Raw genomic sequence first — 105,540 nt, forward strand, 5'->3', positions numbered from 1 at the left:
GCTCCATGGGAACTTGCACAGGGAGGTGGGGGACTTACCTAAAACAGACCCACAGTTACACAAACAAGAGAAGCTGCACTTTGTGCTTACCCAAGACATACACAGATAAAGAGAGTTACACAGACAGTTTCATAGATAAGTGAAGTTACACAAACAGCTACAGAGATGAGGGGAGTTTCTCATAAAAGCTTTTGGATTCATCTGTGAAAACAGCAGCCCACTCGGGTCCCCTCTCCACTGTGGAGAACTTCCTTTCTTTTGCTTATGAAACTTTCGCTCCAACCTCACCCTTGTGTCCAGGCTCCTTAATTTTCTTGGTTGTGAGACAGTGAGCTCAGATAACACCTCAGACTACGAGACCATTGACCCTAGACAGTTTGATTAGTATTGAGGTGTAGTGATTTCAAGAAGGCCGTTCATTATCTTTATTCATATGATCATGCTATATAGAGTCTGATTGGTTTATTACATTTTCGTGACTTGTAAATGACAGTGTAATTTGTGAAGCTATCATCTTAGAATACCAGCTGTAGAATTATGTAAAGAAAATGCAGGCCGGGCGGGCGGTGGCTCATGCCTGTAATCCCAGCACTTTGGGAGGCCGAAGTGGGCGAATCACAAGGTCAGGAGATCGAGACCATCCTAGCTAACATGGTGAAACACCGTCTCTACTAAAAATACAAAAATACAACAATGAGCCAGGCGTGGTGGTGGGCGCCTGTAGTCCCAGCTACTCAGGAGGCTGAGGCAGGAGAATGGCGTGAATCCAGGAGGCAGAGCTTGCAGTGAGCCGAGATCGCGCCACTGCACTCCAACCTGGGTGACAGAGCGAGACTCTGTCTCAAAAGAGAAGAACAAAAGGAAAGAAAATGTACACTTTTTTGTAGTGCTTTGACCATTTGGATATATGTGGGCCCTGGCCCTGGCCCTTCTCCCATGACTCAAATTTCATAATACAAAATTTTAACACTACTTTTGGCATCAGCATTTGAGAATTATATTTTTTCCATATAACTTTTCCTTATTTATATTCATATCTGTGGTTAAGCTCTTCTGATCTTATAAATTACACAAAACAACAGAAAGACAAAAACCTTAAATGTTAATTATCTTTCCCTGAAACGCATTTCTCCTGAATACTTTATCATAGTTACATACCATTGATTGTTTCTTGTACAGAAACCAAGCCTGTCTAGATCTTAAATTAATGACTAAGAGGATTAAGTAAATTTGCACCAAGTTGTGTATGTTGGAATTTCTTGAAAGAGAGTATCCAGTATTTTTCTGATGTATTATGCATGTATAAATTAAATATTATAATGAAACACTTTTTTTGGTTTCCCAAAGTGATTGTATCTGTAGATGTATATAATAAAGCAAAATGTAGCCTATATCCTTGAAAAGTTGTCAGACACAATAAAATCACTGATAACATAAGCCTGCCAAGAATTAGAAGCATATGAAAAAATAAAATAAACAAAGTTGAACTATGTTAAGTTTATTGTCTTAATGGGAAGTGAAAAGCAATATGATCTTAGTTATTGCTCATGTAACCTTCTTTTAAAAATTGCTTTAAAGTAGCTGATGGATACTGCCTCTGAATATCCCTATAAAAAATGTTCTCTGGCTTGTGCCTGCAATCCCAGCACTTTGGGAGGCCGAGGTGGGTGGATCACAAGGTCAGGAGATCGAGACCATCCTGGCCAAGGTGAAAGCCCGTCTCTACTAAAAATACAAAAATTAGCTGGGTGTGGCGGCAAGTGCCTGTAATCCCAGCTACTTGGGAAACTGAGGCAGGAGACTCCCTTGAACCTGGGAGGCAGAGGTTGTAGTGAGCCGAGATTGCACCACTGAACTCCAGCCTGGAGACAGAGGGAGACTCTGTCTCAAAAACAGAAAAAAAAATGTTCTTCTCACTTTAGAACTCTTGATTATTTCTCCATTCTTTTGCAAGCATGTCTCCTCTGATGCTTTCAACTATTAAGCATAGTAATTTCCTATACTGTTTAATTTAGTGCATAGTTCATCTTAATTATTTCATCCTTTGTGACTAGATTATTTTTTTCTAGCTTTTGGTAGTGTTTTCTGTAATTAGGTAAGTTATGAGTCATTGGCCAAGTCTGCCAGTTAATTTCTGAATGTCTGTTTCTCTTTTATCCATGATGACATGAACCCCTAATGTATTTCCTTTCCTTTCCCTTCCTTCCTTCCTTCCTTCCTTCCTTCCTTCCTTCCTTCCTTCCTTCCTTCCTTCCTTCCCTCCTTCCTTCTCTCCTTTCTTCCTTCCTCTCTTTGTTTCTTTCTTTCTCTCTCTTTCTTTCTTTATTTCTCTCTCTCTCCCTCCCTCCCTCCCTTCCTTCCTTCCTCTCTTTTCTTTTCTTTTCTTTTCTTTCTTGTTTCCCCAGGCTGGAGTGCAGTGGTGCAATCACCTTGAACTCCTGGATTCAAGCAGTCCTCCCACCTCAGCCTCTCAAGTAGCAAGGACTATGGGCATATACCACTACACCTGGCTAATTTTTCATTTTTTTTTTTGTAGAGACAGGGTCTCACTATGTTGCCTAGGCTGGTCTCAAACTCCTGGGCTCAAGCGATCCTCCCGCCTCAGCCTCCTAAATTGCTGGGATTATGAGCATTAGCTACCACACCTGGCCCTAGAACCCCTAATTTCTATCTAAGCACATGCTACCAAGAATAAAGAATATATTCTCAATCTCACTTGAAATTAAGTATGGATATGTCACAGTGGTTTAGCCAATGGATATACAGCAGAAATGGCATCTGGGAACTTTTCTTAAAGGCATTGGCACATACTCTTTGTCTCCCTTTCCTTCCACTCCCACTCTTTCTGTGTTCTTTCAGCCTGTTACTTAGAGGATGTGATAGTTACCATTTCAGTCCATAAGAGCAAGAACCATACCCTAGGGTTGGCAAAGCAGTGGACTGAGAACAGCCTGAGATCCTGAGAACATTGTGGAGAAACCTGCCATCCCAGCCTTGGGCTACCTACCTCTATACTTATGTGACAGACAACACACTTCTGTTTTGTTTAAGTCACTGTATTTTTGTCTATTATTGCCAAACCAATTATAATTGAGTTTTAAGGGCAGGCTACTGACCTTGATCTATGGATAAGAATTGTATGGAAGATACCAGTTATTTACATCTGTAAAGTATTGACAGATATGTAACCTTAAAGTCAGGTAGGTGACTTTAGTGACATCACGTTTATTAGATTTATAGCAGCTTTCGTAAAAAGTTATTTGTAATGGAGTGCTTGGTTACACTATTATTTAGCAGAGTAAAAAATGGAAAATAACCTCAATGTTTAATAACGAATAGATAGAATGGCATCGTAAATCACATTGCTATTCCAATTTAATGGAATAGCCATTTTTCCTTTAACTGCTTTATTAAGATATAATTCACAGAGCTTACAATTCACTCACATAAAGTATACAATTCAGTGGATTTTAGAGCATTTACAGAGTTGTACAATCATCACCACAGTCTAATTTTAGAACATTCTCATCATTCCCAAAAGAACATTTTAGAACATTTTCATCATCCCCTTGCCCATTAGCAGTCACTCCTCATGTCCCCAACACACACCCCAGCCCTAGGCAACCATGAATCTACTTTCTATCTATATGTATATTTGCCTATTCTGGACATTTTGTATGAATGGAATCATACGATATATGCTGTTTTGTGACTAGCTTCTTTCACTTACCATAATGTATTCTAGATTCATTTATATTAAAGCATATATCAGTACTTGATTACTTTTTATTTCTAAGTATAATAATATTCCATTGTATAGATATACTACATTTTATTTATTCATCAACTGATGGGCATTTAGGTCTTTCTACTTTTTATCTACTATGAATAATGTTGCTACGAACATTTCATTTTTATGTGGATATATGTTTTTGTTTCTATTGCGTATATATCTAAGAGTGGCATTACAAGGTCATGTAATAGCTATGTTTAACATTTTGAGGAAGTGCCAACTGTTTTTCAAAGTAGCTACACCATTTTCATACCCACTAGCAATGAATAAGGGTTCTAATTTCTTCACATCCTTGACAACATTTATCTATCTTTTTAAATATAGCCATCCTAGTGGGTGTTAAGTGGTCTCTTGTGATTTGCATTTCTCTAATGGCTAATAATATTGAACATCTTTTCATGTGCTTATTGGTTATCTCTGTCTCTCTTTTTTTTTCTTTTCTTTTTTTTTTTGAGATTTGTTCTCACTCTATCACCCAGGCTGGAATGTAGTGATATGATCTTGGCTCATGGCAACCTCCATCTCCTGGGCTCAACCAATTCTCCTGGGTCAGCCTCCTGAGTAGCTGGGATTACAGGCATAGGCCACCATGATGGGCTAATTTTTTTTTTGTTGTTTTTTTTTGGAGAGACAGAGTTTTGCCATGTCACCCAGGCTGCTCTTGAACTCCTGGACTCAAATGATCCACCCACCTCAGCTGCCCAAAGTGCTGGGATTGCAGGCGTGAGCCACAGTGCTCAGCCTGGCTATTTTTTATATCTTCTTTGGAGATAAAAAAGGAGCCAATAAAAGAAGATATTGAATATATTTCAGTATCTTCTGAAGAATATTGAATAGAAAGAATAGAATATCTTTCTATTCACATCCTTTGCCATTTTTAATTTTTAATATAATGGGTTAATTGTCTTTTTGTTAATGAATTATAAGAGTTCTTTATATATTCTGGATACAAGTCCTTTATCATATATATGATTTGCAAATATTTTCTCTTATTCATGGATTGGTTTGTATTTTTTTTTCTTTTTTTTCTTTTTTTTTTTTTGCTTGCTTGATGACATTGTTTGCAACACACAGCTTTTAGTTTTGGTGAAGTCCAATTTATCTATACTTTCTTTTGTTGATTGTGCCTTTGGTTTGTACCTAAGAAACCATTGCCCAACCTAAGATCATGAAGATTTACTCCTACATTCTCTTCTAAGAGTTTTATAGTTTTAATTTTTATATTTAGATCTATGATTTGAGTTAGTATAGTTTGAGGTAGGAGTCCTGATTCATTCTTTGGCATGTGGATATTCACTTGTTCCAGCACCATTTGTTGAAGTGACTATTATTTCCTTCATTGAATTGTCTTAGCAGAAATAACCATCTTTAAGTTTATTTTTCTGACTATGTGTTGTGTATTCTTATAAAAAATTAAACATCATATAAATTTTTTTTTTTTTTTTTTTTTTTTTTTTTTGAGACGGAGTCTCGCTCTGTCGCCCAGGCTGGAGTGCAGTGGCCGGATCTCAGCTCACTGCAAGCTCCGCCTCCTGGGTTCACGCCATTCTCCTGCCTCAGCCTCCCGAGTAGCTGGGACCACAGGCGCCCGCCACCTCGCCCGGCTAATTTTTTGTATTTTTTAGTAGAGACGGGGTTTCACCGTGTTAGCCAGCATGGTCTCGATCTTCTGACCTCGTGATCCGCCCGTCTCGGCCTCCCAAAGTGCTGGGATTACAGGCTTGAGCCACCGCGCCCGGCCATAAATTTTTAAAAAAAGAAAAAGGCCCTTAAAATACCACCTCCAGGCCAGGTGTGGCGGCTCATCCCTGTAATCCTAGCACTTTGGGAAGCCGTGGCAGAATAGCTTGAATCCAGGAGTTTGAGACCAGCTTGGGCAACATGGCAAAACCTTGTCTCTACAAAAAATACAATTAGCTGAACATGCCTGTAGTCTCAGCTACCCAGGAGGCTGAAGTGGGGGATCACCTGAGCCCAGGAGGTCAAGGCTGCAGTGAGCTGTGATTGCACCACTGTACTCCTGGGTGGCAGAATAAGACACTGTCTCAACAAACAAACAGACAAAACCACCTCCAAAGATAATTGTTAATACTATAAATGAGTGGTCTGGAATAATTGATCTCTAAGGGATCTTCCAGGTCTGTGAGTCTATAAAATTTTACTAGGCACAAATAATTCCCAGAAATAACTATTTAGCAGAAAATTCTATTTGCATGAGTGATTCCCTGAAGTACTTAAATGAAAGGCCTAGTGGCCCAGCAATGCATCTATCATCCTGTTACTACGGGATAGGAGAACCCACCTAAAACTATTAATAATTGTATTAAAATTTATAGACCTTCCCTAGATTTTTTTTTCTGTTTACTTTGCGTTCTACATTATGCCACAGCAAACATACTCATAAATGATACTTGAACTCATACCCTTTGTATAGGAGAGGGCATTGCATCTCAGTAGCAGTATAAGGGAGTGGTTAAGAGCACATAGTCAGACTGTCTTGGTTTAAATTCCAACTATAACTCTTATCTAATTCGTGATCTTGGACCAGTTACTTAACCTGTCTGTGCCTCAGTTTCCTGGTAAATGGGGATCTTAATGCCAAAATTATAGGGAAATTGTGAGGATTAAGAGAGGTAATACATGTAAAGTGCCTAGGACCATACCTGGTATTTAGTAAGTGCTCAATAAAAAAGCTATACAGCTTCATTGTTATTAGCATATTCTGGTTCCTGTCACAAAGTAAGTGATAAATGATCATCAAATGGGTACTTTGAAAACCCAAACTGGGGCCAGGCATGGTGGTCTCAGCACTTTAGAGACCAAGGCAGGAGGATCTCTGGAGGCTAGGAGTTCAAGATCAGCCTAGGCAATATAGCAAGAACCCAGTCTTTACTTTAAAAAAATAAATTCAATAAAACACTCAAAGCTGGACACAGTGGCTTACACCTGTAATCTCAGCACTTTGGGAGGCCAAGGTGGGTGGATTACTTGAGGTCAGCAGTTTGAGAGCAGCCTGGCCAACATGGTGAAACCCCGTCTCTGCAAAAAATACAAAAATTAGCCAGGCATGGTGGCGCATGCCTGTAGTCCCAGCTATTCGGGAGGCTGAGGCAGGAGAATCACTTGAACCCAGGAGGCAGAGGTTGCAATGAGCTGAGATCACACCATTGCACTCCAGCCTGGGAGAGAGAGCAAGATTCTGTCTGAAAAAAAAAAAAAAAAACCACTCAACTTGGGGCTATTGAGTATGGGGAAACTAGATAGAGTTAGGGAGCTTTTTACCTCCTAAGACACTAAGAGTTCATGACAGCTGCATTTTTACCCTAACAGGTTGGAAAACATAGAAATCTATGAATAGCTGAAGGCAGATCCAATACAATAACATACTTGAAACCTTGCACAAAAGATTTTTTAAAGTTTGCTTAACGGAAACATTACTTGGGAGTGGTTTTTTAGTTTTTTCAGTAGATGGCATCAATATAATATCCCCCATCTCCTCCCAAGGAAATTTTTTTCTCTCTTTAGGGGAGATATATGGTAGAAATGTTTATTATTTACCCTAGTATATCAATAATTACCTTAAAGGTAAGTGGACTAAATGCTTCTGTTAAAACACCACAATTGGCAGCTAGAATTTTAAAATAATTATATGCTGTTTATAAAAGACATTTAAAATTTAAGGATGTTAAAATGTTGAAAGTAAAAGAATGGAAAATAGGGGCTGGAAGTGGTGGTTTTGGCATTTTGGGAAGCCGAGGCGGGAGTATTGCTTGAGCCCAGGAGTTCGAGACAGGCCTGGGCAACATAGGGAGACCCCCATTTCTACAAAATTTTTTAAAAAGTAGTTATGTGTGGTGGCGTGCACCTGTAGTCCCAGCTACCCAGGAAGTTGAAGTGGGAGGATTGCTTTGAGCTGGGATGTTGAGGCTGCAGGCAGCCATGTTTGTGCCACTGCACTCCAGCCTGGGCAACAAAGCGAGACCATCTGAAGAAAAAAAAAAAAAAAGAAAGAAAAAATTTTTAAAATTCACCAAAAAACCCCAAAGAAAATAGAAGGAAGGAAATAATACGGAATTATAGTAGAGAAGGAGAAATTAATAAAATAGGAAACAAACCTACAATAGAAATGATCAACAAATCACGAAGTTGAATTTTGAAGACTAAAATAAATTTATAAATTTCTGACAGGACTGACCAAGAAAAAGAAAGAAGCCACAGATAATATCAAAAATGAAAAGAGGAATACATCTCAGATTCTAGAGACATTTAAAAAATTAGAGGAAATTATGACCAAATTAATGTCAATAAATTTGAACATTTACATGAGCTATTTAAATTTCCAGGACATATATCTTATTAAAACTGCCACAAAAAAAGAGGAAATCTGAACAGTCCTATAACTGTGAAAAATCATGATTTTATAATATTAAAATCTTCCTACAACCCCACTAATTACTAGTTTTTGTCATCTTAGTGAGCTACGTAACCTGTTTCCACATCTGAGAAATGAAGATAGTAACATAATGCCATAGTAATATTGGAGGATTAAATGAGAAAATGCCTATAAAAGTGCATTGCACAGGGCCTAGCGTTTGCCACATGATCAATGCATGCTTGCCTTTTTTAGTTTCCTTTACAGCTATGGTGTATCACTGAGTGCAGAATGTGTGTGTCCTTCAGGCTGTCTCGTGTGCATGCTCTGAAAGGTAAAGGGGCCTACTCTTTGTTCTGAAGTAAAACTGTTCAGGGCATTAGGTGGATCTGAAATTTAAAAATAAAATTGAAAGTAAATCAATCTTTTCCTTAAATCAGATTGTCTCTGCTTTTGTTTTGCACACCTGCCTCACTATCAGTCTTGGAATTTTTTCCTGCTGTTGTGGGTGCAATTTCTGTGATATGTACAGAACCACCCTACTCCAGGCCTTGGATCCTGACCTTAGTGGCTTGGAAAAGGCTGTCACTTAGAATTTACACTCCAGTCCTCACTATCACTGTCTCCATTCTTCTTGCATCTCCCCACCCTGGGGCGATTTCCCAGCCTGCTATTCGATTTCCTGTTTGCGTGGTTCCCCTGATCTCCAGAGCATGTAGTACTCACTAGCCAGAATATTCCCCTTGTCTTCTGTGTTACATAAAGTTATTTCCAGCATATCTGATCTCTTCTCATCCTTTCTCTGTCACTTGGGGGCTTTGCTCAATCTGGTTGTGTCACAATCTTTACAAGATTCCCTCTTTCTTGATCAGAGAGCCCTTCATTCCTCCATTCCTTGCCTCTGCAACCATGAGGGTGTGACACAGATGAAGGTGTGACACAGATGAAGGTGTGACACAGATCTCATCTCTTCCTGGAATTCCCAGTCTCAAGAGCTTTTCTTCATGGTGTTGCTGACTTAAACGAGGGTGCCTGCCAACCGTGGGGCCCTCACCCCACTTAATGAGGTTTGTTTCCTTGTTACAGTGTTGTGATGTATTTCACGTTGCTCTTATCTTTAAAATCGGGTTCATTTCCTTGTCCTAGTTAGGCTCCTCACCATACCTACTCTGTATTGTGTTTCTTCCTCATTTGTCAGAATTTTTTTTTTTTTTTTTTTTTTTTTTTTTTTTTGAGATGGAGTCTTGCTCTGTCGCCAGGCTGGAGTGCAGTGGCACGATCTCGGCTCACTGCAACCTCCAACTCCTGGGGTTCAAGCGATTCTCCTGCCTCCGCCTCCTGAGTAGCTGGGACTACAGGCATGCGCCACCATGCCCGGATAATTTTTATATTTTTAGTAGAGGCGGGATTTCACCATGTTGGTCAGGATAGTCTTGGTCTCTTGACCTCACGCTCACCTCGGCCGCCCAAAGTGCTGGGATTACAGGCACAAGCCACCACACCCACCCCTTTTGTCAGATTTTTAAAACCTGTTTCTTTCCCTCTCTCCATTCCCACCTGTTCAAATCCTATCCTTCTTTCAGACATCATCTCAAAGGATATCTCTGAATGAAACTTCTTTGGCAACCCCCTCTTCTTGCCCCCTCTCCCCACAGGACTCTATTCCACGTAGAGCACTTAGGTTACTCAAACTCAAATTAAAATTATTTGTGTATACCTGCCAAAGGCCCTTACTACATTGTTGGGTACTTGAAGGCAAGGATTATTTCTTACTAATCTTTGCAGCTCCAACAGTACCAGCACAGTGCCTGGAATATGGGAGTGACTCAGGAACTATTTGACGAATTGAATTCACACGTGTAAGAATCCAGAAGATAAAGGAAAGTATTTCCTTCAGTTTCAGACTGGGACCCACCACTGCCCTGATGGGTTTCACTGCTTGTTAGGAAGCAGGTTGTACGGACCTGAAGGTGCCAGATAAAACAAAGGCTTCCATAACACACATTCATCAACCCTGTTAGGGTTGTCTCATTCATTTATGCATTCATTCAATAGACATTTGTTGATGACTGAGTGCTAAACTCACAGCTTTTTTTTCTTTTCCTATAAAGTGAGATAACGGAGTGGGACCCTTCCATTAAGGCGTTTATAATCTGGTTGGAGACTTGGAAATATAAACAACTGACTGTAAGGCAAAGTGAAGTCGGTGCTAGAATAACATACAGGCCAAATTCCCTGAGAGTGCTAGTCCTTGGTTTCTGCAGGGCAGAAAAGAGGGACATTAGAAAAAATCAGGATGGTTCAGAAGAACCATGTTTTGTTCTGGTGGACTCATAGCATCACCATGATGACAATAACAAGGTCCCCGAAAGGGTGAAATCCTGACATTTCCAGCAACAACATGGATGAATCTGGAGGTCTTTATGCTAAGTCAAATAAGCCAGGCACAGAAACATAAATACCACATGATCTCACTTATATGTGGACTCTAATAAAGTTGAACTCATGGAAGTAGAAAGTAGAACAATGGTTAACAGAGGCTTAGGGGAAGATGGGGAGGGAGAGAATGGGGAATTGTTGATTAAAGGGTACAAAATTTCAGATAGACAGGAGGAACGGGTTTTGAGATCCATTGCACGTGAGGGTGACTATAGTCAATGGTAATATATTATGTATTTCAAAATAGCTAAGAGTAAATTTCAAATGTCTCACTATAAAAATAATAGGTAAGTGAAGTGATGGATATGTTAATCAGCTTGATTTCATCATGCCACATTGGATACATATATCAAAACATCACATTGTACCCCATAAATATATGCAACAATGATTTGTTAAAAAAAAAAAGAAAGAAAGAAAGAAAAAAAAGAAAAGAAAAGAAAAGTGGCCAGGCATGGTGGCTCATACCTTTACAGGTTCCCAGCACTTTGGGTAGCCCGGGCAGGAGGATTGCTTGAGGCCAACCTGGGCAACATATTTTATTGCCTTATTAAAGATAAAAAAATTTTTTAAGTCCCCCTGAGCTTTTCTGGCCCACGTCTCATCAAATCCCTGGCACCGTCTCTGCATTTGATGAGAGTGTGAGGTAGAGTGGGTAGGAGCAGGCAAGTCAAGTTGCTGTAGACCTGTGCTGTCTCATATCGCAAGATGTAGCTAGCGGGCACTTGAAATGTGGCCAGTGTGAACTGAGATGTATTAAGTGTGAAACACACCATGGATTGTGAAGACTTAGCACAAAAACAGAATAATTTTTATTTTTATTTTTTGAGACAGCGTCTCACTCTGTCACCCAGGCTGGAGTGCAGTGGCATCATCTCTGCTCACTGCAACCTCGTGCCTCTCGGGTTCAAGTGATTCTTGTGCCTCAGCCTCCTGAGCAGCTGGGATTATAGGCGCCTACCACCATGCCCAACTAATTTTTGTATTGTATTTGTATTTATTTAATTTATTTTTGTTTTTTGTTTTAATTTTGTATTTTTAGTAGAGGTCGTGTTTCGCCATGTTGGCCAGGCTGGTCTCAAACTCCCGACCTCAAGTGATCTGCCCACCTCGGCCTCCCAAAGTTCTGGGATTACAGGCGTGAGCCACCGTGCCCAGCCAAAAACAGAATAATTTTCAGTTGATTACATGTTAAAATAATATTTAGGATATATTGGTTTAAATAAAATATATTGTTGAAATTAATTTCACTTGTTTCTTTTTTTTTTTTTTTTTTTAACTTTTTTAATGTGGCTACTTGACCATTTAAAAAGTTAGGTACACCCTAGGCAATGTAAGGTGTAGACCCTCATCTCTACAAAAAAAATAAATAAATAAATTAGTTGAGCATGGTGATGCATCCTTGTAGCCCCAGCTGCACGGGAGGCTGAGGGAAGAGGATCACTTGACCCCATGGGTTCAAAGTTGCATTGAGCTACGATTGTGCCACTGCATTCCAGCTTGGGTGACAGAGCGAGACTCTGTCTCTAAAAAAAATCAATAAATAAAACTGTACATGGCCCACATACAGTTGGCCCTTCATATCTCTGGGTTCTGCATCTGTGGATTCAACCAACTGTGGATCAAATATATCTGGGAAAAAATCATAATACAGCAATAAAAATAAAATTTAAAAATATAAGAAGGATTTACATAGCAATTACATTGTCTTAGGTATTATAAGTAATCTAGAGATGATTTAAAATATACAGTAGGATGTGCGTAGGTTATAAGCACATACTACACCATTTGATATAAGGGACTTGAGCAACGTGGATTTTGGTAGCTGTGTTGGAGGTGTCCTGAAACCAATCCTCTGCATATCCCAAGAGACCTCTGAACTTCCATTGGATAGTGAGACAGTGTTGTTCTAAAGTCTGTTCCCCAGGCTCAGGTACCCTAGGAAATTTGGAAAACCCTTGGGGAAAACAGATAGATCTTGATACTGAGCCGGGACCCAGTCCCACTGGTATTTACCAGTCCTGACCTGGATCCAAACTCCCAGGGACTTTGGGAGTGCTATAGGCATCACTTGGGTCTAGGCTATGGCGGAGTCAGGTCACAGATAGGAAACTTGATTCTCTCCATTCTGTGTTTCTCTGTGACTCAGGCCACAAGGACAAATGTGACAGGGTGTTGGTTTGTTTTCTGTGTTTCTTTCAAGCAGCTTCCTTGAAGACACAAATAGCTTCGGGATGGCAACGATAAGGAGCCGGTCTAGTAGCGTCTTCCATAATAGCAACTAAGCTTTTGATCATTAATCAGTTAGCACACTGCTTGCCTAGGTGACTTATTATATACAGAAAAAGGTGGCAAGGTGATGACTGAAACAAGATGCTACGCCCAAGAATGCAACTCTAGATGCTGGAAAAGGGAAATAAACAGATTCTCCTCTAGAGTCTCTGGAGGGAGCTCGGCTTTGCAGACACTTGGATTTTGGCTCAGTGACACTGATTTCAGACTTCTGACATCCAGAACTGTGAGAGAATGAATGTGTATTGTTTTTAGCCACCAAGTTTGTGGTAATTTATAACAGCAGCCATAGGAAATGAGTACAGCCAGGCACTATTCTAAAGAATTCCCTTGTATTGGTTCATCCAACTCTCACCTCTTCCCATCTTCTCATTGATGGTGGGGAGGTGTATCCAGGGATCATACTTACTAATCTGCCATCCTCACTAGGCTTCAGCACACACTGCACCCTGTACTCACATGTGCAGAACCTTCCTGACCCACTTCATTCTAGGCCAGGGAGAGGCCCGAAGAGCCTCAAGCCTCAGCTTTCTCCCAAACCCATAACCAATCCCATGACCCCGTAACCCAGGGTCCAGAGTGCAGGAAGTTGCAACAAGGAAAAAATAATTATCTTTTCACTGACTTGTTTTGTAAATCTGGATTTTTATATTAGGTTAAGATGAAGGTGGCACCTTCCTCCATCTCAAAGACCAGCAGCATAGCATCTGGTTTCCATCATCACATTGCTGCCCTCCTCAGTAAAACCCTTCCTAGATTTTACTCCATCTATCTCCCTCTTATAAGGACATTTGTGATTACATTTAGGGTCCACCCAGGTAATCCAGGATAATTTCCCCATCTCAAGATACTTAATAACATCTGCAAAGACCCCTTTTCCATATGAAGTAACACTCACAGATTCTAGGGATTAGCACCTAGATATCTTTGGAGGCCATTATTTAGCTGCCACACTGGTATAAAGTAAATGCTTAAGAAATTAGCTATTATTATCACTGTGCTAAGCACTTTTTAGGTGCTAATTAATCCTCACTACAACACTAGGAAGCAGAGACTGTGGGTATCCTATCTTACAGAGAAGAAAGAGGCTTAGAGAGCTTAAGCAGTTGCCTAAAATCAGAGGGCAAGTGGCAGAGCCCATGCTCTTCGCCTCCATACAGGCTGATTTGGGGAGCACACCTATGACTGCACTTGTGGTAAGGCTGACTCTCACCCTACTTTTCCATTTGAATCATTTGAGTTGTTGTATGTATTCTTGGAGTAGGGGTGGTCCTTCCCCATAGAGTGTCATCTCTTTCAGGACAAGGAGTCTGTCTGTCATGCACTTTCTCTTGTGGTTTGGTGCTCTGCACATACTGAAAACAAAATTAATGGTGTTGATTTAACTGCCAAAGCTGGAGCACATAAGCATCATTAAGTGCAAAGAATACTGATCAAACAGACCAACAAAGAATACTGACAAACAGAACAAGCTCTACCTCCTTACTTGCCAACCCCTAGAGGCTGACATGGTGAGAGGGGTGAGTTGAAAAGGAAGAAGTTTAGTTTTACCTTCTAAAGGTTAGCCTGTCTGTTGGTCTGGTAGAGGTGGAGATTACAACAACAACCCTTCAGGAAAACATTACATTTTATTCCATGAAAAATAAACAGCGTTTCGTTCACGCGGTACGTACTAGTTTTTCCGACATGATGGACTGTGGTTAAACTCAGCATATCCTGGGAATGGGTAGGAGATGGACATCATTCAGTAGGAGAAAGCGAAACTGGGAAATGAACTGTGGAGAAAGAGATCTCCACAGGATCAGTGACAAGTATTCTGAATGACCATGGGAAAAAGGGTAGTGTGGAGGAAAAGGAAGGCAGTGGAAGTGATTGAAGTTCAGACTGCACTCTGGGAAGTGAAAGAAGCAAAGAAGGGCGCAGCACTAAGGAAGGAGAAGAGAAGGAGTTTTAGTTATATAAGATTTTCTCTGAAAAATGAAAGATACCAGAAGTGGCCATATTAAAAACCATCTCCTAATGGACCTGCTTTACTTCGGGAGGGATAAGTGCTAGCATTTGCTAAGTCTGAGAAATCATCATCGCAGTCTTGTCGTTGATGAATCATGTAGTGGCCACCCCAGAAACCTGAATCACCAAAGCTTCCTTTCCTCACCTCATTGCCATATAAACTGACTAGACTGGGATGGGAGAAAAAGATGGAGGCTTACAAATATCCTCTCCAGCATCACCCAGGCACTAAGTGTGGTGAGGTGGCCAAGGTCCCAGTCCTAGGGCTTTTAGATTTCCACTGATACCGCTCTAGGGGATTTGATGGATGTGCTTGTTGGCTCATCATGTCATCCCCTTTCCATAGGCACATCTGTAAAAATGTCACCAGAAGGTGGCCCAGTGAGCATGAAACCTCAGGGGTGGGGTGGGGGGGAAGCTCCATGGTTCTAATGGCTGATGTGGCTGATGCCTCCATGTCTGTTGTTAGGGTGTCCCTACTGTGGGGACTGGCACATTGTTTTCTTCCTATGTTATTATGCAACTGATTTGGTTTAGACTTAACCTAATCCAGTGCAGTCCAGTTCCTATTTTCCAAAGAAGACAGTATACCCAGGCCATTTAAATTTGATCTGGGTGTTGCTGAGACGAGTACACACCCACAAATAATCCATCAATCTCTTTGGCTGTGTCATTTCTACTGGTGTCTAACCTCATCCTTTTTATTTGTGTCCCATTGATTTTATTTCAAGTTTTAGGGATACTTTGGGGTGTCATTCCAGCATATTGTCTGTATAAATACTGTCTCCTTAATTCCACAAATGAACATTACAGAGAGTTAGTGTTATTCTTACTTTACGTCTGAAAAATATTGACACTAATAGGTTTGGTAACTTGTCCAAAATCACAGTCTGAGTTTAAGGTTCATTCTTTTCCTACATAATGCTGAAGTGACTGGGAAAAGTCAAGCTTCTAACTTGATAATTCAATTGGGAATTTACTACTATGGTCTGTGATGATGACATCTTGTATCATGTACAACAGTGGTTCAAACCTGACTGCACATCAGATCATGTTGTTGAGCTTTTAAAAACTATACATGCTTGGCCTGGCGCGGTGGCTCACACCTGTAATCCCAGCACTTTGGGAGTCCAGGGCAGATTACCTGAGGTCGGGAGTTCGAGACCAGCCTGACCAACATGGAGAAACCCCGTCTCTACTAAAAAATACAAAAAATTAGCTGGGGGTGGTGGTACATGCCTGTAATCCCAGCTACTTGGGAGGCTGAGGTGGAGAATAGCTTGAACCTGCGAGGCAGAGGTTGCGGTGAGCCAAGATCGTGCCATTGCACTTCAGCCTGGGCAACAACAGCAAAACACTGTCTCAAACAAAACAAAACAAAACAAAAACCAAAAAACTGTGCATGCTTTGAATGTATTAATACAATTAGATTTGCTAATATTTTGTTCAGAATTTTTGCATCTATATTGATGAGAGAGATCAGCCTGTAATTTTCCTTTCTTGTAATGTCCTTTTCTGTTTTGGATATCAAGGTTATGCTAGCCTCATAAAACAAGTTATAAAGTGTTCTCGTCTCTTTTTTTTTTTTTTTTTTTTTTTTTTTGCTAGTGACAGGGTTTCACCTTGTTGCCCAGGATGGTCTCAAACTCCTGGGCTCAAGGGATCCACCAGCCTTGGCCTCCCAAAGTGCTGGGATTACAGGAATGAGCTACTGTACCTGGCTCTTCTCTTCTTTGTTAACGCCTTGTATTTAGACAATGTTATCTGTACTATTTCTATAGTTTATACCTCACAAATATTTTCTTTTGGCCTAATATATGATCAATTTTTGTGAATTATCCACAGATACTTTAAAAAAAAGTGTATTCTCTTTCTTGAGTACCAAGTTTTATCTGTGTTATTAATTATGCTATTTAGCCCTTCTCTGTCGTTTTGACTCCTACTACAGTGTTTCCATTTTTTCTTGTACATCCTGCGATTTTATGTTTTAATTAATATTCATGTTGGTGCTAAGTTATTTGGTGCTTAGGTATTCAAAACATTGTAACTGGTGAACTGCATTTTTTTTATCATGATAGATTATTTATTTGTACCCCTTAACATTTGTTTGTCCCGATGTTAGCCTTGCCTGATAGGGAGAAACCAGAACAGAAAAGTGGAAAATTCCAAAAACCAGAGTGCCTCTTCTCCTCCAAAGGATCGCAGCTCCTCGCCAGCAAGGGAACAAAACTGGACAGACAGTAAGTTTGACGAGTTCACAAAAGTAGGCTTCAGAAGGTTGATAATAACAAACTTCTCTGAGGTAAAGGAGGATGTTCGAAATCATCACAAGGAAGCTAAAAACCTTGAATAAACAGTGTAGAGAAGACCTTAAACGACCTGATGAAGCTGAAAACCATAGCACGAGAACTTCGTGATGCAAGCACAAGCTTCAATAGCCGATTCGATCAAGTGGAAGAAAAGGTATCAGTGACTGAAGATCAAATGAATGAAATATAGTGAGAAGACAAGATTAGAGAAAAAAGAGTGAAAAGAAACAAACAAAGGCTCCAAGAAATATGGGACTATGTGAAAAGGCCAAATCTACGTTTGATTGTTGTACCTAAAAGTGATATGGAAAATGGAAACACGCTGGAAAACACTCTTAAGGATATTATCCAGGAGAGCTTCCACAACCTAGCAAGGCAGGCCAACATTCAAATCCAGGAAATACAGAGAACACCACAACGATACTCCTTGAGGAAAGCAACCCCAAGACACATAATTGTCAGATTCACCAAGGTTGAAATGAGGGAAAAAATGTTAAGGGCAGCCAGAGAGAAAGCTCAGGTTACCCACAAAGGGAAGCCCATCAGACTAACACCAGATCTCTCAGCAGAAACTCTACAAGCCAGAAGAGAGTGGGGGCCAATATTCAACATTCTTTAAGAAAGGAATTTTCAACCCAGAATTTCATATCCAGCCAAACTAAGCTTCATAAGTGAAGGAGAAATAAAATCCTTTACAGACAAGCAAATGCTGAGAGATTTTGTCACCACCAGGCCTGCCTTACAAGAGCTCCTGAAGGAAACACTAAACATGGAAAGGAACAATTGGCACCAGCCACTGCAAAAACATACCAAATTTTAAAGACTATTGATGCTAGGGAGAAACTGCATCAATTAACAGGCAAAATAACCAGCTGACATCATAATGACAGGATCAAATTCACACGTAACAATATTAACCTTAAACGTAAATGGGCTAAATGTCCCAATTAAAAGACATAGACTGACAAATTGGATAAAGAGTCAAGACTCATTGGTGTGCTGTATTCAGGAGACCCATCTCATGTACAGAGATGCACAGTGGCTCAAAATAAAGGGATGGAGGAAGATCTACCAAGCAAATGGAAAGCAAAACAACAACAACAACAACAAAAAACCAGGGGTTGCAATCCTAGTCTCTGATAAAACAGACTTTAAACCAACAAAGATCAAAAGAGACAAAGAAGGCCATTACATAATGGTAAGGGAATCAATTCAACAAGAAGAGCTAACTATCCTAAATATATATGCACCCAATACAGGAGCACCCAGATTCATAAAGCAAGTCCTTAGAGACCTACAAGGAGACCTAGACTCCCACACAATAATGGGAGACACTAACATCCCACTGTCAATATTAGACAGATCAACGAGACAGAAGGTTAACAAGGATATCCAGGACTTGAACTCAGCTCTGCACTAAGTGGACCTAATAGACATCTACAGAACTCTCCACCCCAAATCAACAGAATATACATTCTTCTAAGCACCACATCACTCTTATTCCAAAATTGACCACATATTTGGAAGTAAAGCACTTCTCAGCAAATGTAAAACAACAGAAATCACAACAAACTGTCTCTCAGACCACAGTGCAAACAAATTAGAACTCAGGATTAAGAAACTCACTCAAAACTGCAAAACTACATGGAAGCTGAACAACCTGTTCCTGAATGACTACTGGGTAAATAACGAAATGAAGGCAGAAATAAAGATGTTCCTTGAAATCAATGAGAACAAAGACACAACGTGCCACAATCTCTGGGACACATTTAAAGCAGTGTGTAGAGGGAAATTTATAGCACTAAATGCCCACAAGAGAAAGTAGGAAAGATCTAAAATCAACACCGTATCGTCACAATGGAAAGAACTAGAGAAGCAAGAGCAAACACATTCAAAAGCTAGCAGAAGGCAAGAAATAACTAAGATCAGAGTAGAACTGAAGGAGACAGAGACACAAAAACCTTCAAAAAAATCAATGACTCCAGGAGCTGGTTTTTTGAAAAGACCAACAAAATAGGTAGACCACTAGCAAGACTAATAAAGAAGAAACAAGAATCAAATAGCCACAATAAAAAGTGATAAAGGGGATATCACCACTGATCCCACAGAAATACAAACTACCATCAGAGAATACTATAAACACCTCTATGCAAATAAACTAGAAAATCGAGAAGAAATGAATAAGTTCCTGGACACATACACCTTCCCAAGACTAAACCAGGAAGAAGTTGAATCTCTGAATGAACCAATAACCAGTTCTGAAATTGAGGCAATAATTAATAGCCTACCAACCAAAAAAAGTCCAGGACCAGACAGATTCACAGCCGAATTCTACCAGAGGTACAAAGAGGAGCTGGTACCATTCCTTCTGAAACTATTCCAAACAATAGAAAAAGAGAGAATCATCCCTAACTCATTTTATGAGGCCAGCATCATCCTGATACCAAAGCCTGGCAGAGACACAACAAAAAAAGAGAAATTTAGACCAATACCCCTGATGAACATCAATGTGAAAATTCTCAATAAAGTACTGGCAAACCAAATCCAGCAGTATATAAAAAAGCTTACCCACCATGATCAAGTCAGCTTTATCCCTGGGATGCAAGGCTGGTTCCACACATGCAAATCAATAAGCATAATCCATCACGTAAACAGAACCAATGATAAAAACCACAAGATTTTCTCAATAGATGCAGAAAAGGCTTTTGACAAAATTCAATAGCACTTCATGCTAAAAACTCTCAATAAACTGGGTATTGATGGAACATCTCAAAATAATATCTCAAAATAATAAGAGCTAGTTATGACAAATCCATAGCCAATATCATACTAAATGGGCAAAAACTGGAAGCATTCCCTTTGAAAACCAGCACAAGACTAGGATGCCCTCTTTCACCACTCCTATTCAGCATAGTGTTGGAAGTTCTGGCTAGGGCAATCAGGCAAGAGAAAGAAATAAAGGGTATTCAATTAGGAAAAGAGGAAGTCAAATTGTCCCTGTTTGCAGATGACATGATTGTATATTTAGAAAACCCCACTGTCTCAGCCCCAAATCTCCTTAAGCTGATAAGCAACTTCAGCAAAGTCTCAGGATACAAAATCAATGTGCAAAAATCACAAGCATTCCTATATGCCAATAACAGACAAACAGAGAGCCAAATTATGAGTGAACTCCCATTCACAATTGCTACAAAGAGAATAAAATACCTAGGAATTCAACTTACAAGAGATGTGAAGGACCTCTTCAAGGAGAACAAAAAAACACTGCTCAATGAAATAAAAGAGGACACAAACAAATAGAAGAACATTCCATGCTCATGCATAGGAATAATCAATATCATGAAAATGGCCATACTGCTCAAGGTAATTTATAGATTCAATGCCATCTCCATCAAGCTACCAATGACTTTCTTCACAGAATTGGAAAAAACTACTTTAAAGTTCACATGGAACCAAAAAGGAGCCCGCATAGCCAAGATAATCCTAAGCAAAAAGAACAAAGCACGAGGCATCATGCTCCCTGACTTCAAACTATACTACAAGGCTACAGTAACCAAAACAGCATGGTACTGGTACCAAAACAGATATATAGACCAATAGAACAGAAGAGAGGCCTCAGAAATAACACCACACATCTACAACCATCTGACCTTTGACCAACCTGACAAAAACAAGCAATGGAGAAAGGATTCCCTATTTAATAAATGGTGCTGGGAAAACTGGCTAGCAATATGTAGAAAGCTGAAACTGGATCCGTTCCATACACCACATACAAAAATTAACTCAAAGTGGATTAAATACTTAAATGTAAGACCTAAAACCATAAAAACTCTAGAAGAAAACCTAGGCAATACCAATACCATTCAGGACATAGATATGGGCAAGGACTTTATGACTAAAACACCAAAAGCAATGGCAACAAAAGCCAAAATAGACAAATGGGGTCTAATTAAACTAAAGAGCTTCTGCACAGCAAAAGAAACTGTCATCAGAGTGAACAGGCAACCTACAGAATGGGAGAAAAATTTTGCAATCTACCCAACTGACAAAGTGCTAATATCCAGAATCTACAGAGAACTTAAAGAAATGTACAAAAAAAAAAAAGAAAAAAAAGAAAAAAGAAAAAAAAAACAACCCCATCAAAAAGTGGGCAAAGATATGAACAGACACTTCTCAAAAGAAGACATTTATGCAGCCAACAAACACATGAAAAAATGCTCATCATCACTGGTCATCAGAGGAATGCAAATCAAAACCACAATGAGATATCATCTCACACCAGTTAGAATGGCAATCATTAAAAAGTCAGGAAACAACAGATGCTGAAGAGGATGTGGAGAAATAGGAATGCTTTTACACTGTTGGTGGGAGTGTAAATTAGTTCAACCATTGTGGAAGACAGTGTGGCGATTCCATGGAATACTATGCAACCATAAAAAAGGATGAGTTCATGTCCTTTGGAAGGACAGGGATGAAGCTAGAAACCATCATTCTCAGCAAACTGTCACAAGGACAGAAAACCAAACACCTCATGTTCTCACTCACAGGTGGAAGTTGAACAATGAGAACACATGGACACAGGGCAGGGAACATAACACACCTGGGCCTGTCAGTGGGTGGGAGGCTGGGGGAGGGATAGCATTAGGAGAAATACCTAATGTAAATGACAAGTTGATGTGTGCAGCAAACCAACATGGCACATATATACCTGTGTAACAAACCTGAGCATTGTGCACATGTATCCTAGAATTTAAAGTGTAATAGAAAATAAAAAAGAAGAAAGAGAAAACAAAACAAAACAAAACAAAATTATAACCGTTGCTTTCTTCTAATTTACATTTGTAAAGATTTCTGATTTATTTTGTTTTGGATCCCTTGTGTACAGCATAGAGTAGAATTTTGCCTTATGATTTAATCCAAATTTATTTTATTTTACTTTCAGTTTTTATTATTTTTTAAATAAAAAATAGAGATGAGGTCTCACTATGTTGCCCAGGCTCGTTATGAACTCCTGGGCCCAAATGATCCTCCTGCCTAAGCCTCCCAAAGTGCTAGGATTACAGGTGTGGGTCACCACGCCTCGCTGAACCTTCTCTTATTTTAATACATTAGTTTAGCACATTTATATTTATCAAATTGACATACTTGTTATTATCAATATAATATATATAACTTTATATGATGCCTTCTATTATTTCATAGATTCTTTAAAAACTCTGATGTTGTGGTATGTATTTGGTTTTATTTTTTCTGAAAATCTGGAAAGGTTATATTTTTATTTTAGTGGTTGTCTTCATAATTTATATACTTAATCTTCCTCTTTTAGGCATTATCTATCAATCCCCTAATATGAATAAATAATGAAATTAGAATATTTTCTCATATTCTCCCTATCCTGCTCTTGATGACTTCTCTTTTTGCCATAGTTTTCCCATTTATTTCTTGGTTGGTTTAAGTTCATCTTCTAGTAGTTTCTTCAAGGAAGGCTCATGGCAACAATATTTCTTGAGATCCTGCCATGATTGGAAATGTCTCACCGTGCCTTTTTATGTAAACAGACAGAGATAAACACAACAGAATATCTTGAGAATTGACTCAGAAGTATGCCATGTGATGCTACCTTGAAGTCAGAATAACCTGCATTATAGCTAAAACAAACTTTATATTACTATTCCTTTTTACCTTCCTCCCTTCTTCTCTCTCTCTCTCTCTCCACTCACTGCAGCCTCTGCCTCTGCTCTGCCTCCCGGGTTCAAGCGATTCTCCTGCCTCAGCCACCCAAGTAGCTGGGATTGCAGGCGTGTGCCACCACATCTGACTAATTTTTGTGTTTTTGTATTTATTTTTTATTTTTATTTTTTGTAGAGACAGGGTTTCACCATGTTACCCAGGCTGGTCTCGAACTCCTGAGCTCAAGTGATCTGCCTGCCTTGGCCTCCCAAAGTGCTGGGATTATAAGTGTGAGCCACCACACCCGGCCCCTTTTTTAGTTTCTTATCCAGCTGCTCCCATATCAGACCTCATCTTTTAAAATTTTATTTTTTGTTTGCCTCTCTCCATTCATTCACATGCTCATTTGAGAAGACTTAAGTTCTCCCAGCTTTGGACAATAACTGCTTTTAGAAACTGTAAGGTTTCAAGAGAACAGTTGTTTTAAAAATGGAGCATGTGTATTATGTGGCCAGTGTCTTCTCTCTAACTTGGTTATAAAACTAAAACCATTCTTCACTGCTCTAACATGCTGAATAAATCAACTGAGGGGCAGGGGGTGTTTATCACTGTTTATATACGTTATATGAGTTGTCATGAGGCTGTGTGACTTATCTAAGTGGAATATTGAATATCCATTGAAATGGATTTGTTAAGTCTTTTACATTATTAATGAGCATTTAAATGCAACAGGTATCATTTCAGGTGACTTAACATGAATGAATAAAAGTCAGAGCTATTCGATTATTTTTTGCTTGAAAAAAAAAAATAGACTTTGTACCTCAGAGTGAACTCCTCACCTTACAGAAGTATACTTTTCCAGCTTTTGCGTTAAGGTCTTCAGCCATAGGCCTCCTCACTACCTTTCTTCTTGCACCCTGGCATTTCCTACAATGTAAAACACTGGAGGATCTATGTGAACCCCTGGGTTGGGTCACTTGCCAGGCTCTAGTTGCCGTTGTTGTTTTTGTTGTTTTGTGCCACTCTCCCCTTGTTCACTGGGATTCTGCCACACTGCTGATTTTTCATGATGGTCTCTCCCTCTTGGACTCCACGTTTGTAGTTCCTCCCGCCTGGAACATACAATCTGCCTCCCTAGCCTCACTGCTGTCACAACTCAAATCTCTCAAGTACAGCTTTAGCTATCACTCCCTCAGGGCAAACTTCCCTTGCTTTCGAGCTAGACTAGATTCCTCTGTTACACACTTTCATGGTTTTCTTTTCTTTTCCTTCATAGCCCTTACCATAATTGTGTTTCAGTCATTACTTCTACGATTATCTGCTTAATGGCTTCTCCTCCCTTAAGTGGGGATTGTGTCTGTCTTATTCATTGCATCCCCAGCACCTTGTACCAGCATGTCATAGACACTTATTACATAGTTGCTGAATAACTGGATGAATGATTCCGTCCCAATATGGCTCCCACTCCCATCTTTCCACCAAAACTCCTTCTGCATGATTACCAATTACCTCCTTGTTGCTGAACCCACTAGATATTATTTGGTTTCCATCTTGAATTCTTACCAGTATTAAACACTTGACCACTTTTTTCTTTTTTTTTTGAGACGGAGTCTGCCTCTGTCGCCCAGGCTGGAGTGCAGTGGCCGGATCTCAGCTGACTGCAAGCTCCGCCTCCCGGGTTCATGCCATTCTCCTGCCTCAGCCTCCCGAGTAGCCGGGACTGTACAGGCGCCCGCCACCGCGCCCAGCTAGTTTTTTGTATTTTTTTTTAGTAGAGACGGGGTTTCACCGTGTTAGCCAGGATGGTCTCCATCTCCTGACCTCATGATCCGCCCGTCTCGGCCTCCCAAAGTGCTGGGATTACAGGCTTGAGCCACCGCGCCCGGCCACTTTTTTCTTAAAACACTGCTTTTTGTGCCTTCACTTTCTCTCAGGATCCTTTGCTGGTTCCTCTTCACTTTTCCTAGTTCCTTGATGTTGGATGCTTAGAGCTTGGACCTGAGCTATGTCCTTTTTTAAATTGTATGTTCAGTCCCTAGATTATCTTGTTCTCACTTACTGCTTTCAATGAAGTCTATATACCAATGACTTCCAAATTTAATCTAGACCTTCAAGTCTAGACTTTCCCAGTCTGCTATATAGCATGTGCCCTATATTGCTTGGTCACTTTACCTGGATGTCTGCTATAGGCATCTGCTATAGTTTAGACGTTTGTCCCTCAACAGCTCGGGAGGCTGAGGCAGGAGAATGGCGTAAACCCGGGAGGCGGAGCTTGCAGTGAGCTGAGATCCGGCCACTGCACTCCAGCCTGGGCGACAGAGCCAGACTCCATCTCAAAAAAAAAAAAAAAAGAAAAAGAAATTTGATCCCAATGTTGAAGGTACGGCCTAATGGGAGGTGTTTGGGCCATGGGCGTGGACAACAGATAAATAGATTAATGTCATCCCTCTGGGGTTGGGGAAGTGAGAGTGAGCGAGTGAATCGTTGCTCTGTTAGTTCCCACCAAAGCTGTTTGTTAAAAAGAGCCTGGCACCCCCCTACTCTCTCTTGCTTCCTTTCTCGCCATGTGCTCTCTGCACACCTTGGCTCCTCTTTACCTTCACCATGAGTGGAAGCAGCCTGAAGCCCTCACCAGAAGCAGATGCTGATGCCATGCTTATCATACAGCCTGCAGAACTGTGAGCCACATAAACCTCTTCTTTACAAATTACTCAGCCTCAGGTATTCCTTTATAGCAACACAAAATAGACGAAGACAGAAAATTAATACTGAGGAGTAGGGTGTTGCTATAAAGATACTTGAAAATGTGGAAATGGCTTTGGACTAGTTAATGGGCAGAGGTTGGAAGAGTTTGGAGGGCTCAGAAGAAGATAAAAAGACTAGGAAAAGTTAGAAACTTCTTACATATTGGTTAAATGGTTGTGACCAAAATGTTTATAGACATATAGACAGTGAAGGTCATGCTGACAAAGTCTCAGATGGAAATGAAGAACTTATTGGGAACTGGAGCAAATGTCACCCATATTACGCCTTAGCAAAGAACTTGGCTGCATTGTGTTCATGGCCTAGGGCTTTGTGGAAGGCCAAATGTAAGAGTGATGACCTAGGGTATCTGGTGGAAGAAATTTCTAAACAGCAACGCATTCAATTAGTGGCATGCCTACTTTTAACAGCTTATGATCAGATACAGCAGCAAAAGAATGAGCTAAAGGTGGAATTTCTAATTAAAAGAGAAACAGAGCAAAACAATTTGGAACATTTATAACTTGGTCATGTGGTAGAGAAGGAAAGAATGTTTTCAGGTGAGGAATCCGAGGGTGATGTGGAGCAACCACTTGCTAGAGAGATAACCATGGATAAAAGGGAAGCAGGTGCTAATAGAACAATGGGGAAAAGGCCTCAAAGACATTTCCAAAATCTTTGAGGTCGTCCCTCCCATCACAGGCTCAGAGGCCTATGAGGACAGAACAGTTTCAGGGGACAGGCCTGGGGTGCTTTTGCCCTGTGCCACCACAGGATGGGAGGGGCATCCCAATTGCTCTAGCTCTAGCCTGAGCCCAAACAGCCCCGGGTACCACTCAGGCTGCTGTTCCAAAGAGTGTAAGCCTTAAGTTCTGGCAGCTTCCTCATGGTGTTGTCTGCAGGCTCCCAGAATGCAAGAGTGGTAGAGGCTTGGCAGCCTCCACCTAGATTTCAGAGGATGTATTGGAAAACCTGAGTGCCCAGGCAGAAGCCTGCCACAAGGTCAAGCCACTGCAGAGAAACTGTACTAGGGCAGTGCCTAGTAGCTGAGGAAGCAGGGCTGCTGCCCTCCACCCTAGCATTATGGAGTCACCAGCAGCATGCACCTCAGTCTGTGAAAGCCTCAGGCACTCCACTCCAACCCATAAGAGCAGCCATGTAAGCAGCGCTCAGCAAAGCCATAGGGGTAGGGCTGTCTGAGGCACTGGGAGTTAAACCAGTGTGCCCAGAACGCGGGACATGGAGTCAAAGTGTATTTTGGAGCTTTAAGATTTAATGTCTGCCTGTCTGCCCTACTGGGTTTTAGACTTGCATGGGCCTGTGACCTTTCTTTGGCCAATTTCTCCTTTGGGGAATGAAAATGTTTACCTAATGCCTGTACAATCATCGCACCTGGGAATTAAATAACTTGTTTTTGATTTTACAGGCTCATAGCTGAAAGGAATTTGCGCTGAGTCTCAGATGAGACTTTGGACTTCAGACTTTTAAGCTGATGTTGGAACAAGTTAATGCTTTTGGGACTATTGGGGTAGAATGCATTTTGCATGTGAGAAGGACATGAGTTTGGGGGGAAAGGGGCAGAATGTGATAGTTTGGATGTTTGTCTCCCCAAGCCTCATGTTGGAATTTGATCCCAATGTTGGAAGTGGGGCCTAATGGGAAATATTTGGATCAGGGAGGGTGACCTCTCATGAATGGATTAATGCCCTCCTGGGTGGCTTGGTGGGGCAGGTAAAGGGACGGAGTTCTCACTCTATTATGCTGGTTGTTAGTTTCCAGGAAAGCTGGTTGGTAAAAAGAGCCTAGCACCTTCCTGCTCTCTCTTGCTTCCTCTCTCACCACATGATCTCGGCACATGCTCACTCTCCTTCCCCCTTCCCTTCTGCCAGTAGTGGAGGCAACCTGCAGCCCCTCGGCAGAAGCTGAGCAGATGCTGGCACCATGCTTATTGTATAGCCTGCACAATCATGAGCCATATAAACCTCTTTCCTCTATAAATTACCTAGCCTCAGATATTCCTTTACAGCAACATAAAATAGACAAAGACACCATCTCAAACTTGGCCTACCCAAAATTACACTTTTGATATTTTCCCCAAATGTGCTCCTCAACAAATCTCAGCTGAGAGTATCTTCATCCATCCAGTTAGTCATGCCAGAAATCTGGGAGTCAGCCTTTCTGCTATCTTCTCCTCAACTCCCATAAGCTAACCCTTTACCAAGTTCCATGGATCCTACCTCCAAAATAAATCTTGAATCTGTCTATTTCACTCTACCTTCACTTCCACCATTTATCCAAGTCCAAATCACTATTCTCAGCTGGCATATAGCAGAAACTTCAACCGGTCTACTTGCTTCCATTCTTCCTGTGCTACCAGCACTGCCACCACTACCAAAGAGCCTCTCTCCTTGGATAGTTCTAGACTAAAATTCCTGCTCTCTAACTCTCTTTTCCTAACTCTTCTTAGTGCTTTCTTCAGGTTTGTTAATGGAAAGTATGTTAATGTTTCCTCAGGGTGGCCTCTATTAATCTCTTTTATTGAATGTGGATTTTACTAGTTTAACTTTCATTGTCCACCTTATTTCCAAGTTCTTCAAGAAATTTTACGGTTTTTGGTTTTTCGTTGCTTCTTTCATTTGTTGTGAATAGCTAGGGGTGAGTAACTGAACAGCTGATGAAGCAATGGAGAAAGCCATAGTCAGGATTTTATAACTGTTCTGACCTTTGGGACACCAAGGACGTATGGCACACTGATTTTTCTTGTTAATACACTATGTAATCCAGACCTGCAATAACCCAGTATCTGTGATAAGGGGAGACTAACCCATCACAGACACTGGGCTATTGCAGGTTATCCAGACCCAGTAACTGTGATGCGTTAAAGTCTCCCCTAGATATATGACTCCACAGGATTAATTTTTAATTAATTATATTTTAAACTCCAAATAAGTTTTTTTCTTTTTCTTTTTTTTCCCAGGGGAAAGCAGGAATGCACTTCCTCACTACCACAAATTATGCAGTCGAGTTTCCCGCATTTGGGGAAATCACAGGGGTAAGCACACCTACGGAGTGCAACGGATGAGCCTCGCCCTGGGAAAACCACATTACTGATCATGGCATCTCCCCTGCCAGGTAAGAATCCAAATAGGTTTTTACAATAGAGATTTATCAACAACTTATTAGTTGTATTCAGTGTTGAGAGTGTTTCAAAGTGCTGTGCTGTCTGAGAAAGTTAAGCAGAGACCCAGAGAAGCTGTGCCAAGCAGGCCACCAGCAAAGGCAAAGGCAGCATTTTACAGCTTATTCAGTAAAATGCCTGGAAAAGTCTGTTCCTCAGCACTATGAATGCTGGTCTTTGTTAGGAAATTATGCAGAAGTGTCACAATACTATAATAACAACTTGATTTTTTTGTTTTTAAAATGTCAGTTTCTTAAGACTCCTTATCAAGTTCTTCTGCTCTGAAAAAACAGAATCCTTATCAATTCATCCTTTTACCTTCTCTATAAAGAGCCCTAGTCATAGAATATATTTCTAAATTTGCCTTCCCCTCCTCCAAATCTCTGCTACCAGGCAACAACCTTCAAGACAACTTTAAAGTGTTACTGTTCAGGAGAAAACAAATACAACTCCAGTGTGGCCATTACGTCATTATTCCAGTGGCTTTTCTTTGGTTCTGTTTTCATAATTTGAAGTCCAAGAAGTATCTACTTAAAGTGGCCCTCAGCTCTTAAGCTATTCCTGGGGTCTTCTCCTTCAGCTTCACCCGTTGGAAGGACATGCTTAGAAGACAGTGAGGAAACCCCACAAAGCAAAGAGGGTTAAACTGGGTTTTAAATTCAGTGGGTAAGTGAAGGCAAGTACCTCATCTCTCCAAGCAAGACCTTCTTAGCTGCTAAGTGCAGGAGCTCCTGGAGGAACCAGTCATGCACAGCTAAGAGCTATGGGAAGTATCTAAAAGCAAAGGACCTGACTGATTCTATAAGCAATCCCTGCAAAAATCCATTCCACTGCCTTGTACATCTTGTAATGCTCTCCCACCCTGCACCTACACGTGCATGCGTGCGCGCGCGCGCGCGCACACACACACACACACACACACTTCCCTTTTTGTCATTAGTGGGGCTCCAGAACTTGATCTGTCTTCATCATCAAATTTTTGGGGGGCTTCTATGCTGTATAGAACACTTTACCACATCCTGGTGAAGAAATGAGGCCTTGTCATCAGTGGGATTCCAGTGCATTTGGGGAAGGGGTGATTACTGGTGAAAGTACAGGCTGTGCCCTATCTGTTGGGCAGGTCAGGCGGAGACAACTTCAAGGACTGGGGCAAAGTCTACTGGATTAGGTAAGAGGATTAGCAGTGTGTCTGTGAAACCACCATTGCAAAATCATAACTGAGACAGTGAGAGACCTAACCTAAAATCTTGCTTCTAACCTCCAAGCTGTCCTTGTTCATTCCTGGGCATGGTCTGAACTAACTTCGGGGGGATCTTAGATTTTAATTTATAGTTTAAAACAAAGATAGCAGTCCTTCTCCAAAACAAACCTCCTTCTTGCCTGGGGACTAGACTGCCTTTGTAGGACTAATGAATTAGCCACAAGAGTAGAAATTATGGTTTAGGAGTCACGCAGCTGGAGACTATAGGATTCTGACCCTCCCCAAATTGCTCCTGGGGATAACATCACTATTGTAAAATGAAATGTTAGTGCTTTAGATATTTTGCAGGCCCCGCACTTGATGGATCAGCTGGCACCACCCAGATGCATAAACTGGCTCATCTGATTTTGGGGCCCCTCCCCAGGAACTGACTCAGCCCAAGAAGACAGCTTTGACCCCTTATGATTTCACCTCCGACCCAACCAATCAGCACTCCTGACTCCCATGGTGGGGTGCCTGTCTCCAGCTCCACCACTGGGTGTCTGGGACTGTAGCCCTATCACTGGGTGTCTGTCTGTAGCCTCGTCACGGAGTGTCTGTAGCTATAGCCCCATTATGGGCTGTCTGATTTGGTGAATATTCTAGGTGCTGCCAACAGCCCCTTCCTTCTCCTATTTGTCAACCTCTCTGGAGGTGCTGCTATCTCTTGGTTGCCTTGCAGAGTGTCTGTCTGTAGCCCCATCATAGGGTGTCTGTCTTTAGCCCCATCACGAGATGTCTACTGGTGGGGTGTCCAATTGGATGGAGAATAGGGGACTTGTTTGGAGGAATGCTCTTGGTTTGTGACTGGGTCTGGAATCTGTGTCTCAAAGGCCTTCTGTCTTGTCTTTGTTGTATATGTGTTTGTATATGTTGAGGGGATCTCTGAGGGAATTGCTGATGGAAGTCCAGCAGGCCTAACTCGGGGAACCCTCCATAAGTCAGGTTACATCTGGTGAGCCCTGAAGAAAGCTCAACAGGACTGACATGGGGCGATCATCCACTCTTCATCTTGCCCAGAGACCACCTATTTAATTACCAGTTGGAGGACGTCCCTCTCCACTTGGAGTGGATCAAAGACTATAGGGACCATGAGAAAGTTTGATCCTTGCCAGATCAATATTGGGTGCTGAACGAGGTGAACAGTGTCTGTTTCGTTATGTGTATTTTGCTTCAGCTGGGATGGAAAATATTAATCCATTTCCCCATGCACCCTGTCAGGCAGCATCTTGCAAAAGTGAGAAGCTTTTGCCTATGATTCCATAAAACAGAAATGGATTATTTTCTTTGGTAACAAGGCCTGGTCCCCACAGCTGTGGCACAGTAAGCAGGGTCATCAAAAGTTGCTCCATTTTTCTGGAAGCTTCAGAGGAAGGGGACACAGAAATCTGGTATGCTGGTAAAAAGGGTAAGAATTTCTTACCAGTCAAGTTTCTGGTCTCTCTCTCTCTCTGTGTGTGTGTGTGTTTGTATAAATGATAAACATCACTGTCTCCTCTGCAAGAGTTTGATTGATAGAAGAAAGGATTTCTGAGATTGGTCTTAGGTTGTAGCAAATCTGGTGTACTTCATGATAAGAATTTGTCTTTCTGTGTTGTCCTGTAATAGAGAGAAGGGTATCACAGAATACAATGTGGATTTAGGACTCCTGTAAGCCCACTTTTCAATCCAGCCTGGCAGGCTGCTCAGTTATAAACTTTGCTGTGTGTCCCTGAAACCAATACCAGATGGAATTTATCTGTCTGGTTTTGTGTCCTTAAGAGCCCAAACTTGTGACCATGTGGGGATACTTTCTACTGGTCTCTGCCATCCAAAGGACAGGAATTTGGGGGTTCATATCATAGTTAACCCTAAAAGTTATCTTGAGCAGTTAAAAGCCTTTGCAAGCTCAGAATTGGCTGCTCTAGGCTTCTTCTAGGAAGAGCAATAGAAACTGCTCAATGTTGTAACTCAGTAGCTAAGGCCGTCTTTTTTGACAATGTCAACCCAGGCTCAATTCTTGGCTTAGGGAATTAGTCTTTTCTGGTTTATTTGTGTAACTTTTTACCACTTATTGATTCTTTTTCCCCCATGTACCACTTTTGATTTCTTGTCTTGAGTTTCCCTTTGAACTAACTACCTTGGAAAGATTCTAGATCTTGTTTAAAAAAAAAGAAAGAAAGAAAGAAAGAAACTGCTTACTATCTCTTTGAAACACTTTATGCATCCATTGTAACCTTATTTAAAACATTAATTTTACATGGGAAGTTACCTGTGGTAAAGTTCAAAAGCAAGGAATATTGACTATTGGTCCTGGCTAGAGTCTAGTAATTAGATATTTTAAAAATAATTTTTTAAAGAGTTGCATGGATAAAATCAGCTGCATTAAGAGCAGATATCCAAACTGTACATATATTTAAAATACCTTTACATTGTTTTTTTTTTTCTCTTCTTGGATCTTATTTTTCTAAAGAAAAAAAAGGTTTTTTTTCTTCTCAGTCAACTGAATTGTTTTTCTCCACTTTTGTCTTCTTAACACTCTTGATGCCCACATGAGAGAACCTAAGATAAATTCTAACACCTGGAACAATTAGGGAAAAACAGAGGAGGTGCCACAGACCCCATTCTGAGAAAAACCTCTGTTTCTCTCATGGGACCCTAGGAATTGAAAAAGAATAGATCCCTCTCAAAATCTAAGGCTGTATTCTGCTTTACATTATATCACCTGACATTTTTTACTTTGGCAGGTACCAAAAATTACTTTGCATTATTGGAGAGCTTTTAGTCTTGGTGTGTAATAACCAAGTAGGAAATACACTTTAAGGGATAGCTAATGGCAGTTAAGAGGGATGCTTGGCTCATGGATTTTTGGATTAGAGAAGCATGCTCCTGGCTGCCTGGAAGATATGGAAACATCCCCACCCGAAACTGAGAGGAGACTCCCATGGGGGATGGGCTGATTTCAAAATGGGCTGATTGGTTTTGGGTTGCTTTGCCATGACGTGCATGGTAGAAACATTGCACTGTCTTCTCCCATAGTATTTCCCTCTTTTGGGGAGATCCAGGATGCAGTATATAAATGGCACCCTTAATTTTGGGGATATGTTTTTGCCTTCCAGCCATGCCTTCTTATTAGGCCCTAGAAATGGCATGCTTTCCTGATGCTGTTCCTCCAAGGGTGCCACCTTGAAGCCAGTAATTCAATTAAGAAACTGGCAGATGAAAAATCTTACAACCACCATACCTTCTGTCTGTCTGTCTATGTATATGTGTTGTATGCATGATGTTTGTATAAAAGAGCTCTGACTAATTGGCTTAGAAAAATAAGCACTTAAATCAAGTATTTTTTCAGAAAAATAGAAACTTTTTAGTCCCTTTTTGTTCATGTGATTTCAGTGATCTTTTGGAACTAAAAACAGTTTTAAAGATTACAGGTAAAACAAAAAATGTCTTCACAATTTAGACTTTTGATCTAAATTAGGTCAGATGTTAGGTTTGCTAAATGCTTTAAGGTCATAAACTGTTTCTTTGACTTTGAAAATTGTTAGACTTACCTACTTTGGAGCCATTAGAAATTCTAGTTAAGTTCTGAGGACATGTGGAATTAGCCATGCCCCCTAGCTATGCTGGAGTCAGACCTTATCTGCACTTCTGTCTGATGTCCTAGGTTCCACACTTAGTATGTAATTAAAACCACTTACTTATCAGGTTTTTCACCAAAAACAAAGGTTGCTAAGAGTTAACATTGCAACATGCAATTGAGACTACTGGAGAAATAGTTTTACATGCAAGATGTGTAAGGAAAGTAGAATGTGCTTTAGCTAAAAGATTAAATAAGGCATGGGAATATGGTTTTTGTCAAAGGGAATGTAATTTTGTCTAGTTCAGAGGGCTTTAAAGATTGACTTAACCTAAAAGAGTAACAGGACAAAACTGAAGGTTAAAGCAAGTTGAAAAGTGTTTGTGAAGCATTGGTCTTGTACAGAAAGTTCTGTGAGTATGAGAAAGTTGGCTAAGATTTGAAGGGGATTATTTAATTTTTTTCTGTAGGTTGAACACAAAAGCACACTAAAGCAGGGCCAGAATCTGGGCCCATGTGTCTAAACAACAGGATTTTATTAGAAAATTAATCTGCTGTTTAATGGAAAATTGTAAAGGGTTCTAAAAAAAGTTTATAAAAACCTTACCTTATGGTCAAACTAATTAAAACTGGATAATTTATAACATTTTATTTAAAAACTAGCTTTAGCATTAAACAGGCATTAATGCAAACATGAAATTTGGTTTTCTCTTTTGAAAAAGATTTTTGTATTATTGATATATGTTCCAAAATTATGTGAAACTCCTATAATTCTGATATGACTTAGTATATGTTATCAGTAATAATTATAATTGTCATGTTAAATTATTGTGTGCCACAGAAGTAACAAATTTCCTTGTTAATTGTGTCTTTAACTGTGGGTGCCCTAAAACATTTTGTCCTCCACAGACATTTATTGTCTTTTGATCCTCTTTAAATGGTGGTTTTATAATCAGCTATAAAACTCCAACAGGTGCTCTTAAATGCAGGTTTCTGAAAACTTTGGAGATTGTGACGTTAGAATAGAGGAAAAACTTTCAGGACTCTCACTGAGAGCTGAAATGTTCATGAATATTAAGCAGAACAGAAGTTAATTGCATGGGCTGAACTAATAGAAGACTGAAGCAACCTTTTTTGACTTTTTGCTTAAAACATTGCTGATCCTTTTTTGTTTTTCAGAGCCAAGAAAACCTTTCTTTTGAGCTATTTACAGCTTTTAATATTGAGTAAAGTACACATCTGTAAACAAAATTTGGAGCATATGTGATTCTCTCTTCCCGGGTTTGCCAGGATTTGGTAACTATTTGTGAGTATTCTTAACTTATGGCAATATAGTTCTTTCCATAAGCACAATAAGAATGTTTTCCTTTGCAACAGAACACAATTGAAGAAACTGGTTATTTTACCAAGGCTTTGACTAGAATCATGTGCTTGCCTTTAAGGAATAAAAGCCTCTTGGGGCCAGGTGTGGTGGCTCATGCCTGCAATCCCAGCACTTTGGGAGACTGAGGCAGGCAGATAGCTTGAGCTCAGGAACTCAAGACCAACCTGGGCAACATGGTGAAACCCCATCTCTACTAAAAATACAAAAATTAGCTGGGTGTGGTGGCACATGCCTGTAGTTCCAGCTACTTGGGAGACTGAGGTGGGAGGATTGCTTGAGCTTGGGGAGGGAGGTTGCAGTGAGCAGAGATTGCATCACTGCACTCCAACCTGGGTGACAGAGCAAGATCCTGTCTCAAAAACAAAACAAAACAGAGAAAACAAAGCCCCTTGGGAAAACAGGCCTCATACCTTGTCTACACAGTTCCTGTACAGGGTTCCTGATCTGTGGTAAGTAAAGATTGTCTCTTTCTAACAGGCCCTGGAGCCCCAAGTTATCTTGGGACCTCAAGAGGAGAGGAATTTACCCAACTCATGGTTATTTGAGGGTACAAACGTGTGGCTGGGCTTGGCTTTTAAAAAGTCTTACGTGAGATTCTTTATGAAACAGAGTTCGATCAAAGCCATTTGAAAAAGCCTATGTGAAAAATAAGTATTCTTGCTGCACTTTATGCAAATAATCAGGCAGAGCATAATAAGACTAAAACTTATTTTGCAAGTAATGTTGATCTACTGGGCTTTATTTTTAATAAAAAATGGGGACTGGAGACAGAAAAGTTATGATCCAAAAATAAAAAACACTCATTGTTAGTTTTTCTTGAATTTTTTCTGCAGTTTGGACTAAATCCTAAATTATTTGTGGACTACAAGTCTCCAAATTAATGATTTCAAATCTTTACTTTTAAAGGTAGAAATTGAATTCCTTATGCTAGAATTCATTATTTACTTTGCAGTATGCTGTTCCCTTAAATGCAATACTAAAATTACAGATGACAATACTAACACATTTTTCAGCTGTCCTGCATGAGTATTCTCAGACAGTTGCAAAGTGGTTCCAGTCCTCTCAGCTGGGGTCAACATCTACCCCAACTATGCCCCTGGTCAGCAGGAAGAAGTTAGAGTGTTCTTTGCCCTTTTTTCGTCTTCATTAGCCAACACCTTAAGATTAAGGTGTTATAAAACCCAAAGGAAGGGATTGAAACTGCCATTGCAAAATTATAACTGAGACAGTAAAAGAGATCCAACCTAACCAACTCCATCTTGCTTCTAACCTCCAAGCTGTCCTTATTCATTCCTGGGCAAAGTCTGAACTAACTTTGGGGGGAACTTAGTTTTTGTTTTCTTTTTTGTTTTGTTTTTGTTTTTTCTGAGGCAGAGTCTCACTCTGTCACCCAGAGTGGAGTGCAGTGGCATGATCTCAGCTCACTGCAACCTCTGCCTCCTGGGTTCAAGTGACTGTCCTGCCTCAGCCTCCTGAGTAGCTGGGACTACAGGTGCCCGTCACCATGCCTGACTACTTTTTGTATTTTTAGTAGAGACAGGGTTTTGTCACATTGGCAAGGTTGGTCTCAAACTCATGATCTCAGGTGATATGCCTGCCTTGGCCTCCCAAAGTGCTGGCAAGAGGTGGAGCCAGCTGGACTTCCTGGGCTGAGTGGAGACTTGGAGAAATTTTCTGTCTTACAAAAAGATTGTAAAATGCACCAATTAGTGCTCTGTAAAAACACACCAATCAGTGCTCTGTAGCTAGCAAGGGGATTGTAAAATGCCCCAATCAGTGCTCTGTAAAATGCATAAATCAGCAGGATCCTGAAAGTAGCCAATTGCAGGGAGGATTGAAAAAAGGGCATTCTGATAGGATAGAAATGGAAACACGGAATGGGACAAATAAGGGAATAAAAGCTGGCCACCCCCAGCCAGCAGTGGCAAGCCGCGCGGATCCCTACCATGATGTGGAAGCTTTGTTCTTTCACTCTTCACAATAAACCTTGCTACCACTCACTCTTTGGGTCCGTGCCATCTTTAAGAGCTGTAATACTCACCACGAAGGTCTGCAGCTTCATTCTTGAGGTCAACGAGACCACAAACCCACCGCAAACCAACTCCATACACACCTTGGGGGCTCGTCTGGGATAGTGCCATGCAGTGAGTACCATCGGACCTCTTTCACTTGCTATTCTGTCCTATTTTTCCTTAGAATTCGGGGGCTAAACACCGGACACCTGTTGGCCATTAGAGGCAACTAGTGTGGCTGCCGGAATAAAGATACAGGTGTCAGGCTTTCTAGGAAAGGGCTCTCTAACAACCCCTGACTCTTCGGAGTTCGGAGCATTTGTTTGCCTGGAACCAGCTTCTGCGTTTCCTGTACTTCTGGGCTGAGCCAAGGGTCAACAGAGAGGAAAGCCATTCAGCTCCGAGGTCCCAACAAAAAGTTGGTTGACCCTGCAACCATGAGCAGAACTCTCAAATTTACATCACCCAAGCGAGACTTGTCCATCTATCCTATCTATCCTGACCCTTGCCTCCTGGGTCCTACACCTGACAGAGAAACTTCCTTCTGCCTGTCTTCTCCGAGGCTAGTCCTGCTTCTAAATACCACTCCCTGTCCCTGGTGCTCTTCTAGTTTCTCTGAAAAGAATGGTTTCTAGTATAAATTTCGGGACTCTGTTCCCTTTTTTAGGCATCTGGGCTCACCAATCAGAAAGACATAATTATTTCCCAAAGCCCCATCGTGGGAGAGACTATCTGGAATTTTGGGATCCCTCCTCAGACTAGCAGGCCTAACCAAGGCTATTCCTGAAGCTAAGATATGGGGATCCTCAGAAACTATAGACTCCAAAATTGAGAAGGGGATATCCTTCATATTCATATGAGAAGTGAGGACAAAAGGCATCACTCTTACAACCCTGGAGATCCCTTCACTCCCTCAAGGTATGGCCCGCCACTCCATTTTGAGGCATCATCTTTATAGGACAAGGGTAAGGTCCCAATACCAACAGAAGAAAACGCTTAGGACTCTAACAGGTTTTCAAGAGTGCATCAGTAAGGGCCACTAGATCTGATTTTTCTTGGTCCTCTATGTGGTCTAAGAGGAAAGGCAAGGGTGCAGGTTTTCGAGAATGCGTTGGTAAGGGCTACTAAATCCGAGCTTCCTTCGTCCTCTTTGTGGTCTAGGAGGAAAACTATTGTTTCCACTGCTGCTTCAGTGAGCGAAACTATTCCGAACAGCGGGGTCCAGGGACCATTGCGGGTTCTTGGGCGGGGGAATAAAAAACAAATCAAAACCGCAGGCATTTTTTTCTTTCAGATGGGAAACACTCAGGCATCAACAGGCTCACACTTGAAATGCATCCTAAGCCATTGGGACCAATTTGACCTGCAAACCCTGAAAAAGAAGTGGCTTATTTTTTTCTGCACTATGGCCTGGTCCCAATATTCTCTCTCTGATGGGGAAAAATGGCTACCTGAGGGAAGTATAAATTACAATACTATCCTGCAGCTTGACCTTTTCTGTAAGAAGGAAGGCAAATTGACTGAAATACCTTGTGTCCAAGCTTTCTTTTCATTGAAGGATAATCCTCAACTATGCAAAGCTTGCAATCTGCATTCCACAGTAGGACCTCTCAGCTTACACCCATATCCTAGCCTCCCTACAGCTCTCCTTCCTATTAATGATGAGCCTCCTCTAATCTCCCCCACCCAGAAGGAAACAAGCAAAGAAATCTCCAGGGGACCACAAAAAACCCCAGGGCTATAGCTTACGTCCTCTTCAAGCTGTAGCGGGAGGGGGAATTTGGCCCAAACCGGGTACATGTCCCCTTCTCCCTCTCTGATTTAAAGCAGATCAAGGTAGATCTGGGGGAGTTTTCAGGCGATCTTGATAGGTGTATAGATATCCTACAGGGTCTAGGGCAAACCTTCAATCTCACTTGGAGAGATGTCATGCTATTGTTTTTTAGGTTTTTTGCTTTTTTGGGGATTTTTTTTTTTTTTTTTAGATGGAGTCTCACTCTGTCGCCCAGGCTGGAGTGCAGTGGCACAATCTCGGCTCAGTGCAAGCTCCACCTCCTGGGTTCATGCCATTCTCCTGCCTCAGCCTCCCGAGTAGCTGGGACTATAGGAACCCACCACCACGCCTGGCTAATTTTTTGTATTTTTCATAGAGACGGGGTTTCACTGTGTTAGCCAGGATGGTCTCAATCTCCTGACCTCGTGATCCACCCGCCTAGGTCTCCCAAAGTGCTGGGATTACAGGTGTGAGCCACCTCACCCGGTCAACGTCTTGCTATTGTTAGATCAAACCCTGACCTTTAATGAAAAGAATGCAGCTTTAGCTGCAGCCTGAGAGTTTGGAGATAGCTGGTATCTTAGTCAAATAAATGATAGAATGACAGCCGAAGAAAGGGACAAATTCCCTACTGGTCAGCAAGCCGTCCCCAGTATGGATCCCCACTGGGACCTTGACTCAGATCATGGGGACTGGAATCGCAAACATGTGTTGACCTGTGTTCCAGAAGGACTGAGGAGAATTAGGAAAAACCCCAGGAATTATTCAGTGATGTCCACCATAACTCAGGGAAAGGAAAGAAAATCCTTCTGCCTTCCTCGATCGGCTACGGGAGGCCTTAAGAAAATATACTCCCCTGTCATCCAAGTCCCTCGAGGGTCAATTGATCCTAAAAGATAAGTTTATTATGCAATCAGCTGCAGATATCAGGAGAAAGCTCCACAAGTGAGCCCTGAGCCCTGAGGAAAATCTGGAGGCTTTATTAAACCTGGCAACCTCAGTGTTCTATAATAGGGACCAAGAGGAACAGGCTGAGAAGGAAAAGTGAGATCAGAGAAAGGCCACAACCTTAGTCATGACCCTCAGACAAACAAACCTTGGTGGTTCAGAGAGGACAGAAAATGGAGCAGGCCAATCACCCTGTAGGGCTTGTTATCAGTGTGGTTTGCAAGTACACTTTAAAAAAGATTGTCCAACGAGAAACAAGCCGCCCCATCGCCCATGTCCACTATGCCAAGGCAATCACTGGAAAACGCACTGCCCCAGAGGACAAACGTTCTCTGAGCCAGAAGCCCCCAACCAGATGATCCAACAACAGGACTGAGGGTGCCTGAGGCAAGCGCCAGCTCATGTCATCGCCCTCACTGAACCCCGGGTAAATTTAATCATTGAGGACCAGGAAATTGATTTCCTCCTGGACACTGGCACGACCTTCTCAGTGTTAATCTCCTGCCCTGGACCGCTGTCCTCAAAGTCCATTACCATCTGAGGAATCCTGGGACAGTCTGTAACCAGGTATTTCTCCCACCTCCTCAGTTGTAATTGGGAGACTTTGCTCTTTTCACATGCCTTTCTTGTTATGCCTGAAAGTCCCACACCCTTATTAAGGAGGGACATATTAGCCAAAGCTGGAGCTATTATCTATATGAATACAGGGGAAAGTTGACCCATTTGTTGTCCCCTACTTCAGGAAGGAATCAACTCTGAATTCTGGGCATTGGAAGGACATTTCAGAAGGGCAAAAAATGCCTGCCCAGTTCAAATCAGGCTAAAAGACCCCACCACTTTTCCTTATCAAAGGCAATATCCATTAAGGCCTTAAGCTCATAAAGGATTACAGGTTAGACATTTAAAAGCTCAAGGCTTAGTAAGAAAATGCAACAGTCCCTGCAACACCCCAATTCTAGGAGTACAAAAACCGAATGGTCAGTGGAGACTAGAGCAAAATCTCAGACTAATCAATGAGGCAGTAATTTCTCTATATCCAGTTGTACCAAACTCCTATACCCTGTTCTCTCAAATACCAGAGGAAGCAGAATGGTTCACTGTTCTGGACCTCAAGGATGCCTTCTTCTGCATTCCCCTACGTTCTGACTCCCAGTTTGTCTTTGCCTTTGAGGATCCCACAGGCCACACATCCCTACTTACGTGGACAGTCTTGCCTCAAGGGTTTAGGGATAGCCCTCATCTGTTTGGTCAGGCACTGGCCCAAGATCTAGGCCACTTCTCAAGTCCAGGCACTCTGGTCCTGGTCCTTCAGCATGTGGATAATTTACTTTTATTATTATTATTGTACTTTAAGTTCTAGGGTACATGTGCACAACGTGCAGGTATGTTACATAGGTATACAAGTGCCATGTTGATTTGCCACAACCATCAACTCATCATTTACATTAGGTACTTCTCCTAATGCTATGCCTCCCCCTGCCCCCCACCCCACAAAAGGCCTCCATGTGTGATGTTCCCCACCCTGTGTCCAAGTGTCCTCATTGTTCAATTCCCACCTATGAGTGAGAACATGCGGTGTTTGGTTTTCTGTCCTTGTGATAGTTTGCTCAGAATGATGGTTTCCAGCTTCATCCATGTCCCTGCAAAGGACATGGACTCATCCTTTTTTATGGCTACATAGTATTCCATGGTATATATGTGCCACATTTTCTTTTTTTTTTTTTTTTTTTTTTTGAGACGGAGTCTTGCTCTGTCGCCCAAACTGGAGTGCAGTGGCCGGATCTCAGCTCACTGGAAGCTCCGCCTCCCTGGTTTACGCCATTCTCCTGCCTCAGCCTCCCGAGTAGCTGGGACTACAGGCGCCCGCCACCTCGCCCGGCTAGTTTTTTGTATTTTTTAGTAGAGATGGGGTTTCACCGGGTTAGCCAGGATGGTCTCGATCTCCTGACCTCGTGATCCGCCCGTCTCGGCCTCCCAAAGTGCTGGGATTACAGGCTTGAGCCACCGCGCCCGGCCATGCCACATTTTCTTAATCCAGTCTATCACTGATGGACATTTGGGTTGGTTCCAAGTTTTTGTTATTGTGAATTGTGCCACAATAAACATATGTGTGCATGACTTATAATCCTTTGGGTATATACCCAGTAATGGGATCACTGGGTCAAATGGTATTTCTAGTTCTAGATCCTTGAGGAATCTCCACACTGTCTTCCACAATGGATGAACTAGTTTACACTCCCATCAACAGTGGAAAAGTGTTCCTATTTCTTCACATCCTCTCCAGCATCTGTTGTGCCTGAGTTTTTAATGATCGCCATCCTAACTGGCATGAGATAGCATCTCATTGTGGTTTGATTTGCATTTCTCTGATGACCAGTGATGATGAGCATTTTTCCACGTGTCTGTTGGCTACATAAATGTCTTCTTTTGAGAAGTGACTATTAATATCCTTTGCCCAATTTTTGATGGAGTTGTTCTTTTCTTGTAAATTTGTTTAAGTTCTTTGTAGATTCTCGATATTAACGCTTTGTCAGATGGGTAGATTGCAAAAATTTTCTCCTATTCTGTAGGTTACCTGTTCACTCTGATGGTTATTTCTTTTGCTGTGCAGAAGCTCTTTAGTTTCATTAGATCCCATTTGTCTATTTTGGCTTTTGTTGCCATTGCTTTTGGTGTTTAGTCATTAAGTCCTTGCCCATGCCTATGTCATGAATGGTATTGCCTAGGTTTTCTTCTAGAGTTTTTATGGTTTTAGGTCTTACATTTAAGTCTTTAATCCATCTTGAATAAATTTTTGTATAAGTTATAAGAAAGGGATCCAGGTTCAGCTTTCTACATATGTCTAGACAGTTTTCCCAGCACCATTTATTAAATAGGGAATCCTTTCCCCATTGCTTTTTTTCTTTGCCTGTTTTGGGTTTTTTTTTGTTGTTTGTTTGTTTTTTGTTTTTTGAGATGGAGTCTTCTTGCTCTGTCACCCAGGCTAGAGTGCAATGGCACAATCTCGGCTCACTGCCAGCTCCACCTCCCAGGTTCACGCCATTCTCCTGCCTCAGCCTCCCGAGTAGCTGGGATTACAGGTGCCGCCACCATGTCCGGTTAATTTTTTGTATATATATATACTTTTTTTGTAGAGACGGTGTTTCACCATGTTAGCCAGAATGGTCTCAATCTCCTGACCTCGTGATCCGCCCGCCTCAGCCTCCCAAAGTGCTGAGATTACAGGCGTGAGCCACCGCACCCGGCCTCCTCATTGCTTTCTTCTGTCAGATTTGTGAAAGACCAGATGGTTGTAGATGTGTGGTGTTATTTCAGAGGCTTCTGTTCTGTTCCATTGGTCTATATATCTGTTTTGATACCAGTACCATGCTGTTTTGGTTACTGTAGTCTTGTAGTATAGTTTGAAGTCAGGTAGCATGATGCCTCCAGCTTTGTTCTTTTTGCTTAGGATTGTCTTCACAATGCAGGCTCTTTTTGCTTCCATATGAACTTTAGTTTTTTCCAATTCTGTGAAGAAAGTCATTAGTAGCTTGATGGGGATGGTATTGAATGTATAAACTACCTTGGGCAGTATGGCCATTTTCATGATATTGATTCTTCCTATCCAAGAGCATGGAATGTACTTCCATTTGTTTGTGTCCCCTTTTATTTCATTGAGCAGTGGTTTGTGGTTCTCCTTGAAGAGGTCCTTCACATCCCTTGTAAACTGGATTCCTAGGTATTTTTTTCTCTTTGTAGCAATTGTGAATAGGAGTTCACTCATGATTTGGCTCTGTGTTTGTCTGTTATTGGTGTATAGGCATGCTTGTGATTTTTGCACATTGATTTTGTATCCTGAGACTTTGCTGAAGTTGCTTATCAGTTTATGGAGATTTGGGGCTGAGACAATGGGGTTTTCTAAATATACAATCATGTCATCTGCAAAGAGGGACAATTTGACTTCCTCTTTTCCTAATTGAATACCCTTTATTTCTTTCTCTTGCCTGATTGCCCTAGCCAGAACTTCCAACACTATGCTGAATAGGAGTGGTGAAAGAGGGCATCCTAGTCTTGTGCTGGTTTTCAAAGGGAATGCTTCCAGTTTTTGCCCATTTAGTATGATATTGGCTGTGGGTTTGTCATAACTAGTTCTTATTATTTTGAGATATGTTCCATCAATACTTAGTTTATCAGAGTTTTTAGCATGAAGGGCTGTTGAATTTTGTTGAAGGCCTTTTCTGCATCTATTGAGATAGTCATGTGGGTTTTATCATTGCTTCTGATTATGTAATGGATTACGTTTATTGATTTGCATATGTTGAAGCAGCTTGCATCCCAGGGATGAAGCTGACTTGATCATGGGGGATAAGCTTTTTGATGTACTGCTGGATTTGGTTTGCCAGTATTTTATTGAGGATTTTTGCATTGATGTTCATCAGGGGTATTGGTCTAAATTTCTCTTTTTTTGTTGTGTCTCTGCCAGGCTTTGGTATCAGGATGATGTTGTACTCATAAAATCAGTTAGAGAGGATTCCCTCTTTTTCTATTGTTTGGAATAGTTTCAGAAGGAATGGTACCAGCTCCTCTTTGTACTTCTGGTAGAATTCGGCTGTGAATCTGTCTGATCCTGGACTTTTTTTGGTTGGTAGGCTATTAATTATTGCCTCAATTTCAGAACCTGTTATTGGTCTATTCAGAGATTCAACTTCTTCCTTCTTTAGTCGTGGGAGGGTGTATGTGTCGAGGAATTTATCCATTTCTTCTCGATTTTCTAGTTTATTTGCATAGAGGTGTTTATAGTATTCTCTGATGGTAGTTTGTATTTCTGTGGGATCAGTGATGATATTCCCTTTATCATTTTTTATTGCGTCTATTTGATTCTTCTCTCTTTTCTTCTTTATTAGTCTTGCTAGCCATCTATCAATTTTGTTGATCTTATCAAAAAACCAGCTCCTGGATTCATTGATGTTTTGGAGGGTTTTTTGTGTCTCTATCTCCTTCAGTTCTACTCTGATTTTAGTTATTTCTTGCCTTCTGCTAGCTTTTGAATTTGTTCACTCTTGCTTCTCTAGTTCTTTCCATTGTGATGTTAGGGTGTTGATTTTAGATCTTTCCTGCTTTGTCTTGTGGGCATTTAGTACTATAAATTTCCCTCTACACACTGCTTTAAATGTGTCCCAGACATTCTGGTACATTGTGTCTTTGTTCTCACTGGTTTCAAGGAACATCTTTATTTCTACTTTCATTTCATTATTTACCCAGTAGTCATTCAGGAACAGATTGTTCAGTTTTCATGTAACTTTGTGGATTTGAGTGAGTTTCTTAATCCTGAGTTCTAATTTGATTGCACTGTGATCTGAGAGACAGTGTGTTGTGATTTCTTTTCTTTTACATTTGCTGAGGAGTACTTTACTTTCAACTATGTGGTCAATTTTGGACTAAGTGTGATGTGGTGCTGAGAAGAATGTATATTCTGTTGATTTTGGGTGGAGAGTTCTGTAGATGTCTATTAGGTCCACTTGGCGCAGAACTGAGTTCAAGTCCTGGATATCATTGTTAACTTTCTGTCTTGTTGATCTGTCTTATATTGACAGTTGACTGTTAAAGTCTCTCATTATCATGGTGTGGGAGTCTAAGTCTCTTTGTAAGTCTCTAAGGACTTGCTTTATGAATCTGGGCGCTCCTATATTGGGTGCATATATATTTAGCATAGTTAGCTCTTCTTGTTGAATTGATCCCTTTACCATTATGTAATGGCCTTCTTTGTCTCTTTTGATCTTTGTTGGTTTAAAGTCTGTTTTATCAGAGACTAGGATTGCAAGCCCTGATTTTTTTTGCTTTCCATTTGTTTGGTAGATCTTCCTCCATCCCTTTATTTTGAGCCAATATCCGTCTCTGCACATGAGATGGGTCTCCTGAATACAGCACACCAATTAGTCTTGACTCTATCCAATTTGCCAATCTGTGTCTTTTAATTGGGGCATTTAGCCCATTTACTTTTATGGTTAATATTGTTATGTGTGAATTTGATCCTGTCATTATGATGTTAGCTGGTTATTTTGCCCATTATTTGATGCAGTTTCTTCTTAGCATCGATGGTCTTTAAAATTTGGCATGTTTTTGCAGTGCTGGTACTAGTTGTTGCTTTCCATGTTTAGTGTATCCTTCAGGAGCTCTTGTAAGGCAGGCCTGGTGGTGACAAAACCTCTCAGCATTTGCTTGTCTGTAAAAGATTTTATTTCTCCTTCACTTATGAAGCTTAGTTTGGCTGCATATGAAATTCTGGGTTGAAAATTCTTTTCTTGAAGAATGTTGAATATTGGCCCCCACTCTCTTCTGGCTTGTAGAGTTTCTGCCAAGATATCCGGTGTTAGTCTGATGGGCTTCCCTTTGTGGGTAACCCAACTTTTCTCTCTGGCTGCCCTTAACACTTTTTCCTTCATTTCAACCTTGGTGAATCTGACAATTGTGTGTCTTTGGGTTGCTCTTCTCGAGGAGTATCGCTGTGGTGTTCTCTGTATTTCCTGAATTTGAATGTTGGCCTGCCTTGCTAGGTTGTGGAAGCTCTCCTGGATAATATCCTTAAGAGTGTTTTCCAACTTGTTTCCATTCTCCCTGCCACTTTCAGGTACACCAATCAAATGTAGATTTGGTCTTTTCACATAGTCCCATATTTCTTGGAGGCTTTGTTCATTTCTTTTTATTCTTTTTTCTCTAAACTTCTCCTCTTGCTCTATTTCATTAATTTGATCTTCAGTCACTGATATCCTTTCTTCCATTTGATTGAATCGGCTATTGAAGTTTGTGCATGCATCACTTAGTTCTTGTGCCATGGTCTTCAGTTCCATCCGGTCATTTAAGGTCTTCTCTACACTACTTATTCTAGTTAGCCATTCGTCTAATCTTTTCTCAAGGTTTTTAGCTTCTTTGCAATGGGTTCGAACATCCTCCTTTAGCTCAGAGAAGTATGTTATTACCAACCTTTGGAAGCCTACTTCTGTCAGCTCGTCAAAGTCATTCTCTGCCCAGCTTTGTTCCATTGCTGATGAGGAGCTCTGATCCTTTGGAGGAGAAGAGGCACTCTGGATTTTAGAATTTTCCACTTTTCTGCTCTGGTTTCTCCCCATCTTTGTGGTTTTATCTACCTTTGGTCTTTGATGCTGGTGACCTACAGATGGGGTTTTGGTGTGGATGTCCTTTTTGTTGATGTTGATGCTCTTCCTTTCTATCTGTTAGTTTTCCTTCTAAGAGTCAGGTCACTCAGCTGCAGGTCTGTTGGAGTTTGCTGGAGGTCAACTCCAGACCCTGTTTCCCTGGGTACCACCAGTGGAGTCTGCAGAACAGCAAATATTGCAGAAGAGCAAATATTGCTGCCTGATCTTTCCTCTGGAAGCTTTGTCCCAGAGGGGCACCTGCCTGTATGAGGTGTCAGTCGGCCCCTACCAGGAAGTGTCTCCCAGTTAGGCTACACAGGGGCCAGGGACCCACTTGAGGAGGCAGTCTGTCCAGTCTCAGAGCTCAAACACCGTGCTGGGAGAGCCACTTCTCTCTTCAGAGCTGTCAGACAGGGATGTTTAAGTCTGCAGAAGTTTCTGCTGTCTTTTGTTCAGCTATGCCCTGCCCCCAGAGGTGGGGTCTACAAAGGCAGCAGACCTTGCAGAGCTGTGGTAGGCTCTGCCCAGTTTGAGCTTCCCCGACCACTTTGTTTACCTATTCAAGCCTCAGCAATGGCAGACACCCCTCGTCTGCCAGGCTGCTGCCTCAGACTGCTGTGCTAGCAGTGAGCAAGGCTCTGTGGGCGTGGGACCCACTGAGCCAGGCGCAGGATATAATCTCCTGGTGTGTCATTTGCTAAGACCATTGGAAAAGTGCAGTATTTGGGTGAGAGTGTCCCGATTTTCCAGGTACATTCTGTCATGGCTTTCCTTGGCTAGGAAAGGGAAATTCCCCGACTGCTTGCACTTCCCAGGTGAGACAATGCCCTGCCCTGCTTCGGCTCACCCTCTATGGGCTGCAGCCACTCTCCAACCAGTCCCAATGAGATGAACCAGGCACCTCAGTTGGAAATGCAGAAATCACCATCTTCTGCATCAATCACACTGGGAGCTGCAGACCAGAGCTGTTCCTATTTGGCCATCTTGGAACAGAATCTGGATGATTTACTTTTGTCTCCCAGTTTGGAAGCCTCATGCCAGCAGGCTACTCTAGATCTCTTGAACTTTCTAGCTAATCAAGAATGCAAGGCATCTAAACCAGAAGCCCAGCTCTGCTTACAACAAGTCAAATATCTAGGCCTAATCCCAGAGGAACCAGGGCCCTCAGCAAGGAACAAATACAGCCTATACTGGCACTGGTCACTCAAGAAGTAGCACCAACCAGATTGATAAACTCGCTCATCTGATCTTGTGATCCCCACCCAGGAACTGACTCAGTCCAAGAAGACAGCTTAGATCCCCTGTGATTTCATCTGTGACCCAAACAATCAGCACTCCTGACTCACTGGCCTTTCCCCACCCATCAAACTATCCTTAAACACTGTGAGTCCCCGTATGTTCGAATGCTTGGGCAGCCTGATTTGAGCAATAATAAAACTCCAGTCTCCTGCATAGCTGGTTCTGCATGAACTCTTGCTCTATTGCAGTTCCCCTGTCTTGATAAATTAGTTTTGTCTAGGCAGCAGGCAAGGTGAATCAATTCAGCAGTTACATATGGGGGAGGGGGGACTGTAAGGGAATGAAATCCTGAGCACTGTCCTCAAAGGAGGAAGAGGCCTTATAGACTTAGGCCTCACTAGAAGCGGCTCTCTCCTCAGAGAGTAAAACCTCACTGTTTCTCAGAGGGCTGAGAGGCTTGAAGGAAGAGTTTGGGCAGAAACTCTGCTTTGAATAGAAGCAGCAGAACCAGTTGAGAGAAAGAGGTCCACAAATTCCATTTCATGGCTTTTTTTTTTTTTTTAAAGACGGATTTTCACTCTTGTTGCCCAGTCTGGTGTTCAATGACACAATCTCAGCTCACTGCAACCTCTGCTTCCCAGGTTCAAGCTATTCTCTTGTCTCAGCCTCCCAAGTAGCTGAGATTAAGGCACATGCCACCACGCCCGGCTAATTTTTGTATTTTTAGCAGAGATGGGGTTTCATCATATTAGGCTGGTCTTGAACTCCTGACCTCAGGTGATCTACCCCTCTCAGCCTCCCAAAGTGCTGGGATTACAGGCATGAGCCAGTGCGCCTGGCCTCATGTCTTTTTTATACTTATGCAGCAGGCCCATGAAATAATGCACGAATTCATTCACTCCTAGTCGTGCCAGGCCCTTTGCTGGGGGCCGGAGAAACAGGGCCGAAACGGATGCTGCGTCATGGTAGCGCCTGTCTCCCAGAGTGCACACTGAGCTCCACCCACAGCCTCAGCGTTCTTGTTGCTAGGAATATGCACCTCAGATCTAGACCTACTGGATCAGAATCTCGGTGCTGGTTTTGAGAATCTGCATTATCAACAGCTCCTCACATTTCCCACCCCCATTCTTCTGCAGATAACATTTGAGAGCCCTGGTCTTGTGCCTACTGCCTCCGCAGGCGGTTTTCAGGGCAGCTGTGCGAGCTTGGATGTGAGGCGGCAAAAACAGCACGCTTCAGGGCTGGCGCGGTGGCTCACGCCTGTAATCCCAGCACTCTGGGAGGCCGAGGCGGGCGGATCATGAGGTCAGGAGATCGAGACCATCCTGGCTAACACGGTGAAATCCTGTCTCTACTAAACAGAGATACGTGGTGGTGGGCGCCTGTAGTCCCAGCTACTAGGGAGGCTGAGGCAGGAGAATGGCGTGAACTCGGGAGGCGGAGCTTGCAGTGATCGCACCACTGCACTCCAGCCTCGGCCACAAACAAACAAACAAACAAACAGTGTGCTTCAGATGGAGCCAGCGCCCAGGCTTCGCGCCCCCAGCCCCCTCGCGAAGCCCCGCCCCGCCTCCGGTCCGGAGAAGGCCAGGAAGCCCCGCCCCTCCACGCTAGCACCGCCTGGGCTGTCACAAAGGAGGAAGCCTAGCCCCGCCCCTGCGTGCGCCGCTTCTTCCAGGCCCCGCCTTCCACTCTGTGCCCTGGACCCTCGGCTGGGCAGCGCCACCAGAGCGACCAAACGTCCCGCGCCTTCCAGGCCGCACCCGAGAGCCAAAAGAGTTCCATGGCGGCGGCGGCCAAGCCCAAGAACCTTTCCCTGGTGGTGCACGGACCGGGGGACTTGCGCCTGGTAAGCCGGGAAGGAGGGTGGGAAGCCTACCGACCCTACCTCACTCTCCTCTGAGCCCAGCCGCAGTCCTGGCTTCCCACTTCCAGCCCTGCGCCGGCCCCTCACCTTAAGCGCCCTGGCTGCCCAGATCCCAGCTGGTTCCCCTCCGGGTGTGGGGGCGGCGGGTAGTGGCTGTTGCAAAGGGCAGGGATCTAGTCCTGTGCCTCCCTGAACCTAGCCCTGTGGCTGGCACGTGGCCGGTGCCCAGGATGGTTGCAAACTGTTTGAATGAATCTTTCTCTCTCCTTTGCCAGCTGCAGATTTACAGTCCAGCCTCTTGTCATTGACCTTTTCAAAGAAAATGCTAAGGATGTCTGAATTATCTGGACAGACAGTGCAGAGCAGAAAGGGGGGTCAGAGGACACTTAAAAACAGCGGAAGTTCTATTTAACTCCCCTTGCTTGGGACTGATAAACCTCCCTTGCAGGATTATTATGATCACAAGAGTACTCAGCACTTAGTACGTGCTCAGGAAGTGCCAGCTCCTTCTCCTTTCCTTCCAGTCTAGGCCTCCATCTCCAGAACCCCTGGTGTTCCCCTTGCCTGTGCCAGACTTCTGGATCTTGATAGTCCCCTTGTCTGTAAGGCTCCTTCTCTCCCTAAGTCCCTATCTGGTTCACTTTCCAGCAGTTTTCCTTTCTAATCCCGTGCCTCTGTCTCTTTAGGAGCATTCTGTATGTGTGTTCTCTGCCTGAGACCCTGCCTTTTGCTCCCTGGCTTGTGGCACTAAATAAAGTTTAGGGAGTGGCTGAGTCAGCACCCTGGTCATGCCAAGGCTGCCTTGACAAAGTCCCTCTCAGATGGGCCTGTGATGGCAGTGGCTGTGTGGGACGAGTGCCAGCCATCTCTGCTGCTCCCTTGTACCTCCTTTCCCTCAAAGTCCATGCGTCACTATGTAAACTGCAGTAATTCAGAAGCTTATCCAGATTAGCAGTTCTTGACTATTTAAGAATCTGTGATGTCCCCTCAACAAAATGCAAACAGACTGAGTTTGGCAACAATTTCAGATTGTTCAAGGACTCTCTTTAAGCCGCTCTAAGCCCCTCTGTAGAACCCTTGTCCCAGCTGACACTCCATCTCCTCAGTTGGAGAAAGTGCCATAGCCGAGGTGATAAGTTGTGTTAGTTAACAGACTCAGATGTTCAGACTCCCCAGTCCAGTGTTCATTCCACTCTTTCAAGCCTCCACCCAAGGTCCTGAATTAAAGTGAGGCTGTTAGTGTTTATTGTTGCAAATGCCAGATGGTGGTATGAGTAAGGGAAAGTGGTCCAGCTCTACACAGTTTGCAGAGTGATTTCCAACTCAGTACTTCATTCCACAAACATTCACTCATGAAAGGATGCCTGCCATGTGCCAGGCACTGGGCTGAGGGCCCAGAGAGGAGGACACAGCCCCTGCTCCCAAGTTTACTGAGGGAGGCAGAGAGACAAAGTCAACAATTATGAAAGAGCCCGAGGGCTTTGATGGAGGCCTCAGAGAGAAAAGACCCCACAGGGAGGGGCCCTTGGCCCTCTATCTACTCAGAGCCTGCTTAAAAGTCATGCACCTAAGGTGCAGAACCACACTTAAGTTCTCCTCCACCTTAACTCAAACTCATGGTCTCCCACTGCTCAGGCAGACTACCTCTATTATGGTTTTGTAGACAAAGCTTTGAAGATTACAGCAGCAGGGAACTAACCTTGATCTCATCAGCTGTGCATTAGAAGCCACTCTCTGACTGGATTAGGGGCTAGGTTGGGGTGGCTGTAACCTAAAGGATCTAGAAAATATGATGGGCTAGAGAATTTCACCTGTGGTTGTGTGCTGGTACACTAACTGGGTAAAAGAGTTCAGAGGAGGATTTAGGAAAACACGTAGGCTCAGTTTGAGAATGGGAAGTGGTAGGGTCATTTACTAGTCAGAGTAGATTAAAATGATGAGATCAGGTTTGAAAATTTGAGTTTAAGATGTCTCTGGAGGCCAGATGTGGTGGCTCATGCCTGTAATCCCAGCACTTTGAGAGGCCAATGTAGGCAGATCACTTGAGGTCAGGAGTTTGAGACCAACCTGGCCAACTTGGTGAAACTCTGTCTCTACTATAAATTCAAATATTAGCTGGGTGTGGTGCTGCATGCCTGTAATCCCAGCTACTTGCAAAGCTGAGAATTGCTTGAGTCTGGGAGTCAGAGATGCAATGAACTGAGATCGCACCACTGTACTCCAGCCTGGATGACAGCAAAACTCTGTCTAAAAAATAATAATAATAAAATAACAAATAAAAAAATTAAAAAATAAAAATAAAGATGTCTCTAGGACAGGACACAAGGTGCCTTTGAGAAATTTCCTTGGGTGCAGGGGTCTGGAGTGCAGGGATGCTATCTGGTGTGGAAATGTAAACTCAGGAGTCCTTTGCTCCTCTACTGAGCAGCACTGCACTGTCCACCCCCACCCAGGGGGCGTTTGGAAATGTGTCAGGGAGGTTTGGTTGTCACAATGACTGAGGAGCACTACTGCAGACTTTATTCAGTTCATAGCACTGTCCTGGACAACAAAGAGTTGTCCTGTCCCAAATAGTGCCCTATGGGGAATTTTGTATGGTTGAACTTGCCTAAGCTGAGTGAACCATGTAGAATGAGAAGGAAAAAGAGGAGGCCATTACCCTGGAGAGAGCCCCAACACTGGAAGGGAAAGGGCAGAAAGAGTTGTCAGCAGAGGAGACCCACCAGCGAGGACTATGCTGCCTCAGGTGCACCTGCAGCTCCACACAAACCTTCTGGGCCCTCGCCACTCCTTCTCAGGCATGGTCTTCCACCAGCACCTCCACAGGGCCCACCCCTGACCCCAGTGTGGTATCACTGCTCCTCCACCTTTTCCTTAGGACAGATAGGCTCGGTGGCTTGGGTTTGGGGCCAGTAGTGAACCAGAGATAGCGACTAGGAGGAACAATCCTGGGGAAGCTTTGAGGGGAACCAGCCATTTTCCTCTCTGCAAGAAGACCAAAATGAAACCCAGGATTTCCTGGGCTTAATAAATTGTCAGCGGTTGCATTTGGGTGGGGAGGGGGAACCTTGGTTGGATATAAATTACAAAAAAGATAAGGGGAAGTAGGGAGAATTTGACTGTTTTCTTCTTTTGATGTAAGACCACGCAGCCACAGATCAAAAACGCTTCCATTTCTGGCTGGTTGGGGAACTGAAGCTCAAAAAACTGTGGCCGGTTTAGGTATACCAAGGGCAGGGTCTGCTGATAAAATGGTTCAGTGCCTCAGGAACTCCTATGAAGGGAGTTGTTTGGGGAAACTCTCATTCCTAAAATCTTTTCAAAAAATGTATACATTTTCAAGGGAAAAGTGTATCATTTAAATTACATCATTATTTGCTTTCCAAAATGTGTATAAATCGTTCCTAAAATCTGAAGCAGGGTTCCGAAGTGTTCTGAAGCAGGAAGCGACGGCTCAACCCTTCCCAGTGCCGCCTTCCTGCTTGAGGTAAGGCCAGGAGCCAGCCAGCGTCCAGGGCAGTGGTCCTGTGGGGGAGTGTGACCTGGTCCACTTGACTTGTCCCTTAACTGGCAGGAAGGAAACGTACTGCACAGCATCCCTACTGCCTAAGCAGAAGGCACCATTCTCTTCTTTCTTGATGTATGGCTGCAGGGAACAAAAAATTAAACTCCTCGCCTACTAATTAGTTTAATGATCACCTTGACCACAGCAAGGAGTATTTATAAATTGGGTGGTAAGTCAGACACACACTAAGACCGGTGGTTTTCTTTTATAATGAGGAGAACAAGATGAAACAACAACCTGAGACTTAAGGACTTTCGCTTTTTCACCTCATTTTAAATAGAGAAAGTTTGGGAGTTGGAGGGAGCAAAAGGGACTGATGACCAAGTTGATGTATAAGGAAGCAAACAGTGTCAGCTTGCTGGGGTTCTCTCTAAATGCAAATAGTGCGAAGTTCCCAAACCAGGCTGGGGAGCCAGAGTGGGGTTTAGTCCCCATTCTACTGCTGCTAGTTGTATGACTCAACAAATTATTTTCCACTTCAACTTCCCAGTGAAATGGGGGTAATAGTAGTGTTCTGTTTGGTTGTATGAGGATTCAGTGGGACCAGTCGTGCGTGTGAAAGGCCTAGCACAGCATCCAGCACACTGTTAGTGGTACGTGCTCACTGTGGAGATGAGCAGGAAGCCAGAGACCCTGAGAACGGACACTTAAACCATATCAGCTTAAAAAGAGTTGGACAGAGACCAGGGCCTTCAAACACATGGACAGTTTTCTTAACCAAGTTATTATAATGTGGGCCCAGGCAACAATCCTGTTTTCCTCTGTGTTTTCCAGTTTACTGTATGCCCCTTTGATCAGTCTATAGAAACCCAGAAGCTTTTAATTAGGAAATGAATTCCTGGTTCATGAAGTTAGAATATAAAACAGTCAAATTAGCTTTTCCCCCACAGAAGCTATGTTTGGTGGTAGGGGTGGTGGGCAGCTTGTTTTTGTAATGTAGGGTTCACTCGAATGGTAGGGAAATGAGGGGAATTAATATGTTGACTGCCTACTGCGTTCCAGGCATGTGCTGGGTACTTTAATACAGGGCTTTACAAACTGTCCACAATGAAGGACCAATTTTATTTTTTCCAGGCGGCCATGGACTGATATGTTTGCATCAATATATTTGAATGCTGCGTCATGTCAAAATGCTATAAACAACCAGGCACGGTGGCTCACACGTGTAACCCCAGCACTTTGGGAGGCCAAGGCGGGCAGATCACTTGAGGCCAGGAGTTTGAGACCAGCCTGGCCAACATGGCAAAATCCTATCTCTACTAAAACACAAAAATTAACTGGGTGCGGTGGTGCACACCTGTAATCCCAGCTACTCAGGAGGCTGAGGCACGAGATCACTTGAACGGGGAGGCGGAGGCTGCAGTGAGCCAAGATCATGCCACTGCACTCCAGCCTGGGTGACAGAACAAGACTCTATCTCAAAACAAAAACAAACAAAAAAATTCTATAAACATTTCTAAATGCTCCTCTCAAGTTCTGTACATTGCATTACAAATCAGTTCATCGGTCACCCTCTGAGTGCACTTCATCTCCCTTCTTCCTGAAAGCCGGCTCTTCCAGACTTCAGGCAGGAGCCGCTGAGCAGGGGGGAGTACAGCAACAAAACAGCCTCCACTTCCAGGAAACTGAGCACCGTGGAGGGGACGTGATCAGATTCTCGTTATGATCAGCTATAGGAGGAGGCAACAAATTAAAGGAAAAAATAATAATTTTAGAATGATGGGTGAATGCTGTTTAACTATAAAGGGCAGAAAAAAACAATACATTGGCATCAAGTTTAAACATTACTCGGAGATCCATGAAGGTATTTCTTGAGTTTTTGTCCATTGAGGCAATGTATTATACCTTAGGTCAAAAGAATTGCTTTGACCTAAGCATTTTTGTTTTGTTTTTTGAGATGGAGTCTTGCTCTGTTGCCCAGGCTGGAGTGCAGTGGCCTGACCTCAGCTCACTGCAAGCTCTACCTCCTGCTTTCCCACCATTCTCCTGCCTCAGCCTCCCAAGTGACTGGGACTACAGGCTCCTGCCACTGCGCCCAGCTATTTTTTTTGTATTTTTAGTAGAGACGGGGTTTCACAGTATTAGCCAGGATGGTCTCAATCTCTTGACCCTATGATCCACCTGCCTCGGCCTCCCAAAGTGCTGGGATTGCAGGTGTGAGCCACCGTGCCCGGCCTTGACCTAAGCATTTTCAAATACTTTTGTGTATTTTTAAAAATAAGATAAATCTATATCTAATACAGCACATTCAAAATGTCCCCTCCTTGCCGTCTATAATTTACTGTTAAGATTTTGGGGTAAAAAGCGGATTGTATAATGAGAGGGCATGAACATGGGCAGCTCAGATGGTCCTGGGCATCATGTCTGTTTCTCTGAGCCAGCTGCTTCTATGTGATCAGATTAAAGGGGCTGATAGTCATGAAGGAGCAGCTGGATTAAACCAGATTACCCTGATAGTGACGAGATGCAGGCTGCTTAACCCTTACCAGTCAGAGACACTCAAGAGTGAAAAGAGAATCTAAAACTCCTCCAGAAAAAGAGAAACTGGGTAGCAGCAAGTAGCCCAAAGAAGCATCTTTCTTGCTTTTATCTTAATTTTATGTTTTAACAACAACAAAACAAAACCCAAACTGGACACACCATTTCAAATTCAAAACAGGAGATTAAATCCAGCAAACACTCCCACCTCCGCCAACAGCTCTGGAAAGGCAGTGCCTTTGTCTGTGAAAGACCACAAGGCACAAAGGTAGCATTTTCCTCTCAAAGTGATGCAAGCTTTTTCTTGGCCCCTTTGCTGGACTTACGGAAGGGGTGCCTTGTCTACTGGACCTACTGTGCTCAACCCCTTGTGGGAGGGAGCACATGAATGAGCAAGTGCAGGATCCAGCCAGCCAGCTGCTCCAGGCACTGACACAGGAGCAAGCTCCTCAAGGGGAATGTGGCAGCACCCAGGTGAGGGTGTCCATGACCCCGAAGCCCCAGAGGGGCTGTTACAGTGCTCGTTTAGTTCCACCATCTGCAGGTGGTGGCATGTTAGCAGCTCAGTTGGTCCCTTGCCTCACTGCACAGGGCATGCCACTGGTGAGGGGCAAAGGGCCAGTGTGACAGCCTTTTCTGGGTACCTGCACTTGGTGGGCCCTGAGCTCTTGTCCAGTGTCCAAGAAGAATGAGGTCACCCAGATGATTGAAGGATGGTGAAGGTGGAGAATTTTACTGAGCGATGAAAATGGCTTTCAGCAGAGAGGGAAACTGGAGAAGGGATGGGAAGGGCAGGTTGTCTTCCCAGAAGTCAGGTTGTCTCTTCCCCGAAGTCAGGCCGTCTCCCCCTCTACCAACTGAGTCTGGGATCTTTACAGGCACAGGCTGGGAAGTGTGTGTTGACTGGTTTGTGAGTATGCAAAAAATGTTAAAGTGAAGACACCACTCAAAGGTGGGCAAAGCAGTGTAGAAAACCACTTAGGAAAGATTAGGTGTATGTAAAATAGGTGAAGGGTGGGGATCAATCAGAGGAAAGCGTTCAAACAGGAAGACAAGTTCTTGATCCAGTCCCAGGATTTAACTTGTAGCTTGGCTTTCAGGCTTTAAACCGTCTTCCACTTGGAGGTGGAATGTCACTGGATACCCACTCCTATCTGCCTAGGCATTTGGCCACCTCCTTTCGCTATGAAAAGCAGGAGAAGAAGCAAGCAATATCACAAATAGGATTTTAACATTCTGTAAAAGCAGCCCTATTCTAAGGGGAGATACTAGAATTATGGATGTAGGGGAAATTTCTCTATAAAAATGCATGGCAGAAATTAAGAAGGAGAAATATGTACACGTAGATACAATATTGGCATCTAACTTAGAAGTCTTTTAGTGTGGCTGTTAAGGCTGGCAGTTTTCCCCAAATCAGGTTTACATTAAGAACATTAATTACCAGGGAAAGTATATTCAAATTTTGCAAAGTAATATTCAACTCAACAATTTTAAAAAACATGCAAATATTCAATAACATAGACCTGAACACAGTGAGCACTTATCAAGATCACTAACAGACTAGCATCCGACAAAAGCTCAAAGACTTAGAATTTTTGCTTCATAGAGAGAACCATTTAATAAGATCATGTATGGTTATATTCATACACTTTGAATTAGGAGGAAATTTTAATCTATTTATCCCTGGTGAAAATTAAATGGTCCTTAACTATCCTGTGTGGATTCAATGCTAGATGCTGGAGAAGTGCAAAGGAGAGAAAGGAGTCACCTCTCCAGCCTTGTGAGGACCTGGGAGGCTTCTTGCAGGAGGTGATGCCTGAGCACCAGTCCCAGTAAGCAACTGCCTATTGGACAGCTGTCATGTCAGGTTCCAGCCTACTCGTGCTGACTCCAACCAGGAGCCCAGAGGTTTCACAAGAACTCAATGGTCAATTAAATGCGAGGCTTTCACATACCAACAATCATGCAAATATATTCAACACACACAGGCAGTGATAGGGGAGGTCGGGGCGGGCATGGTGGTTCACACCTGTAATCTCAGCACTTTGGGAAGCTGAGGTGGGAGGATCACTTGAGGCCAGGAGTTTCAGACCAGCCTGGGCAAGACCTCATCTCTACAAAAAATTTAAAAAGTAGCCGGGTATGATAGCACACTCCTGTAGTCACAGCTACTCAGCAGGCTGAAGTGGGAGGATCGTTTGAGCCCAGGAGTTCGAGATTGTGGTGAGCTATTAATGTACCAGCCTGGGCTACAGAATGAGAATGCATCTCTTTAAAAAAAAAAAACAAACAAAAAAAGAAACCAGAGGAAACGAGCCATGGCAAGTAGCTCCAGAGACCAGCACGCTGACCGATTAACCGATTTGGATTTCCCTCGAAACAATAAAGTGGGAGGAGTGTTGTGGCTGTTCTTCTCCCTGCAGAACTTATGGCAGCCTCTGCTCATGAGGAGGAGGCCTCAGAGTTCTCATGGGCAGAGCTTCTACAGGCTCTCGGCCATGGTCACTTTCTTTACTGTTTTTATACCCTACACAGGAATGTCCAATTTCATGTCTTAGCCACCTTTTAGCTTCACTTTCTTATTTTATTTTTTAAAATTAATTTTGGAGACAGGGTTTCACCATGTTGCCCAAGCTGGTCTGGAACTTCTGAGCTTAAGCAATCCACCTGCCTCGGCCTCCCAAAGTGCTGGGATTACAGGTGTGAACCATCCCACCTGGCCTTGGCTTCACTTTCTTGTCAAGTTTTGGGGTTGCCTGGCCGCAGCAGGTGTTATCATCTCAGATTAAACCATTCTCAAGGTTAAAAATAAACCTTGAGAATATTATGTTAATAAAAACAAACCAGTGACAAAGTGACAAATAGTATATGATTCCACTTGTATGAAATAAGTAGCCAAACTCACAGAAAGTAGAATGGTATTTGTTAAGGGCTCCTGAGGGGGTAAAATGGGCAGTTGTTACTTAATAGGTATTCAGTTTCAGGTTTACAAGATGTAAAATTCTAGAGGTCTGTTGTATAACAATGTGAATATAGACAACAATATTAAATTATACACTTAAAAGGATTTAAGATGGTAAATTTTATGTTATGTATTGTACCACAATATGTTTTTATAAAACAATAACTAGAAGAAAAAAAAGACTCCATTTTGAGACATTTTGAATCACAAAACATTATTATATATCAATAGCCCCACCTGGATGTCCCAAGACACCTTAGCCCCAGCGTGTCCAAACCTAAGTGTCTCCTAATTCTTGTAGGAATTTAGAAGTCATCCCAGATGCCTCACTTCCCACCTCCTGTGGGATCTGGAAGAGGGAGAGGGATTAGACAATGGGAAAGGGTGAGTGTGGTGTGGTTGCAGGTAAGATGGGGGCGTGGTGGCCACCACGTGAGGGGTTTAGGAGTCTCCAGGGTCATGGCGACTTGATACAAATTTGCATTTCAGCAGGATTGTTATCAGCAGAACAAAGTTGAATGGAGCCAGGAGAGCCCGGGCTGGAGACCAGCTCATTGGACCTTGGGAAGACATTCTACCTCCTATTTTGACCTCAAGTTTGCCAGGACCAACGCGGCTAGAACAAAGCCTGTCATGACAAAATAGCCAATTGGGAAACCTTTGAATTTTCCTCCCACCCTCAAAACACCTTTCAGGCACTCAAGAGAAAGGGAGAATGGAAGGGGAAAGGAAGAAAAACAGGGTCTCTTGCGCTCTGCAGGTGTGCAGGGCAGCCCTCCACAGGCCACAGGAAGCCTGGCAGCAGGGAGCAGGTGACTGCTGTGCATCTGGGATGAGACCAGCACCTTCCCCACACACTGCCAGCCATCCCCCACCCTAAGACAGTGGGAGCATGTTGCACTCTTTCCACAACTGGCAGAGTCAAGCCTAATAACTGCTAGAATCCCTTCACTTTCTTCCAAATTCCAGCCTTGTAAAGAGTGGTCAGATTTTCTTAATGTTGATATGAAAACCATGAGAATACACTTGTCCTTGGTATCCTGGAGTAGGGGAAGGATTGGCTCCAGGAACCCTTTGCGGATGCCAAAATCCAAGCATTCTCAAGTCCCTTGTACATGATGAAATGGTGTAGTATTCGCATATAACCTCCATGCATCCTCCCATCTGCTCTAAATCCCCCCAGATTACCTATAACACCTGACACAATGTCAATGCTCTGTAAATCATTGTTATAGATTATTTTTCATTTGCATTATTTTTTAGGGTTGTATTGCTATTTTTTATTTTTTGAATATTTTTGACCTGAGGTTTGGTTGAATCCAGGATGCAGAACACAACTTTCCCACAAAACAATTTAAAATACTTGTCAAAAGATAAAATTACTACAATTTAATTTAAAAGATTTTATTTGGCTTTATTTGCAATTCTAGAATTGGGCAACACTTCATTCCATAAAATAGCGTGTGCTCCAGTGAGGTAAAGAGAGGAGGTGGTTTTACAAACAGAAAAGAGCTAAAGAAAGCAGAAACACAAGAAAAAGCAGATTGGTCATTTCAGTTATTTTCTTTGTAAGGTGGGAACGGGGAAATAGAACAAAAAAAAAAATAACTGATTGGTTAAGATGAGGTTTCTTCAGGTCATAATTTTTCATTTTTTTGGTAAGGATTAAAGTAGAGGGAACTTTATTATCATGCTGACTGAAACTGGCCTGTTTGGGATATTTGGCTGTTATCTCTCCTGATTTCTCTGAAGATCATATAACAACTCAATTTTGCTTTGATGATGCGGAACTTTAGTATGAGTGGCTCCATTCTGGGTTTTTATTCTGTTCTCTTGGGGCCCAGTGCAGGAGCAAAACAGTGGCCTCCTGAAATTTCTATTTAACGTGCTTTACTCTTATCAGAAGGACAAGATTGACCAGGGTTGGTTCAACCATAGCATGAGCTAATTATGGAAAAAGAACTTTGATTTTACTTGTTTTGTAATAACAGCGAACGTATTTACTGAGTCGGCATTCCCTTTCATGATTATCATATGAAGGAGGAAATTGGGGCACACGGGTTACATAACTTACCCTGAGGTCATGCAGCTGGTGGGGGAAGCCTGGGCTGCATGTAGACAGGCAGTTCTAGAGTCTGAGTTCACTGTGCCACTCAGGTTGGCTGGAGGAGGGAAAAGGCATCTTCCTTCCATTTCTCCTTGTGTTGAAGCCATTGCTGCAACCCAAGCAAGATAGGTTAAGGGAATCAACTCAGTTATGCAGGTGGAAGTAGAGGAAATGGCACCAGTGACAACATAGCTAGGAAATGTATATTTAGGCTAATGTAAAATATATATTTAGGAAAAGCAAGATAACTTATAGTATGTGAGAGGTACCTGAGATGATCCTGTGTCCCCACAGAGGGTACTTCCTGAAGTATTTCCATGAGTTGCTTCAGGAGTGGGCTGGTGGGGCAGCGGGAGGAGCTGAAGGGGGTAGAAGGGAGAGTATATATGTGATTCAGATATGTATTTCTGACTTGAAGTGAAATATGCTGGAAAACAGACACAACTATAGTAAAGAAGAGTTACTCAATTCCTTTTTACCCCCTTGTACAGTCACTCATTAAAAGATAAGAAATTCGGCCAGGCACAGTGGCTCACACCTGTAATCCCAGCACTTTGGGAGGCAGAGGCAGGCAGATCACTTGAGGCCAAGAGTTTGAGACCTGCCTGGCCAACATGGTAAAACCCCATCTCTACGAAAAATTAAAAAAAATTAGTCGTGCAGCATGGCACGCACCTGTAATCCCAGCTACTTGGGAGGCTGAGGCGGGAGGATGGGAGGATCACTTTGACTTCAGGAGGTCGAGGCTGCAGTGAGCTGAGATTGTGCCACTGCACTCTAGCCTGAGTGCAGTGACATCTGACATCAGGGACTGCTGATAAGTTACTAAAAATAAAAAAGAAAAAAACAAAGAAAAAAGAAAAGAAAAAGAAATTCTGTTTAGGAAACCTTGAATATGATTGATTTGACAAAACCTTTGGGAATGAGGAGAAAAGGAGCTGTGGAGATAAAAGTGAAAGTTCGGGATCTCAGAGAACCTAAGGAACTTTGGTAGATGAGAAATAGGATAATTGGAAGAGTATCTGAGAGAAAGAAAGAGATTAAGCAAACAGAGGATTGTGGCCAACATCATGCCAAGGAAACATGAAGAGCAAGGTTTTGAGTAACCATGCTGTAATTACTTTCTGAAACATTGTAGTCTCCACAGTGTGCTTAGGGCAATATTTACAAACCTACGGGCTGATGTTAAAATAGTTTTGTGCTCAGGTAGCATGTCTCCTACAGAGACAGGGGGCAGGAGACAAGCCTGAGTTGTAAGGGTAATTAGAATCAGCAAGAAAAAGAATGGAAGAAGAAAGTTGGTGTGCAGGGAGAGGAATTTATTTTAACTTCTCCATCAAGTGTGTTCTGCTATAGGCACAGCACAGGCTGTGGGCACAGTACCCTCTAGTGTCTGGGAGAGTCACTGCAGCTTTGCGGTGTGGTAGGAGCACAGTTGTTCAGCTCCGTTAACTTGAACAAATATTTACAGTTGTGTTCTCTCTAGTGACCCAGGGCCTACTTGGTGTGCCTGACTGTTGTTCTAAGCTTTAGTCTTACCACCTCTCCACCTCCAAATGGGGGCGTTCAGGCCTGGCCTGGCTTTAGGCAAGGCTATGAATTGTATGCTGTGGAACTGTCTTTCAATGTCTGTGAATTTGCCTACTAGTACCTTTAGCAGGGAGGGTGGGGTGCTCTGCCATGTTTGAAATAAAGGCCTTAGTCTTTAGTTTCAATTTAACCTGCAGTTTAAGATTTCACGCAGTATAATGCAGCCATAAAAATGAATGAGATCATGTCTTTTGCAGGGACATAGATGAAGCTGGAAGCCATCATTCTCAGCAAACTAATGCAGGAACAGAAAACCAAATACCACATGTTCTCACTCATAAGTGGGAGGTGAAGATTGAGAACACATCCACACAGGGAGGGGAACATCACACACCGGGGCCTGTCGGGGGGTTGGGGGCAAGGGGAGGGCATCAGGACAAATACCTAATGCATGTGGGGCTTCAAACCTAGATGATGGGTTGATAGGTGCAGCAAAGCAGCATGGCACGTGTATACTGATGTAACAAACCTGCAGGTTCAGCACATGTATCCCAGAACTTAAAGTGGCAAAAAAATTCAAGTGGTATAACAGAAGCATCACTTTGCACAGTGGTTCCTGATGTCTGATGTGGGACCAGCAACGACTTTGAGGAATATTTTGGTGACAATCAGCTAGCTTGAGGTGGCTATTTCTAGACTGATTACCTCTTTTCCTCTCATCCTCCCTCCCTCGCTTCCTTCCTTCCTTCTTCCCTCCCTCCCTCCCTCCCTTCCTTCCCTCCTTCTTTCCTTCCCTCCCTCCCTCCCTCCCTCCCTCCTTCCTTCCTTCCTTCCTTCCTTCCAATGTAGCCAGTCTAAATTATTAAGAGATTAAAAAACTCCCTTAAGCCTTTTTGCCCCCATCAGGCTGCTTTGGATGCAGCTCCACCATTTGCTACCTTAGTGTTACCGTGGGCGGGTTCCTCAGTCTCATCACATGGAAAAGGGAAATAGTAGGATGTACCATGTAGTTTTTTTGCGAGTATTAAGTGAGGTAATGCCTGTAAAGCACACAGTACCTGACACAAAGAAGCCATTGAGCAATGTCAGCTAGGCAGCAATAGCATTAAAGCTTTGAGCTTTGTTTCCCTGGAGAAGAGGTTCAGATTAGCACTGAGCCTCTTCAACAGAAAGGGCTGGTAACTTGAGATGAGTGAAAACCTCTGACCTTCCTTGGAAACACTATTTTGGATAGTGGTTATTTAACAAGTACAAACACTTGAGTTTGGGGCCAAGCACTGTGCCTGGTGCTAAAGAGACGGAAGGCATGGTCTTTGACTTCAAGGCGTTTATGATCTTGTTAGGAAAAACAAAAGCCACGGACCACTAAGCGCAGTGCTGGTGCCGAGCAGCGTGTGTCTGGTGCCCGTGGTGTGGTTTCATGCGGTGGGGCTGCCTGTAAAAGCAGCTAGATAAGCGCTTTTGGGGGAGGTAAGTTTGGAACAGTGCCTCGTCCCAGAGCTTGCTTCATGGGGCCCAGCTCTGACATTCTCATCACTTGTTTGGCAGCTCTTTGCACCACCCCTGAAGGAGAAAAGACATATTCCACAGTGGAAGCAGGCTTCATCCACTCTCTGGTAGCATGACCTTGACCAAGTTATTTAACTTCCCAGCTCTGGGTTTCTCATGAACAAACTAAGTGCTATGGCGAGGATAGAGTCCAGCCCACTGTCTGGCACATGGCAGGTGCTGTGAACGTTTCCATCTCTCTCTCTCTCTTTTTCTTGTTTTTGAGACGGAATCTCGCCCTGTCACCCAGGCTGGAGTGCAGTGGCACAATCTTGGCTCACTGCCATCTCCATCTCCTGGGTTCAAGCAATTCTCCTGCCTCAGCCTCCTGAGTAGCTGAGACTACAGGCATGTGCCACCACGCCCAGCTAATTTTTATCTTTTTGATAGAGATGGGTGTCACCATGTTGGCCAGGCTGGTCTCAAACTCCTGATCTCAAGTGATCCGCCCGCATCAGCCTCCCAAAGTGTTGGGATTACAGGCATGAACCACTGCACCCTCTTTTCTTGATTACCTTAAAATAGTAAAATGAACACTTGGATTTGGCCACTTAGTGTCCTTCCTTGTCACTAGGACTTTCCTAGCCCGTTGGCAATGAGGAAAGAAGGCTTAGTAAATCAACACTACTACTACTGCTGCTGCTACTGCTATTACTACTAGCTGTGAACACCAGAATAGCTCAGATTGCTTTTGAACCTGTGAGAGGGGCCAAAATCCAGGTCTTAAGTGTTCCCAAGGGGCCCCTATAATGCCACATGGGAATTTTAGGGAAAGAGGACCAGGTATCAGTCTCTGTGCTGATGGGAAGGAAAGAGATTGGCAGCACAGACACTTTCTCCTACCTGTCTAGAGGGGAACACCCTCATGTTCAACTGTGGGAAACGCCTGCATCCTTTCCCTGGGGGAGTTCGTCAGACCAAACAAATCTGTATCTAAGAACATGTTTCTCCAGGAAGGCGGGATCTGACATGGATGGCAGATCTAGAGACCCAAAGATCCCTTCTGCCTAGAGTTACATGGAGTGTGCTTTTTCCTTAGTCCTGGCGAAGTTGCACCAGTGGGTGGGATGAGGTCAGCAATTAGTCAGCTCTTCCTCGGCTAGGATTGTGCCTTCGCTTTGTAGGCTGTTTCCCAGGGAGGGAACCCAGCATCAGCACTTTATCTCATCCTGTGGCATGTCACTAGTGACAAGTGTGGTCCTCTGTATGCTTTGTGAGTGTGCTGGCCATGCTGTTGTTGGGTCGGTCACTGTATTATGTAGACAAGTGAAGAAGGGCTAGGTAGGTGTGCGCAGCGTGCCATTTAGCGTATCCCCTCAGGCATGCACCCAGGAGCAGTGTGGTCTGAGCTTGTGTTAATTCTAAGAAGAAATAAACTAATGATGAAACTCTAGTTTGTAATGGAAAATGTTCATAAGGTAAAGTTATTATACATGTTAAATGATTTTTTTCAATTTTGTTTGTTTTAGGAGAACTATCCCATCCCTGAACCAGGCCCAAATGGTAAGTTCTTGGGAAACATAACTTATATTTTATTATTTCCTGTTGTTTCCTTTGGAATCACATGTATATTGTTCCCTTTCCTCTCTTTTCCTACTGTTTATTACTTTTGCGTCCATTAAAAACCTATGCTTTTGTTAGGCTGAGAACGGAGTCTACTGTCTGCAGCATGACCTGGTGGGAGGTTTATCTTGGCTGCTACATGAAATAAAAAGAATAGTGATAGAATCAGAAAAATTACCGTACCAGACTGCTGACTCATCCCAAAGAGTTTTTGATGTGAAGTATATGGACCAGTGACAGAATTATTCCTCTTTTGACCTAATGACAGTGTACCCTATCTACCAGAAGCTGCTGTTGGAGTGGCCAAGTGTCCTAACCCTAACCCAAACTTTGAAAAGGAGTGAGTCTACAGAACTTCATCTTTTAATTAGCAAAGGGAGCATCATGCCAGCTTTCCCCACTCCCCAGGAAGGCCAGTCACCAAAGTGTGCGGCAGCCCAGGACCTTCTGTCCAGTGTGGGTGGGAGGGGCTGCATGGGGCCCTGTCCTCTGCTCTAATCAACCAAGCACAGAAGAGTGAGCACATGGGGCCAGGGTTTCCAACACCTTTACTCCGCTCCTTCCAGGCCTCTCGCTTGCTAAGCCTGTGGGGCTCAGCTGACATGCTGACGCCCAAGGTGGCATCTGTAACTTCCCAGCCTTGGGTTTCTCATTTACAAACTGAGTGCTGTGGTGAGGATAGAGTCCAGCCCACTGTCTGCACATGGCAGGTGCTGTGAACATTTCCATCTCTTTTTTTCTGTTGGCTCAGATCCCTGCTGACAGTTGTCTAATCCCTCCCATCCCTGGAATCCCACTTTGTCATAACCTTGCAGGAGCCTGAAGTGAGGCTGGGGGCAGTGGGCAGAGTGTCTGTAGATACTCACTCTCCCCCTCTCACACCTAGACAGTCACGTCCCCTTTCTACCCTTGAGAAGTTGGGGGTGTCCTTTCCCACTTTGTCCTACCTCACACCGGAACCGCAGCTTCTGGGTGAACATCAGATCGAAGGCAGCTTTCCTGGTGGATTCAGAGCTTTGCTACTGAAAGGTCACTTGTGTTATCCACTTGTAAGTGGTGAGAATACAGACTAGACAGAATATAGCCATTCTATGGGTGCTGAACAAGTATTGTATAGTCAGGGTTCAAGGATTTTCACCAAGATCCATGTTCAGAGAAGTGAAAGAGTTACCTCACTGTGTCCTGAAAAGTTGACTGTTGATTCCAGAAGTGACCGAACGAGGGCTGTCTTGGACCCAGAGTACAAGCTTGGCTCCTGGTACGACTTTTCTCCCTGAAGCAGCATTCTGCTCACACTCTTGTCTCTTGCTACACTTGCATCGGAAGGGAAAAGAGTGCATTTTAGCCAGTGTTCTAGCAAAGTCAAATCTAATCTCTCGCTACCAGTTGCTACTTCAAGAGAGGAAATTCTGAGATGATTTTCCTAACTCAAATGACTTTTCCCTGCCTTTGATCTGAGAATTCATCCTGCCATTTCTTACTCTCTTCACTAAAACTAAGGAGAAAGAAAGTTCTGAAGAGCCACCCCAGTAGTCTGTGGCAAGTGCACTGCATAGCAGAGATTCGGGTCTCTTTGTCTTTCTAAGGCAGAGTGTTTTTTTTCAGGGAGGTATTCATAACCATCATCTCAGTCAGAGATGATGGTATTTATTGGTACTTATTTCACCAAAGGGGCACAGTACCATCATTATTTTGAACTTAGAAAACTGGCCAGGCGCGGTGGCTCATGCCTGTAATCCCAGCACTTTGGGAGGCTGAGACAGGTGGATCACCTGAGGTCATGAGTTCGAGACCAGCCTGGCCAACATGGCGAGACCCTGTCTCTACTAAAAATACAAAAATTAACTGGATATGGTGGCATATACCTGTAATCTCAGCTACTTGGGAGGCTGAGGCAGCAGAATTGCTTGAACCCGGGAGGCAGAGATTGCGGTGAGACGAGATCCTGCCATTGCACTCCAGTCTGGGCAACAGAGGGAGACTCTGTCTCAAAAAAAAAAAAAAAAAAAAAGAAAAAGAAAAAAAAAGGAAAGAAAACAATAGGCATGAAGAACTCAATAGTTCACAAAATGTTGCCAAGCTGAGATTCTACCAGACTTGTTCTCATAAACAGGTAAGAATCATGCATAGCATATTAATTATCTAGAAAGTTTTCTTTTGGAAAATAGTTTGTTCTCTTAAGTGGTTGGTACATTTCATGCTACTAATAATATCTTTTCTATCCAGTGTATTGGTCAGTGTTGTCCAGAGAAACAAAACCACTAAGATATATGTGTGTGTATGTATGTGTGTGTGTGTACAAAGGGCAGGCTGGAAATTCAGGTAAGAGTTGATGTTGCAGTCTTGAGAAGAGTTCCTTCTCCTTCAGGAAACCTCAGTCTTTGCTTTTAAGACCTTCAAACTGATCGGATGAGGCTCACCTACATTATGGAGGGTAATCTACTTTACTCAAAGTCTATTGGTTTAAAAGCTAACCGTGCCCAACATGTATCTTCAAACAACCAGGCATTATAGCCTAGCCAAGTGGACACATAAAATTAGCCATCACATGTGGAAGCTTGTTTGCCTTGCGAGACTTAGTCAGGGTTGCTATGTAGCTTGTTTTCCTCTATGGCCTAAATAGTGTGCCTGGCCTGGTAACCCAGCCCTCTCCCCTGGGCAGAGGGAAATCACTAGGGCACCTCAGAGTGATAGGAGTTGTTCCTTCTCTCACTGTTTTTTTCTTCCTTTCTTTTATCAGAGGTGTTGCTGAGGATGCATTCTGTTGGAATCTGTGGCTCAGATGTCCACTACTGGGAGGAGGGTCGAATTGGGAATTTTATCGTGAAAAAGCCCATGGTGCTGGGACATGAAGCTTCAGGAACGGTCGAAAAAGTGGGATCATTGGTAAAGCACCTAAAACCAGGTCAGCAAGGTCCTTCGACTTATGTGTTCATTCAACATAAACATATGTGCATGCTTTCTTTGGGCCAGACCCTCTGTTAAGCTCTGGATACAGCAGGGAACAAGACAGTTTTGGTCCATACTCACATGGATCTTACCTTACACAAGAAAAGAGGGACCTGGAGCAGACAGATAGTTACTTAGTCACCATGTGTTAAGGGTGGTAGAGGAGAATGCAGGTTGTGACTCGTGTCTTTTATCCAGACCCTTGGTTCATTTGAGGAAGGGACAATTAATCCAACATCTGGAGCCAAGTAAGAAATAAGCCAGGTAAAGGGCTGGAGAAAACATTTGAGGCATAGGAACCCAAACCACCTTTAGGTGCTGTGAACCAGGGCCTTGGATATGATGTTTGATTTTTATTAGATGGCTGGGAAACCACCATTATTCTTCCTAGATTTACTTCATTCATCTTCCCAGAGGGAGGAATTCTCAGCTGTGGCAGCCTGTGTTGTTCCCTGATACCATGAATTAAATCCAAGTTGTCTTGGCATAGTTAGCTGTTGGCTTTAACCTTCCTTTACCGGTGAGGCTGCTGTGCAGCCAGGAAATAAGGTCACATTATTTGGGGGAAGGTGGAGGTTGACAGGAGGCACCATCCTGTGTTAGTTATAAAGCTCTCTGAGCCCAGCCACATGCAGAGGGATTGGCCAGCTGTGAAGAAGTCAGGCATGTGTCTTGTTTAGGGATGTTAAATCATTCATCATTAGTGGAAGTCAAGAAAGCTCCTGTGGTGTTATGAGGTTATTTCATAGTGGAATGTTTATAGCTTCCAATAGCCACTGGTGATTGGTTCTCACCTGTGGGACAAAGTCTCTGACTATAAATTATAACAAAGGGTGGGTTTCTCTAAATGTAAATTATAACAAGGGTTTAGTCAGTTTTCTACAATGAGCTCAGTCTTATGCCACGAGCCTTGAGGGATATAGAAAAATGAGCAGATATGATCCCTGGATGCTTAGATCGATGTGGAAACGCTAGATGTCAGGCCCTACATAAATACCAGCAATTAGACAGCAAGCCCATAGGATACAATTAGGTGTGGGAAAGAACAGGCTGTAGGAGTTCAAAGGGCATTTGCTGTGGGCAAAGGTGGTTAAAGAGTTCATGGAGGAGATAGGTCTTTGACCTAGACATCTAACAGTAGTAACATTGATAAGAAGGTAGCTAATATTTATTAATTTGCTACATTAGTCTCCGTGTTAAACACTTAGATGTACAATTCTTTCTTTCTTTCTTTCTTTTTTTTTTTTTTTTTTTGAGACGGAGTCTTACTCTGTCACCCAGGCTGGAGTGCAGTGGTGCAATCTCACCTTGCTGCAACCTCCACCTCCTGGTTCAAGTGATTCCCATGCCTCAGCCTCCTGAGTAGCTGGGATTAGACATGCACCACCACGCCTGGCTAATTTTTGTATTTTTGGTAGAAATGGGGCTTCACCATGTTGGCCAGGCTGGTCTTGAACTCCTGACCTCAAGTGATCTGCCCACCTTGGCAGTAATTTGGGTAACTTGCTGTAATTATGGGTCTGAGCCACTGCGCCTGGGCTATTTATTTCATTCTTGAAACAACTCTATGAGATAGGCATTATTGTCTTCATTAGTTGAAGAAGAAATTGAAGCCTGATTATTGCCCAGGGTCATTCACTAGTTTGTCTCAGAGCTGGGATGCCCATCCTGGTCTTTTGGACTCTAGAGCAAGTGCTCGGAACCACTGGGCTACCCAGCATCTTCGTACTTGAGAAAGGTTTTATATTTGAGTTCTTGAAGAGGTCAGAGCTAATATTCTAGTTAAGAGGAAGCGAACAGGCTGGGTGCGGTGGCTCATGCCTGTAGTCCCAGCACTTTGGGAAGCTGCGGTGGGCAGATCTCTTGAGGTGAGGGGTTTGAGACCAGCCTGGCCGATATGGTGAAACTCTGTCTAAAAATAGAAAAATTAGCTGGACGTGGTGGCACGCACCTGTAGTCCCAGCTACTCGGGAGGCTGAGCCAGGAGAATTGCCTGAACCCAGGAGGCGGAGATTGCAGTGAGCTGAGATCGTGCCACTGCATGCCGGCTTTCCAGCCTTGGAGCGAGACTCCATCTCAAAAAAAAAAGAGGAAGTGCACAATCAAATTACAGATGCGAGAGTAACACATCTGAGTGCGGATAAGTCTGTGCTGCTCAGGGCAGAGGTTTTGTGTTGGGGAGTTATTGGAGATGATAAACATGCGTAATCTTTATAAAAGTCCCTCTTTAAAAAGCATTTGGCTGGGCATGGTGGCTTACACCTGTGATCTCAGCACTTTGGGAGGCCGAGGCAGAAGGATTGCTTGAGCTCAGGAGTTTGAGACCAGCATGAGCAACAGAGGTTGACCCTGTCTCTGTGAAAAATAAAATTAGCTGGGTGTGGTCGTGCGCACTTGTAGTTCCAGCTACTCGGGTGGCTGAGACAGAAGGATCACTTAACCCCAGGAGGTTGAGTTTGCAGTGAGCCATGATTGCACCACTGCACTCCAACTTGGGTGACAAAGCAAAACCCTGTCTCAAAAAATAAAATAAAATAAAGCACTGTAAAACTGTGAAATGTCATGTTATCATAATATAATCATAATTAGAAGGTAAAACTGAATAGTATGAAAACTCCACCTGATTATAGAGGATCTTGAAGGCTAGGTGGAAGAATTCATCCTTAATGGCATAGGCATAATTTGCAGAAAGTTAACTGTACAGGAAAGAAAGTAGAGGGAGTCAGAGGAGATAGAAGGAAGAGACAAATACAGACATTTTATTTTTTTGAGACAAAGTCTCAGTCTGTCGTCCAGGCTGGAGTGTAGTGGTACCATCTCGGCTCACTGCAACCTCTGCCTCCCAGGGTCAAGTGATTCTTGTGCCTCAGCCTCCTGAGTAGCCAGGATTACAGGCACACACCACCACGCCTGGCTAATTTTTGTATTTTTAATAGAGACTGGGTTTCACTATGTTTGCCAAGCTGGTCTCAAACTCCTGACCTCAGGTGATCAGCCCTCCTTGGCCTTCCAGAGTGCTGGGATCACATAGGCATAAACCACCGTGCCAGCAAAATATAGACAGATTTTGGTGCTCATAAGGATTTCTGTGGGTCCTTTTCTTTTCTTAGGATACAAAATTTGGATTTAAAGTCTTTCATATGTTAACTTTGACTTAAAATTCTAATCAACAAATCTAGAAAGAAGACCACAACTCATCAAATATTTCCTAATGTTCATTTACAGAATTTAAACATATAAGTCAGCCGGGCACAGTAGCGCATGCCTATAATCCTAGCACTTTGGGAGGCCGATGTGGGCGGATCACTTGAGGTCAAGAGTTCAAGATCAGCCTGGCCAACATGGTGAAACCCCATCCTACTAAAAATACAAAAATTAGCCAGACGTGGTGGTGTGCATCTGTAATCCCAGCTATTCAGGAGGCTGGGGCAGGAGAATTTTGTGAACTCGGGAAGTGGAGGTTTCAGTGAGCTGAGATCATGCCACTGCACTCCAGCCTGGGCGACAGAGCAAGACTCTGTCTCAAATAAATAAATAAACAAACAAACAAATAGATAAACATACATATGAGTCAATAACTCTAAGGCATGGAAGCATTCCTATGTTTTTTAAGACTAGACTAGTCAAGTGCAGTAGTGAGAAGCGGGGAAAGAGTAGAACAAGGAGTATTATCTGTAACTGACTATGAACAATCAATTAAGATAACGCACTACCTTCAGACCAGCCTTCACCACTTATTTTAATGAGCACTAACTATGTACCAGGACTCTACACTATTCTGTGAGTACTTTCAACACAAAAAGACTTAGGAAAAATAACTTACCATGTCCCTGCTGAATAAAGGCCAGACCTTCCATGGCCTCAGTAGGCCTCACAAGATTCTAACATCCTCTTCGGGCTCCGGAGGGCCCGAGCACTCATATAGAGGTGAGCGAACAGTCAAGTCTCCACAGCTTATCACTGTGTGAGCACCTGAGCTTCTGTTTCCTCATCGCTAAAGCAGAGATAACACCATCTTGTTGGTTTATGGTGAGGGAAGGGAGATTTTGTGATGTGCCTTTCCTGGTACCTGGCACACAATGGGCATCTGGTAAATGGCAGGACTGGATCCCACCATTATTAGTAAACTCTATTCTGTGTGGTAGGTGTAAGCACCTCTTCCCAGTGGAGTCTGTCCGTCCGACTTTTCCCGAATAACCAGGTACTGAGGCAGGATAAGGCCTGTGGGTCCTTTCCTGGGCTCCTGCCACATGGCTTCCTGCCTCACTGGCGTTCAGCCGTGTTGGTCTCCAGCTTGTCCTGGGCTCAGGCAGGAGGGTCCGCCAGGGTTTCCAGTCTTGTCTCTGATTCGCTGGTATGGGTCACTCCCCAAATTCAGACGGAGTTTAAATCCAATTGTAACTTTGATGTGTAGCAATACCTGTGATATTAAAATCCCCTGTAAGTCTGCTTTCTGTTTTCTGCAAACTTGGAGGCCATTGCTATATTGACAGCGTATTTGGAGTTCCCCTACATAGGGCTGGGTACCTGCCTGAAGATGAACCATCTAAACCATCCCAAAACCTCGGGATAACTATTTGTCCTCAATTATTCCTACCTCTCTCCCTTTCTTTACAACAGAAAAGTGCTACTGTCTTTAACCAACAGCTTTTACTTGTCACATTCCAGGGAATTTTTTCCCAATAAGTAATGCCCTTCTAGATATAAATGACGTTTGTGTCCCATGGTTTGTTTTCTCCCAATTCACAAATTCTATGTTTAGCAATAAAAATTTGTCTAGCACAACACTAGACACTATGGAAAAATAAATATGGAGCAGAAGACTGACGAATCCTGAGGCATTCCCATCCTTGATGAGGAGGCAAGATAGTCATGAAAAACAACTAGAGATGGACGTGGTGGCTTACACCTGTAATCCCAGCACTTTGGGAGGCCAAGGCCGGAGGATTGCTTGAGCCCGGGAGTTTGAGACCAACCTGGGCAACATGGAAAAACCCTGTCTCTGCAAAAACAAAAACAAAATCACCCAGGCATGGTGGCATGCACCCAGTTACTTGTAAAGCAGTCTAGGGTCAATATAGCAATCTCATTGTCTGACGTGTTATCCAGAGTTCTTTGTCTCATGACCAGGAAAATTAACAAGCGTGGTCACCAAGAGTGTCTACTATTAATGTCAAACCCAATTTTTTTAATGAAACCTAAGAGATAATTCTATCAAATCTTACCCAGTTTGATCATGAGGTGAGATTCTCGTAAAGCTTTTATAACCCTCTACAAATTTCTGTTAAAAAGCAAATCAGTGCCTTAAGAAAGCCTTGTTGTGCTTTTATTTCAATGCTCAATTTACATAAAAAACATAGAATATCCTTTTGAATTTAGTCAATATATTCACACACAGAATTTCCTTTGCAAGATTTTTTTTTTTTTTTGAGGTGGAGTCTCACTCTGTCGCCCAGGCTGGAGTGCAGTGGCGCTCTCTTGGCTCATTGCAAGCTCCGTCTCCTGGGTTCACGCCATTCTCCTGCCTCAGCCTCCCGGTAGCTGGGACTACAGGCGCCCACCACCATACCAGCCTAATTTTTTTGTATTTTTAGTAGAGATGGGGTTTCACCGTGTTAGCCAGGATGGCCTCGATCTCTTGACCTGGTGATCCGCCCACCTCGACCTTCCAAAGTGCTGGGATTACAAGCGTGAGCCACCGCGCTCTACTGCAAGATTATTTTTATAATCCTTCCACAACTCGCTCAAACCTTCAGCTTTATCTTCACCTAATTCAAAACAATCCTTTATTTCTAGGCAAAATTTACATTTCCATGCCTTCTTATAATCTTACCAAAACACATTTTACTTTCCTTACACACATTGCACGTAAATCTATTTTCAGTAGTCTCTAATTTCCTCTGGGAGGAAAGTGGCTGGGTTTAGGCAGGGACAGGTTTTTAAGTGGTCTGTAGATCCTTCTAGCAGGAAAGCCTGATATTTGAAGAAGCGATTGTCTGTTAGCCAGAGATTCCACTGTAGCTGGATGCAGAACAGGTGCCTCAAACATAAGGATTGAATGGCTGTTCTCCCTGTGATGGGGGCAGCACTGAGGCTAACAGTTGTCTCTCAAGGGTGGCTTCTTCTTGACTGTTGAAGGTGGAATTTTGCTGTTTGCAGATGGGGCATGGAGCCTGGTCCCTAATAGAGGGATGTAGGAGGGAGAGAAATTGGGGAACTAGAGGCCTTGGACAAAGGGCCAATAGTGACCTCCACAGAGAAAAATCTCATTTCACTAGGTGGCATGGTAGGGACTGAAACGTTAGGTAAAAACCCTGATTCTAAATTTTTTCCAGGCAGAGGTTAGAAGGAGAGGTTTTCGGGTTTGATAGTCTATCCTAGCAGAAGAAAATTGTCGCATAGAGGAACTGTTCAAATTCATTGGGCAGACAGAGTCTCAGCCTTGCCACTGCTGCCCTCGCCACCCAGAGACTGCTGAGCCCCTGTCCGTCCACCACCATCACCCACTCCAGACACTGAACATCCAGTCATAGATTAAAATGAGCTGGTTCAGAAGGCCAAGCTGGCCGAGCAGGCCGAGCGATATGATGACATGGCAGCCTGCATGAAGTCTGTAACTGAGCAAAGAGCTGAATTATCCAGTGAGGAGAGGAATCTTCTCTCAGTTGCTTGTAAAAATGTTGTAGGAACCTGCAGGTCATCTTGGACGGTCGTCTCAAATATTGAACAAAAGACAGAAGGTGCTGAGAAAAAACAGCAGATGGCTCGAGAATACAGAGAAAATTGAGACAGAGCTAAGAGATACTATCTCTTTTGGAAAAGTTCTTGATCCCCAATGCTTCACAAGCAGAGAGCAAAGTCTTCCATTTGAAAATGAAAGGAGATTACTACCGTTACTTGACTGAGGTTGCCGCTGATGATGACAAGTAAGGGATTATGGATCTGTCACAACAAGCATACCAAGAAGCCTTTGAAACCAGCAAAAAGGAAATGCAACCAACACATCCTATCAGACTGGATCTGGCCCTTAACTTCTCTGTGTTCTATTATGAGATTCTCAACTCCCCAGAGAAAGCCTGCTGTCTTGCAAAGACAGCTTTTGATGAAGCCATTGCTGAACTTGATACATTAAGTGAAGAGTCATACAAAGACAGCACGCTAATAATGCATTTACTGAGAGACAACTTGACGTTGTGGACATCAGATACCCAAGGAGACAAAGCTGAAGCAGGAGAAGGAGGGGAAAATTAACCAGCCTTCCAACTTATGTCTGACTCCTAAAATTTACACAGTAGACCATTTGTCATCTGCGCTGTCCCACAAATAGTTTTTGTTTACGATTTATGACAGGTTTATGTTACTTCTATTTGAATTTCTGTATTTTCCATGTGGTTCTTATGTTTAATGGTAGGGGAGTAGAACCAGTTAACATTTAGGGATTTACCTGTTTTCATCTTGAGGTGGCCAATATGGGGATGTGGAATTTTTATACAACTTATAAATGTTTGACACAGTACTTTTGGTACATTGCGGCTTCACAAGGGCCAGTGTTAAAACTGCTTCCATATCTAAGCAAAGAAAACTGCCTACATATTGGTTTGTCCTAGTGGAGAATTAAAGGGATCATTGGTTCCAGTCACAGGTGTAGTAATTGTAGGTACTTTAAGGTTTGGAGCACTTGCAAGGCTGTGATAGAAACAGTTATCCCATGGATCCCACATGTTAAACCAGGTATATCTGTAGAATACTCAATCTCAATGTGCACACCTTTGACTACAGCTGCAGAAGTTTTCCTGTAGACAATCGTAACCCATCTTACTCTGGGTAAGGGCAGAAACGGTTCACGTTCCATTATTTGTACAGTTACCTGCTGTTAGCTTTCATTATTTTTGCTATGCTCATTGTATTTGTACTTAAATGTTTTAGGCAACCAAAGAACAAATGTAAAAGTAATGATGCAGTAAAACTGAATTGGCTGATATTCATTACTTATGTATATCAAGCACAGCAGTAAAACAAAAACCCATGTATTTAACCTTTTTTTAGGTTTTTTGCTTTTGTGATTTTTAGGTTTTTTGCTTTTGTGATTTTTTTTTTTTTTGATACTTGCCTAACATGCATGTGCTGTAAAATAGTTAACAGAGAAACAACTTGAGATGATGGCTAGCTTCGTTTAATGTCTTATGAAATTTTTATGAACAATCCAAGCATAATTATTAAGAACATGTGTATTAAATTAATCTAAGTGGAATAAAATTTTTATGAATAGAAAAAAAGATTTGGCTGGGTGCATTGGCTCATGCCTGTAATCCCAGCACTTTGGGAGGCTGAGGTGGGCAGATCACGAGGTCAGGAGATGGAGACCATCCTGGTCAACATGGTAAAGCCCTGTCTCTACTAAAAATACAAAAATTAGCCAGGTGTGGTGGCAGGTACCTGTAGTTCCAGCTACTTGGGAGGCTGAGGCAGGAGAATGGCATGGGAGGCGGAGCTTGCAGTGAGCCCAGATTGTGCCACTGCACTCCAGCCTGGGCGACAGAGCGAGACTCCAGCAAAAAAAAAAAAAGAAAAGGAAAAGAAAAGAAAGAAAGAAAGAGAAAGGAAGGAAATAAAGGAGAGAAAGGAAGGAAGGAAGGAAGGAAGGAAGGAAGGAAGGAAGGAAGGAAGGAAGGAAGGAAGGAAGGAAGGAAGGAAAGAAGGAAGGAAGGAGGGAGGGAAGGAAGGAAGGCAGGCAGGCAGGAAGGAAGGAAGCAAGGAAAGAAGATTCATTGGACAGTACTGGGTTTTTACATGGAGGAAAAAAAAAACCCAAATGGAGAGGCGGGTATTCACTGAGGGTGAGATATCCTCCCATACAGTGCCATGAATACCTATCACTGGGGGACAAAAAGGTCCTTACTAGGTGAAAATTTAGACTAAAATCTTGAATTCTCCCTGTTTCTAGGAAATCACAAAAACAGCAATTTGAGTTACATTCCTGGTTACTAAGGCACTGGCTGACTCTATCCAACAAAATTATATTCCCAGGTTGTAAAAATACCTTCAGCATAGCATACAAAGAAGGGATAGGAGACATGATAGCCACAAAGGAGAGAATGGAAGAAAATGCGATAGGAAAGACTGGAAGTCCTGGCACCAACACCATGATGGGCTGTCAGGGACTGGAGTTAGTTCAGGAGCCTTCAGATAACACTGAGGCGTAGCCTCAGCCAGAAACCTTCAGTTGTCCCAGGACCTCCTTCCAACCCCATGCGATGGCTAGGTCTTCCATGAATGGAAACTGGATTGGAACTCAGCTGACATTCCCAACACCCGAGGGCGATGGGGGATTGACAGAGTCCTCTCCAGCAAGCCTGTCCTCTGAGTCTTACAGATCTGGTGGCTGCACTAACCACTCTTAACTGACCAACAGAGGCCTGGTATTTGTTTGATTTTGAGAGGAAAAAAAAAAAAAACTGTGGATAAGAAACCACAGAAAGTAAAATATTAGAGGGTAGCTCCTACTCACCCTTCCGACATATCCCAGATGACCCCCTACAGGTGAAGCAGTCTAGGGTCATTGTAGCAGTCTCCTTGTCTAAGGTGTTATCCAGAGTTCTTTGTCTCATGACCAAGAAAATTAAGGAGCATGGACACCAAGGGTGAGGTTGCAGTGAAAGTTTAATAAGTGAAAGAGGAAAGCTCTCAGCAGCAGAGCAGGGGATCGACCTGAAACACGGTTGTTGTTTTACAGTTAAATACGAAGGTTTTTATAAGAAACTTCCCTTATCTGTGCAGGTGCTGTGTAACTTACCTTATCTGTGTGGCTACCTGTGTATCTTCCCTTATTTGTGCAGCTGTGAGCATGTCTTAGGCAAGCACAGGGTGCAGCTTCTCTTGCCTGAGCAACTACAGGCATGTTTTAGGCAAGCCCCCACCCCACCCCATGCAAGTTCTCACGGAGCCCACTGTGTACATGCCAAAAAAAGGGAGGAAACTTTTTCCTGGGAGTCCCCTGATTACACAGAGAACCAAGGCGTTTCTATGTTGGGCCTCACTTCCTTATCTGTGCCTGTAGCTTGATTTTTCCAAGCTGCTCTCTATGTGCCTGCAGCTTGATTTTTTTCCAGACTGTTCTTTTGTTTGAAAGAATTTCACCGAGGACCTGCCCTAACTGTCTGCCTGCTTTTTTTCTTTCTCCTCCCTCACTTGGGAGGCTGAGGCAGGAGGATCACCTGAACTTGGGGAGGTCGAGGCTACAGTGAGTAGTGATTGCACCACTGTACTCCAACCTGGATGACAGAGTGAGATTCTGTCTCAAAAAACAAACAAAAAACCAAAGAAACATACACACACAGAGAAACCAAAAAACCAACAACAGGAAAACTGGAAACAACCAGGTTTTTTCCATCAATAAGAGAATGGTGATACTGACTATAGTATACTCTTACATTGGAACACTATTCAACCATGAAAAGGAACAAACTGTCATTTGTTTTTGAGGCAGTGTTGCTCTATCACCCAGGTGGGAATGCAGTGGTGTGATCACGTCTCTCTGCAGCCTCAACTTCCTGGGCTCAAGTGATTCTCCCGCCTCAGCCTCCCAAGTAGCTGGGACCACAGGCACACATCACCATGCTCAGCTAATTAAAAAAAATTTTTTTTTGTAAAGATGAAGTCTTTCTATGTTGCCCAGGTTGGTCTTGAACTCCTGGGTTCAAGTGATCCTCCTGCCTTGACCTCCCAAGTACTGTGATTATGAGATTATAGGCATGAGCCACCGCACCTGTCCAGACAGTTAATACCACAACAACATAGATCAATCTGAAAAGCATTATGCTAACTGAAAGAAGCAAGATTCAAAAGAGTATCTACTGTATGATCCCATTTTTGTGATGTGCCAGAACAGGCAATACTACTCTGGTACAAAAAAATAATCAAAACAAAAAAAAATCAAAACATCCTCTGGGGATGGGGGTGGGGATTGACAGGGAAGGGACACAGAGGAATAAGATTTCTGAGGTAGTGGTAGTGTTCTGTATCTTAAAAGGGGTTTGCATTCCTAGGTGATAACTTTAAAAAAGAACCATGAACAAATACTGAACTCTAGTTAATGATATGCAGGCTGAAGCATTTAAGGGTGATGTCTGCAGCCTGCTTTGAAATGAATCGGAAAAGAAGATGGATTGATGGAAGGAGAGACAGAGATGAGACGGAGGGGTAGATAGATATGTGATAAAGTGAACATAGCTAGATGTTCCTCGAAGAATGTAGGAGGAGGCTATCCAGGTGTTCACTATGCAATTCTTTGAATTTTGCTGTGTGTTTGAAATTCTTCATAATAAAAAGATAGAAAAAAAAAACAATTAGAGAGCAGTTCTCAGGCTGGGTTTCCAAGCAGGTATGGTGGGGCATAGAATAGAAGTATAACAGAACTGGCTGTTCAGAAGCCTCAACTATTACTCTCCGCTGTATGAGGCCTCTGCAGGTCATTGGCCATTGCGGTTCTACTACCAGGAATCAGTTGACTCCTAGTTATTGTCTAAAAATGACCAGACTGGACATAAAACATGCTGTAATTACAGCTCTTGTCTTTGTAAAGGCTTTGCTCCCTATCTTCCAGACAGATGAAGAAAAAATGCCTGCAAACTCCATGTATGAGCTACCGCTTTTGCAGCAGTGTGAGATGGAAACTATACTTGGCTTGCCTTAGCTGAGAAGTGGCTGTGGAGGTAGAGGGGTGGCTTGGCTTGTTGCAGGAGTTGGAAAAAGGGCAGGCCACACTGAACTGTGGAGGAGGGGGTGGTCCTTTTCCCCCAGAGTGAGTCTGTGCTTCATCCCAAATTTCCTTACTTGCCTAGGACACTCCGGGTCCCCAGGGAGGGGGGGCTCATTAAGCTAGATTCTTGCATCTGGCGTCTGCCCATGAGCATGCAAGCCTTCATAACATCTCTGCTTCTGCTGTTTTCAAAGGTTGGAAAACAAAGAACCAGACCAAAGAGGGGGCAGACTGCTCCCACCTTCGGGCAGGGTGCCATCTTTGTTTTCCTCTCCAGGTGATCGTGTTGCCATCGAGCCTGGTGTTCCCCGAGAAAATGATGAATTTTGCAAGTCTGGCCGATACAATCTGTCACCTTCCATCTTCTTCTGTGCCACACCCCCTGATGACGGAAACCTCTGCCGGTTCTACAAGCACAATGCAGCCTTTTGTTACAAGTGAGTGTCCACAGTCCCACTGGGTCACCTGGGACCTCTTTCCCTTCATTAGCTTGGTGCTGTTTCCTGTGGTTATTTCTTTATTCTTTTCAGCTCAGAATTCCAAACATGCGGCATCACCTGGGCAGGCTACTCTTCTTGGTGGCATTGAGAGAGGGTAGCCTCCCTAGGAATAAGACTGACTCACAGTGCTTGGTTTTAGTCTTTTAGTTTGTTTCCCTTACTTACAGCAACAATAGAAAAATACTGGTGAAAATCACTCACCCTCTGCAGACATCCTGGAGAGAATTCCTGTGGTTCATCCTCTGTTATTAGTTTCCACTGCAACCACCAGAAAGTTCATAACAACGATGACCTCGGCTGGGCGCGGTGGCTCACGCCTGTAATCCCAGCACTTTGGGAGGCCGAGGCAGGCGGATCGCGAGATCAGGAGATCGAGACCATCCTGGCTAACATGGTGAAACCCCGTCTCTACCAAAAAAAATACAAAAAATTAGCCGGGCATGGTGGCGGGTGCCTGTAGTCCCAGCTACTTGGGAGGCTGAGGCAGGAGAATGGTGTGAACCCGGGAGGTGGAGGTTGCAGTGAGCTGAGATTGCGCCACTGCACTCCAGTCTGGGCGACAGAGCAAGACTCTGTCTAAAAAAAAAAACAAAACAACAACAACAATGACCTCGACAACAACAATAACACACCATGACAGCAACAGCTGACATTTCCTGAGGTGCCGTGGTGTGCTGCCAGGGCTTGAGCTCTGGGATCCTGGATCTACTCCCTCCTAGCAAGTGAATTTGGAGAAATGATTTAACTTTTCTCTGCTTCAGTTTCATTTAATCACCAAAATATTAAATAAGGTGATGCATGGAGAGTCATAATTATTATTACTATGTGCCTGCCCTTGTGCTAGTAAGTGCTTTGCATGCTCTAATTTATTTAATCTCCACAAGAATAATGGTGAGATGGGCACCGCTGTTGGGTTAACCAAGGCAGAAGGAAGCTTATTGACTTGGGCACGCAGCAGAACCAAGAGTCAAACTGGGGTCTCTGTGAATCTCAAGCTCCTGCCCTGTGCCCACTCCCCTACCCTACTCCAATTCTCACCCCTGAAATTGTGAAGTTGAGTCTGGAGGAAGCAAAGTGCTTGCGTTTCTTCATGGCCCCCCATGGCCCCAGCCATGGAGCTCTAAGGTGCCAAAGTGCCGCTTTCCCCCTGACCCAACTCAGTTGCGTTCTCCTGCCACCCCAGCCTGGCCCCAGTGGTGGTTTTCAGCCAGGATGGGGCTTGTCCGATGGAGGCCAGGTGCCAGTCACAGGAACAGTCTGGGAGCCTACTGGGAGCCTTGAGAGGAGTCACAGGCCAGAGACCTTGTGATGGGTTTAAGTCAACACTTGAACCTGCTCTAGAAGTAAGCAGGTTACCTGTGCAGAGTCCACCTTTCAGCAAGTGGTTCCTGAATGAACCCATCTTTCTGGGGCCCTTTCCAAGTCAAGACACCAAACAAAAGTTTCATGGAAGGCAGAAGAGCATAGTGGTGAAGCCCACTGGTCTCTGCCAATTACAACTGTGTGACCTTGGGCAAGTCACTTAAATTTTGTAACCTCGATATCCTTGCCTGTGAAATAGAGATAGTAATGGTACCTCCCTCACAGAATTACTGATGAGATCCAATGAGAAAGGCATGTCAAGTCTCCAGCATGAGGTCTGGCCCATAGTAGGTGCTCAGTAAATGGTGCCAAGCTATGCCATACTCATGGGCTAGTGGTCTGGGGATGGAGGTGCAGGAGTAGACATGAAAGAGAGCCTTGCACTGGTGGTTTATAGGGAATGATGGGGCTCTGGTTGGCAGTGGCAGTGGGGGTGCTGAGGAAGGTCTCTGGGGAGTCATACAGCCCCTGCCTTTCTTCTCCTCCCAGGGTGCTTTCTGCCTGTGTCCCCAGTTCCTCCCTACCCAAGCCCTCCTCTCTGATGTCTTTTTAGGATTCCCATACTACTACAGCCTCTTTATTTGTGTACCTACCTATTTTCTTTCTATTTTCCTGCTTCCTCCTTGGCTTCTTAATCATCCATTACCCAATTTGGCCTGTTCCCTGAACCCCATTGTAAAAACTACCAAGTTGCCTCATCACTCTCTGGTGTTTACAAAGTCATGAAAGGTTGGGGCTAGGAGGAAGCTTGGAGTCTTCTCATCCTTGTTCTCCATCAACCCCCACTGGACAAGATTGGAGAGGGTGGAGTCAGTGGTTTTCCCAAGGTCAGTAGCAGCGGGGCTGGCCTCCAGGACTCCTTGTGCATGCTTCTGCCTCCACACCAGATAGCTTTCCAACACGGTTGGCTGTGTTGGGTGCAGGCGGATGAGGCAGCGTCTGCTTAATCAGTAGAGTATTCTTCCTGATAACAGTCTTCCCTCATCACCTTCCCCAATCCCATCTCTCCTCAATGTAGCTTCCATGCAGTCCACCCTCTGCATAGAGCCCTTATGAGTTCTTCAGGAAGCCCAGATGTGGAAGGGCAGGCGTATCTGGGAGCCTGTGGAGTCCCTGAGAGAGTTTAGGAATCTTCACTATTTCATTTTAAACTTTTTCCCATTATATAGAAGGGATGCTTCTAGGGGGAGTAGGAGTGTGACCGCAGTCAGAGCAGGAGAGTGGATTGGAGTAGGGAAAGTGATGGGGAAGAAGCCGAGCGGAAGGGATAAGGGGGTGGTGGGCGGCAGCTGGGCCTCCAAAGGCCTGGTGAGTAGTTCTGTCAAGGATCAGGGGCAGTGATAGGAGGACTCTGAGTTATTCTGTTGAAGATTGGGGACAGTGTTGAGAGGATCATGGGGATGAGCACATGGTTTGGCTGCCACATTTATTTCTTTCTGGAACTCGAGGGTTTTCATGTTCCTGTGTGTGGAGATTTGGGGTGCTGGGTAAATCCTGGGCAGTGAGGAACTAGCAGAAATTGGATATTAATATTAGCTACACAGCTGCTCATACCAGTAGGCAGCTGATATGGGACAGGCAGAGGATGTGGAATCAGGACACCTTGGTTAAGTCTGGCCTTCCATTCCCTAGCTTCATACCCTTGGCAATTCTCTTAATGTCAGTGAGTTTCAGTTTCCTCTTCAGTAAAATAAAGGTTTTTTAAAAAAGCCTGCCCTACCTGCCTAACATGGTTACCATGAGGATTAAATGAGGTGATGAATGAGCATGCTTCCTAATCTGTAAAGCTTTATGCAAATACTTGCTATCATCATCAGCGGTATTATTGAGAGGGTCAAGATGCCAGTGGAAGTGAAAACCTAGAACCCAGAGTGAAGGTGACACAGCATTTAATCAGCTGTGTGGAACAGGCCCTTTTTTCCTCTTAACTGGCTCTGGGTGAGCCGGGCAGCTGCTGTCCTCAGATGTAGTTCCTCTGGAATGTATAATATGGGGGGTGGCTATCAGAGTGATGCCCATTGCTAAATCACTGTTCTGCAAAACTGGTGATAGTCAGGATTGTTTGCTAACATGAAACTAAAAAGGCTGTAAGTTTGAGAAGCAGACGAGATGCTGGAACGTGGCCATGTTAACTCCTTGTTAAGTAAACTTTTCATTTATTAATGATAACCACCGTGCCTTACCTTGGATAGCACATTAAAGGAAATGTAATGTGTTTATTTCACTGAATTGATTTCTCCAAAGAAAACCATGTTGGCTTCTTCACATGGGGACACTGTGGCATAGGTTCTGGGATCAGAACATATCTGGCTTCTAATTTGAGCCCTTTGGGCCCCTCACTAGCTTTGGACCACTGGGGCAGTCATTTAACCCACCAAGCCTGTTTCCTCATCTGTAAAATGGGAATGATAGTACCTACCACAGAACTATTCCAGGGCTTTACATGAGTTAATGTATATAAATTGCTTAGCACATTGCTCTGCACATAAATAAATGCTGGATGAGTGTTAGCTATGGTTGTTATTACAGTAACGTTGGGCATATATAATACTATTGTTAGCACTGTCGTTAACTCAGAGGATTTCTGTATGTCAAATGATTCCTCAGGCTTCCTGACAACGTCACCTTTGAGGAAGGCGCCCTGATTGAGCCACTTTCTGTGGGGATCCATGCCTGCAGGAGAGGTGGAGTTACCCTGGGACACAGGGTCCTTGTGTGTGGAGCTGGTAAGAAACAGAAGCTACCCTGTTGTGGGTTCATTGACTGGGAATGCGGGGACCTCTCCGCCCATCTCATTCCCCCTCCAAGGCTTGAGATTTGTTCTAGAATCCTTCTGGGTAAGGGAGGATTGCAGTGTCCCGTTCCCTCAGTGACTAGCACTTTGCTAAACAAATGAGTATCTGCAGACATGATATTAACTAGGGTTATATGTCCTAGGCAACATAGCCCTTTCGTTCATTTAAAGAATGAATTGGCTGGGCACGGTGGCTCCCGCCTATAGTCCCAGCACTTTGGGAGACCAAAGCGGGTGGATCACTTGAGCCCAGGAATTCGAGACCAGTCTGAGCAACATGGTGAAACCCCATCTCTACAAAAAAGTACAAAAATTAGCCGGTGTGGTAGTGTGTGCCTGTAGTCCCAGCAACTCAGAAGGCTGAGGTGGGAGGATCACTTGAACCTTCGAGGTCAAGGGTGCAGTGAGCCATGATTGTGCCCCTGAACTCCAGTCTGGGTGACAGAAGAAGACCCTGTCTCAAAAAAAACAAGACCCCATATCAAAACAAACAAACAAAAAGAATGAATCTGGGCCAGGCGCAGTAGCTCATGCCTATAACCCCAGCACTTTCGAAGGCTGAGGCAGGTGGATCACTTGAGGCCAAAAGTTCAAGACCAGCCGGGCCAAAATGATGAAACCTCATCTTTACTAAAAACACAAGAATTAGCCGGGCATGATGGTGCGCACCATGTAGTCCCAGCTACTTGGGAAGCTGAGACAGGAGAATCACTTGAACCTGGAAAGCAGAGGTTGCAGTGAGCCAAGATCGTGCCACTGCACTCCAGCCTGGGCAATAGAGCGAGACTCAGTCTCAAAAAAAAAAAAAAAAAAAAAGGAAGTAATCTGGTGATTATTTTTGAACCCTTGATGGGAAACTAGGGAAATTTTTTTTTTCTTGAGACAGAGTCTCACTCTGTTGCCCAGATTAGAGTACAGCAGTGTAATCTTGGCTCACTGCAACCTCCACCTTAGAGAAATATTTTTGATAGTAAAGGGAAGGGCAACTCTTGGAACTTTCTAATTATACCAGCAAAGTGATGGCCTAGTCCCATCTATGAATAAGGTAGACCCCGCTACCAGCCAGTGGGAGGAGTGAGCAGTGGTTTGCTCCCACGCCACTGGGAGCCAGCACTCTGCCTGCAGTAGGGTTGTAGCTAGCTGCCTTCCCTCATCCCCTGTTTCCAGCCATCTGGAACAGGCCCGAACAGCCTCAGACCGAATCATTCTAGGCTTCTAACTGCTGGTGACCCAGACAGCACACTCACACTCCTTGTGGGTGTGATCTGGGGTTCCTCATACTTGTTTGTGATTTTCTTTGGCAGGCCAAATAAATGATCACAGGGTTTCCTAAGAGGGGTGATGGATATAGAATAGACTTGCCACGATGGGCTAGCAGACTGCAGGACTCAGGTGACAGATTCTTATAAAAATCTGCATGGATCCAGTACCTTTTTACCATAGAAAAGGAAAATAAGTCACACATACCACATACATGCATGCCTTGCCCCCAACACACACACACAGAAATTCACCTGCAAGCCCGTCACCGATTAGCCCAAGAGAACCACTATTAATATTTGGGTATAGAATCTATTAGTTCGTTAGCTTTTTTCTGAGACCATGCTAAATACGCTTCCTTCACCTACTCTTTTTAAAAAATCAGGCTGGGCACAGTGGCTCACGCCTGTAATCCTAGCACTTTGGGAGGCTGAGGCAGGCGGATCACCTGAGGTCAGGAGTTTGAGACCAGCCTGGTCAACATGGTGAAACCTTGTCTCTACTAAATACAAAAATTAGCCAGGCATGGTGGCGGGTGCCTGTAATCTCCACTACTCAGGAGGCTGAGGTGGGAGAATCACTTGAACCCGGGAGGCGGAGGTTGCAGTGAGCTGAGATTGCGCCACTGCACTCCAGCCTGGGCGACAGAGCAAGACGCTGTCTCAAAAAAAAAAAAAAAAAAATCAATCTACTGTGAACATTTTTCCTTGTCAATAGATAAAGAGTTATGGCATAATTTTTAATAGCGGTGTAGTTTTTTAATCTTGCTTTGTTGGACATTTCAGGTATTATTTTTCAGTGTTTTGTTTTCTGAGGGAGTTCACAAAATTGTTCTCAGGGGGTGTGTACAAAAAGTAAATCCCCAAATATTCTGCATTGCTTCCGTTCTGTGGGTCTGATTTTTATATTAAAACCACAGTGTCACTTAGCATGCAGATTCTATGGGGAAGCAGGTATCTCAGGAAAATCCTTGCATACCTGAGTATCCTGGGGCTATCTGGGCACCTGGGCCAACCCAGGGAGCCAGCTCACTTAAGGACCCTCTCCAGGTGGTCCTCAGAGGACACCTAAAAAGAATATGTCTCTCTCTAGGGGAGGTGTGGTGGGTTCTCACGAAGGTCGGGGCAAAGAAAGAACAGGAAAACAAGTCCAGACCTTCCAAGAGTTCTTATATTCTGAATAACTTTGTGTTTCCTTGAATCCTGTGGTTCTTTGAGATTGTCTCCACTAGTGCCCAGGAATAAGTGGGAAGTTTTTAGCTCTGAGGTTTGAGAGGATTAAATAGAACCCGGCACTAGGAGCGTGTTTTATGTAGAGAATAATTCTTCATGGATTCATTCACTTCTGCATTCAACAAACAGCCAGTAAGGTCTTATCATGCCAGGCACTGGGGTAGATGCTAGAGACACACAGAAGATACGGTTCCTGTCCATGGCCTGGACAAGTGGGAGAGCAGATGTTTAATATTTCACAAACATCTTCCGTCTTCTGCTTTGTTTAGGGCCAATCGGGGTGGTCTCTTTGCTCGTGGCCAAGGCAATGGGAGCAGCTCAAGTAGTGGTGACTGGTAAGGCTTTGTTCTCTTTCAGTCTCCTTGATGGGGAAACAGCTGGGCCTACTGTATGTGTATGTGTGAGGAGAGGTTATCTGTGATGGTGTGGAGGGGGTGAGTGTGTAGTGTCATATGGATTGTGGAGATATAGAAGAGTGTGCGAGTATGTTTTGTGTTAGGAGAAGCTATTAGAGAGAGAGAGTTTGTGTGAGAGTGTGTGTGTGTGTGTGGGTGTGTTTGTGTAGCTGTGTGGTGGACATGGGAGTGTATGAGGGTATAGAGCAGGGGTGTCCAATCTTTTGACTTCATTGGGCCACATTGGAAGAATTGTCGTGGGCCACACATAAAATATACTAACACTAACGATAGCTGATGAACTTTAAAAAAAATTTATTTTAATCATACTATTTTAAGAGAGTTTACAGATTTGCATTGGGCCATATTCAAAGCCATCCGGAGCTGCATGCAGGCTGCGGGTTGGACAAGCTTGGTGTGAAGAGGATGCATTGGGCTCAACAGCACCACCCATTGCACCAGAGCTTTGCTGCCATCAGATCTTACACCTCCATTTTCTTTTCTTCCTAATGAGTCATCAGATTTCTCTGTTTGAAATAATTTTTTTCTTTTTCTTTACCTTCAGACCTGTCTGCTCCCCGGTTGTCCAAAGCCAAGGAGATTGGGGCTGATTTAGTCCTCCAGATCTCCAAGGAAAGTCCTCAGGAAATCGCCGGTAAAGTAGAAGGTCTGCTGGGGTGCAAGCCGGAAGTCACCATCGAGTGCACGGGGGCAGAGGCCTCCATCCAGGCGGGCATCTACGTGAGTGGGCTGAGGGCAGCTTTGGGGAATCAGCATAGGGGAGTGAAGGAGATAGAAGTAGGGAGTGAAGCTTCTTTACCAGCTTGCTGTGTGAGCCCCAAGCCAAATTGATTCATCTTTTGTTATCTCTGTTTTCTTATCTCCAGTGTGGAGATTGTACTTGAACTTGCCTTACATCCTCATTGGGCCATCTGAGGTTCACACAAGATAACAGCTATACGTGGGCCTTGAAAAATGTTAAGGACACACACTTTGGGGTTGGGGTTGGCTTCGTGATCATATCCGTGATCATAAAAGTGCAGTAGTTTTGGTAAAAAGATCAAGAAGATAAACAGGGAATGATGCCTTAATTGTATGTGGGAAATCCCCGTCTTATTTTATTGAGGAAAACTGCAATCTTTTAGCCATTGATATAAAGTGACAGGCATTCAGTTAGTCATGAAGGCGAGGTTATTTTCCAGGTTCACAGGTGTCTACTGCTTGTTTTGTCTCCAAGACTTAGGAACAGATAAGCTGCCAATGCCTGACTCGCCCCTCAGGGACCCACCAACCACTTATGGGAAGTTGGCAGGAAGTTGGAGGTGGTGGGAGGGAGTGGCATTGACAGATCAAAGTACGAGGAAAAGAGGGGAAAGAGAATAACTTCCAGGTTCCAAGCCCTACTGCATGCCAGCTTCTCTGCTGTACTTTATAAACATGATGCCTAATCTGCACAATAACGCTGAAAATCAGTTACCGTTTTATGTTGAAGGATTTTTGGTTTGAGGCAAGCCGAGTCAGGCTCAGGCCCAGCCCTGCCAGGCCCCAGTGCCTGAGTTGCCCTGCTGCTTAGGAGAGGAAGGGAAGGAGGGGACAAACAACCATGCTAGGGTGGGGGGACAGGGCCAGGGCTGGGGAGGGTCGCAGGCAGCTGTCACCACAGGGGACTCCCGTCCCTGCCTCCCAGACTGCTTCTCCACGGTAGCGTGGGCTTCTTCCTTCCTTCTGAGTCCAGCTGATTCATGCACGAGGGCACTTCGCATCACACGAGACATTCTAGGGAAGGCTGACTCACCAAGCTGAGTAGCAGAGCTGCCTAGACCTCCTTCTACTAAGTTGCCTGTGGCCTTAGGAGCTGAGGAAGCAGTGGGGGAGAGGGAGGAGCGGGTGCCACCTCGGCACTGTCCTGAGTTTCAGCTGGAGTCGGCCAGCCCTCTGCTTCACTGTCACAGGCAGTGGTCACCATGGGGGAAGGGGCAAAAAGACGCTGAAACTCAGAGAGGAACAATGGGTCTGTGTGTGACTGATCTACCCATGGTATGTCTTGGGTACCTGCCATGTGCCAGGCTTTGTGCTGGGCACTTTGAGGGCTAAGACATGAGTAAGTCGTGTCTACTGTCTTCAAGTTGTTGGCAGGTCAGTGACCTCCACCCCACAGAGAGGCAGTATAAGCTGGGCGATGTCAAGGACGTGTCTCTCCTTCCTCTTGTGCCTGGTCCTTAGAGCATTTGGAACAGTTGGCATTTCCAGCTGTTGATGGTGGCGGCCTGGTTGTCAGGCTACCTGAAGCAGCATGGAGGTGAATGTGACCCATGGGCCTCACCGGACCTGCAGCAGTGTCTCTCTTGATGTAGGGAGTGGGACTGTCATGCATGACAGGTGCTGTAGAATGCTATAGGCCTCCCCGCCAATGAGCAGGCTAGGCGGCTGCACCAAATACGGACATATCTGAGCATCGCGGTCCTGCCAGGTTCTGACTGGATAGTGTTTGTGATGAGACGCGGCAGATGCCTTGGGGTAGAATTGATGTCATATCCTTGGTGCAGATGCCATACCTACAGGACAGTGTCCAGGTGGTTCCAGCATTCCTTGACCTGGGGTCAGCAAACTGCTGGCATCTTGGCAGCTTGGGATGGCCAATTGGTGTTCCTCCTCATCACCAGGTAGAAAGGAAGTGCTGATGAGGAAGTAGTTTCCCTAGAAAATGGGCTGAGAGGGCACGTCCAGGGTGCCACAGCTCTGAAGCGGCAGCCCCAGGAGTCACTCCCACACCACTCACACCCTGAGTTCACCTCTTGCTCACAGCACCGCAGGCCTCTCTCCATGGTGTATCCTTCATCTCAGAAGTGGAGGCTGTGGCGTGTGCCTTTCTCTAGTTCCACTGTTTAGCACCTAGAATGGTCCCAATAAATGCTTGCTACTGACTATAATGAACAGCCAGCATGACTGAATTGTCCATTGTTCTGTCTCTCACCACACTGAGCACAGTGATCCCCAGAAAGCTCTGGAACAAGCACGGCACTCACAGGGAGTTCTGGGGAAATTTTCAGGAGAAATTTCGCAGCCACCTGTGAAATTGCCCACTCCAAGTGGGCAACTGATAAGGCAGATAAACATTCAAGGAAAGACAAAACCCATTATGGCTCATACTGTTGAGGAAAACATCTCTGGAACAAAACGATTTCTAACCGCCAGCCTGCACGCACCTATAAAGCCTTTTTTAACCACAGAATATAAGTGACTCATCTGTCTCGTGTTTATAGTTTTCTCAGCACCGGTGAGCTTAGAGGGCCGGCGGTTCCTTCCAGCTCTGATGAAAGCGCTGCCTGTGGAGGGCACTCTGCGGGAGGAACGGGTGCTTAGACTAGAGCTGGCTGAAGCCAATATTGGGTCCCGAATCTGTAAAGCTTTGGAAGACGTTCACACTGTGCCTGGTTCTCCGTGGGTTAAGTGCATTTTTTCAGAAGGTTTAAAGGAAACAGTGTTTACTCTGCCACTCTGTTAAGTTTGGTTGGCAGGTTGAGCAGTTCAGCACTGTACAAGAATCACATTCTCTGGAATTTTGAGATGCTCAGCTGATGCAACCAGAAGATACTTGTGTGATGATACTACGTTATTGTAAGTGGGAAGTCAGTATTTCTTATCTTCTGAGCTTTCTTGTTTGTACCTCCTTTTCCAGGCCACTCGCTCTGGTGGGACCCTGGTGCTTGTGGGGCTGGGCTCTGAGATGACCACCATACCCCTACTGCATGCAGCCATCCGGGAGGTGGATATCAAGGGCGTGTTTCGATACTGCAACACGTGAGTATGCTGTGGGTGAGCCAGGATGCCCAGCCTCCAGCAAGACCAGGGCAGGCCCCACTCAGCCTCTGGGCCCATGAGTCTCTGCCTGTTTGTTCATGGGGGGCACTCCCTGGCCACACTGATAGCTGTGTGATATAACAGGGATCCAAAGAGAGAACACTCATTCCCAGTTAAAGAATGGGAAGGACAGAAGAATGAATGGAGGGAAGGAAGGAGGGGATTTTGAAGCATGCTCTTACTGGGTGTCTGCTGTTTATCCCCGCCAGGCCCCTTTTTTCCCCCCGCCATTTTCTTAAGTTGCCAGATCTCCATTTTCTCCCTTTAAAGGGAAGAAGAAGAGAAAGGACAGAAGGAAGAAATCAAGTCCTGTGGCTCCCGTTTCTGAGCCCTAGGGCCCACCCTGGGGAGCGAAAGGGTCTTAGTTTGCCCCACCGGTGTTCCGCAGCTCCACCCTCTCCCCGGCTGGGACCTTCTGGCTGGGACCCCACTCCGCGGCAGTGTCCCTTACTCCTAGCTTTAGAGGCTGCAACTCCATGCCCTCATCAGGGCACCAGCTTTCCAGTAAGCTGAGCTGTTAGTGGGTGTGACTGGATTGTCCTGGGCTGCCTCCCCACGGCTTCTCTGCCTTTTCCCAGTGGCTTCCACCATGTGCCTTGTTCCTTCGTGCCACAGGAATTCTAGGCTCCATGGCAGACATGGCAGAGTGAGGGGGTGGGCGAGGGGTGGGGGAAATTGGAAATAGGCTCTGTACCCCTGAATCGTAAGCCATAAGGTCCTTTCCTCGGTTGTTGGCCTGTAAAATTGGCTTTGCCGAACCGCAGTGCTATCAATAATATGGCCAAGCGGATCTAGTGCTTGGTAGTTTTGGGCACCTGGCTCTTTCCTCTTGAAGGTTGAATATAATGCTCGTGCTCTTTTACAGGTGGCCAGTGGCGATTTCGATGCTTGCGTCCAAGTCTGTGAACATAAAACCCCTCGTCACCCATAGATTTCCTCTGGAGAAAGCTCTGGAAGCCTTTGAAACATTTAAAAAGGGATTGGGGTTGAAAATCATGCTCAAGTGTGATCCCAATGACCAGAATCCCTGATGTTTATTGGCTTTGCCCTCATCCGCACAGTATCGGGATCTCAGGGCACAATGGCTGGACAGGGGTGGGCTTTCATGCAGAACTTTCTCTTTTGAATGTTAAGAATAATTAATATAACTCATCATGAACAGAAGTCCTTACGCAGAGGAATTGGTGTGCCTTAAAGATACAATCTGGGATGGTTTGGGGGAACTTGTAGCCAGAGTGGCCTGTTCATGCTGAGCAAAGTCCAGCAAGCAGAGCGGAGTTTGGCAGGCAGGTGCCGGGAACTCTTCCTGGAGTGCCTTCATTGAGTAAGGAAATCTGGCCCGTGGGTTTCCTGGTTCCACTGCTACTGACCCGGAGGGGAATGAGGGCTGAGTTATGAAAAGATAACTTCATGAAGACTTAACTGGCCCAGAAGCTGATTTTCATGAAAACCTGCCACTCAGGGTCTGGGATGAAGGCTTGTCAGCACATTCAGTTTAGAATGCAATGTCTCTAGAGACACATTGGCTGTTTGGTTTGATGATAAAAGGAGAGTAAGAAAAGGCATCACCTTCCTGGATCCAGGATAATTTTCAAACCAATCAAATGAAAAAAACAAACAAAAAAGGAAGTGTCATGTGAGGTTAAACCAGCTTGCATTCCCCTAATGTGGAAAAAGTAAGAGGACTTCTCAGCACTGAAGATTGCCTCTTTTTCAACTCCTGAGAATTGTGTTATTTCACTTGCCTAGTGAAGGCCCCCCTCCCCAACATACCTCACCCCACCCCACCCCTAAACACGGTCCCTTGTTACTAGGCAACCAGGAAACTGCTACCTGTTGACCTCACCAGAGACCAGGAGGGTCTGGTTAGCTCACAAGACTTCCCCAGCCCGGAAGATTAGCATCCCCTACTAGGCTCATACTCAACTGATGATTATTAGACAATTCCATTTCTTTCTGGTTATTATAAACAGAAAATCTTTCCTCTTCTCATTGCCAGTAAAGGCTCTTGATATCTTTCTGTTGAAATGATTTCTATGAACTTGTCTTATTTTAATGGTGGGTTTTTTTTTTTTTTCTGGTAAGATTTGGATCCAAATCGCATCATGCCCACTTGTGACTTGGAGATTATTCATCAAGAATGAGGAGATAGTAGCCATGACATAGCTTGAGCTATAGCCTTTAATCCCTTACTTCGACTGTGGGTGGAGGGTGAGTTTGAAGAGGTTCTGATTTTCTTGTAACGTGGGAAAGCCATGACCTTGTGCCCGAATCTGTCAGATTGCTTTGGGTAATAAATATTGTTAGTGGCATCTGACTCATGCTGCTGTTTAGTGGGCAATGGACTTATGTTACCCATTTCCCGGAGGAAAGGATCCCAGGATTTTTGAAGGTGACATATTTTCTGTACCAAATATAATTTCATTGACATGAATTATGTCTAATCCTCACAACAAGTCACATACACAATCATTTTGTAGATAAAGAAGATATAAATGCCAGAGGAGACCTTAAGATTGTCTTAACACAACCCTTCGGCTAACAAGGGTGGAAATTGAGGCTCAGATTGTGGAAGTGACTTGGCAGATCACACAGTGGGTTAGTCAATGGCCCAGAATTAGACAGAACCCAGGAATCCTGGCATCAAATCGTTTACAACATGCTGCCTCTCATAGGCCAGAGGGGTCCAGTCCTAGGGGACAAAGGATGCCCCCATGGCACCACCCCCACCAAGCAGCTCCTACTGATGAGAAGATGCACTCAGCAATCTCGGTGGGAACATCCTCACACCCTGTGCCCACTTTCAGGTGCCCAGGGAAGGAGCTCTGTGTCTGGTTCAGCCAGAGCTTTAAGAGGAGAAAGAAGCTGGGAGTGAGGGGCAGAGGCTCTACCAGAGAATGTCTGCTGGTGTCTTGGAGGCACTTCCTGCAGACTATGTACTCCTTGCGAAGCCATTTCACTGCTGTCCCTTCATCCTTCTCCTCCCTGAGCCCTAGGTAGAAGTCAGTGTGTGGAGGAGGCCACCCAGAGATGACCCTGACCAGGCCCCACCGCCTGTAGCCACACCCAGCCTCTGTCACAGCTGGCTGCTAATAGTCAGCGTTGCTTCCCTGTTATTTGGCCTCCGTACCTTGAACCTAGGTTGACATCATGAGCAGAGGACAGTTCTTAGGAAAGGCAAATATCCCGTAAATCCTATTTGCCTCCCCTTCTCCTAATCTCTGGCTCTACCAACTCCCCAACAGACCTCCTGCACACACACTAGGAGCCAGGAGGGAGGAGGCGGGACTGTGCTACACAAGGGAGACTGGGTGGGGAAGATGTCAGAGAACCAGTGCCTGAGTGCAGAGGTGACTTCACACCAGCATCTGCGGTAGCCAGAGGTGGCCTGCAAGAGGGAATTGCTGGAGCCAACATGTCCCCTTTCTCAGTTAGGGTCCGTGGAGCAGTCTGCTGCTTTCTACCCTCCAGGTTGCCTGAAGGGTTCTTCCCAGCTCTCCGCCCTGACACCTCTTCACTCACTAGCACTGGTGTTGCTGACTGGGTGGGGTCCTCATTGTTGACTGAAAGCCTGAATCAAGTGCCAGGCACTGGTGGCAAAGCACATAGAGGCTGCTGGAGCTTCTAAGGTCACGGAGCTTGTGGGGAATTCACATGCTTGGTTCCGGGACTGATTCAGTGAGACAATCAGTATTGATTGAGCACTTAGTGGGTTGTGGTGGTGGTAGGAATGAATTCCTGGGCTTCCTGCAGCCCCTTTCCATGAATCTATACATATAAAACATGTACATGCATTTGTAAACATTAAGGGAGTGTGCTTTACTTTTTTCATTTTACTCGTAACAGATGAGAACTTTAAAAAAAATCACAATTATTAAATAATTCCCATTACTATACCCGATAAAACTAATAATAATTTCATAATAGCTAATACCCAATCAACCCATGCTGTATTTTCCCTAATCTAAAAAAACAGAAAAAATTAATTTTTTTTCCCCCCCCCAAAAACAGGGTCTTGATCAGCGTTCGCTGCAATATCAAACTCCTGGGCTCAAGTGATCCTCCTGTCTCAGCCGCTGGAGTAGCTGGGATTATAGGCATGCGCCACCATGCCTGGCTACTTTTTGTAGAGAAAAAAATTTAAAAAGGTCTCACTGTGGCCCAGCGTGTTCTTGAACTCCTGGCCTCAAGCAATCTTCCTGCCTCAGTTTCCCAAAGCACTGAGATTACAGGCATGAGCCACCATGCCCAGCCAAAACTGTACTTTTTTACACTTGCTTTTCTGGAACCAGGATTTAAACATATTGCATGTGGTTGATATATTAAGCCTTTTTAAAAATTTTTTGTTCTTTCTTAAGCCTCTTTATTATAGTTCCTCCTACATTTTGGTTTACATGCCACTGTTACGTTGAAGAAACTGGATCCTCTGTCTTCTAGATACTGTTTTACAAACGTGCTTGTTTTCATTAAATAAATGGCTAAATTTCTTTCTATGTCAATAATTGTACACATCATTATTTTAAATCACCACATCCCATTGTATGGATAGACTATCATTTATAAAGCAAATTGCAGTATTTTGAGTGTTTGGATACTTTGCAGAGTTTTGCTCTAATAATAAAGTTGCAATGACTACCCTTGTTGCATATTTTTGTGCTCCTGACTTATTATTTCCTGAAGTTATTAATACGTTATTTCTTGAAGTTATATTTTAGAATGAAAATACCTGGGGTTAAGGGTACACACATTTTTAAGATAACCTGGTTAGACGAGAAAACACGGTATTGACATTAAGACTGTCTAAGAAAATCTCTGGGGGTGCCCCAGGCCTTGTGTGATGTGGGAGGACTCTGGGGTCTTAGGTAGCTCACAGGGGCTGCTGAAGATGAGGCCATGAAGCCACTGGCTCTATGGCTTCAGGTCACCCTTGGGAAAGCAGGGACCTAGACCCATAAACTTGGACAGATTTTGCCAACTTTCCAGGCCCCAGTTTCCTTATTAGTAAGATTGGTGGTCCCTCTTAGCTCCAGGACTACTGCCAGGACATGACACCAAACAGCTCCTGTAAAGGACTGGCACAGAATTCATAGGGAGCTGTGACTCAGCCACTGTGAAGCAGTGAGACCAAATCAATGAACTGATACTGGAAGCCTTCCCTAGCCCTGCCCCTCCACCTCAATTCCAGGGGACTCTGGGTACCGTTCACCAAACTTTTTTTTTCTCCTCCAGGTTTATCTTACAACCAAATCCAAGCAGAGGCTGCCCCACCCCAACTCCCCATTTTACACAAGGGGGCAATGCCAACCAGAATTCAGCAGCATGGCTCCCTCACCCCTCACCACTTCCATTGCTCAGGGCACTGTGGGGAGGGAAAATCCCACCTCAGCCCAATACACTTCCAGAGTTCCCTGCTACAGGTATTCTGTAATAGTTACACCAGACCTGGGCTCACTGACATGGCTGGGATGGAAGAGGCTGGGCAAATGGCAGCCTCAGCTAATCTTGAGGCTGCCATGTTCACTCTTCCCCACTGGGCCTCAGGAGGGTGAGAATCCCTGATCCCCTGTGGCACACAAGGAGAAGGCACTGGAGGAAGAAGCCAGAGGGAGGCAAAACAGAGAACCCATGAAACTTGCTCACCTACAGCAAGCAAAATGCCCTCACCTTAAGTAATCCATTCCCACTGCCACAGCAACAGATGGGTGACTTGGAAGTTGGGGAGCCTCCGTGATGGCTTCAGGGATCTTCCCAGAAAGTACAGAACACATGTTGCTGTCTTTCTCCTGGCTAGGCCTACCCAAGTTAGTCAATATCCGGGAGCCCTTCCCCTTGTGCCTGACCTGGCAATTTCAGGAAACTAAAGTCTTGAACTCCTGATCTATCTTTTGGCCCAGTAACAGTGTTATTCAGGATAAAAATATTTCTGCTTGTAATAACCTAGAATTAGTGTTTCTTACGATACATAAAGATGGGGCGTATTACTGTTGAATGCTGTCAGCAATGAAACAGCAAAAGAAAAAATGGGTGAGAGGGAGGAGCATAAGACCAATTGAGATCTGTTTCACTGAGAAGTTCAGGGCAGGAGTTCCTGCAACTCTAAAGAAAGGCCATTCACCAAACTTTTTTTTATTTTATTTTATTTTTTTGGAGACAGGATGTTGTCCTGTCGCCCAGGCTGAAGTGCAGTGGCGCGATCTCGGCTCACTGCAAGCTCCACATCCCGGATCCAAGCAATTCTCCTGTCTCAGCCTCCTGAGTAGCTGGGATTACGGGAACACACCACCATGCCTGGCTAGCTTTTTATATTTTAGTAGAGAATGGGTTTCACTATGTTACCCTGGCTGGTCACTTAAGCTCAAGCAATCCCCTTGCCTTGGCCTCCCAAAGTGCTAGGATTAAAGGCAAGAGCCACTGCGCCCGGCCCATTCACCAAACTTTAACAAGCCACCAGGAAGAAGTAAGGTGTTGTGTGTAGAATGTTCCTTATTGGTTCTGACCTCTCCAAGTAGGTGCAAATCCATGTGGCATAAAATGACTTGGATTGGGTACTGGCTTAGTCCATTTTGTGTTACTATAACAGAATATGTGGGACTGAGTGATTTACAAATAAAGGGCTTTATTTAGCTCACAGTTTTGCGGGCCGGAAAGTTTAAGGGCATGGCCTGGCTTCTGGTAAGGGCTTTTGTGCTACACCATAACATTGCAGAAAAAGTCAAAGGGGAAGCAGACACGTGTGAAGAGGCCAAACTCAAGGGACGTCCTGGCTTTGTAACAACCCACTCTTGTGGATCTAATCCATTCCTGAGAGAATTAATCCAGTCTTGCCAGAGTGAGAACTCTTTACCTTGAGAATGGCACCAAGCCATTCAGGAGGAATCTGTCCTTATGACCCAAGCACCTCCCATTAGGCCCCAGCTCCCAACCCCGCCACACTGGGGACCAAATTTCAACATGAGTTTTGGTAGGGACAAACTCAACCCACAGCAGGTGTTAATACGCAGATCTTAGATGCTCAGACCCCAAGAGACTTGGCAGTTCGTAGAACCCTTAAGGAACTTTGCCTTCTGAGTGATTTGAAAGCATCCGTCACATTGCTGTTTCATTCTGTGGGCACATATGTGTATTTAACGCTGTGCTTATATAGCTTAACAATACTGTAGATTTTTGAGTGCTCTTGCATATTTGCACTATCTGCTTTCAGGAATACCAAAGGCAATCATATCTCTTGTCACCCATCATGTGAGATGAGATAGGGCTGCCAGCGCTGACTATTAAGGTTTGGTGACTCTCAGGAACTTCTGGAGAAACAGTTATCAGTAAGCAGAAGGAGTCCAATACATGATCTGTGAGGAAGTGAACGCGGAAAACGCTGGGAGGCAAGGAATTAGTCATCCAGGGCAGACGGAAGAAAGTGACTGAGCTCTGGCCTTTGGGGGCTGGGGCTGCTGGTTCTGGGGAGCAGCTGGGCTTTCAGCATAGCACAGGGACAGACAGGCTCCAGCCAGAGCTCTCCTGGGCCAACCCCAACTTGCCTTCCCCTGTACCACACACTATATCCCCACACCTTGCTGAATGCCCAACAAAACTAGGACCTGAGGAAGGCCCTTGCTCCTGCCATGCTGCCTTCCTCCGGAATGGGGTTCCAGAAGGAACGATGCTTCTGAAGGGAAGACAGACATTGCCAAGGTGGCTGGCTGGGGATGTTTCTGTCATCCAGTCCATATCTGGCCACGGGCCTGTGGCTGACTGGAGGACAGCTCACCTGCATTTGGAAGAGGCACCTGTAAAGGAAGAGACCAGTGGGTTGTGTAGATGTCTTAGGCTCCCAATAGTAAGAAATAGGTGAGTACACGTTAGGCTACTCTGCTTCCTGATGACCTTAAGCAACTCACTTGACTCCTTCAAGCTTCAGGTTCCTCATCCTTTAAGTGGGAAAAATAAAAGAAGCCTCAGGCTTGTCGTAGGGACAGAATAAAGAAGCTTGATGTTCTTCCCCTGGTGAATGGCACTCTGATTATGCTTATTAAGTGCTTGTGCCCCTGCCCTTGTCTCACCACATTTTCTCTCTTGACCTGTTAAATGAGTAGGATGAATGACCCTCAAGGCTTTTCCAGCTCTGAGCCCTGAGTCTGCAAAGGTGCTTGAAGGTATGGGAGGAGTTCCCAGGGTGGCAGAAAAGGCCTCAGCCTGGCCTTGACCCAGCATTGTCAGCAATTCCACAAACCTGCCAGGGAAAGAGAGATGACAGCAGACCTGGAGGCCAGGCAGGGAGGAGGAGAGGAACCAGGTGTCAGACGTAGGAGCTGCCTCTTACCGGCCTGCTCTGCTCCCCCAATGCCCCCCCACGAAGAGCCGCTGTACCCAGGAGCCCTGGGCGGTTTGTTCACATGGACAGGGACCCCAGAAGCCATGACCAAGTCTCACACCTACATTATGGAGGTGTCCCTAACTGGCTGGCACAGTGCCTGGCATGTAAAAGTAGCTCTGAAAATGTCTGTAGCCTGATAAGCAACCAGACTCACTCCCAGCCCCCAGCCATTTCCATCCTGCCCATTAGCCTGAGCTAAACCCAGAGCAGCTGGGAATCCTCAGGCCGGCAGTCTCAACACGCAGTGACTCACTGTGTGGAAGGGGAAGTTAAACCTCAAGGACCAGGAGGGCCACGTCCAGAGACTGCAGCAAGAGGAGGGCTCACCTAGCCTAGAGCCCCCCGCCCCAGAAACTCACCAGAGACAGCCTAGGGTCCAAATAAGACAACTGAGCTGGACCTCACTGAGGGACAAGGAGTAGGACCCGTTACTCCATCCAGTTTCGGCTTTTAAGGGGAAATTGTGGGGGACCCTGTGGTGTGGTGAAAACAATACTGGACCAGAGGCAGAGTTCTGAGTTCTGGGCCAGGGTCCTCAACCCATTAATTTTAGGAGAGCTAATAGTGTGTATGTTCTGTTTTTGTTGTTGTTGTTGTTTTTGTTTTTTGTTTTTTGTTTTTGAGACAGAGCAGAGTCTTGCTCTGTTGCCCAGGCTGGAGTGCAGTGGTACGATCTCGGCTCACTGCAACCTCCTCCTCCCAGGTTCAAGCAATCCTCCTGCCTCAGCCTCCCAAGTAGCTGGGATTGCAGGTGTGAGCCACCACACCCGGCCTTCTGTATGTTCTTGAGTATCCAGGTAGGAGTTGGTGAAACCTCTCAGAATTGTTATCATCACTACAGCAGAATGCTAAGCTTCTGTGACCAAGAATAAGGAATGAATCACAACAGCTGAACTGGGTGCCCACTATAGGCCAGACACTATTCTGAGAATACCAAATATCTTAACTCATAACCCTCGCAATGACCCTATGAGAGTAATATCATTGTCCCCATTTTAAAGCTGAGAAAACTGACGTACAGAGGGATTAAATGATTTGCCCCAGATCCCGCCTACTTCCTACATACGTATGTTTGAATATGTGCAGAAAATAACGTCCAGGCTGATGGACCTCAAACCATTAGTCGCAGTTAGCTCTGGAGGAAAAGACTTTGGGGTTTTGTGTTGTTTGCCCAGCGGGGTGGTTGGGGACAGGAGGACTTTCATTTTTTACTGTATAAATTCCTCTATAATTTGAAAAATTTTTAAAAAGCATGTTCATGTATCATTTTTGTAAGTTAAGAAAAATTAATAAGAATGTCACACTTCGCTGTGGTTTTCAGGCTCAGGTGCAACCTTTTCGTTTCCAGAAAGCCCTTGACTGCAGCCATTTCCAAGGAGCAGTGGAAGGGAGGGAAGCACCCACTCACCACTACAACCCTAGCGGACCCCTGGGCAGCCTGGGCAGGGCGATCTGCGATACCATAGACCGCGCAGGTATGTTATGAGGCCTCAAGGACCGTGGGAGGACAGTAAAACAGATCCCGAAAACACTGCTTCCGAGAAGCCAGCTGCTTCCTTTCACTAGCGCTCAGTCTTTCAACTAACCATCTACTTGATGTGATGGTCAGCAGACTAACTGCCCACAGTGGGGCAGTCCTTGGCACCTCCTTTTAGGTTGTGTGCCTGTATTTTTGGTTTTAGTCATGTTTTGTGGACTCTGAGTCACTGAGTTTTGTTTTTGAATCAAGATTACAAGCCTTCCACTTTTCTGAGGAGTTCATCTGGTTTATGGCTGTGACTATGATGCCTGCATGTCCATCCTGCCTTGGATGCACCTTTATTACTTCCTTCATTTGCTTTCTTCCCCTCTGTATCACCCCCTGCGATTTCTGTAGAGGACTTTGTTTCCTGGGTCCTTTTAAATTAGGTCAGAAGGAAACATTATTTTATCTTTCTAGTTTTTCAACTGGTTTTACCTTAAGAAACTTTAACAGACTATTTTTTGGCTGGGTGCGGTAGCTCACACCTATAATCCCAGAACTTTGGGAGGCCAAGGTGAGAGGATCACTTGAGGTCAGGTCAGCCTGGCCAATATGGTGAAACCCCGTTTCTACTAAAAATACAAAAATTAGCCGGGTGTGGTGGTGCGCACCTGTAATCCCAGTTACTTGGGAGGCTGAGGCAGGAGAATCCCTTGAACCCAGGAGGCAGAGGTTGCAGTGAGCCGCAATCAAGATCACGCCACTGCACTCCAGCCTGGGCAACAGAGCTAGACTCTGTCTCAACAACAACAACAACAACAAAAACCACGAAGTTTTAATACACTAATTTTTATCATTCCTGCTATTGATATCTATTAATAAGTAGGTTATCTTTTGACTTTGTTTTAAGGAAATGTAGATGTGAGTGTTTTCTCCTCCAGCCTTACTCACCCTGTGGTATTATATCCCTGTCTAAAAGCTGCTGAACCTCGCTGTTTACCTCGTAGGTAGTTCTTACAGTATTGTATCTGATAACACTGTTTAATCAGACCTCATGCCACTTGACATGTCCCAGCCAGTCTTTCCAATCGCTTCTCTGTGTGTATGTCCCCACAGTTCATAATGATTAGCTCTGCACCTGAGGACTCGTGTAGCTAATTCTCTCAAGCCTTCCATTTCTTCAAATATTCTTCCTAAGGGGAAAAATAAACTTGGGTTTATTATGTTGCTAATTTATTTTCCTTTAGGAAGTGCGGCTTTGGTTTCAAACTGTTCTCTTTTCTTTTCTTTCCTTTTCTTTTTTGGAGATGGAGCCTCATTCTGTCACCCAGACTGGAGTACAGTGGCATGATTTTGGCTCACTGTAACCTCTGCCTCCCAGGTTCAAGCAATTTTCCTTCCTCAGCCTCCCGAATAACTGGGACTACAGGTGTGCGCCACCACACCTGGCTAATTTTTTGTATTTTAGTAGAGACGGGGTTTCACAGTGTTGCCCAGACTGGTCTCAAACTCCTGAGATCAGGCAATCCGCCCGCCTCAACCTCCCAAAGTGCTAGGATTACAGGCACGAGGCACCGCGCCTGGCCAAACTGTTCTCTTTTCTAAGGCTTGAGAAATAATGTCCAAAGACATCTTATTCTAGCCTCTTAAAATATCTCTTTCTTAGCCGCCTGTAACCACTCACAAATACTACACCCACACTTGTATTATCTTATTTGATCTCATCTCTGAATTCACAGTTGGGAAGTAGATATATAGAGAAATGTGGAGGATCATATTGCTGTCTGAACTTTACAAACATTATCTCATTTTACTCTCACATTCGCTTTACAAACATCATCTCATTTTACCCTCACATTCGGCAGGAAATTGAGGCTCATAGTAGTAATGGAACCCAAATAAAGATAATTGACATGTCAGGATTTGAGCACCAGGCTGGTTGCTCCAAAAGCCATTCCCTCAACCACAATGACTCTGTATTTTCTTCATGATATTCTTGGTCACCCTGTTGCCCTTGTATCTTGTATTCTCTTTGTTTAGCTGCTATACCCATCAGGGATTTTTCTTTTTGCATTATGATCAACTCTGTTTAATTTGGCTCTATTTAGACTTTCTATGCTGGTATTCTTGGCATTGCTAATTATTTGCTGTCTTCTATAATGAGGTTTTAACTCAGGGAAAAATAAAAAGTCCCTACCTTACCTCAAACCCCATTTTCCTAGAGGACTCCATTGCTAACAATTTAGACTATATCCTTGCAGACATACCCCAAACACTATACCCACACATATATACTCTCTCTATATATATACACATATATATAAAATATATATACACACACACACTACACATACATACATATACATACACATTAATTTAATTTTACAAAAATGGAATTATATCCTGGTTATACAGTAGGCCCTTCATATCTATGGGTTCTGCAACCATGGGTTTAACCAATTGAGAATTGAAAATATTCAGAAAAAAATTCCACCAAGTTCCAAAAAGAAAAACTTGGATTTGCTGCACACTGAGTATTATGTTGAATCCACACAAATGAAGTGATGTGTTGGTGTCATATGAGGTGTTGCAAGTAATCTAGAGATGATTAAAATATATGGAAGAATGTATGTAGGTTATATGCAAATACTACACCATTTTATATAAGGGCATCTACAGATTTTGGTATCCTTAGGGGGTCCTGGAACCAATCCCCCATGGATACCAAGGAATTACCGTATATATTTCCATGTCAGTAAATGTAAACCATATTTATTCCTTTTCATGCCAACCTATTGAGTGGATGTATATAACATAACAGCCATTGCACATAACATAGCATCTGTTGTATGGATGCACCATGTATCATCATGCATCATTCATCATTCTCCTGTTATTGGGTGTTTAGGTTTCTTCCAATATTTTGCTATTATAAATCAATGAATTTCCTTGTACATAAATCTTTCCATATAAGTGCAAATTTTTCTATAGGATTCTTAGAAGTGGGACCATTATGCTGAAGGATATTAACACAATTATCAAGCATCACTCCTATGCTTCCTTGGGGGTAGGCAAAAATATTTTTCTCTTTTTCTTTCAGAATAAATGCTACTGAGTTGGAGATTTGTTCTTCAGTATTTGTCCCATTGTTTTTTCCTTCATTGGCTTCTCTTTTCCTTTTGATGGCGAAATGCTGATCTTTTAAATTTGTTTTGACACAATCATCATAATTAAAAAGCAACAAAAGTTTGATTGTGACAACAGCCATCACTGTAACACAACTTTGGATTTTTCTCGATTGCCTCCAGTCTTCGTGCGTGTGTAATCATAATCTTAAAAATCTCTACTGTTAATCCATGATTATGAAGAAGTAATACTTGTTATTTTAAAATCTCAGAGATGTGTAACACGGAAAATAAAAGGCACTCTTAGTTCTACTCCACCCCTAGACATACTGTTAACAATTTATAAGTAAATATTTTCAGTCACAATCAAAATACAGATACAATTTGTGTCTGTATACAGTAGAAATAGAAGTACAATTTCTACTTAATGATATATAAGTAAACATTTTCATAGTCACAATCAAAATACAGATATAACTTTTATCTGTATACAGTAGAAATAGAAATACTATTTCTACTTAACGATAAATCTTCTTTTTCTTCTTCTTCTTTTTTTTTTTTTTTTTTTTTTTGAGACATGGTGTGACTCTGTCGCCCAGGCTGGAGTGCAGTTGGCCTGATCTTGGCTCACTGCAACCTCCGTCTCCTGGGCTCAAGCCATTCTCCCCCCTCAGCGTCCCAAATAGCTGGGACTGCAGGTGCATGCCACCACACCGAGCTAATTTTTGTATTTTTTTTTTTTTTTTTTTTTTTTTTTTTT

The 105,540-nt window shown here is 43.8% G+C and overlaps 1 protein-coding gene, 1 non-coding gene and 1 pseudogene across 2 annotated transcripts; 2 read left to right on the top strand and 1 right to left on the bottom strand.

Annotated features, from left to right (window-relative positions):
• Positions 1–28,602: 28,602 nt before the first annotated feature.
• LOC112628122 lies at positions 28,603–28,767 on the bottom strand. Its single transcript, XR_003120303.1, has one exon. It is a non-coding gene; the product is annotated as a U1 spliceosomal RNA (small nuclear RNA).
• Positions 28,768–49,540: 20,773 nt separating this feature from the next.
• SORD (sorbitol dehydrogenase) lies at positions 49,541–94,142 on the top strand. Its single transcript, XM_025389721.1, has 9 exons — positions 49,541–49,943; positions 65,621–65,654; positions 68,455–68,619; positions 80,699–80,858; positions 84,891–85,009; positions 87,839–87,904; positions 88,530–88,705; positions 91,644–91,765; positions 92,691–94,142. Exons 1-9 carry the CDS (start codon positions 49,878–49,880, stop codon positions 92,854–92,856), a joined length of 1,074 nt encoding a protein of 357 aa, XP_025245506.1. The 5' UTR covers positions 49,541–49,877; the 3' UTR covers positions 92,857–94,142.
• LOC112627457 lies at positions 75,241–75,914 on the top strand (annotated as a pseudogene).
• Positions 94,143–105,540: the final 11,398 nt, after the last annotated feature.

Source organism: Theropithecus gelada, chromosome 7a (assembly GCF_003255815.1).
Source record: "Theropithecus gelada isolate Dixy chromosome 7a, Tgel_1.0, whole genome shotgun sequence".
Lineage (NCBI taxonomy): Eukaryota > Metazoa > Chordata > Mammalia > Primates > Cercopithecidae > Theropithecus > Theropithecus gelada.

Bases quoted from the DNA above. Each gene is read 5' to 3' on its own strand.
- SORD (XM_025389721.1), top strand. From the start codon at position 49,878: ATGGCGGCGGCGGCCAAGCCCAAGAACCTTTCCCTGGTGGTGCACGGA. The intron at 68,620-80,698 runs GTCAGCAAGGTC...TTTCCTCTCCAG, and splicing joins GGTAAAGCACCTAAAACCAG to GTGATCGTGTTGCCATCGAG. The intron at 85,010-87,838 runs GTAAGAAACAGA...TGCTTTGTTTAG, and splicing joins GGTCCTTGTGTGTGGAGCTG to GGCCAATCGGGGTGGTCTCT.